Genomic DNA, 144179 nt, shown 5'->3' with positions numbered 1-144179 from the left:
TATTTTAAAATCCTTGTATCCAAGAAGGACATCCTTGTATCAAGAGGAAAACCTATAATTTTTTAAACTTTTCTTGTTTTTCCATATATGGAGATAAATGTCAAAATAAATTGAAATCTTATTATTTATGTTTTATTGAAATTAATAATTTTTCTTGGCTACCTTACTTTCTCTCAACCATGTATAACAATAAAATAGGTGGAGCTCGCCTCCTCTTATGAATGTCAAAAGTATATCTACATGTAGCAAAATCCTCGCTGACAATTAACTCTAAACTGGCAGAAGGACTCCTTCATATCTAAGGCTGTTGGAAAGACAGCTACATAATTGGGTAGGAAGGGAGGAAAATCCTTTGGGTTGGGAACTGTGTCCCTGGAAGAGGACACAGAAAAGAGTAGATTGCTTCAGTTGATACCTACCCTGGCGAGTGAGTGGGTCAAGCCACAGATGGGGCATCCCAGGCCAACCGTCAAAAATGGAGGAAGACCACTGGATCAAACAGAAGAGCTAGAGAAACTTGGACTCCACTCATGGGGAGCACGCACATGTTGACTAGCCCCCGAAGCAGGACAGAGAGAGCTGAGCAGAAGCTCCAGCCCTGCTCAGTCCATGCCATCGTGTGGCACTGGATTTGGCGTGGCTATGATGGGGAAAAAGACTCAAAGGTGGGACCCAGTGGCAGCCCAGTCCCAGGGCAGATCCCCAGTGGGAGGGAGGTGGCCACTGGGGACACTTTCTCAAGGAGTGCCTCAGAAGCCACCCAGGTCTCTGATGGCAGCTGCTCCACCACAGCTCACCTCCTGACAAATGCCAAGAGTCCATGCAGGCCCTGTCAGCTCTGGGGAGCAGTTCTACAACAGGGCAGGGATGGCAAAGACAGAGAGCAATGACTGACTCTGAAAGACAATGTTGGCTTACAACTGAGACAGTCTGAGCAGAGCCACAGATGTCTACACAGGTGGCCTGTGGCACCGCTATCTGTGCATAGGCCTCCCTTGCTTCAGCATTCCCTCCTCTGGGGCAAAGGTCTTGGTGTGGAGAAAAAGAAAAACACACTTTTAAAGGGAACAGAGCCAGCTTGAGCCCAACCCTCAGGGCTTCTGGTGCAGTAAGCTGAGATCAAACCTGGCCCCTGGCAGGGAAGTGACAGCCACAGAGCAGAGAGGAAGTCATGCCTCACGCCTGGCACCTGCCCTAGCCCCTCCATCACCAGCGTCACCCCCTACCAAGGTGACAGCTGCCAGCACACACTGAAGACAGATGTGACTGACATTCAACCCAATCCAGCCCTCCCACCAAAGGCACAGGGCACACCCAGTATCTACAAGGATGCTCCTACATAAGCACACCGTCCAAGACTGCAATTTACCAGATAAAGATTTCAAAACATAAATTTCTATTGGTTTTTAGCCATTAAGTTTGGTGCCCTGTTATGGCAACCCTAGGAAATTAATCCACTGTATGCTTGATAGATCAATTTATTATGCGTGGGACTTTTTTTTTTTAATTTTCAAAATATTTTAACAGAGAAAGGAAAGTAGAAACCAATCAAATAGTTCAGAGAATATCATTACTATTGTTTTAAAAATACTGATATTTGATTTCAGCTGGTGGTGTTCATGTAACTACTTCATTGAATTTTTCTTTTCTGTTGTGAAAGCTGGGAAGTGGACATAGCGGGAAGAATAGGAAGAATCGTCGTGAGTACAAAGCAAATGGGATTTTTCACCAAACCTGTGAATAAAGAGTAAACAGTCTTTTTTATTAAATCTGAAGCACACATGAAGTCATTGCTAATCCTATTATGTGCATTTGTTTTTGAGTTATATCAGCTCTATTTCTTTGCTCACAATCATGTATGTGTTACCCCTGCTTGTCTTCTCCTTTGCTAACTTCTAAGAATATGCCCTGTTAACAGCTTCTTCTGAGGATTAGCTGACCAGAGTGGGCACTTTTTCTGTCTGACTCAACTGGTCATTTCCTTCTGCTTGCCCAACTTCCCCTAAAAGTTTCCGCTAATCTTTGCTTACCTCTTTCTACTCTAGAAAGGAAAGACTTTACTATTTGCTTTGAGACCCTTGCAGATTTCTGAGATTTGAGCTTTCTCCCTGTTGCAGTGGTCGCTGTTCTCAATGAATCTCTCTTGATCTATTTTGGACTTGTTTTTATTTGACATGTCAAAGGATCCTTGACCAAAAACTGTGTCTACTTTAGTGCTTCATGTAAAAAAACTGCTTTGCTAAATTATTCTAAAATATTTATACATTAGATTTCTGCTCTCACTGCTCCTTTTTCTTGGTTTAAACTCCTATTTTTCATATTAAAATATTTTGATGGTTTCCATATTGACTTCTTTATTGTCTGTCTGTATTCCCTCTGATTCTACCTGCCATGTACTTTCTCTATAATAAGCCTAAGCAACCCATCCAATCATATCATTCCTTTATCAAGTGATTTTCTCACTTATAATTACTTGGTTTTACATCCATCTTTAAAACTAGATAATAAACTGTCAAGTCCAGAGATTTGGGCTTAAAAGTATTTATACCCCCAGCAGATGTCTCACTGCATGGTCACGATGTGGTCAGGAAATAGTTGATGACTGAATGAATACAAACTTCTGTTGGACCCTTATTTTCTAAAATAATAACACAAGGAACAGCATTTATTTTAAATTGTTTCTAATTTTTTGGCCACGCCCACAGCATGTGGAAATTGCCGGGCCAGGCATTGAACATGTACCACACAGTGACAAGGCTGGACTCTTAACCTGCTGCTCAACAAAGGAACTCATCTTTCTCTACGTTTAAGTAACTACTTTATTTCCAACCCTTCAAACATGTAACCAAGCTAATCATGTATGAAGCCAATAGTACTATTTCTGGCACTTCAAGAACTTGAAATGAATACTGAAAATTCAAAGAATGCTTTCTATTATCCTTTTTCCTCCACTTGTCTCCTCTCACATGAGATGCAGTGGGTAAGGCCTGCATTTAACCCACTTGGTCTTTTAATTTGAATGCTATTCTCCTTCAGATTGAACATAGCCAAACTGTCTTCTTTAGCATCTTCTACATAAAGAAGCCAAACATATTCATAAAACAAAATTCTACAAAAGAAACAACAGCAATAATAATAAAGACATAGACAAAATAATAGCAGAGCCATGTCTCTTTTTTGAAAGTCATATTTGCTTAGCCCTTATATTTACTAATCAAATACTGACAATCTTGCATTTACTTCTTTTTTTTTTCAAACTTTTTCCCTTATTTAGTTGTTTATTCAATCTATCTCCAAATCTGATTGCCTTTTCTTAGGGCCTCTTTCTCATATTTCTTTGTCTTTCTATCACCAATCTATTTCCGCCTCCCTACCCCTCCACCTAAATATAGCCTATTCATTTCATCCTTATATATCTCTCCCAAATAATATTTTAAATCTATCCTTCCTTTTTCTTTCTTTCTTTGTTTTTAAAAAAGGTTTTTAGGGCAGCTCTTGTGGCATATAGAAGTTCCCAGGCTAGGGGTCGAATCAGAGGTGGAGCTATGGGCCTTCACCACAGCCACAGCAATGCAGGATCCAAGCCATGTCTGTGACCTGCCCTACAGCTTGTGGCAATGCCAGATCCTTAACCCACTGACCAAGGCCATGGATTGAACACGCATCCTCATGGATACTAGTTGCATTCTTAACCCACTAAGCCACAATGGGAACTCCTAACCCTTCCATTTTGAATTATCTTCAGCTATTGCCTATGCCTAGGTAATAGGTATTCCTGTCATTAATGGCAACAGGGAATTCAATTTGAATAATTTACTATGTGTATTTAAAATGTATTGAAAACCTTGGAAACTATTTCAGCTTTAAATTGTGGGACGGCCTCCAAAAATATTGCTTTATTTTTTAGCGACATATTTAATCTTTCATAATGTTTGGAAAATTTTTTCTTTTTCTTTTTTTGTCTTTTTGCCTTTTCTAGGGCTGCTCCCGCAGCATATGGAGGTACCCAGACTAGGGTCGAATTGGAGCTGTAGCCGCTGGCCTTCGCCAGAGCCACAGCAATGCGGGATCTGAGCCACATCTGCGACCTACACCACAGCTCACGGCAACGCTGGATCCTTAACCCACTGAGAAAGGCCAGGGATCGAACCCACAACCTCATGATTCCTAGTCGGATTCGTTAACCACTGAGCCACGATGGGAACTCCTGGAAAATTTGTTGTTTTACATAAAAGTGATTTTCTAAAGTCCATTTAGTAATATTTTCCTATTTTTCTTGTTGGTTTATATTAGGTCCCTGTCCTCATCAGAGGACTCATCAGAGTCCTCAAGGCAAAGTTTCTCAAAATTTCTTATGTTATGAATCATACAGGGATCTTGTTAACCTACAGATTCTGGTACAATAGGTCTGAGTATGGCTTCAGAGTGTATGTTTCTGACAAGTTCCCAGATGTTGCTTGTGCAGCTGCTCCAAAGATTACATTTAGAGGAAAAGTTTTAAACACTATCCAGGCACAGATTAAGTGGTAGGGCAGCTTACAGTCACAATTAAATAAAATTCTGTTTAAAGTTTTTATGTAATATGTTTCTCAAGTGTCTCACCAGTTCTGTGATGTGGCTAAGAATTATTATAATATCTATTTTGTCCATGGGAAAAATTGAAGTTTAGAAAATATTAGGAATAGTTCAAGGTCATGAAACTATAGTTATCTGAATAAAATACAAAATAGGTGGTCCCACCCCCAAAGCATCAGCCTCTTAACCACACTAGGACAGAAGTTTTCTTTTGGATACATTTAAATAAGTAAGCATACTTTATGAAAGCTATACCAGCCTACATTTCTTAAATAGGGGCTGCTTTTAGTTTGATGGGTTGATTTTTTTTTCTTTTCTTTTTTTCTTGTTTTAACTGTCACCACTGATACTTCTAGAGAATATTAAATGTCAATTTACCTCTGTAATCATGTCCTGTGGTTGCTGAGCAGCGTTTTAAGCATATGGGTAATTTAATGGATATGCAGGATAATTTGGTGCATACAGGTAATATGGCCGATTTCGACCATAATGCTCTCTCTGTATACAAACAAAAGGAAAGAGAAAATTGCAGAGAATTGAGATCATTACAGTGCATGTAATTCACTAAATTTCATGAAAAACTTAGGTTATTAATGTTGGTAGGACCTTATATATCATCTACTTTATTGCTTTTTTCAAACTCTAAGTTGGATTTCTACTTTTTAAAATAAGAATGTTTTTAAAGTAGCAAAAATAATGAAGCATTTGTATTTTTGTTGAAAATTTTGTTGTTTTAGAGTATAGACGGAGTCAATGATTAGAGTCGACCACTTAAAAAAGATTTAAATATTATTTATAACATTACCTTCAAACTGTTACTTTGACCATCTGGGAATATTCCAGGGAGGAGGAACTGCAGTTTAGGTGGATTTGCTCCTTCTAATTTTTTACTTATAAATGAGATAATGTTTTTTAAAAGTCCTACATTCTTTGATATTCACTTTTGTTATTTCAAATACCCTCCATCGTTCTGCATCTTTTTATTTCATGCTGTTTGAATTCACCTACTTACTATGTTACTTGTTATTTTTTGGACCTGATCACATTGATATGACATGCCAAATAATATGAGATATCAGGGATACATTTCATTAAGAGAATGTCAGATAAATGAAAAATTTTACCTTATTTAACATGGTCAATTTAACATACATCAAGGACTTCATTACCTTCCAAAAGGATCAGGTCTTAGAAACTGACCTCATTATACGTGTTTTTAATAGCTTCTATGGTCCTTTAGGCATATATTATACTCAAAATAATTAGGATTTCAATAGTGTTTGGACCAAAGCAATTAATTTACTGGACAAAGATAGCTATTTTCTGAAAAATAATTGGATTTATCAGGGTGGCATTTTGAATTTTCACTAGTATACAAGATTTTGGGGTCTTTATCCATTGTATCATAAATAAATAAGTCAAACTTCATTTTAACCAATCATTATATAAATATGTTTCAGAGATAAGTATGGATTCTAAGTACTCAGAGAAACAAATATTCTTGTACTATACCACATTATCAGAGGAATACTTACCTCCCGTTTTTGCCATTTCCGGTGATGTTTCTGTTAAAGTAAAGAACAAATTTATATATATATTGCCACACACTAGGCATATGGAAGTTCCTGGACTAAGTGTCAAATCATAAATGTTGCAACTGTGACCTACATCACAGCTGCACCAACCCAGATCAAACCCACATTGCCACAGAGACAATGCCAGATTCTTAACCCATTGCAGCACAGCAGGAACTCCAAGATTAACTTTTTTTTTTTTTTTTTTTTAGGGCCACACCTGCAGCATATGGAAGCTCCCAGGCTAAGGGTCCAATAAGAGCTGCAACTGCCAGCCCATGCCACAGTCACAGCAAGGCCAGATCCCAGCCACATCTTTGACCTACACCACAGGCTTGCAGCAGTGCAGGATCCTTAACCCACTGAGCAAGGCCAGGAATTGAACCTGAATCCTCATGGATACTAGTAGGCTTCTCAACCCACTGGGCCACAAAGGGAAATCCAGATTAACATTTTAAAACATATTTAATTGCTAAGTTTTCAGGTGAAAGAAAGAGTCTTACCTCGTCAGATGAATCTGCTTTCTGGTAAAAAAGAAAAGAAGAAAATAGTTGACATTTTAATTTTATAATTCCATACTGAGCATACAAATGCATTTAGCTTCCACAGTTATGGCTAAACAAAATGGCAATAAAGTTTGGGGCAATTGATACACTAAACTAATTTTTTGTCTGTTGAATGGTATCTTTAATGTGAATAAAGTCTTTTACCATAATTAATTTGCTACGCTGAAATATCCATTCGCTCTGGATTATCTTTTGTGAAAGGAAAACAAATCTATCATTGTGACTAGGAGAATGAAATCGAAAAGTTAATGTTTAGGTTTCCTCAAGTCAAATATTTTTTATATAAATATGTTCAAGTAGCTCAAAAGCTGCTACATTCATATATAAGTTGTGCTAATAGGGTCTGGTATGATCTATTTTTCTCTTAGATTTTTATATTTTACACTTCTATTATTTTATAAAATATAAGCTATTAGACTGTGATGTCACAATCAGTTTGCTTTTGAAATATCCAGTAGAACTTGTTGGATTAGATTAGTAGAAGAATGATTATTTCTTGAAAAACATCTCAGTAACTAGACACAAAAAACACCAAAGTGAAAGGCAGCATTGTTTTTACAGAAGAAGAAACAAATTTAGAAGGAGGAGGAAAGAAATTCAGAGAGGTCAGTTTTACCTAGTGACACAGAACAGTGAACAACAATACAGAGAAAACCTGACATTTGGTAGTTCCATAGTTTTAATATTTAAATGTCTTTATTAGCATCTCAGACTCACATCTGTATGATGCTCTCTAAAAAATCAATTTTTACATCAAGCTAATTATGTGTGTTTAGTGTGTGTGTTTGTGTATTTAAGATTTATTCTAAGTCCTTAATGAAGATACATAGCTTACTTCAAGGAAAATGTTCATATAAAAACATTAACATTTCTAAAAACATGTTCAGGTAAATGCACACATATATCAGAACACAAGAAATAAGAGAGATGCTAGCTAATTCCTGAGAACATATTCTTCAAAATATACTTACAATCATGGCAAACATGAGAGCCATAATAAAGGCAAAGATAAAGAGCCTCATATTTGGCAGAGTCCTGTGAAAACATATGTGAAAAATCAATAGCACACTCACTCCTACACTTACAAATCAAACATTTACATATCAAATTATGCCCCAATGCCTTGTGAAACAGACTAGAAGCAGAAGGACATGTGAAACACATTACTGATCCCATGGAATTTAGTGACTGGTAGGTATCTTGATAAGCGAAGTAAGTGCTGTGATATGAGAATATTAAAGTGCTATAAAAATATGCACAAAGGGCATCTTAAACAGATCAAAGGCATGGAGGTATTAAAGAAAAGAAAAAGGTGAAAATTGTGTTACATTCCACAGGATAAGTAAAGAGAGTGTGAGGAGCCTGCGAAGAAATGAAAATGAGAGAGAAAGCCTGAAAATGAAAAAGTTCAGCATGTAAACAGGATGAAAATGGAGACAGGATGGCCAGTTAGATGGTCGTGAATTTATACGGATCTTACATAATGACATTAGGAATCATGATTAAGGCAGGGTCTGAGGTGTTTAGAAGATAGAATGGCAAGTAACAGGGTCTTGTTTTAGAACAGAGTTAGCGAGTATGAGCCAGTTTTCTGGCTTGAGCATTGTGGGCATGGTGCAGCACTGGTATTAGAAAATTAATAATACTCGTTAGAAAAAAATTAAATTGAAAAGAAGTTTCAGGAAAAATATTTGTAGTTGTTTTGAAAATTAAATTGAAATGATATTTAAATGATTTTATGATCAAAATTAATTAATTTGGGACTCTGATGTGTTTTTATAATTCTGTATATACAAGCGACTCCAGCTCATTATCATTGTTGAAAAGTAGATTATTTCTGAATAATAAATATCTAAATAAAAATACTTCCCCAAATATTAGGCAAATAATGGGTAAAGACTCTCTTTTATCCTTTTTACTCATCAAGTTTTATAGAATGTTATGGCAATATTTTCGCTGTAATGATAGAAGAAACTATTCTACTGCTAAATAACGCTAAATCTTGAACATAGGAATCAGAACTGGAGACTGATGATATTTCTCCTTTTCCATATCTGCTGATTTTGCTTCATTGGTTTAATTCAGGATTGTGGCATTAGATATTAGATTCAGGTAAATACACAGAAATGGGTATTCAATAGATAGATGATAGATAGACAGACAGACAATCTAAGGGTTCTGAGAAAACACTTCCCAAAGAACACAATAATAGAAGTTTGAAATAATAAGAACTTTTGAAATAACAGGCTAAATGAAGATGTATTAAATAAAATGAATTATTACAATGGTTTTATATGGTATTCCTTATGCAGAAAAAAAGGAACTTATTCTGAGAGATGAAAAAGATAATCAAAAAGTAATGAAAGAATTAGTGATGAAATAATATAACTTTGAAAAAGTTTGCTCAAACCTTTAAAATAATACACAATTTGCAAAAAGAGAGTTTAAGGTACTCAAGAGATCTTTTTTTTATAAAATGTAAAGTTTAACTTTAGGTCTAAGGTAAAAGTAATTATTAACAAAGTGGAGAGCATATATTTAGTCAAGGAAATTCAAAAGGTTTCGAGAATACCCCAGCAACAGAGAAGATGGAGCACTCCATTTTCCACAACATTCATTTTGTGAAATAATTGCTGTCAATTCAGAGGCATTGACATCCTGAACTTATCTTCAGATCATGATATAGAGTTACAATTTCTTTAAAGTGTTTCTATATGCATATACATAGTTCCTATATAGTTTGCACATATTCTATATGCAAAAATATCAATAAATAACACATTTTATAAATGGTTTCCAATTCATCCCAGCAAGCAAAAGTTTATGTATATTATAAGTAAATGTATAATATCATTTTCCAAGATGAGACTTACCAGTCAGAGAAGCTGAAATTCTGAAGCCCTGAGAGAGGTTGTGCTTTTCTAGAGGACTGGTGTATTTAAATACACTGAAGTCTTCCATTTATTTTTACAAATCCCATCAGTTATGAGATCATATTATTAGAACTGAAAACACTGCCCCAAATCTGTCCTCACTAAAAATAAACTTGGCAGGGTGATTTTACAAAAGAAATGGTGAAGCACTGTGACCAGAAAATCAATGGACCCAACAAATGTTAGTCCCAGTGTTAGTCTAGGCATGTGTGAATTGAATAAAACAAGAGGAAACATGTGTAGAATAAGCCAGGTGTAGAAATGATTGGCAATGGTAAAAGTGTTTCTAGAGAATGCCATCTATCCTATGTAGGTTGAAACATGTCCTTACTAAAATTAGTATCATCTCAAAATTTTACCTGCTTTCTAATTATGGTGATGACCACCATGATAAACTGGAGTCATCCTTTATTTCAAATGTGTCAAATCGTGCTTTTACTCTATTGACTTAGAATATCTTGTCTTAAAGTTGTAAAAATTTGGCAAACCTATGGGTATTGTTTGATAAAATGTTTCTTATTTTTAAAGCGAAATGGAAAAAAAAAGACACTGTGCAAAAAAAAAAAAAAAAAAAAAAAAAAAAGGTCAAATAACCATGAAGCTCAGTACTTTTTATCACCCATAATAAGCAGGTGCGCATATGTTTTGAATTGAATTTACTTCCTCTGAGTCTTAGGGGCTCATGTTTCCTCAATGGAAACTAAATGTTAACGTGGTTATTCTGTTACTCAAAATGTAAACAAAGTTATTCTCTTACTCAAAATGTGGGCACTTTGAATGGAATCTTAGAGGGGTACTAGGAATGCCATTTTAACAATATCTGCAGGTGTTTGTGTACAATAAAGCTTGAGAAATCACATAATAGACTCATAAATGTACATTTGTCTCTAGTGAACTTCTTAAACAGAAATTAAGGATTAGTTTTACATTAGATGTTTTAAGGAAATATTTATTGGGTCAATTTTCTATGCTACCTTTGACCATCCCTCCTAGAAATTACTGTTATTTTTTAGATAGCATATAAAACATTAGAGATGGTTTGTTAAAATGAATAAAGGATTAAAATCCAATTCAATTTAAACAATTCTTGCTCCTCTTCATTATTTTCTATGCCTCATGGCTATATGAAGTCTCTTCTCAAATGCAAAACAAATCCAATCTCAAGTATATTCTCAGTGGAAAAAAGAGATACAAGGTTTAGGAATCATTGATATAAGTCCAATTTTTAAAATAAGCCCTTCTGTATTCATTTTGGAAATATCAAACATTTTATTTTTATTTTTTTCCTCTATTCTTTCTCTCTCTCTCCTTATTGATTACTTTGTCCTTGCCCCACCCCCCCCCCTTTCTTCTTGGCTTGTTTAAGAAATACTCTGAGGCAGTAGACCTATGATATCCATAGTTTAGAGAACAAAAAATGAAATAGTATTCTAAAGACCCCACCAAACAACAACAGCAACAAATTAGAAATTCCATTTTATAAAAATTGATAGATGCTAAAACATTAAATTTGAGTCACCTGTATTTTGGTTTGGGACACTAAAATGTAGGCGTTATTCCACCCATTATTTTTCACTTCATCATGGTAGGAAGTGTGAGGATTATGTTTGACAGTAGAAAGGAAGAGTAGTGGACTCTGAGCACAGGAGTAGCCTTCTTGTGTCACTTGCGGTTTCAACATCCAGGAACAATAGGTCATTTTAGAAGACTCATGAACCAGAACATGACCTGATACTTTATAATTAAGAAAACAGATATATATCCTATATAATCAACCACCATACTGTTTGAAAATGCCAAGGTCTTTTATTTGAATGAAAAAAAAATCAATAAGAGCACCTGCTTTATCACGAGTGTGACATTTAATTGGTGGCCTAGGACCCAACACATAAAAGGGCACTTACTTATGCTGGATTTCCATCCTCTTCTTTTACTTCTCCTTTTGTTCTTATTCTTCCTCTTCCTTCTTCTCCTTCTCCTTTATTTTTCCTTCAGTGAAAACAAGGTATGGTCTGTTACAAATCTATGATGTTTATTTAATTAAAGAAGCATTTTGTATATATTCCTGTGTGAATTACTAAGTTGAAAAATAGTGCTGGAGTTCCCATTGTGGCTCAGCAAAAACGGATTTGACTAGCATCCATGAGGACACAGGTTCAATCCCTGGCTTTGCTCAGTGGGTTAAGAAGGTTCTGGCATTGCTGCGAGCTGTAGTGTAGGCTGCAGATGTGGCTGGCATCCAGCATTGCTGTGGCTGTGGTATAGGCTGGCAGCTGCAGCTCTAATTAAACCCCTAGCCTAAGAACTTCCATATGCCAAAGGTATGGCCCCCAAAAACAACAACAAAATACTGCAAATGACAAATATGGACCATAGGGTGACCTACTAGGTAACAAAAACTTCTGGGAAATGGGAATATTCAAAGTGATAATCTCTCATTCTTGCCTTTAAGGACATTACCTTATATTATGGACTGAATGTATTGCTCTAAATTTATATGTCTAAGCCCTACCTTCCTTCTAATCCACTCTATCAGGAGGTGAGCATTGTGGGAGGTTATTGGATTTAGATGAGGTCGCAGGGTGGAGAGCCCATGATGGTACTAGTGCCCATATTAAAAGGTGAGACTCTAAGGCTTCTCTCTACCATGTGCTGATACAGGAAGAAGGAAGCTGTCTGCAAGCCAGGAAGAGAGCCTGTATAATAGAACCCAAGTGTACCCTGGTTTTGGAATTCCCAGCCTCTGGAGCATAATGAATAAATGTCCATTGTTTAAGCAATCTGGTCTATAGTACAGTCATCTCTCTGAAACTTTAGGGGATTGGTCCTGGTCCCCACAAAGGATGCATAAATACATTGATACTTAACTCTCATAGTCAGGCTTCTGTATCCACAGTTGAGTATCTGTAGATTCAACCAACGCAGGTCATACAGTGCTGTATTTACTATTGGAAAAAAAAAAAAAAATCAGAGTGTAAGTGGACCAGAACAATTCAAACCCATGTTATTCAAGGATCAATTGTGTTTTATAATAGCAGCCAAGATGACTAAGACATCTTGTAATTTGTGAAATAGACAAGGTTAAAGGCAACTGAAGATAGAAAAGTCTGGGAGAAGGTTGGATATATGATGCCAAATTAGAGAGAAAAAGATACAGGCTGGAGCTGAGGATATAGGAGTAATCAGCATATTAACGTGATTAAAACTATGAAAATTTAAGAGATCATATAGGAAAAAGTTGTAGAGTCAGAAGCAAAGTAAAATTAGGAAAGAACCCCTAGATTACAAAATTTGATGTGTAAGAGAAAATATAGAAGTTTATGAAGTCTTTACCTTGAAGGTAAAGCAAAGCAAGAGAAGAGAATCCTCAGGCAAGTAGTGAATCATGGAATCCAAGGGGATAAAACATCAGGAAGGAAGATTAATTATCATGAACAAATGTTATAATGACCTTGAAGATTGCTTAATCTCTTTAAACTACAATTTTATCCTCTGGAATAGGTGACTAGTAGCTGAGAGTGGATTGAACAAGAATGTGTATAAAATACATTGCAAATAGAAATGTTAAGGATTATCACTTTTGTTTTTATCATGGTAATCTTCATTAGCAATAATAAATTAAAAATTATATAAGGATGAAGGAGAAAATGAAAACCTAAGAACATTGGTCAAATATTTTAGGAAAATGTGAGAGTTACCAGAGCCTTTAAGACTGAAGGGACAAAGTTATAAATCTCAGGAGACATAGACACATTCAGGAAGGAGATGTATACAGGAAGGAGACATATACGAGGAGACATCTACAGAAGAGGGAAAGTGGGCAATGGATGAAATTAATGTTCAATAGATTCAATTTTCTCTATGAAATAGGTGATTATTTTCTAGAAATAGAGAGGAGTTAGATGCTTCAGAAAACTAGTGCTACTTTTAGACAGTTTGAGAGGAAGGGTGAGAGATATGTGAAAAAAATGGGGAAAAAATAAAGATCTAGTAAGTAGTCCTGAATTCTACATTTAGGGAAAAAACAAAAAACAAAATTTTTGTTCCCTGTAGAATTGATGTCCTCAATAGGATGGCAATGTAGGTATATTTAAGGACTTTCTAGGAATGAGATTTTAACAAGCAAATTTACTTAAAGTGTTAGATTTAAAGGACTTATTTGAGTTCAAGACGTGCTAAATATTAAATATGAAATCCTAGATTTCACACTTCAGAAAATGAAATAAAATTAAAAACAAATATAAAATAAAAGGAAATGGAAAAAATCAAGAGTTTAACTAAGATCAAAGTATATGTAGCTTTGTTTTCACCCTTGCCTCCTTTCAAAATATAAAGATCTAATCCTTTTCAGTGACTTCCATCTCAAAACAAAGTTTTTTTTTTTTTTTTTTTTGTCTTTTTTTTTTGTTGTTGTTGTTGTTGTTGCTATTTCTTGGGCTGCTCCCGCGGCATATGGAGGTTCCCAGGCTAGGGGTTGAATCGGAGCTGCAGCCACCGGCCTACGCCAGAGCCACAGCAGCGCGGGATCCGAGCCGCGTCTGCAGCCTACACCACAGCTCACGGCAACGCCGGATCGTTAACCCACTGAGCAAGGGCAGGGACCGAACCCGCAACCTCATGGTTCCCAGTCGGATTCGTTAACCACTGCGCCACGACGGGAACTCCTCAAAACAAAGTTTTAACTTGAATTACAGAGCTTTAATAATCTGCACACACTTTCTGTGTGGCCTACTTTTTTTTTCTTTCTGCTTCTTTTCTATCCAGACTGGTCTCTTTGACATTTACCCCCAAAACAGACACATTTCCTTTGCAATAAATTTGCACTTGTTATTCCTTCAACTTGGAAATTTCTTCCTCCATACTCACTCCCATACTCAATTTATATCATTTCTTAAATGTCACTCTACCAGAGAAGATGCCCTTGACTGTCTTATTTAAAATAGCCTCTGTGCCTCTGCCCCTCCTTTATCTCTTTAGGGCACTTGTTACCACCTGAGATATTATGCATCATTTATTTACTTCTTTTTTCCCAATTCCAAGCCTAATGAAAGTTTCATAAAGTAGGGCTTTGTCTCTTTTGCTCTCTGCTGTGTCTTCAGCAACCAGAAATTTGGCTGACAATTAAGCACTCAATAAACATTCAATAAATACTGTTTGAAAAGTGCCTGAACCACTAAAATATTTCTTGTTGAAGGTCATTGGTGACACCACTTATGAAGGGCATTAGAAACTTAATGTTCCAGTGCCTGGCTGCTTCTGTAAAGTGACATTAGGGTAAAGTGACATTAGGGGTTTTCTTCTGACCTCGCTCGACTCAGATAGGAAATGTAAGGACTCAATGAAAGGTTTAGAATGGGTACTGTGGCAAAAGGAACTAGCAACAAATCAGGGAATTGTTAGAATAAATAGTTCAAAAGAATCCAGCTGAAGTTGTGGACCATGTATTTGTAGAATATGGAATATGATGAAATAAATTGTAATTAGTTTGTAAAATCACACAGTGAGATACCACAAAAGAAATTTGTATATATTAGCATGGATGAATATCCAGTCTCAAGCATAATATTAAGCAAATAATAAAAGCTGCAGAAAGAGATATATGCACAGTATTTACATAAAGCTTAAAAACATGCAAAATTATTGGTTTAAGATAATAAAATTGCAAACATTTAATATGGAGCTTCCTATGCACCAGGTACTATTCTAAGATTTTACCTATATCAAATGAGTTATTCTTAAAAGATTGGTACTATATATGTATAACTGATTCACTTTGCTGTACACCTGAAACTAACAAAACATTGTAAGTCAACTATATTCCAATAAACTTTTTTAAAAAATTGTAATTAGTTGACCTCAAAGAAGCCCTCACATAATGTTACTCCAGTAAAACTCAAAGTGGGAAAAGGAATTGGTTAAAGGGATGATTATGTAGCTTAGTCAGTCAATAAGGAAAATACAGATAGGATTGTGCTTCACATTCATTTCTTTTAGAGCAAAAAAAGGGTTTTTATTACTTGGAGAGAGCTGAAAAGAGCTTAACAGTTTTCAATTGCAACCATTTTATCAAACATTGATAAGGAAGGTGAGTATCATGAAAGGCAAAGACCACAATGCATTAGAATCTTTCTTTTTTCTTGCATTCTCTTTTAATAATTCTGCCAAAATATGGCTGTAGGGTGGTATGATATGTGAAGTAAGAAAATACAGGGACTGAATTTTCTAGTCACATTCTTTCAGAAAGAGAAAATAACAAATTATTTCTGTACAATCCTATAAATGCATGCACATTCTAACTTGGTACAGGGTTAAGTGTTTATTGATAATTTAATTACCTACAACTAAGATTATATATAATATGTACAGATATATATATAAATTTTATATGATAAATTTAATTACCTATAACTATATATTGATAAATTTAATTACCTATAACTAAGTTTATATAGATATACATACAGATATATGACTAAATATATTATTAGAACCTGAGTATTCACTATGTGTAATAGTCCCCACTTGGTACAGTACAGAATAAATACTCATAGTAAATACATGGAATTAAATTATGAATAAATCCTTCAAGGCGAATGCTCCTCTTATGTAAAGCATAAGTTTAATCACAGTATTCACATAATAGCAATTTTAGTTAGCATTTTTATCAGATTAGATTATTTTGAAAAACATCTTCATAAAAACAATGATTGAGTTTTGAGAGAAAATTCTAGTTAATTTTTTTTTATACAGTTCTTATAGAGTATGAATGTACTTCACAAAAACAACATACTTCACAAAAACAATGATTGAGTTATGAGAGAAAATTCTACCAGTTAAATTGTTTTTTTAATACAGTTCTTATAGAGTATGAATATCCCCTGTGCCTTCAGAGGAAATGAACTATCATTGTTTTTAATGACTGCTTAAAGCAGATGGTTGCTATTGCAGTTTTCATTCGATTTAAAAAGTTATCAGAGTTCCTATTGTAGCTCAGAAGTAACAAATCCAACTAGTATCCCTGAGGACATAAGTTCTATCCCTAGCCTCATTCAGTGGGTTAAGAATCTTGTATTGCTGTGGTGGTCTTATAGGCTTGCGGATTTAACCTCTCCTTCCATGTGGTGCATGTGTGGCCCTAAGAAAAAAAAAAAAAAGACAAAAATAAAAAATTATCAAAATTTAAAACATAACTTTCTGATTTTTATTTGTTTTTTAAGTTCTAGGTTTAAAGAACTTACTTGCTGATCAAGTGAAAACTGTCTTACAGATTTCTCTTGAAAAGAAAGATACATTTAAATGAAAAATGAATGGTAAGATATTATCATTTAAACACATAGTCTGAAATGCTGAGTTTTCTCTGTTGATTCTACATGCTTATCTCAGAAGCTCATTTACATCAAAGTCATGCGAAGCCTAAACAGTCAAGGGCAGGGTGTTAATGGTGGAACTAGGACTTCTGACTCCAGTCTTAAATTGTTTAGAATAAATTGTTACTTTCTTTCTTTCATGTTCCTGCTTTGCTCTTTACTTCTCCTATTAGAAAAATAAGACTTCTTTAAGCCAAAGTAGAGTTTTACCAAATGATATTGACATGTTAGAGTTTGGGCAGGACACTGAATAATTTTGAATAAAATTGTTCTGTAAAACAAAACTAATGAATTCTGCCTACCAATGAATAAATATAGGATTAAAGTGAAATAATACACGATAAACACATAAAAGAAAACTATAAGTCCAATAAAGAATCACTTCAATTTCTATTACTGTATTTATGCTTTGTATAATTAATGCTTAAATATTTGTGAAATAATTTGTGACCTAAAAATTTCTTTGAATTCACTTATTAAACCTATTTTTTTTTTTTTTTGCTACACCTGTAGCATGCAGAAATTCTTGGGCCAGGGATAGAACTTGCAACACAACTGTGACCTGAGCCATTTTGGTGATAATGCTGGATACTTAATCTGCTGCACCAGCAGGGAACTTCAATATGCTGTGGGTGTTGCTCAACACTCCCCCGCCGCCAACCAAACCAAACCAAAAACTATTTCTTTCATTCCTTTTCTTTATATGGCTATTATTTTATTCTGGGGTTAGAAGAAGTAGACTTGCCAGAGTAGGCATAAATTAGTAAGGGGTTGTCTTAATGAGATTTAATGGGCTCACAGCTAGCTGATATTGGTGATAAACCCAGGGATTTGGGAGGATTGCCCACTGCTGGTAATATTGAGATTACTTTCATATTAAAAAAAAAAAGCAATAATTACCCCCAATTAAACAATCTCCATGAAACAGATCAGGTCAACTAATATCAAATAGAGTGAACTAAATACTTGATCATTATGTAAAATTCCCTAAAATTGCGACTACATTCATAGAGTGAACTATAACATTTGAAATCATATATTAAATTCAGAATTTAGACAAAAAGGTTTTAAAATGTAAGAATATATTTGCAACTAAAAAAGAAAGAATAGGATTGTTTAATTACCAAGATGTGTATATGAATTTTCCATGTTGTTTTCCATAAGTGGTCTTTAGAGTCAGAGAAACTAAATTGAACCTAGCATGAGCCTATATTCTGAAATCTTTGATCTTTAGCAGGATGCCGAATCTTTTTGAGTACCTCTTACTGATAGAACTATGTAAAGCACTTTGGGTATTGCCTGTCATGAATGAGAACTTAATAAATGCCCCTCTTACCTCCTGATTATGACTTCAATCCTAAGTACAAATACTTGCACCTACTACTGTAGAGGTTTCTTGAGACCTTAGGGGCATAGCCTTTCCTTAAGAGCTTTAGATTATACAGAGGGAACACCAGTAAGACTTTATTTATTATATATTTATTTTTTCCATTTTTTTATTACTCAAATGAATTTATCACATCTGTAGTTGTATAATGATCATAACAATCTGATTTCACAGGATTTCCATCCCACAGCCCAAGCACATACCCCCACTCCCCAAACTGTCTCCTCTGGAGATCATAAGTTTTTCAATGTCTATGAGTCAGCATCTGTTCTGCAAAGAAGTTCAGTCTGTCCTTTGTTCAGATTCCACATGTCAGTGAAAGCATTGGATGTTGGTGTCTCATTGTATGGCTGACTTCACTTAGCACAATCGTTTCTAGGTCCATCCATGCTGCAAAAAATTCTGGTATTTCGTTCTTTTTAATGGCTGAGTAATATTCCATTGTGTATATGTACCACATCTTCTGGATCCACTCCTCTGTTGATGGACATTTAGCCATGACTTGGCTATTGTAAATAGTGCTGCAATGAACATTGGAGTACATGTGTCTTTGCGAGTCATGGCTTTCTCTGGATAGATGCCCAGGAGTGGGATTGCTGGATCAAAGGGTAGTTCTATGTTTAGTTTTCTGAGGAATCTCCATACTGCTTTCCACAGTGGTTGCACCAATTTACAATCCCACCAACAGTGTACTAGTGTTCCTTTTTTTCCACACCCTCTCCAACATTTATTGTTTGTAGACTTTCAGATGATGGCCATTCTGGCTGGTGTAAGGTGGTACCTCAGAGTGGTTTTGATTTGCATTTCTCAAATAATGAGTGATGTTGAACATCTTTTCATGTGTTTCTTGGCCATCTGTACGTCTTCTTTGGAGAATTGTGTTTATATCTTCTGCCCATTTTTTGATAGGCTTGTTTGTTTTTTTGGTATGGAGCTGTGGAAGTTGTTTATAAATTTTGGAGATGAATCCCTTGTCAGTCGATTTACTTGCGAAGATTTTCTCCCATTCTGTGGGTTGTCTTTTTGTGTTGTTTAGGGTATCCTTTGCTGTGCAGAAATTTTGAAGTTTTATTAGATCCCATTTGTTTATTTTTCTTTTTCTGAGAAGATGTTGCTGTCCTTTATGTCAGAGAGTGTTTGGCCTATGTTTTCCTCTAAGAGTTTTAGAGCATATGGTCTTACATCTAAGTCTTTAGTCCATTTGGAGTTTATTTTTGTGTATGGTGTTAGGGAGTGTTCTCATTGCATTCTTTTCCATGTGGCTGTCCAGTTTTCCCAGCACCACTTATTGAACAAGCTATCCTTTCTCCATTGTATATACTTGCCTCCTTTGTCATAGATTAGTTGGCTGTAGGTGCGTCGGTTGAATTCTGGGCTTTCTATCCTGTTCCACTGATCTACATTTCTGTCTTTGTACCAGTACCATATGGCTTTGATGACTGTTGCATTGTAGTATAGTCTGAAGTCCGGAAGCCTGATTCCTCCAGCTCCATTTTTCTTTTTCAGGATGTCTTTGGCTATTCTGGGTCTTTTGTGCTTCCAAGTAAACTTTAAAATATTTTGTTCCAGTTCTGTGAAAAATGTCCTTGATAATTTGATAGGGATTGCATTGAATCTGTAGATTGTCTTGGGTAGTATAGTCATTTTGATAATATTGCCTCTTCCAATCCACGAGCATGGTATATCTTTCCATCTATTTGTGTCATCTTTGATTTCTTTCATCACTGTCTTATAGTTTTCAGAGTACTGGTCTTTTGTCTCTTTAGGCAGGTTTACTCCGAGGTATTTTCTTCTTTTGGATGTGATGGTAAATAGGATTGCTTCCCTAATTTCCTTTTCTGCTTTTTCATTGTTAGTATATAGAAATGCTGTTGATTTCTGTGTATTGATTTTGTATCCTGCGACTTTGCCAAATTCATGGATGAGCTCTAACAGTTTTCTGGTAGAGTCTTTAGGATTCTCTAGGTATAGTATCATGTCATCTGAAAATAGTGATAGTTTTACTTCTTCCTTTCCAATTTGGATTCCTTTTATCTCTTTTACTTCTCTGATTGCTGTGGCTAGGACTTCCAGAACTATGTTGAAGAGTAGTGGTGAGAGCGGACATCCTTGTCTTGTTCCTGATCTCAGTGGGAATTCTTTCAGCTTTTCACCATTGAGAATGATGTTCGCTGTGGGTTTGTTGTATATGGCCTTTATCATGTTGAGGTAGGTTCCCACCATGCCCACTTTCTGAAGGGTTTTTATCAGAAATGGGTGTTGGATTTTGTCAAAGGCTTTTTCCATGTCTATTGAGAGGATCATATGGTTTTTAGTCTTCAGTTTGTTAATGTGGTGTATCACACTGATAGATTTGCGGATATTGAAGAACCCTTGGATCCCTGGGATAAATCCCACTTGATCATGATGTACAATCCTTTTAATGTATTGTTGGATGTGGTTTGCTAGTATTTTGTTGAGGATTTTTGCATCAATGTTCATCAGTGGAATTGGCCTATCGTTTTCTTTTTTTGTGGAGTCTTTGTCTGGTTTTGGTACCAGGGTGATGGTGGCCTCATAGAATGACTTTGGGAGTATCCCTTCCTCTGCAATTCTTTGAAATAGTTTCAGAAGGAGAGGTGTTGCTCTTCTCTAGATGTTTGATAGAATTTGCCTGTGAAGCCATCTGGTCCTGGACTTTTGTTTGTTGGAAGATTTTTATCACAATTTCAATTTCAGTTCTTGTGATGGGTCCATTCATCTTTCCTATTTCATCTTGGTTTAATCTTGGAAGATTGTACTTTTCTAAAAATGTGTCCATTTCTTCTAGGTTTTCCATTTTATTGGCATATAGTTGCATGTAGTATTCTCTTATGATCCTTTGTATTTCTGTGATGTCCGTTGTTATTTTCCTTTTTCATTTCTAATTTTATTGATTTGAGTCCTCTCTCTTTTTAGCTTGATAAGTCTGGCTAAGGGTTTATCAATTTGGTTGATCTTTTCAAAGAACCAGCTTTTCGTTTCATTGATCTTTTCTATGGTTTTCTTTGTTTCTATTTCATTGATTTCTGCTCTGATCTTTATGATTTCTTTCCTTCTACTAACTTTAGGTCTTGTCTGTTCTTCTCTCTCGAGCTGCTTTAGATGTAAAGTTAGCTTGTTTATTTGAGCTTTTTTCTTGTTTCCTGAGGTGGGCTTGTATTGCTATAAACTTTCCTCTTAGAACAGCTTTTGCTGCATCCCATAGGTTTTGGAGGGTTGTATCTTTGTTGTCATTTGCTTGTAGGTATTTTTAAATTTCCTCTTTGATTTCTTCAGTGATCCATTAGTTGTTTCATAGCATGTTGTTGAGTCTCCACGTGTTTGTGGGTTTTGCAGTTTTTTTCTTGTTGTTAATTTCCAGTCATATAGCATTGTGGTCAGAAAAGATGCTTGGGATGATTTCAATTTTCTTAAAGTTACTGAGGTTGGATTTGTAGCCCAGGATATGATCAGTCTTAGAGAATGTTCCATGTGCCCTTGAGAAGAATGTGTATTCTGTTGCTTTTGGTGAAATGTCCTATAAATATCTATTAAGTCCATCTGGTTTAATGCGTCATTCAGTGCCTGTGTTTCCTTATTGACTTTCTGTCTGGTTGATCTGTCCATTGCTGTAAGTGGGGTGTTAAAGTCCCCCACTATGACTGTGTTATTGTCGATTTCTCCTTTTAAGGTTGTTAGCAGTTGCCTTATATATGGTGGTGAACCTGTGTTGGGTGCGTAGATATTTAAAATTGTTACATCATCTCCTTGGATTGATCCTTTGATCACTATGTAATGTCCTTCTTTGTCCCTTAAAATATTCTTCATTTTAAAGTCTATTTTGTCTGATACGAGTATTGCTACTCCAGCTTTCTTTTGATCCCCATTTTCATGAAATATTTTCTTCCATCCTCTCACTTTCAATTTGTATGTGTCCCTAGAAGTGAAGTGGGTCTCTTGAAGACAGCATATATGTGGTTCTTCTTTTTGTATCCATTCAGCCAGTCTATGTCTTTTGGCTGGGGCGTTTAGTCCATTAACATTTAAGGTAATTATTGTTATGTATGTTCTTATTTCCATTTTATTAATTACTTTGGATTTGTTTTTGCTGCTCTTTTTCCTTTCCTTCTTCTCTTGTTCTTTTCTGCCTATAGAAGTTCCTTTAGTATTTGTTGCAAGGCTGGTTTAGTGTTGTTGAATTCTCTCAGATTTTGCTTATCTGTGAAGGTTTTGATTTCTCCTTCAAATCTGAATGAGAGCCTTGCTGGGTAGAGTATTCTTGGTTGGAGGTTTTTTCCTTTCATCACATTAAGTATATCATGCCACTCCCTTCTGGCCTGCAGAGTTTCTGTTGAAAAATCTGCTGATAGCCTTATCAGGGTTCCCTTGTATGTTATTTGTTTCTTTTCCCTAGCTGATTTCAAGATTTTCTCTTTGTCTTTAATTTTGGTCAGTTTGATTAGTATGTGTCTCGGGGTGTTCTTCCTTGGGTTTATATTATATGGTACTCATTGTGCTTCCTGGATTTGAGTGACTGATTCCTTCCCCATGTTAGGGAAGTTTTCAGCTATTATCTCTTGGAATATTTTTTCTGTCTCCTCTCTCTCTTCTCCTTCTGGCACACCTATAATACGGATGTTGGTGTGTTTCATGTTATCCCAGAGTTCTCTGAGACTCTCTTCATTTGTTTTCAATCTTTTTTCTCTTTTCTGTTCTGCATCCGTAATTTCCACTAATCTGTCCTCCACCTCGCTTATTCGGTCTTCTGCCTCCTGTATTCTACTGTTAGCTCCTTCTAGTGCATTTTTTATTTCAGTTATTGTATTTTGAATCTCTTCTTATTTAAGTTTTCTATCTTGTATCTCTTTGGTCAGTGTTTCCTGTAAGTTATCCATCTTTGCCTCCAGTTTATTTCCAGTGTCTTGCATCATCTTCAGCATCAAGAGTCTAAAGTCTTTTTCCTGGAGGCTGAGAATCTACTCATGGCTTAGCTGTTTTTCTGGAGTTTTTCCTTTCTCCCTCATCTGAGTTATAGTCCTCTGTCTTTTCATTTTTATAGGTTTTTGGTGTGGTGACCTTCTTACAGATAATAGAGTTGTAGCCTCTCTTACTTCTGGTGTCTGCCCCCCTGTGGCTGAAGTCAGTATGGGGGCTTGCTGTAGGCTTCCTGATGGGAGGGATTGATGCCTGCCCCCTGGTAGGTGGAGCTGATTCTAATCCCTCTGGTGGGTGGGGCTTAGTCTCTGGATGGGATTAGAGGCAGTTGTGTGCCTGAGGGGTCTTTAGGTAGCCTGTTTACTGTGAGGTGGGGCTGTGATCCCACCTGGGTTGTTGTTTGCCCTGGGGCTTCTCAGCACTGGCTGATGGGTGGGGCCAGATTTTCCAAAAATGGCCACCTCCAGAGATAGGCACACTGCTGACTATTCTCAAAAGCTTTGCTTCCAATGTCCTTCCCTCACAACAAGCCATGTTCACCCCTGTTTTCCCAGGATGTCCTCCAAGAACTGTGGTCAGGTTTGACCCAGATTCCCCTGGAGACTTCGCTTTGTCCCAGGACTCAGTGCACGTGAAAGTCTGTGTGCACCTTTTAAGAATGGGGTCTCCATTTTCCCCAGTCCTATGGAGCTCTTGCACACAAGCCCCACTGGCCTTCAATGCAAGATGCTATGGGGCTCTTTCTCCCTGTGCCAGATCCCCACACGTGAGAGTTTGATGTGGGGCTCAGAACTCTCACTCCTGTAGGTGAGTCTCTGTGAGCCAGTTAGTTTTCAGTCTGTGCAGCTTCCCACCCTGGATGTATGGGGTTGTTTATATGGTGAAATCACCCCTCCTACTGCTTGATTTGGCCTCCTCTTTTTCTTCTGGAGTTAGGGTATCTTTTTTAATTTTTCTGGTCCATTTTGATGAAGAATGCTCAGTCTTTAGTTGTTAATTTTGTTATTTTTAGGAGAGAATTTGAGCTCCAGTCCTTCTATTCCTCCATCTTAATCCCGTCCCCCACCAGTAAGACTTTAAAATGCAGCTTTAGTTCATACAGAGGGAGAGCCAGTAGATTTTTAAAAAGCCAGAGAATAATTATTAGATTGATAAATGGTTATGGAAAAAATCAACACAACAAATGTGTGCCATTGTTAATCACTTTGACCAAATTTTAGGAACACTGAGAACTTTGTAAAACTGGAATTTTAAGTTATATTATTAAAACTATAATTAAACAGAAACAAAGTTCTAAAATCAGGTAGTTTTTTAGTGGAGAGGGTTGCACTTTGGGAGGATCTTAGGCAGGGGCTATTTCTTTGACAATCATTTTAGAGGAAATTTGTTGTTTATGGAAGAATAACAGCATGTTCTGTGCACCCAGCATTCCCTAATTTACATATGTTATCAAATTTAATCAAAAAAACTCTCACAGGGCCAACAAGCTGTTATTATTTTATAGAGGAGAAAAATTCAGCTTAAAAAAGTTTGGTATTGGACAAATTTCCAAGAGACGCTAAGAGAGTTCCCATTATGGCGGAAACGAATCTGACAAGTGTCCATGAGGATGCAGGTTTGATCCCTGGCCTCACTCAGTTGGTTAATGATCTGGGGATGCCAAGAGGAGTGGTGTATGTCACAGACATGGCTCAAATCCTGAGTTGCTGTGGCTGTGGATACAGCTCCAATTCAACCCCTAGCTGGGGAACTTGCATATGCCGCAGGTGCGGCCCTAAAAAGGAAAAAAAAAAACAATTAAAAAAGAGATACTAAGTGATAGGGCTGCACTGTAAAACAAGTTGCTGGAATCTAAAACAGCTTCTGGCAAGGCACACCGTGTTTTATCACATTTCAAAGATACTGCGTTACTGCATTTTTTAAAAATAATTTGAAAGTTGTGACAAATTTAAATGGTACAATTTTTCTATGAGAATTTTCTGGATCTTTCCAACTTTTTCATTATGATTATATTTGTCATGGTGATTTGTGATCAGTGATGTTTGATGTTGCTATTGAAAGATGATACAACTTGCTAAAGTCTCAGACGGTGGTTAGCATTTTTTATCAATAAAGTTTTTAGTTTTTTTGTTTTTTTTGTTTTTTTTGTTTGTTTGTTTGTTTGTTTTGGCTGCTCCAGGGCATATGGAGTCCCCAGTCCAGGGATCAAATCCAGATCCAAGCTCTAGGTACGGTGATGCTGGATCCTTTAACCCATTGTGCTGGGCCTGGGATCATACTAAGTCCTGGTGCTACAGAGATACCACTGATTCCCTTGTATAACAGTGGGAAGGAACTCTATCATTACATATTTTTAATTAAGGTATGTACATTGTTTTCAGTCATAATGCTATTGTACACTTTATCAAGTGTGCTATTTTAATAAAATAAATTTTAATTAAAATTCAATAAGATAAAAATTTTATTAAAATTTATAGAATAAAAATTTTAAATTAATACAAATAATAAAATAAATTTTAAAGAAAATAAATTTAATTGAAGTTTAAAATTTAATGAAATAAATATTTAATAAATAGCTATACTATCTTAATAGTTACTTGCTTTGTCAAGTGTGCTATTGACTATAGTAGCATGTAAACATAACTTAGATGTGCATTGGAAAACGGGTAATTTGTATGCTTCACTTTGCTGCAATATTTGCTATATTGTGGGGGCCTGGGACCAAACTTGCACTGTCTTGGAGGTATTAGATAACCCGATACTTGAAAATAGAGCAGTTACTCATTTTTAATCATAAGGCATTAGGCCATGTTGCTCAAGTAAAAGTAAGTGAGAATAAATTAGTAAGACACATTTGAGCTATATTTGCACTTAAGTCACTTCGATTTTAAATAATATTTTTAGCATTTGGAACTCATTCATATTTGAATAGATAGAAGGAGAATACCTCATTGTTATTTCAAGACAGACACACTTCTTTGTTAGGGTAATAGCACTGTACCATGAAACAAACATTTTTTTTTTGGCCTTTTCTAGGGCCGCACCCGCAGCATATGGAGGTTCCCAGACTAGGGGTCTAATGGGAGCTGTGGCCACCAGCCTATGCCAGAGCCACAGCAACGTGGGATCCGAGCCATGTCTGCAACCTACACCACAGCTCACGGCAATGCCGGATCCTCAACCCACTGAGCAAGGCCAGGGATGGAACCCTCCACCTCGTGGTTCCCAGTCGGATTCGTTAACCACTGCGCCACGACGGGAACTCCTGAAACTTTTTTTTTTAACTTGAACAATTTTTTTTTTATTAAAGTATAGTTGATTTGCAATGTGGTGCCAATTTCTGCCATACAGCAAAATGACTCAGTGATACATATATATACATTATATATACATTATCTTTTGAATTCTTTTCCATCAGCCTATCAAAGGAGACTGGGTAGAGTTCCCTGTGCTATACAGTAGGATTTTGTTGTTTATCCTTCCTAAATGTAAGAGTTTACACCTACTAACCCCAGTCTCCCAGTCTATCCCTCCTTGTTCCTCCTCCCCTTTGGCATCCACAGTCTCTGAGTCCATTGCTGTTCTGTAGATAGGTTCACTTGTGCTGTATTTTAGATTCCACATATACACACGGTATTTGTCTTTCTCTTTCTAAAGTTTAATTTATCCTGAAAAATTAAGAGGTCACTGATCACTTGGAAAAAGTAGTAAAATCTTTTAACTGAAGTTACAAAGGGTAAATGAAATTTACCTGCTGGGTTTAGGGAGTGCTTTTCTTCTTTAGCCAGCTCAATTTTTCTGTTAAGAAGGAAAAGCCCACGTTTAAAAACACACAAAAAACGTATTAGATAATATTAAGATAATTTTATTTGAATGAAAAATAATAACCTCAGTGACTGTTTCTTCAGATTCCTTAGGGAAACAAAATAAGCAAGGATTTTCCTTCAGAACAGAATGCCTGAGGTAGCCAAGGCTCTGAGCACCAACACACCTTGTGTGACGAATGAGCCAGCCATTGAAGGGAGTTGGAAGGCATGTTCCCTGTACATTAAGGAACAAACCCCTATTCTCTTCTTTAGAATAATAATGAACATGATGGTCTATTACATTTATGAGTATTTTTATGTGTAAAACACCTTCCTGTTTCTTACCTAATTAAATACTCAGAACTACCTATGAAGACTATAATTAGTTCCTCACATCTAAGGGGAACGAAGCTCAAACCAACTGAAGTATTTCCACTAGGCTACATGACTGGTAAATTGCAAAGTTCCACGTCACATTCAGACATGCTGAATGCAAGTTCAGATTTTGTCACGTAACGCTGTCCTGTGTCTATTGCCATTAAGTACGGTGAGACCCTGACACTGTTTTGTCAAACCATGCGGTAACTGTGGCTCTGACCTACCTGCCAGAGGAATGCACGTTCTCAAGAAAATCAAAACACAGAGTACAGTGTTTGCTTTTCCATCTGCAGCTAGAATCCCGATTCAACGCAACAGGGAAGGTATTTCAAAACCGCCCTGATATTAGAGCACATTCCTATTCTGGAAAGGAGATGCTTAGTGCCAGTTAGGTCTTTATTTGCTGGTTCATCAGGCTCAGAATATAGTCAGTTTACTTACCCCCATCCTCCTGTGCACGTTGCAAAATGTGCTCAGGTTTTCTTCTTTTTTTCCTTTAAATAAAGATGGAGATGCCATTATACTCACATGTTTTGCCAGAGCAAGAGCCAGAAGGCAGGCAAGGATGAGAAACTTCCTGTTTAGACTGTGAAAGTAAATGAAGACAATCAGTAACTCATTTCAGATTATATATATATATATTTGTATTTATATATCTTCATATCTTTATCACAGAAAATGGGCAAAGGGTAATGAAATATATGAAGGCCTGATGAATTCATGCTGGTGAATATAAAGAAGTCTATTTAAGCAGTAATTTTAAAAGTTCGAAACTCTTGGTTTCTAACGTGAAGATTCCTTTACTCGATGCCTTTTGATCACATAATTGGTTGTAATAATTATAATTATTTCACTTATTTATTTGGTATTTCAACAGCTATATTCTGAGTACCTACAAACATCTGGCTATATCTTATGCCTGAAGTGGTGAGCAGAATAAACATGTGTTAAGCCAGATCTCCTTAAACAATTCTTTAAATTTTTCTTTAATATCGACGATGAACTTTTCCTTGCTATTAATTATATAAAGTGCAAAATACAGCAGGAATTCGCTTTTAAATCAGTTTAAAGAAGCCAAAACCTGCACCCTGGCTTTCCAGAAGAAGATGGAGCAGATGGAGAAAATGCTGGGATGGGCCTCTGGGCTTCTGCTAGTGCCATCTCAGCAGTGGGTGAACCACCAGCCATCACTCACATTCCTCCCTGAACAAATGAAATAGTCAATTTTATTGAATCATTTTCCAAAACAGATGCGACAAGACATTTCACTTCAAAACATTTTTTTTTTTTTTTTTTTTGCTTTTTAGGGCTACACCTGCAGCCTCAGAAGGGGTCAAATTGGAGCCTCAGCTGCCAGCCTATGACACAACCACAGCAAAGCCAGATCCTAGCCGCATCTATAACCTTTACCACAGCTCATGGCAATGCTGGATCCTTAACCCACTGAGCAAGGCCAGGGATGGAACCCGCATCCTCATGGATACTACTCAGGTTCTTAACCTGCTGAGCCACAATGGGAGCTCCCACTATTTCCTGATTCTTGATTAACTTTATAAATTAATCTCAATAGCCATATTTATCATAAATCAGATGTTATTTTATGTGGCTAATCTTATGGAAAGAATTAAAATATTCCATCTATATAAATAATGCTATGCAATCTCATGGAAAGAATTAAAATATTACATCTATATAAATAATGCTATGCTACCTATTCTTAACTAATAATTTGGTGGAATTAACAAATTTTGTTTTACATTGTTGCCATATCTGAATCATTATATAAACTTCACTCTTTTTTTATCCTATTTCCACCCCCGCCCATGTTTTGGACGTTATTAAACAGAGTCTCAAATATTATTTAGAAAAATGAAGTTTTTAGTAACAGCTCTATTTCTAAAGAGCTGCAGTCTCCTGAAAAAAAACAATGCAAATTCACAGGCCCTCTGTTTCTTTGCCTCTAAAATATATTTAAAACATGATATGGATGATATCTAGGGTCTCTTCTAGTCCTTATTTTCTGAACAATTTTTGGTCCTTTTATTGTACTTTTTAATCCAGCTTTTCTTTCTTTCTTTCTTTTTTTTTTCTTTTTAGGCCCACACTTGTGGCATATGGAGGTTCAGGCTAGGGATCAAATCAGAGTTGTAGCTGCTGACCTACACCACAGCCACAGCCACGCAGGATCCTATCTGCATGGGTGCTGGTCAGATTTGCTAACCACTGAGCCACGACAGGAACTCCCTTATCAGCTTTTCTATTACTCTATTTCTTGAGGGTGTTATTCACATGGTTTCAGCTATTACCTTTTTGCTTTACCTATATCTCATGCCTGCATATTTCAGATTCATCATCCAATATTGGAAAAAGCTTTGACTGAACAAATTCTGCTTATAACAAATAGTACTAGAACACTTTGCATAGATCATATATTACTCCTCACCCAGGGTTGTCTTATAAAATTTCTGTGGATGAAATTCTCACTTTGATATATAAAAATGGCAACGCTTGGGTTATTCATTGCAAAAGCTTGGTTTGCCCATATGGCACTTTGCTCCTTACTGGTCATTGTGCTCTGAGGCTTACCTGGCCAGTGGCACCTGATGTTATCTTAAATCTCTGGCTTTTCAACTCTCCCTTGGGCAAGTCTTTTTCTCTGGTGTATTGTTAGTGATTTCCTTGATCAAGGTTTTACCTACTTTTCTGGCCCAATCAAGTCCATAACTGTATCTATTCATATAATTCAAAATTGGTGAGCGATAGTCATAAGGGAATGTTGTATTTATTGCACAATAGGTAAAGCATCTTGCTGAGAAAACACAAAGGAAGTATCAAATGGTTAGGGCACACTTGCTTTTGTATTCCTTTTCTTAGAAATTATACTCTTTTGCCTATGGCCTTGGCAACCAAGAGCTAACACATAAAGGCACAGTGAACAGCCAAGACCTTTTCTAGTTATACCTATGACACTGGGGTCATTTCATCATTTCTTTTCATGGCTTCCTCCTGGCTCCATATGAACACTCTTAGAATGAATATTAGCTGAATAATTTGAATACACAGTAGACACTGAGTTGGGTTGCTGAGGAATACAAAACCTATATGACAGTCAGGAATATTCCCCTCCCACATACATCTAGCATGATATGAATGCAAGGTATCTTATGAAGAAAAATCATTAATTATGCCGATACTCTACTTGCTTACTTCATAACAGCATCTATCTATACTTAAGTACTGAATATATCTTTACAGGCAATGAATAGAAGAAATAAAGATAAAAATAAGTAGTCTAATACAATCAGCCAATTACATTTATGAACATCTATCACTAAAGAGGCAAAGAAACTTGAAGACAACTTTTATACGTGGGCAACTAAGAAATACTTTTGAGGCCTGGCTCAGACTCTATTATAGCATGTTAGGTGAGACCCTCCTCCTGTCTGGGCTTTCATCTTCTTTCTTCCTTCCATCATTTGGCCTTCATGAATATTAGCTGACATACATTGATTCACTATAGAAGATACGAGACCAAACTTGAGAGGACCGATTTGTTTTTCTTTTCTTTCTTTCTTCTTCTTCTTCTTCTTCTTTTTTTTTTTTTTTTTTTTTTTTTTAAGGCTGCACCCAAAGCACATGGAAGTTTCCAGGCCAGGGGTCAAATCAGAGTTGCAGCTGTGGCCTATACCACAGCCATAGCAACACCAGATCTGAGCTGCACCTGTGACCAAGGTATCTTGTGGCAATGCGGATTCTTAACCCACTGAGCAAGGCCAGGGATTGAACCTGCATCCTCATGGACACCATGTTTTGTTCTTGACCCACTGAGCCACAAAGGGAACTCCTAGAAGCACCACTTTAATAAATTTGTACCAGTATCATTTTTTTCTCTAGAAATATTCTCTAAATGTTACTTTCTGTCTTAAAACCCTTCAAAAAGTCCTCACTATCTAGAGAATAAAATTTGCACTCCTTAGAATTCTTTGCCCACTGTTATGTCACCCCTTTGTCTTTCTTCTCATCTCCATCTACTCACTACTCCTTGCACTTCATAACCTAGATTCACTATTTGATTTAGTTGTAGTGACTTTGTTCTCATGTTCAAGACCATATTCTTCCTTTCCTTTTAGCATACATCTCTCTTTCTTCCTTAGGTCTGAGCTGTCATCACAGGCTTGTCATGTCATTTTCTCCATTATGGCATAAAATGGTAACATCTATTTAGTTAGCATGAAATAGTGACCTTCGTGTGGCCTGTGTATCTCCAGTACCTATTAGAATTTCCCCACAAGAAAGCTCTTGAAAACCTACCAAGTGCTAAAGAGACCTTATTGTGGCTACCATAACTTGGGGACTGGGCCAGAATGTCACTGTCCCCCAGCCAACGTCTGTAGTTATTGAACAGTTTCATTTCCTGGGTGGATTTTCTTTATCAGATGGTAAATTATCCACTTGTTAAAATGCTCCTCAGAATTTCTGGGGATAGATAATAGGAAGAAATCATTTTATAATCATGCAGATTTCTTGGAATTCAAACTCACTATTGATTTTATTTTCCAACCACACAATTAGCATGTCATTAAATACTGTATAAAAATAGCCACAGAAGTGGATGATTATCCATTCACCTCCTCCTTCACTTCTTGTCCTCCACTTTGGAGAAAAGGTAAGAATTTCAGATTCAATTCAATGTATCCTCTCATCCTGATCTTAAACTACGTTGAGATATAGAAAGAACATAGTTGCTTAAAAAATATGTATTTAATATATAGGGTATTTGTGGGTATTTAAGATAGTGCTGATACTATTTTCAGTACTTAGTTTAAAAAAATAGAAGTGCCTGTAAAGATTTGATAAAAATTTAAATGACCGTGTTGTACGAATCTAACAAAATGTAATGGTGACTGCTATTTCCTTTAGTAAAAGGCTGTATTAAAAGATACATTTCTTGAATTATATGTCTCTCAAATTGATTAAACATACCACAGCCATAAAGGCAAATACATTTAATTTATAGCATGGGTATATGAATAATCATTATTAAGAAAGTTTTAGCCCACAAATAGTTTATAGAAGTTGCATGTCAGTCAAGAAATGGAGAGATTTGTTTGGGAACATGTGCTCCTTAAAATATTTATAAATAATATTTTTAGAAGAAGAGCATATTTGTCAGAATTGTTTAAAATATCCAAATTCTCAATTTACCATTTATATTATGATATTTCAAAACTATTAAAATAGATTCATAAAATACAGAATTAAATTAAAGACAAACAAAATGTTTACTTTGTAAAAAAAAAAAAAAATCCTAGGGGGAACAGAGTTTATCTGGGAACAAAAAAGAAGGAAAACATGATCTGAAATAAAGAATAGTTTAAAATTCATGGAGTTCCTGTTGTGGCTCAGTGGTAATGAACCCTACTAGTATCCATGAGGACATGGGTTTGATCCCTGGACCTGCTCAGTGGGTTAAGGATCCAGCATTGCTGTGGCTGTGGCATGGGCCAGCAGCTACAGCTTCAATTCAATCCCTAGCCTAGGAATTTCAATATACCAAAAAAAAAAAAAGGCAATAATATAAATCCTGCCTTAAAAACTTATAAATAAAATTATAATTATAAAATAAAGAACATGTAATAATATCTTCCCTACTTGTAAAGAATTCTAATAAAGTACTATATTCTTTTTTTCAGTCTTTACAGTAAAAAATATTTGGAAATGTTTGAGAATTTCTGCATAAAGTAAAATCAATAAGGAATAAGACAGCACCCATGAGAAAAATCTAGGGCGAAAAGTCTTAATTTGGTAAAAATCTTGGATTGAAGATTGTGTGTCAAGGGATATTGGTGGCACAAACATTATTTTTTTACAAAACTTTTAGAAATGCAGTAAAATCTACCATTTAGTACATTTTGGTCAAAAGTATTAACATATTTTATGCTATGCAGCCAGGAGAAGTAGCCTAGAGTGGGGAAGTAGCCTGGAGTGGGGAAGTAGCCTGGAGTGGGGAAGTAGCCTGGAGTGGGGAGGTAGCCTGGAGTGGGGAGATAGCCTGGAGTGGTAAGCAGCCTAGAGTGGGGATTGGGCAAGTGAACCTGACCTTTTGGTAAATCAAGAGACAAGTGCACACATGTTCACAGAGATAAAAGAAGGAGAGTGTATAATCTCCACAATTATGTGGCACAAAGGAGAAGAGATGCTGTTAGGTATGGGGGATTAAGACTGTGAGGTGGATATATATGGAGAAGAAACAAACCAATCTGCCCAAGAAAACATCTGGATAAGTGGAGCAAGTAAACGAAATACTAAAATGAAAAGCTCAGTCTTATGGAAATAAAAAGCTATGTATAAGCCAATTATCCATATAAATCATTTAGTTCAATAAAGCTAAAATAAAATATGACCTTCTTTGTATGCATTTTATCTGATAACTTTCCTCTCTGTAGAACTGAGGCTCCAATAGGGCTGAGACCTTACTATTTTGTTCACTGCTAACATTCCAGCACATAAGCAAAATCTGGCAATAAAAAGTGCTAAATAATAAGCACTGAGAAACTGCTGTACAGCACAGAGAACTCTATCCAATCACTTGTGATAAAACATGATAGAAGATAATATGAGAAAAAGAATGTTTACATATGTATGACTGGGTCACTTTGCTGTAGAGCAGAAATCGACAGAACATTGTAAATCAACTGTACTTCAATTTTAAAAAATTTTAAAAGGTGCCAAATAAATATTTTTGAATCTATTAATTAAGCTTTCTGTCAATATTTGTAGCTTCTGTATTTCAAAAGAAAAAACTAATATGTACTGTGAAATGAGATGAAAAAGATTGAAGTAGGATAAGGCTGTTAGTGGAAAAAATCTGAATGGCTGGCAATGAAATAGGAACTTGACATGTAAGATTAAGGAGTCATAGTAGATGTTGACCCTGGTCATATGACAAAATTTCTATCAGACATTTTTATTACACCTTTGGTTTCTTTTAGAGGAAATAAAATAAGAAATATATTAGATTGACCAGTCATATACATTTTTTTCCCTCATTTCCCCATTCACAGGACTTGATCGCCATGAAGCTCCTCATCCTTGCCTGCCTCGTGGCTCTTGCCCTTGCAAGAGCGGTAAGTACAGAAAAAAAATCTCTAAATAAATAAGGAATAGTACTACCTGCCTATGGGTAGAAAATGGTATTACAAACACTGTAAAGGTATAAATAATGCAGAAGAGCAGGTTTGTTTTTGTTTGTTTATTTTTTCACTTCTAAGAAAATTCCTTGCATTCACCCACTATCTCAACAATATCCACTGGGGCCACACATCTGGATCAAATGCTTTCTGTAGTATTGTGCCACCAGTGCCTAAGGTAAACAAGCAAACCAATAAGCAACAGATAAACAAGAAGAAACACATATGAGAACAATAAAAAGAGTAATATTACACAAATACACTTCCATCTTCTTCCAGTGATGAAATATATGATCTCTAGGGCACCCAGTTAAATCCTACCTGTGTCTATTGAACAGAGAATGATACTCCAGAAGATGGGGTATCAGACAATAATCACAAACATATTCATAATCATAATGAAAGTATTCAATACAAATGAAAATAACTTTTTTTTCTGTTATCCATAAAAAACTCATTAAGGAAAAATAAAAATATACCAGTAAAAAGTTAATACATTTAAATAATGTAAAAGCAATTACAAGTCTCTCAAAAGACATAGAACATATTTTTTCAGTTTGTGAAATAGATAGCTCTGCATAAGGAAGGTAAAATTCAGATAGGAAAAATGTTTAATAATGAGTCAACTATGGGGACTAAAATGCTGGTTTTTCTTTTTTTTCTCTATAGAAGGAAGAACTCAATGCATCTGGTGAGGTAAGATATTTTTATTCAGAGAAAAATTCCCAAGCATAAAATAGTAAAACTTTCTGATGATCTAGCAGATTTAGCTGGAGGTTGAATTTCAACTTTTCCTTTCTTTTTTCCTTTTCAGACTGTGGAAAGCCTTTCAAGCAGTGAGGTAAGCCAATGTTTATTCATAGGTAATTTCCCAAATTTAGAACTATTAAAAAAACTGCACTTTCTTTTCTTTTAGTGTGAACACGAACATGCATTGATGAAGCTATCATATCTATATTCTGACACTTAAGTTCTAATGTAAATTTCCATTGTATATATTTAAAGAGAGAATACATGTCCGGAGGATTTAACGTTCTAGCCATTTCTGAGTTGACTGGCTACTTGAAATTGTGGCACTGTGCTCCGCTTCTTCTTCTTTTTTTTTAATGAACTGTACAGTCTTTTTTTCTATCTTGATCTCTCTCTATATTAACCTCATTCACTGTTTTGACATTTATTGATACATTTATGTATCAGACTTTAACTAGAGCTGCGGTACAAACTGGAAAGAGGGAAGCCCATAAGAAAGATCTCGCAGTGTAGTCAGGGGGCGGATGTGCAAATGGACACATTTTGTCATTATAATAGCATAATAGCAGTCTAGTAAATAAGAGGTAGTTAGACTTAGTCTAGTCCTAAATCTGCCCAGGGTGTCAGTCAGGTAGATATTAACCCTCACATCACTCTTTGAGTCTGTTATCACCTGTTAGGGGAATGGTACATCACTAAACTTTGACTCTTCACAAAGGTTATGAGATCCTAGAGGGAGGATATGTATTTCTTATAATTCATAACAAGCGGACTAAGAATGAGTAACAAAGGTATCAGTGATTATATATATACACACACATATTTTTGTCTTTTTGCCTTTTCTAGGGCTGTTCCTGCAGCATATGGAGGTTCCCAGGTTAGGGGTCTAATCAGAGCTGTAGCCGCTGGCCTACACCAGAGCCACAGCAATGTGGGAGTGGGATCTGAGCCGCATCTGCGACCTACACCACAACTCATGGCAATGCCAAATCCTTAACCCACTGAGCAAGGCCAGGAATCGAACCCACAAACTCATGGTTCCTAGTCGGATTTGTTAACCACTGGGCCACGACAGGAACTCTGATTACTGTATTTTCAATGACTGTTATTCTTTTCAAATCAGATGGGTTATTAGAGATCCTTTGTTATTGTAAGAAGGGTAATAGAGAGAAATTAGTATCTGTTACAGGCCTCTGTTGTTACTATGCTCACTCATTTTCTTTCCTTTTATGACTGCATCATCTGTTCTTCTTTTATACAATAGATTTATTCAGAATAGTGTAACATAAATTTCCAGCAATTAAAATAATATTATCAAACAAGGTGTCCACATTAACCTATAAAATGTCATTTGCTGACTTATATTGACAAATAAGAATTGTTCATTAAAACTCAATCTTATTTTTATTTTTCTAAAGGAATCTATTACTCACATCAGCAAGGTAAAGACTTCATCCTTAAATACGCCTATTTTCAAAACTTCCTGTTTACTTGTTACAAATAGCAACATTTATTTTGGTGTGATCTGTTTTCTAGGAGAAAATTGAGAAGCTTAAGCGGGAGGAACAACAACAAACAGAGGTAATTTGTTCATGATGAGCATATTTTGAAAATTATTATTAAACATGATATATGCAAAATGTTTATATGTTCACTCAAAAACATGGTATTAATATAAATCAGTGTAAGAAATTAAACTATGACAAAGTGAAAAGATTTTAAAGACATAGACACATTTAAATACATAATCAACTTCCAGAGTAAAGAATAAGTACCTGTGAATAACTATTGATTTATTCATTTTACCAACAGTATACCTGTTTTCAGTAAGTGCACTTAATGGGAACATTTCCGGTTCGGGGCTGTGATCCCCTTGATGAAAGAGTAGGGAGGTGGTGCACCACGAATCCTGATTGGATCCTATATCAGCTGTATAACCCTGGTCCCAAGTTTCTCTGTACCTCAATTTCTTCTTCTGTAAAATTGAGAAAATTCATAAGCCAATAGGGTGGATGAGCTGGCACACAGTGACTATCCAATGATTTTACGTTAACATTCTGTAGCTTTTATACTCATTTATGAATGTGTGAAGGTCTTAAAAAAATTTCCATTACACAGTTGAGAAAAGTAAGATACAGAACAATTGAGTACACAATTGTGTGACAACTTGCATAGTTATTAATAAGCAGGGCTTGCTTAAAAACAAGGATTTGAGGATGAAATAAAATTCTTTAATTAAATTACTCTTGTGGTAATATTTATCCAATCATGATATTTAAGCTTTCCTGTTTTACCAATGAAGTTGGATTATTTGGTACTTACCCCAAATATTTTCTAAATCAAGATGAATTTACAAATTTATGCCTCTTTAAAAACTCAAGATTACCACTTTATACCAAGGGAAGTAGTGCTGGAAGTTTGCCATTAAGTACCTCCTTGAATTAAAAACACAAATTAAGACTTAAACAATATAAATCTTGGAGTTATCCAAGCCTTTTTTGGGAAGAACTCTTCCTTCATTATATGAAAACAATTTGGTCTATTATCAACACATTGTTGTAAAGTCTGTACCCTCTGAAGACCAAAGTAAGTAGCTACAGCTCTGCAGGCAGCTCAGGAAAAGGTGAAACAAATCTTGACATCTCCAAACACTGATTTCCCTTGGCTCTGCGCATTGCCTAGGAAGGAAGGGGTTAGGGAGCAGTCCCTCCATGAGCATTAATCCTCACATGGTATGACTCCTAAACCAAAAGAAGTGAACAATTTGTTCTCTTTTCACTTAATTATGACTGTTCAAAAAAAGAGGCCGCTAATTCATCATGAATGACAGTTGTAGCTGCATTACGGACTCAACGATTCTTTTTCCTTCTTTCCAGAATGAACGCCAGAATAAAATCCACCAGTTTCCCCAGCCTCAGCCTCTAGCCCATCCTTACACCGAGCCCATCCCTTACCCCATCCTTCCACAAAACATCCTGCCTCTTGCCCAGGTCCCTGTGGTGGTGCCTCTTCTTCATCCTGAAGTAATGAAAGATTCCAAAGCTAAGGAGACCATTGTTCCCAAGCGTAAAGGAATGCCCTTCCCTAAATCTCCAGCAGAGCCTTTTGTGGAAGGCCAGAGCCTAACTCTCACCGATTTTGAAGGCCTTTCTCTGCCTCTGCTCCAGTCCCTGATGCACCAGATTCCCCAGCCTGTTCCTCAGACCCCCATGTTTGCTCCTCAGCCCCTGCTGTCCCTGCCTCAGGCCAAAGTCCTGCCTGTTCCCCAGCAAGTGGTGCCCTTCCCCCAGAGAGATATGCCCTTCCAGGCCCTTCTGCTCTACCAGGATCCTCTACTTGGCCCTCTCCGAGGGTTCTACCCTGTGCCTCAACCAGTTGCCCCAGTTTACAACCCTGTAAGTCCAAGTTTATTCACTGTGCTGTTTCACTTATGATGTTTAGTTGCTGTTAGAGTAATTAAGCAAGAACTCTAGAATAAAAGAGACAATGAATAATAAGTGGTTCCAAAATGCACATAGTTTAGATAGTGATTCTCAACATTTGCTACAAATAGAATAACCAATAACTGGGAGATTTCCTCCCAAATCTCAAAGTCCAGGATTACCCACAAAGATTCGACATAATTGTACTTACCTCTATATGTAGGGGAAATTGAATATTGGGAAGAGATAATTTCAGGGATTATGATTTAATTGGTCTGTTGAGAATTGAGATAAAGAGAGAGGATTTAAGGTATACTAAAGCCAGAATTAAATGTAACAATCTCATGTGGCTTGGAATAACAAACCTAAGAAGGTTTGTTATTATCTGCAATTTTGAAGTTTTCCTTATGTGCAATTATTTCCCCACATGCCTCATTTCACATCTTGTTTTGATATATGAACATTTGAGGGCAAGATACTGAGATGCCTATTTCAATACTCATGGAATACTCAGGGAAATTGTTCTTGCCAAAAGATGAACTGTATATTTATTCGCTTTTTTATTTTTTAATTTTTAAGGTCTAAGAGGATTTCAAAGTTAATGCCCTCTCCTCACTTTTGGTAAGCTTTAAGAGTTTGAAAATCAGATTAATCATTTTTATAGTTAGTATCTTTCTGCACTTCATTCTCCTGGATAAGCCTAAAATAAAGGCAAATTCCATCAATATGGCAACCTAATTATTAATTATCAATTTATTCTCATTGATTGATTATTTACTGAATCTTTTAATTAGCTATGAATCTTTTCTATTTCAAATCATTCAAAATTGTATTTATGTACTGTTGGCAGATTTGATTGGTTTTCTTTCAGTTGCCTATACACTTACACTTGATTTTCATCATTGTTATGGAAAACTAAAAATAATTTATTTTACTTTTATGTAAATATAGTAGAGCTATTTTAAAGACCAACTGCATTCACATTTCTAACTTAGGCTTTATGAACTTCAAGTATTTTTAATCTCATTTAAAATGTATAAATTTTCTCTTAATTCATGAGTCAAAATGCAGTTCACTAGTCCAGATATAAAGCTTAAAAAAGGAAGTCAATACAGTTTTGAGATTCTTAAAACACACACCCTTTTGTGATCATGATATAGTAAACATTTTAATAAAACAATTCTAGGTGAGATGATATTTTTTCCTAGAGGAACTTTTATATGCCTCCAAGATAGGGCACAGCATGGAACATTTGTAATAAAATTTCTCTTATGAATTAGTCATATCAGAATTACAGAGGGGAAGAGATTAGTTTTATAACATAATTAATTCTATATTTGTTCTCTATTCCGCAGAATTGACTGCGACTGGAAATGTGACAACTTTTCAATCTTTGCATCATGCTACCAAATAATTTTTAAATGAGTCTACATGAAAAAAATGAAACTTTATTCTCTTATTTATTTTATGCTTTATATGGCCTTCATCTTAATTTGAATTTGACTCAGAAATTCTCTATTTTCAAAATTTTAATTCAACTAATAGCACAGAATTTCAATTTTGAGTTGGAAATACCATGAATATTTCAAAAATATGTATAAAAATAATTTATGGAATTATAATTTCCTAACCAGTCATTTCAATAAATTAATCCTTAGGCATATTTAAGTTTTCCTGTTTTTATTATAATTTTCCAAACCTAACTGGCCTCTTTATTAGTTAACTTAAAGTTATTATTAATGTTAAAAATAGCCACGGAAAAATTGAAATTGAGTAGAATGCTTTGACTTGAGTACTAAATTATATCAAAAATGGAGGAAAAGGCAGGGTGATCTAATGCTGAATATACTCTAGAAAGTCTTGGTTTATACCTCTTATCTCAGCTGAACTATTATACTTGTGCCTTTCACTCTCAAAAGTATCTGCATTGGATGTTAAATTTTATGATCCTCCTAGATAAGAAGGCTTCCAATGTAAAATCTGAATCACGGCTCTGTAACATGGTGGCTAAATGGTGCTGTATAAGTTAGGCTTTCAAAGATTCAGTTTTTGCATCTATAACACAGTCAGTTGAAAGGGTTTTATTGAAGTTTTAATGTGAATAGCACCCCACACAGTGCAGGATGGGTGTCCGTGTGGCTCCACATTCCTCACTTACACTAGAGCAGCCAGTGCCAGTGTCACAATGAGAATGAGCTGAAGGATGTTGTTTTAGCCACTAATGCCCAAGAGAGTAGACTTATGTGAAGCTCTGATATCCCTTGTCTCTGTCTGTGGAGTAATTTTTTCATTGCAATGAATTATCTGTCTACCAACTATCACCGAAGTATCGGCTGCCTCTATACACTGACGCCAAATAGAAATGTGGAAACCGGCAAAAGTAGCTTTAATTGCCAGGCAGAGGGTACACAGCAGGCTAGTGCTTCGAGGACTGTGTGCCTCTTGGAGGAGTGGTGAGGACTCTTACTCTTACTCTTCAAGGAGCCGGGCATGATCAGCCCTTGGATATTTTCCTAACTGTTTGGTGATGAGGTAATTGGGAGTCAGCATCATCAACCTTCTGTTTCCAACTGGTCTGGGGTCTACATGTTTGTGGGCAGCATGCAGTTGACTTCTTCCGCCTGGTAGGGGTTTGAGCACCTGCAAAACCGTTCCAAGGACATGGCTCAGCATATTATCTATAGTCCATGAGGAAGAACCATAAGTCCTTGACATTGCTGAGTGGCTAAACTATTATTACTCTGTCTTGCTTGACTGTATTCCTTTTTCTCTGTATTTTCTCACTTCTCTGATCAAACTGATTCTTTGACTAAAGTTTTTCTATAGACAAAAATGCAGGCAGAGGACAAGAGTGTGGATCCACTGTGGGAAGGCTTCACAGGGTCCTGCTTGGTTACACAACTCCTACATTTGTAAACTTGATTCCCTCCCCTTGTGTTTACACAAGGACTTGTTTCTAGCAGTAATTTCATCTTTCCTGCATCCTCAGTGTTTTCCTTACCTCAGGATCAAGTGCAAGCCATACTTAGGCTATAATATCTCCCATCTTTAAAGAAAAAATTCCATCCTTGGCAGTACTTTAGACTGCTCTATGGTAACCATCAGAAAGGAAGTGTCCAAACTACTGTGTCTATTGTTTCACATGGTATTCTCTCATCAACCTGTTCCCATTGAGCTTTACCCCTATGGTAACCACTTTTTTCAAGATTACCAACAACATTCATTTTACCAATCTATGTTTATTTTACCCAAACTATCAGTGCTATTTGGTCCAGTTGATCATTCCTTTTTTTTTTTTTTTTTTTTTGAAATATCGCAAATTTTATTTGAAATCCTAAGCCTGATAAGCCCTTGATTTCCCTCTTAACTCACCAGTTATTTCTTTGCATCGTCTCTTCTGGCATTTTCTCCTTTTCCAAACATGCAATGTGTGGAATACCCTAGGGATTAGCCTTACTATGATTGATGTTGTTTGATTCCATGACTTTAAGTCCATTCATGGGCTTGAAGCTTCCACATGTATGTCCTCAAACTTATTTTTTCCTGAACTCCAAATTCAAGTGCTCAACTGCATTCTTCTCCACATCGGAGTATCTAATTAATATCTCAAACCTGACATGGCCAGCAGAACTTTTTGTCTGAATCCAGTCCCCAAATTGTCCAAAATTTAATTGGGCATATTTCAATAACAAAGGCAACTAATATAATAGTGCACAAGCAATATCTTTGAATGGGCACTTCACCAAAGAGGTTATTTTAATTGTCAATAAATATATGAAAAGATGTTCAATACCATTATTTCTCTGGAAAATGCAAGTTAAAAATACCAGATATCATGACACAACCTCCAGAATAGCTGAAATGAGAAGAATTGGTAAAACCAAGTATTTACAAAAATAAGCAAACTGAATAAATGCTAGGTAATGTTAAAATAAATATAAAATGGTTCAAGCAACTCGGAAAGTATTATGAGTCTTTGTCAAAAATAAACATCTGCTTATATTATAACTAACATTTCTTCTCTTAGGTATACAACCAAAAGGAAACCATAATATGCTTTCATATGTATTCTAAAAACATTTACCCAATACTCCTAACAATGCTAATACCCTAAACTAAAATCAACATAAATGTGAATTAACATTTACGTTATTTTGTATAAATTTGTATTTTGTATAAATGTATTTTGTATAAATAAGTCATGGTCTAAAGTGGAATGGGATATCATACTGCAGTTGAAATGAATGAGTTACTGCCACAAAAAAACAAGGGTGAATTTTATATAAATAACATTGAATGACAGTAATCAGGCCAAAATATAATGGAATATGTAATCCAATAAGTGGAATTTATTAGAATCTAATGATCGATTAAATTCTTGTGTGATAAGCTAGACTATTGGTTATCTGAGGGAAGGTACAACTTGACAGAAAATGTGAGAAAGTGCTGGGGAACTAGCGATAGTCTTTCCCTTAGCCTGGAAGTAAGTATCTGTGGTGATTCATTGTGATGTGTGCATTCAGTATATTGCCTGTCTTCTTCCTTTTCCCTGTGGTTGGGACCTCATCAATGCAGACTCACCTCTTTGCTGTTGGACTTGAATGGGATTGTGTACTATAGCACAGGACCGGGTTTCCTCAGAAACTGTAATAGTTGGTTAATGCTACTGTTATATGCATAGTTTTAGCCCCCACTGAGGTGAAAATTTCAGAATGAGAAGCAGGAGATGAGAGAGAACTTGCAGATGAATTCTCCTTTTTTTTTTTTTTTTTTTTTTTTGCTGTATATTACAGCGAGGTGGTAATCACACAAGACCTAACATTTTTGATAGTTAAAGGAGACCCATACAGTTTACACTAACAGAACAGCTTTATTACAGGCAGAGGACAGAGTACAACAACAGGAGAAGGGTATGCATTGAAAGATGAAAGAGGTACTGAGATCTCAAGAGCAAACTTCATTTATCCTCCTACTGCTTGGTAGCACAAGACATGTGTTATCTTCAGTTCTTAGGCCACTAACAGAGGGTGTGCAAAGCACCTCAATACTAGGAAGCTCAAAATGACTTGTGAGATCTCTTACAATAAGCTCATCAAGCAGGCATATTTTAGCTATATAATGAGTCAACAATTGAATGCCAAACCCCATTTTACTTCACCACTCCTAGATTCTCCTAAATCTGGTGTAAACCACATCCACTTATTACTAAACAATGTTTACCAGCCAGTACATCCTGCCCATAGCAACTCACAGACATACAGTTACAAATAACATTTACCAAGATCCAGGTGCCAGCAGATCCTGTGTCCGGTGAAGGCTCCCTCTTGGCCTGCAGGTGCCTGCCTTTCTGCTGTATCCTCACAAGGCAGAAAGATAGACAAGCTCTCTCCTAGCTTTTCTTAGAGGGGCACTAATCCCACTCATAGATATCCCACTCACATGACCTATTTGCCTCCAAAGATGCCACCTCCAAGTGCATCACATGGGGGAGTTAGGGCTTCAACATATGAATTCGGGAGGGCATGCAAAATCTAATCTATAGTGATTAATATGACATGAATCCATAAAATGGATAGTTCTTGTGAAAGTTAGGACAATAGGAACCCAACTATTGAAAGTGGAATATATGGGAAGGTATGGAAAATTTACAGAACCGCCTGCTCCCAAGTGCTCCTGAAGGTCTTACTGTAAGGCGAGCATGGAGAAAAAGAGAAGGAATTGGGTGTTCAGGCAAAGAGAAGAAAATTTATTAGAAGGAAAAAGGAGAGGCTGACTGACCTTTGAGAAGAGTCAGCCCCCCCGCCCTTCTAGCAGGGCCTTCTTATACTCTGCAGAGGGGAAATTGATTCCTGAAGCAGGGGAAGGTTAGTTTATAGTTTATCTTTCACCTGCAGGTGGACTCTGGTGGTCACATCGTCATGAGAAAGTCAGAGGTATCTCACGGTAGGGTGCACTCATAATCTTGAGAAAGCTGGAGGTGTGTGGTCCCCCCTGGTCTTGTAGTCTTGGGAAAATAGGCACCAGTGGCAAAAACAGGATGTCGCTTGAACAAGATGGTCAGTCTCATGGGTCAGCATGATGAGCCATTTTAACAATGAGCCCCATGTAGCCCCTAACACTTACTGTGTATTTGTCATGATGGAATCATGATTTCTTTGTTTACTGTAGCTAATTATTACCCTAATGTCCTACTTCTCACTTTCACTTCACTGTAACTGGGATTCAACCTTGATTGGACTGGAAGTAGAAAGTCCTTTACTTAATGACTTAAAGTACACTATAGTACATAGACTAGTGTTAGAGGGGTTGGGTCTGGCCAATAAAGAGAAGGAGACTGTGTATTTTATATTTAAAAAACACTAGACCAATATTTAAAAATAGGAGATCTTACACACCAATCCACATTTCTAGTTTCACCTAGAAGTCCCCAAATTTGGTTACATTTGACCTGTGTATTCCTGCACAGCAACAATGCATTGGAAGGGGCAGCCAATGAGGAATGCACATATTCTTCAGTTCACTGTCAGCACTGTTTTTTCACAACTGTATTTTTTTCTGCTTCTGTTATTTGTGAGACTCTAGAAGGCAGTTTGACAATCATAATTGAAAGAGAAATATTTAAACATCCATAAATAGATATGCTTAGTTCTAATGGCCCTGCACTTCCCTGTGTCTACAAAGGATAAATTATTCTCCTTTAAACTTTTCCTTGAAGGGTAAACTTTTATGAAATTCTTTTGTGCTAAACAATTGACTGAGAACTCTGGTGAGAGGTGCAAAGTAATTGAAATTGCATTTCCAACCTCAGGGAAAATGGAAGGAGACTAGTGTCACCAAACCAAGTGACAACTGGTAAAAAAGCGTTATAGGCAAAAAATACATGTTTAGGTGTTATGCATATATGTGCATATCAATTATATATATAATCGATAAGAGACAGAACTGCTAACTAAATAGGTCGTTTAGGTTGTGGTACAAGAGACCTTGCCACCTGTATTTTATGACCTGGTGGAAAGAAGTTTCTTAAAGAGTCACAGCAGATAGGGTTTGTTGGGGACCCTGGAATAAACTCTGGAAAGTAAATTCCAGCAGGGTTTTGAGGGTATTAATGCAAGCGACTATTGTCATTTTGAGAAATAACTCTTCACTGGAGTTCGGGAGGACACTGAGTATTGTGTTACTGTATGCCATGGTCTAACCTATTAAATGTTTATTATCTAATCTACCTAATTATAAAAGTAAGTGTATAATAATCAAATAATCAAATGAGTTTGGCTCAAACAGGTTCTGGTGACATAAATAAACAGCTTAGCCATGTTTTTCAAATTCCCAGTGCACCCGCAACTGTCATACCACTGTTCTTCTCTGCAGCCACACCTATGTTCTCATGGAGAATATCCTATAGACAGGTGACTTCAAATGAAAGATCCTAGACCCAGCTTATAACCTGTCAGCATCAGCTAGGCATGAAGATTTACCATTTTGTTCATTGAATTGTGGTTGAAAGTGTAATAAAAATTTAGTGAAAATAAAATGTTACAGGCATAAAGACTGTTAACAGGATTGTGCAAATTCTGCTGAATGGAATAATGACAAAAAATAGGAGTTGTGCCTTAAAATGTAATTTATTGAAAAGAAGGAAGAAAAATCTCAGTCACTGCACACAATTATTTGAAATGATGGCACTTACAGGAGAAGCAATTCAAAGGCTTTTTAAACAAAATTTCCATATTGAAATTTAGTAAAGACTTTTAATTCCCTCTGATTCAGTGGTCTTCCTACTGGCATGATACAACTGAAATTTAGACACTAAACTGTTAGGACAACTTTGCCAAAGGAAAAGGATTATATGCTATCTAATATAGAGTAAAGAATTCAAGAAGGAAGATTGACTTCGATTTGCGATTTCCCTGTTCTAAAAGAACAGTCAAAGTCTTCAGATAAAATGGTTCTACATGGTAGATGGAGAGGAGAAATTTCAAGCATGGTATTTTCAGTCACATCTGTAAATAGAAAAAGAAATATGTGGTTGGTTATATTACATGTTTTGAATGGAAGAGACACTGTTATGATGCATTTGAATAATCATTTTCTCTTCATTTTAAGATGAAACTCACAAAGTTATTTGTTCTTTCCTGTGACTGACATATGTACCCATTTATCCTGATAATTTTAAGTTATATAGACAATTTATTGCTAGGTAGTATTTTCTTTTGCAGTAACAGAGAAAATATGGCCAAGGAATTCAAAGAAAAACCTTTCCCATATGTTTTGTCATTTTCCTTAATTCAATCAGTTGGAAGGGAAATTTCCACCACTAGAAAGGGAAAACATACACACACACACACACACACACACACACACCCCTCTACTGACATACAATCGGAAACACCAGTACAATGGATGAAGTTAATTAAAACAAGTCTGTAGACGTTAAAGTCTGTTTTCTTGTTGAGAAACAAATACTTGGTTTTATCACATGACTTGCTAAGGATTTTTATTGTAGTGATCATAAAAAATAGAATCCCACTGTTGAGTTTACCAGCATCTCAAGGTCACATCTTGATGGAAAATTAGTAGCATTCATGCTCCTATACTTGTATAGGGGTTCAATATAATAAATTATATTCATTAAAATTATCTAATTTGATTGCTATTTACATATAGTATAATTATGAAACAAACATTTGCAAATGTCCAAGCCAATTTAATTATTATCTAAGTGCTAATGTGTCCACAAGGAGCTCAACTACAGGAAAAAAAATCTTTATAGTCTACAGTCCTATCTTTGTAATGAGTCTTTAAACGAAAAGAGGATCGATGGTTCCACAAATGATTTCCAACTTACCAAAGGCCATAATTGTGGAGTTCCTGAGAATTCACTTAATTCTTCTGAAAAAACAAAAATTCTTAAAATCATGTGATGAAGATAGTCAGCAGTACAATTTTACTAAATCAATAAAAACTGACTGCTATGTATCTTCCCAGCACTATGCTTAACAGATTATTGTCTTTAATCACCTTCAGAATTATAAAAATAAGCATTAATACATTATTTTAAGTAAGCAAAAAAGGTCAGGATTTGGATTTGGGACTTTTGGATGTCAAAATCTGTGCTTTATTCCCCACACTGAATTGTAATGTATATCATGGGTATATATAACCAAAAGAAAAGCCTTTAGAGATTAGTAAAATTGTAAGGAGGATAAAATGAAATTACTGTGTTTTTGCTTTGGATAGAAAACTTTTTCCTGACTTCATCAGAATGAATCTCAAAGAACAGAGAGCGCTGCTCCACAAGTTCCTGAGTAGTGGATTAACATTAGCTGCAGATATCAGAACGTCCTGCCAATTTCCCATTTTGGAAAATTCTACTATGACGCTCTAGATATTGATTTTGTCATGTTTATTCTAAATCTGTTTTTATGGTATGTTCTTTAAGAAGTTTTCTTTTATTTCCTTTGGTAGAACATCAATATACAGTCATTAAAATGAACTTACCACCACTGAGGCATAATCTCAGTTTTTCCACCCTTCTCAGGGGCAGTGGGTTGAGGGATGTTGGTGAATAATGGGTGAGCAATATATTGTGGAGGATAATACCAGGTAGCATAGGGATAGGCATCAAGCTGGTAGAACTGGTGGAGAGGCTAGAGAGAATGAAATAGCAACAGGATATGGGAAATTGCTCTTTAGAATCTCTGAAAAAAAGAAGCATTTTATTCACTTCTGACATGGCTATTAGCATCACAAGAGATATCTACTCTGCAAGGAAAACGGAGAAATCACATTCTTCCATGCAGTGGATCATGGCAAAGGAACTTTTGGAAAGGGCTTTTTGGGAGACTTGTGAGTAATGAAGAAATAACTTCTTCAAGGTCAATATTCAGCATTGAACTCCACGAATCTGCATTACTAATCGGAGTCCAGTTACCAGAGCCCAGAGGAATGTAGGGGTGTGAATTTAATTATTATAAAATTTATAACCTCATGGACTTGTGGACTGGAAAGGACTTTTTTGGCCATTTTGTTCTTTAGCTTAATTTTCCATGAAGACACTGAGCTCAAACAAAAGGAAGGGCCTCCCACTCGGGGTCCATACCTCTGCTCTCAGAAATGCCAGGAATAAAGGGAAAAGAATTCTCCAATTCCTAACACATTATCCTTTCCTAATTATAAAGTTTTGGTGCCAAACCATTTTCCTTTCTGAAATTTCAGGATAGGTGACTCTGTTCATCTATCATGATGTTTTACTTGTTTTTATGCATAACATAATTCTCTATATATTTAGGTGAAAATATGTGCTTTTTGATGGAATAAAAAATAAAAACATTTCCAGTTTTGCTGTGGTTACCTACATAAAGATTACTATATTATAAATGTTTACCAATACTTTTCCTTTATAAATCATTTGGATAAAAGAATAAAATAAAATAAATTTACCTCAAAATAGAAGTAGGCCTGTTCCTTAACAGAGAGGGGAAAAATAGTTTTGTAATTTAAATCCAATTAAATACCATGATTAAATTATTGCTATCAAATATTCTTATTGAGATTATAATCATCACCCTCTTTTTTTTTGGAATTACATGAAAAGTTGAGGTTAGTGTACCCTTTAAATCTCAAATGAAGTGAGTAATTGCCTTTTCTCTTACTTTAGCTCAGAAGTGATTAGAGAATTTCAGAAGAAATTGAGAGTAAATCTGATGCACAGTAAAGATGCACATAAAACTGATTGATGACTACTATGTTTTGAATCTTGAGGAAATTTTTTTCTTCCTAATAACATTCATATTGAGAAAACTCCGTGGTTTACTTTGCATTCTTTTTAATTAGCATGCCGTGTGTGTGTGTCTGTGTGTGTGTGTATATATATATATATATAGAGAGAGAGAGAGAGAGAGAGAGAGAGAGACTGAAGAAACTGAATTGAATGCAGAGCTACTACTTCTAAAAGTGAAGATATAGAAAGACACTCCAAAAATCAGGATATGGAAGTTTGGGGAGGAAATAAATGGATAGGTCCATATATTAATTTCACAAATGAAAAAGCAGTGCTCAAAGAGAATAGCACAATTTGCTCAAGGTCCTGTAATTAGAAGGTGTCAGATCTAAGATTGAAAACTCAAATTATTTTCATGACATGATACTATAGATTAATAACAGGTCAAATTTTAACAATGTAAATAGCTGGTTGAGATTGTCCTGACTTAAAGTTGACCTGAAGCTATCATCACTCACAGATGGCCATAGAATCATTCATTCATTTCCTTTGGCAATCAGATCTATCAGATCTTCCACAGCAATGTTAGAACCAGCTCTAGAGAGTCCAACACCAGTCAATAGCCAAGAAATACTAGCATAGCACTAGCTTATGGGGCAGTATTAATACACACACACACACACACACTCACACACTCACTCTTACCTGATTCACTCCTTTCATAGGCTCTCCCTGGAAAGAAAAAGAGAATTAAAGTTACCTTTTTAAGGCTAAATAAAACCAAAGCTGTAAGAAGCAACCTACTTGAAATGCTTTTTATGTTAGAGATCTGAGAACTCATACTAAAATTTTCCCAATTGCCTTCTCTAAAGGAAGTTTCTTCTTAGACATATGAAACATACTCTACCATCCTTATAAGATTCCCTAAACAGCAAATAGTGATTGGAAGCCTCCATGATTGGAATTGGTGTAGCTATTCACAGGAATCAGAGCTGGTAGAGTAACATATGTTTCATGGTAACTCATCATTGCCTTAAAAAGGAAAGCAGAAGCCACAGGAGCACTAGGGCATCAGTGGAAGGGAGGGCAGGAGAAGAGTCAGTTTCTGTTAGGTATTATATATAATCTCACTTCACAGAGGAGAAAACAGAGGATCAGGAAGATTTTTTTTGGACAGACATTTACTATGGCTCCAGATGGTTGCTTGAGAAAGTGTCAGTTAGTAAATCTCCACTCTCTTTGCTTAAAAGAGCATAATGGTGAGTTTGAGTTTCCTAAATGTAAATTGAATTTAAGAATCAAATTATGGACAAAAATGCAAAATTAAAGAATATCTTAAAGGGGAAATTAATGTAACCATGGAGATGAATTCTTGATAGTGCTCAGAATTATAAATAGGCTGACCATGTCAGGTGAGACAGACCGGATAGAACAAATCTTATTCCAAAGAAGAGTGACACATGGTTCTCATCTCTGATTGATCAATATAAATTATTTCAGAAAGCTGGGAATAAGAAATAACTGCCTGCAGAGTCCCCCTTGTGGCTCAGCAGTAACGAACCCAACTAGCAACCATGAGGATGTAGGTTCCATCCGTGGCCTCACTCAGTGGGTTAAGGATCCGGCGTTGTCATTGTAGGTCAGCAGCTACAGTTTCAATTCGGCCCCTAGTATGGGAACTTCCATATGCCTTGGGTGTGGCCCCAAAATGCAAAAAAATAAAAAGAGCTGCCTAAGAAAGAAACCCCCTCAAAAGTATGAGGGTATTTAAAAACAAACATATTTAAACTTTACAATATAACTGTGTAATTTATTAAACAAAATATTACCTGTTGGGTATGCTTGTCCTCATTTGTTCTGTGAAGTTCCTATTTAAAGGAAAGACATTTTAAATTACTTAGATATCTTCTGATACAACACATTCATTTTACAATGTACCAAGAGTATATCATCATCCATGAAATTTAGGATAGACAGTATTCTAGGTCAAAATTATGAAAAAAAATAGCAATACACTTTTTATTTTCTAACTTTAGAAAAAAATATTCAACTAAAGGCTAGACTTAGTATAGTTTGGAAAATAAAGAATTTATAAAACTCATACCCTGGGAAAAAGAAAAACCTATCATTTCTCTAAGAATACATATTTTCCATATAAGACTATTAATCAATTATTTAAATATTATCTTTGGTGAATTTTAAATAACATATTACCAGATATGGGTAGGAGATAAATTTCTCTATTGGGATATATTTCTGTTATAAAAAAAAAAGGAATGCACATTATAAAAATATAACACATGAAGGAAATACTAAAATATTTTACACTTAATAAATAAATAACTTTACCTGGTCATGAATAGCTTCCTAAGAAAGAAAGAACATCTTCTTTTAGTATATTGATTTTATTCATATGTGAATAACAGAGATTTACTAAGTACTTTCATGCACTTGAGGACTATGCTAAAAACTGATGACCATCTATGAAATACAATGAACATAATGAGCAATGCCTTACTGGTCCTAACACTTCTGGGGGTTATGACCTTGTCATATCAGAGCTAAGTCCTAAAACTGATTATTCAGGTAATTTCTTAGATCAGTAATGATGAATTCCAGTGAAGTACTGATAAATTTAAATTTATTTGGACTTTATAAACACAGGTAACTCAGGTATTGAAATAAGAGTAAAAACTGAGGTGCAAATTAAATTCATTATTAACTCTCTTCATCTTACATATATAACAGAAGAAAATGTGAAAAGGTAATTTACCTAAACTGACAAGCTTTTTTCCCTAAAGTCCTAATTAGGTTGTTTATTTGCTATAGCTAAGAAATTTTTTTTGACCTTCCAAATGAAAGATTGTGATACTCAAAAGGATCAAAATTAAATAGTGGAAGAAGGGCTTGCTAATTGATATGTTTTTTATCTATCCATACCTCTGCTGATAAAGAGTTTATGACATTATAGTTCAAACACATATCCTGATGAAAGACTTTCATAATGTTATCAGAAGTCTCATGAGCGCAGCAAATTTTCTAGAGGCTGTGGAGTGGGGGCAGGAGAAGGAGGAATGAAGCTTTTACTGGACTTGCTACAAGCTGGACTTAGGGAGACCTGAGTAGGCGATTGCTCATTTAATATTCAAAATAACACCAGGGAGTGAGAATAACTGTATTTCCATTTCACACCTAAGGAAATGGATTCATAGACCATTAGATCAATCAATCTGCCAATTCTTTCCTCTTAGAGCTTTTTGTTTATGTTTATTTGGTTTTTTTTTTTTTTTTTTTGGCCACACATATGGCATGTGAAAATTCCCAGTTCAGGGATCAAACCTGTGCCACAGCAGCAACCAGAGCCACAGCTGTGACAATGATGGCCCCTTAACCCAAGGTGCAGCAAAAAAGCTCCTCTTTCTTAGAGAATTTTGACAAAAGCAAGTTGAATATTTAGGACTCCTGGTTCCTTCTCCTGAGTCTACACTCTTTCCTTAAATGGAAGGTTTATTTGGCATATCTGTGCTTTAAGAAGCAGGCATATTTATGGAACACCTTTCAAGACTGAATTTGCAACAACAATAAAAAGAATAAACTTCTGAATATAATTCATCATGTGGGAGGGTCTAAGAGGGTTTGATAAAGAATTTAGTAAAAAAAGGAAATTTCTCCCTGCTTAGCAATTATGGATATGATTATTTTGTCTTTTGTCCTTTCAGGCCTGCACCTGTGGCCTGTGGAGGTTCCCAGGCTAGTGGTCTAATCAGAGCTATAGCTGCCGGCCTACACCACTGCTCATAGCAATGCCAGATCCTTAACCCTCTGAGCGAGGCCAGGGATTGAACCTGCAACCTCATGGTTCCTAGTCAGATTCGTTTCCACTGTGCCACGACAGGAACACCTCCTGATTTACAATACTACTCTCGGCATAAATAGAAACAAATAGCTGTGACAGTAAATACATAGGCAATCATTTGGATTATTTGTCAGTTATTATTAATGGTCAAGTCTAGAATAAATAATTTCTTAAAAAAATATTCAGAGGTGGACCCAATTTACAACTTAATTATTTTGATTTTGCACAGTTTAGTTTTGTGTTATTATAATAAAGATATTACCAGCTGGCGCAGTTTGTATTTGTTCAGTCCTTGAAGATGTCCCTATTCAAGAAAAAAAAAATATTGTCCATTGCTTGGAGACAATCCAGTCTCATCCTATCATTTTCAAGTAATATAACTAGAATCATAACATGACCTTTCCTAGGTGCAAAGAAGGAAGAACTAGTAATCCTCTTTTAATGTTACTTCAACCACAGATAATTTGGACTAATCCAATTATATTTTAATACTAGAAAAACTACTTTCATAACTTACTTTTAATGTGAAATAAATTACCATGCTGTCAAATATGAATGAATATTCATTTTTATTTGCAGTGTGTCTTATGTCAGAATTGCTAAGAAAATTGAAAATTGTTTTTGCTTTCTGACAAAGGATTTAACTTTGGCCAAATTAAATCAGAATAGTAGATGAAGTGGGCAAAAACATGTTAAGTTTCGTGAGACTTGCCACGTTTACCGAGTGCTTGCTTTGTGCTGTGTATTGCTATCATTATATTATCATTTTAGAGTTTAGGTTGCAGACTTATAGCAGATAAATAACTAACATCACATGCTAGTAAAAGGTAGAGCTTAGAGTTCAACTCAAATCTGGCCAAATCTGTAGGGTGCCATTTAAATACTATGTTATTCAGATGGCCAACAAACACATGAAAAAATGCTCAACATCCCTAATTAGTAGAGAAATGCAAATCAAAACTACCATGAGATACCACCTCACACCAGTCAGAATGGCCATCATTAATAAATCCACAAATAACAAGTGCTGGAGGGGCTGTGGAGAAAAGGGAACCCTCCTGCACTGCTGGTGGGAATGTAAACTGGTACAGCCACTATGGAGAACAGTTTGGACATACCTTAGAAATCTATACATAGAACTTCCATATGACCCCGCAATCCCACTCTTGGGCATCTATCCGGACAAAGCTCTACTTAAAAGAGACACATGCACCCGCATGTTCATTGCAGCCGTATTCACAATAGCCAGGATATGGAAACAATCCAAATGTCCATCAACAGATGATTGGATTCGGAAGATGTAGTATATATACACAATGGAATACTACTCAGCCATAAAAAAGGATGACATAATGCCATTTGCAGCAACATGGATGGAACTAGAGAATCTCATCCTGAGTGAAATGAGCCAGAAAGACAAAGGCAAATACCATATGATATCACTTATAACTGGAATCTAATATCCAGCACAAATGAACATCTCCTCAGAAAAGAAAATCATGGACTTGGAGAAGAGACTTGTGGTTGCCTGATGGGAGGGGGAGGGAGTGGGAGGGATCGGGAGCTTGGGCTTATCAGACACACCTAGAATAGATTTACAAGGAGATCCTGCTGAATAGCATTGAGAACTATGTCTAGATACTCATGTTGCAACAGAAGAAAGGGTGGGGGAAAAAACTGTAACTGCAATGTATACATGTAAGGATAACCTGACCCCCTTGCTGTACAGTGGGAAAATTAAAAAAATAAAAAAAATACTATGTTATTCAGATCCAAAAATAGACTATAAAACACAAATCTCATGAAAGCATGAATTAATAACCTGGGATAGGAGTTCCCATCATGGCGCAGTGGAAACGAATCTGACTAGGAACCATGAGGTTCCGGTTTGATCCCTGGCCTTGCTCAGTGGGTTAGGGACCCAGCGTTGCTGGGAGCTGTGGTGTAGGTTGCAGATGCGGTTTGGATGTGGCATTGCTGTGGCTGTGATGCAGGCCAGCAGCTACAGCTCTGATTAGACCCCTAGCCTGGGAACCTCCATGTGCTGCAGGTGCGGCCCTAAAAAGACAAAAGACAAAACAAACAAACAAACAAACAAAAACCCTGGGATAAAAAAGTTGTTAGCTTTATTTTTGCAGGGGATCAGTAAACATCTAGAGTCTGTTAGACGGCTTACTATGTATTAAGGTGTAGCAGAGGTTGAGAAGGAGAAATAATGTATCAGTACAACATTCATACTCATTCCTTGGTACATTTGCCTTTGATAAACTTTTAGTAAAATTTTACCAGATAGCTTTGGGAGGGCACATCTTCTTCTTTTTGAACGTGCTTCTGCTAAAAAAGAAAAAAAAAAGTACAAGTAAATTTTAACACATCCTGGATAACGTGAATGTATTTTAAATTTAGTAAGTATATCTCACCTCAGCACTATTGCCAACAACTTCCTTAAAAAATAAAAACATGCAGTGTTAGTTTTATGACTTATTAATTTATACTCAAGGTATGAATACTAATTAGCCAGTTACCATGTTGCTTAACTGTGATAAATTGATCTTAGGCACCCATTCCTTGGTAACTGAGATAAGATGAATAATTCAAGGTACAGGTTGTACTCAAGATTCCCTTTCCTCTTCTCACTGATTTCAACAGGGAAGTTATTCAGAATGTTGGAGGTAGATGTGAAATATTCGATGCACTTTTACTGATCTCCCAGAAACTCCGCATAACTGGGTTGGGTTTATTTTGAAATTTTCTTCTCCCAAAGTTTACGAAAGGACCTTCTATGCCTGCTCTTTTTCTCTTTTAGGTTAACAAGGAGTAAAGGATTCCAGTACCCAGTTAACCTAGAATCAGTAGATGTCTGCACAGGAAATACCAAGTTTCTATTAATGATTTAGAAGCATAGCTCTTATAGTAATTTTAAATAAAATATTTAGTACTACCAAAATCTAGGAAAGGCAAAAAAATTAGAGAAAAAAAAATGGGGCACCATGGATAGCCAGATAGAATTGTTAGCGCAGAAACAATTCTGTAATTTCATCTGACAAGTATTTGCGTTATTATATCTTTTGGGCTCATAGCCTGTATGTTAAAATTAGGGTAGAGCTGTAGACATAGAGCCTGTACCATGAGACCTTATGGGATGTGTAACATTCATAGCACAACAAGTTTTCATAAACATTTTCTAACTGAGATACTGAATTAACATCAAAATGATTTACCTCACTTGATGAACTGCTAGATCCCCTTTGCTAAAAGAGAGAAAATCAGTGTTCCCAACACTGTGACTTTTAGAATTAGAAGGAAATTTGTTCCACACTTTCATACTGGGTTGCTAACTCCTTGTTTAGAATGAAAGCAATTGGTAATGAAACATTCAGGGCCAATATAACGTACCTTTTTGGGGTTGTCAATTTTATTTAAAATATGTTGGATGTGGGAATGTAATAACCAATCACTAAAAAACAACATTTTATTAAATCAAACATAGATATGTGGTTGAGTAGAATGCAAAATATATATGAAATTTGGAAGGAAGTGCCCTACTGAGCTTGGGCACCCAGAACCCCGGGTGGGATATTTATTCTCATGTATCCTTGGGGCTTCTTTGAAGGGAATAAATTGAAACATGAAAATACAACAACAAATTTTGGTATGGAACTAAAATTACATTAGCTTTTAAAACATCTACACTTTGAACTATTTAGATTTTTTTCTAACTCACGGACGTTTATATTTAAATATGGATATAATTTTTGTTCTCAAGTACATACCTAAAAGATTGATTTTAATAGTCAACAGATGATTCATCTCTTGGGAAAGTTGATTAACCAAATATTGTGGGCTAGTGGATTTTTTCCATGCTTTTGGATTAAGTAGCATAGGCCATTGATCCTAGGTAATTACTGCAACCAGATTCTTTCTCCCCAAAGACTACCCTCAACAAACAGGAGTGAGTTTATACCCTGAGGTGGTAGAGACAGGTTTTTTTTTCTTTTTTTTTGGAGGCTCATATTTCATTTGAAACACTCATGCACATTTTGCCTTACACCCTTTATTTTAATAAATAACATTTTCCCTGATTATCAATTAAAAGACACATTTCCTCTTCTAATTTTAACATTATCTGGCACAACATTGTACATTCTTGGGTATAATAACCTTGTTTGGGAAGTTCAATCTTGCTCAATTTGAGAAGAGAGTTTTCTTAAAATAGAGCATAGAGTATATACTATGGATGTTATGTAAGTGTAGAGTTTATTACAATAAGGGTCTTACCTCATGGCCTTCCATGCCATGATTCTTAGAAAAGAAAAGAGAATTTATTTTTTATGACAAATATTCAAATGTAAAATAATAATTATCAAATAAAATAGATGCCAAAAGAAATAGAAATATGTGGTAAGAGCCAGTGATAAGGAAAGAAAAAAGCCTACCTACCAGGCTAACCAAAGAATTTACCTCCCTAATCTGCATTTCTGAGTTTAACATAAAATTTTTGTTTGTTTGTTTGTTTGTTTTTTTTGTCTTTTTGCCATTTCTTGGGCCGCTCCCACGGCATATGAAAGTTCCCAGGCTAGGGGTCGAATCAGAGCTGTAGCTGCCAGCCTACACCAGAGTCACAGTAATGCAGGATCCGAGCCGCGTCTGCGACCTACACCACAGCTCAGGGCAACACTGGATCCTTAACCCACTGAGCAAGAGCAGGGATCGAACCCTCAACCTCATGGTTCCTAGTCAGATTCGTTAACCACTGCGCCATGACGGGAACTCCCTTGACATAAATTATTATGGATTCTTATTTGTTGTGGTAAATCAGTGTAAATAATCCTACATTTTCCTTTAACTACCCTTACTTTTTTTCCTTTACTTGGCTTTTGGCTATTAAGCAGAAGTATTGGATTAAAGATTATGTAATAAATAAAAGTCTATGAAGCATTGGTTCAATGGTGTATAAATATTTAAGCAAAATGGATTTTCTCCATCTAGAATGTTGTGTTCAGTTTTCATGACCATAGCAGTACAGGGAGTAGTGACATGATCCATAGAATTTAAGCTCAATATAATACCATTGATTTAGTTATCCAGCTAATTATGGCTCACAGATGATAACATTGTATGTTTTTTTTTTTCTCTCTTTGAATTAGAGATATCTGTCTTAGTTTTGACCTAAAAGAATTAGTCATTCATTTTCATTAGGATATTTAAAGGAAATGATTTTATTTCTTTCTTTTCCTTACATTATATTTAATAGTTTTACAATAAAGAATCTTACTTCAGTTGATTCACTCCTAGCATCCTGCCAAGAAAGGATGATCATTCAAGTATGAAGGATAGTTAGGAAGATATATTTTTTTATCTTCAGTGGCACCTGTGTTGTCTCAATACCAAAACTACTAAAAATCTGACAGACCAGATTTTAAAAAAAATATGCGTTAGAGGTTCCCCCTGTGGTGCAATGGGATCTGTGGCCACTAGGAAGCGCTGGGTTCATACCCAGCCCAGCAAAGTGGGTTAAGGGTCCTCCATTGAAGTAGCTGTGACTTAGGTCTCAAGTGCAGCTTGGATCTGATCCCCGGCCCAGAAACTCATGTGTAAAGAAAGAGAATAACCAACTGTGATTATGTAAAACATTCTAGGTGCAGATAATATTGTTTTTTTATAAAACCTTTAATAAAGAATTCTTTCAGTTTTGGTGATAAGTGCAAAAAATTGGTTAGTCCAAAATTGCACCCATTCATTCATTCATATTAATGCCTTGTCTATTCATAGATACAAAATTAAATCAATAAAATAAATATTTAGAATTATGAGTAGAATTCATTAGTCATTTTGAAAGTTCAGTGAAGGTATAAATATCACAGGAAAAATACTGTTTTTCTAAATCAAAACACTTTTGAACTGCAAGAATATACTTTTTGACACACTATCATAAGAAAGATTTTGATACCTTGAGTTTATTACTGTTTTTTTCTCAGGAGTTCTCTTTGTTAAAACTAAAAAGTGTAGCTAATATATTTTTGAAAGAATGAATTTTAAAATAATTTAAATATCATTAATGTTCCTTACCCTGTTCAGTTCATTGATGATTTCCTTAAGGATAAAAAAGAAGAGATAAACATTAGTAAAGAGGGACATAAATGAATGGATAGCTATGAGAAAACACTTTACATTGTGCTGCTGCAAATTAAAAAAATAAACAGGCCTGGAGTTCCCATTATGGCACAGCAGAACCAAATCCGACTAGTATCCATGAGGTTGCCGGTTCAATCCCTGGCCTTGCTCAGTGGGTTGGGGATCCAGCATTGCCGTGAGCTGTGGTGTAGGTCGCAGATGTGGCTTGGATCCTGAGTTGCTGTGGCTGTGGTGTAGGTCGGGGTCTACAGCTCTGATCGACCCCTAGCCTGGGAACTTCCATATGCCATGGGTACAGCCCTAAAAAGCAATAAATAAACAAATATGCTTTTTATGAATGCACTAATATTTATTGCTGTATCATTTCTTGCACTGAGACGCCTCACTGAGCTTTCTTTGTTTAAGCTATCAGTATGTAAATGTGCACTTAAAATCATTTAAAATTTTGTTCCACTAAATGTTGTTGCTATTATCTTTCACCTTATTTATGACGTAGTTCTGAGTTCTCTTGATTTCATCTGCCTGATTCAGTTAAGTCTAGTGTTTATTTCCATAAAAAGGCAATAAAGAATTGGCACAACACCCACACCACAGCACTTACTAGACAGAAACCAAGATTGCTTCCCTTGTTAACTCTACTGTATATCTGGTGGAGAATTTCTTACCTGTCTGAACTGACTTAATAAAGGCTACAAAAAAAAAGAAAGGTTATGTTAAAAATCATTTAGACAAAGATGGGTTCATATCAAATCTTCTAAACAGTGGTCTTGAAGTAAAATTTCTATTTTTTTTCCTATGTGACAATTCAGTCACAAAATTATAGAAAACACAACACATATGAGGTATTATTTAGAGATAGAGAACATTCCATCATCATAATCATGGACATTTTAAAACTCTACATAGGATATTAAAAAAAAGCGTTTGTGTTTTGCAAAGAGTCAGATATAGAGGCACAAGTTAATATTTAAAGCAGTTCTTTAATATTTAAAGCAACTCCTAATATTTGCATATCTGATTTCAATATTATTTGTGGGAGCTTTGGAAAATGAAGAAAAAGTTTGATCAAATCAAGTGAAAAACACATTTATAAACAAAAAATTAAATTGATTTTTTCCGGAAAAATATATTTGTCATTTAAGAAGTGGATAATGCTTACCACCTCAGGAAACCTGAGAAACTTTCTTTCTTTGAAGAGTTCCTGTAGAAATTCAATTGTGAATTATAAACATGATTCAGAAAAGGAGAATATTTTTCCATTTGAACACAACTTCCCCATTTACTTAGGCAAACCAAAATATTTCTTAGGTAAGTTAGGAGATAATTAGTTTTAGTTTTATAATCTAATTTTAAAATCTAAAGGAGTCATTATTTTTGGTTCCTTCTTTACCAAGCCTAGAGGTTTAGTAAGTTCATACTCTTAATACTCGTCAGGTGTCAAAGGAGGAACTGAAAAGGAGTGTAATGAAAGCAAAGAATTGAGAAAGTACTCCAAGTACCTGAGTACCAAAGACAAATAAAAATTGAAACAAAGAAGATATTTAACATTCATCATGGAGAACTGAAGGAGAGATTTGTCGAGGGAAAGAAAGAACTTTACCTCTCTGCTGTCTGGCTCATTCTGTAAAGAATGAAAAATAAATAAAATGGTATTAATTCAATTAGTGGACAGAGTGGAGGATTAATCACTCTTGTAAAGGCTCTTGGTGGAGGTATCTAATTTAAGATTCAGTGTGTAAAATGAGAGCAAATTGTCAATCATATATTTGGGTACATGCAAAAGAGATGGAAAGAAGCAACATTATATTAAATAAACCATGTTAAATATTAATTAAATATTTATGTAAGTCCCTATACCCTTCTCTCTAAGGTTTGTGAGACTAGATCAATAACCAGTTTAATACTTGAACTGAAGCCCTTATTCCTCGGTGAATGTGAAACTGAATGTCTTATAGAGAAGGGTGGAGTAGGACCAGAGTCTATGTATGACCAATATATCATTGCTCAGTCCCACAATTAGTGAGTTCTTAGAACACAGAAAATAGCACTCACCTGAAGGTGTTCCTGATGCCTGAGAGGAGGTTTCTGTGAAAAACAATGCAAGAATTTAAAAACAAACAAAAAGAAAACAAAATGCAATCAAAATATGATAATAATATCACAAAACAAATAGAATACTGTAAATGTAACATTTGCTATTTAAGAATGATGTGTATTTTAATAGCTAAATTCATCTGACCCCAAGTTTCCCTGGGAAGAAAAAAAATGGTTATTTTCTTGATAAAAATCACAGAAAAGTAAATGATTTCCTGTCATTGGGGTATGATGGAGAACTGAGAAAAATGTGTAAAAAGACTGAAAAAAAAAATTAATTTGTCTTGATCCAGAATGATAAATTTAATTTTTCTGAACTATTTATATTACATGGTAGTTCTAAAAATAACTATTATGAATTTTTGAAACAAAATATATACTTTTCTTCATTAAACATTTTCTGGATTTTATTTTTATAATCAGTTAATTATATAAAAATTTAACTCAATCTACATTTGAACTGTGGGAACAAGATTTATGTTTGTTAAATGGTAGCATTAAAAATGATGTTTTCTTGGAATAGAATTATAGAATCTGTTTGCTGGGGAAACTATACCCATTTCTTTTGTAAAAAGACTAACAGTGACACTTTTCTGAAAAAGTTGGATCCTTTTTCTTGTAACTTGCTATCATAGATTTTCTTCCTATTGGTGCTTAAGGTGTAGCATAGAAAAAGCTCTAGTGTCTAACAGGTTGGTTTGGAGTTCCCATAGTGGCTCTGGAGTAACAAAGCTAACTAGTGTCTATGGGGATGTGGGTTTGATCCCTGGCCTCACTCAGTGGGTTAAGGATCCAGCATTGCTGTGAGCTGTGGTGTACATCACAGACACAGCTCAGATCTGATTCCAATGTTGCTGTGGCTGTGGTTAGGCCAGCTGCAGCTCTGATTTGACTCCTAGCCTGAGAACCTCCATATGCTGTGGGTATGGCCCTAAAAAGCAAAAAAAAAAAAAAAAAAAAAAAAGGAAAGTTAGGTTATTAGTGATCCTGCATTATCCAAACAAAAATTTAGAAAATAGGAGTCTCATCATAGAATATCTCAGAATTCCAAAAAATTTTACACCTATATTTAATAATTACAATGCCCAAATATCCAAGATTATTATTTTATCTGGATGGTTTCTTTGTCAAGCAATTCCAGTTTATCCCTTCCATCTTTGCTAGCTATATATCACAAGGGAACAGAATAATTTTTGCTCTACATAAGTAACTGAATCTTTTTTTTTTTTGAGAAGAAAAGTGATTTTAATTTATATTACCTAGTTTCCTTGTCTACAAGGACCATAATAATTAAATCTCTGAATCAGCAGAATAACTCAGTTTTCTACACCTTGGGAAATATTGGTTGATATGAGTCATCTCATGTGAGGGTTTGACTTAGGTTCCAAAAGTAGGATACACTGCAATAGGCGGCATTCTGTTATATTTGGTAAGAAAATATTGGACATGTATGTTTGTTTATTTATTTATTTATTTCATAATTCTCATTTTTGTAATAGTTATTTTCTCAACACATTTTTTTTCTACTGTACAGCATGGGGACCCAGTTACACATACATGTACACATTCTATTTTCGCACATTATCATGCTCCATCATAAGTGACTGGACATAGTTCCCAGTGCTACACAGCAGGGTCTCATTGCTAATCCATTCCAAAGGCAATAGTTTATATCTATTAACCCCAAGCTCCTCAACCACACCACTCCCTCTCCCTCCCCTTTGGCAACCACAAGTTTATTCTCCAAATTCATGATTTTCTTTTCTATGGAAAGGTTCAATTAATCTTTGACAAAGGAGGCAAGAACATAAAGTGGGAAAAAGAAAGTCTATTCAGCAAGCATTGCTGGGAAACCTGGACAGCTGCATGAAAATTAACGAAACTGGTACACACTCTCACACCATGCACAAAAATAAACTCAAAATGGCTGAAAGACTTAAATATAAGACAAGACACCATCAAACTCCTGGAAGAGAACATTGGCAAAATACTCTCTGACATCAACATCATGAATATTTTCTCAGGTCAATCTCCCAAAGCAACAGAAATAAGAGCAAAAATAAACCAATGGGACCTCATCAAACTGACAAGCTTTTGCACAGCAAAGGAAACCCAAAAGAAAACAAAAAGACAACTTACAGAATGGGAGAAAATAGTTTCAAACGATGCAACTGACAAGGGCTTAATCTCTAAAATATACAAACAACTTATACAACTCAACAGCAAAAAAGCCAACACCCCAATGGAAAAATGGGCAAAAGACCTGAATAGACTTTCTCAAAGGAAGATGTACAGATGGCCAACAAGCACATGAAAAAATGCTCAACATCCCTGATTATTAGAGAAATGCAAATCAAAACTACCACAAGATACCACCTCACACCAGTCAGAATGGCCATCATTGATAAGTCCACAAATAACAAATGCTGGGGGGGGGGTGGAGAAAAGGGAACCCTCCTGCACTGTTGGTGTGAATGTAAGCTGGTACAGCCACTATAGAGAACAGTTTGGAGATACCTTAGAAATCTACACATAGAACTACCATGTGACCCTGCAATCCCACTCTTGGGCATATATCCAGACAAAACTTACCTTGAAAGAGACACATGCACCCACATGTTCATTGCAGCTCTATTCACAATAGCCAGGACATGGAAACAACCCAAATGTCCATCAACAGATGATTGGATTCGGAAGATGTAGTATATACACACAATGGAATACTACTCAGCCATAAAAAGAATGGCATAATGCCATTTGCAGCAACATGGATGGAACTAGAGACTCTCATACTGAGTGAAGTAAGTCAGAAAGAGAAAGACAAATACCAAATGATATATCACTGATACCTGGAATCTTATATAAGGCACAAATGAGCCCTTCCACAGAAAAAATCATGGACTTGTATGTTTAAATATATGCTAATTCTTTATTGGACCCAGGCAAAGAGCGTAATAACACTCATTGATTCTATTTACTATGTTGTTAAATACATTATTCCTTTTTCTTTTCTTTTCATTTTTTGTTTTTATTTTTTTACTGTGAGGCATTTATATTTCAACTCAGATTTTATTTGGAGTGATGACTTTGAATGAACTATGTAATAATGATCAAGATGTGAAGGATTTCTACAGTTTTAATATCAAGGCTTCAAAAGGTAATTAGAGATCATTCAATACTTTTAAGATTATTATCCTCAGTTTCTTGTGTTTGATATCAGGTAATTTCAATCAAGAATCTAGAAGCTTCTAAATTCTCTACCATACTCACAGGCCTGGCAAGGGCAACAGCTGCAAGACAGATAAAGATGAGAAGTTTCATGGTTGTCAACACCTATATAAGAAAACAAAATAAAAATTTAGGTCTGACAGAAAATTTACTCACAAGAAAAATTTATCATTCAAATTATCTTGCTTAGTGCTTATATGAGATAAGAAACACCAGTATCACCCTCTAAAACAAAACATTTGATCCTTGAAGTGGTAATAGGGTTTTGTCAGAGGAATACATAAACATTAATATTTAAATACTACTAAATTTAAGAATACTACAATTAATTATTTTAAATATTTCCTCTTAGACCATCAGATTTGCTAAAAATTGATAATAAACTAAAAGGCACAGGGAACTGGCATTTAATTTTATCTGAAAAAAAAATTTTTTTTTGGTCTTTTTGCCTTTTTTTGGGCCGCTCCCACGGCATGTGGAGGTTCCCAGGCTAGGGGTTGAATCAGAGCTGTAGCCACCAGCCTACACCAGAGCCACAGCAACGTGGGATCCAAGCCACGTCTTCGACCTACACCACAGCTCACATCAATGCCAGATCCTTTAACCCACTGAGCAAGGCCAGGGATTGAACCTGCAACCTCATGGTTCCTAGTCGGATTTGTTAACCACTGAGCCACAACGGGAACTCCCTATCTGCAATTTTTTGAAGGTGTTTTTCTAGGTCTATGTTAGAGAATCCTGCTTTTTCAGCGTCTTTGGGAAAAACACTGTTGGTGCATATTATGTAGAAACATTTAACCTCCATCAATTTTTTTTTAAAGTCTAGCTATTATGTTATGTTTTTCTACGTTGCTATATCCATGACATGACTGCATAAAGACGACTTCATTGAGCAGAATCATAAGATTCTGATGTCTTATCATGTGTGACTTCTAGAGTTCCATCAAATTACAAGAACCCAGAGATACTTAGAACTTATGTCCTGGGAAACTGGTTTCCAGAGAAATTAGGAAAAGAAAGTCATAATATACATGCAATTTGTTTATACATTAGCCAACAAACTAATCAGCTTATTTTATACATACTGTTTCAGTCTACATATTGTAGAATCTAACTGCATTTGTAAGGAAGACATATTTATAAATCCAAAATGAGTTTACTGGTTTTATTCATTTGCATTTTTCCAAATATCCAAATCTAACCATCTTTTAAAAAGTAGTCATTTATATCTGTGTATATCATTGACATATCCTTTATAGAATTAATTTTATTAACCTAATGACATGGAATAAAAATGGTCTTGAAATATTCTACCAGAAATGATCCTCACTATGATCTTTAAAAAGATTATAAATTATTTCACATAATAAGTTTTCATAAAATTTGGCAAAAAAAATTTGGTCTTTATAAAACTATTATTTTTCAACTAAAGCTCTGAGATAGATGGCATCGACATTTGCAAATGCATTTTTAAGCCACCAGTATATCATTAAAAGGTATCAATATTTGGAATCACACAGAAAAGTTACCAGTGCATATTTTTTAGTGAGGAGTGAAAAATTAGACAGATTGAAATCATAATATATCACATTTTGCTATATGTAAATGAAATACCTTGAACCCAAGACCGGAAAGAAGAAGCAAGCTGAGCTGATGATCAAGATGGTGGCAGATCTCTTTGTTTCACAAATATTTAAACCTAGTGATTAGTAAAATGCTAATTTTGTGGTTTCAGTTCAACCAATAGTGTCATTTAAATTCTAAGAATTCTCTCAAAGAGGAAATTAATTTTCTGTCCAATTTTTCTCCCAAGAAATTCTGAGGAGAGTTTTCAACAAAGGAGTGATTCATGCTATGATACCAAATTATACAGGAAATGGAATGACATTATTCAAAATTAAGATACATAAAAATTCCATATTTATGGTTATTATAAGAACATGCTTTTTAAGTTAAATGGATAATTGGAAAGATTAATATAGCAATAAAATTTCCTTTACAGCTTTTGAAAAAGTCAATACCTGTAAGGGAAATTCTTGAGACAAAATAAAATCATCAAAAATTTTTAATTTTTATAATTGTACTAGACCATGAGAAGATTTCATCATCTATTTCACCTTTTAAAACTCTATTTATTCCCTATTATTTATTCTAAGTCTTCTAAGTATTTATTCTAAGTATTCTAAGTAAGTTACCTTGTGGAGTAAGTTACCTTATATGTGATCTGATCTTTTTTTTAACCAAAAAGAAAATACAATTGCCTTATAAACTTTGGTAGTATTTTAACTACACCAAATAATTTTCTGCTTGCTTTATTTTGGGTATATGTGTTGTGATAGTATTCATTAATTTAATTGTTAGATTTCTTAATTAAAAATAATTATTCAAGAATAATTTTTATTTAAGAATACAATTTTTAAATACTCCCCCCCCCCAAAAAAATCAACCATAACTCCAATTTTCCACCTTTTAAAGTAAGTAAATAAAAGGAAAAAAAAACTTTCTTTCCAGTCCTGAAATATAATCCTAGAATTAACTGGCATTGTTAATTTTAGGAAAAAAATTGCATGCTGAATAAAATATCTATACATAGAGCTGGATTTAAAAAATTGTTGATTGTGACTGCTTGTTTACAGAAAGGTATCACACTATATATTTAAAAAAATTCTGGAATTCTCATTGTGGCGCAGGGGAAATGAATCTGACTAGGAACCATGAGGTTGCAGGTTCGATCCCTGGCCTCACTCAAGGGGTCAATGATCTGGTGTTGCCATGAGCTGTGGTGTAAGTTGCAGACACAGCTCAGATCTGGCATTGCTGTGGCTGTGGTGTAGGCTGGCAGCTACAACTCCAATTCGACCCCTAGCCTGGGAACCTCCATATGCCATGGGTGCAGCCCTAAAAAGAAAAAAAGACCAAAAAAATTTAAAAATAAAATAATAAATCCATAGTGATATTCACAGCCAATTTACAGTCATATGGTAGGAACATTATTTGGGGTTAAAAGAAATTTCGCAGTGGCTCAGGCTTTCCATACTGGGGATAGACAAGGCTATAGTTTTCCATGTTAAACTTCTCTTTGGATAGTATCGTCCTTGCTGACTGCATTACATCAATGTCAAAAAAGTACTAGTATTTTCTATTTACTCTGATTTATCCAAGGGGCTGAGAACAAGTATTCTCCACTGCCTTACAATACCCGGCTCTTGTCTTTTCCTGAGAATGCATCCAGGATAACTGACTTATTTTATTTCCAATTCAGGATCATACTGTAAGTTGTGTAAAGCTACTGTATCCTCATTTGTTTACTCATTCTTACATTATTTATTTACAGAGGTGAAGAAATGAGACAAGACACAGGGGAAATAAAAGTTGAGTAAGACAAAATCTGTAGTCTCATACTATAGTGGGTAATTCACATACAAAAAGCTGATAATTTTAATATTCCTGATAGTCCAAAAATAGAGACTCAAAAAACTGAGACTGGAGTCTTAGATTTGATAATAATAAGGCTTGCCATCAAAGAAGAACAATCAGAACTTTTAAAGACAAGCCAACTCTTAGTGAACACATGTATCCACCATAGGAATTCTCATAAACTCAAAACACAGATTTTTCTAGTACCTATGGATAAGGATCAATCTTCACTTTGCTTATTAGATATAGAATATAGTTAATTAAGTTTGTATTTTGAAATAAATCATTCTTATACTTGTAAAATATGACTGTTCACTGTAATTCGAGCAAACATATTCATTGTAGATTTATACAACGTCAAATCCTGCAAAATTTTAGCTTATGTCAATTTGCTTTATATTAGTATTTTTCCTTTTGCTTTTATCACTTAAAGTTGTTCAGTTCATATAAAACTATAATCAAAGAAATCAAAGAAGATGTAAAGAAATGGAAAGATATTCCGTGTTCATGGATTGGAAAAATCAATAATGTAAAAATGGCCATACTACCCAAAGTAATATACAGATTCAATGCAATCCCTATCAAATTACCGATGACGTTTTTCACAGAACTAGAACAAACAATCCAAAATTTTATATGGAACCACAAAAGACTCAGAATTGCCAAAGCAATCCTGAGAAACAAAAATCAAGCAGGAGGCATAACTTTCCCAGACTTCAAAAAATATTACAAAGCCACAGTCATCAAAACAACATGCCACTGCTATCAAAACAGACAGACCAATGGAACAGAATAGAGAACCCAGAAATAAACTTTGACAACTATGGTCAATTAATCTTTGACAAAGGAGGCAAGAACATAAAATGGGAAAAAGAAAGTCTATTCAGCAAGCATTGCTGGGAAACCTGGACAGCTGCATGAAAATTAACGAAACTGGTACACACTCTCACACCATGCACAAAAATAAACTCAAAATGGCTGAAAGACTTAAATATAAGACAAGACACCATCAAACTCCTGGAAGAGAACATTGGCAAAATACTCTCTGACATCAACATCATGAATATTTTCTCAGGTCAATCTCCCAAAGCAACAGAAATAAGAGCAAAAATAAACCAATGGGACCTCATCAAACTGACAAGCTTTTGCACAGCAAAGGAAACCCAAAAGAAAACAAAAAGACAACTTACAGAATGGGAGAAAATAGCTTCAAATGATGCAATGGACAAGGGCTTAATCTCTAGAATATACAAGCAACTTATACAACTCAACAGCAAAAAAGCCAATCAACCCAATGGAAAAATGGGCAAAAGACCTGAATAGACATTTCTCAAAGGAAGATGTACAGATGGCCAACAAGCACATGAAAAAATGCTCAACATCCCTGATTATTAGAGAAATGCAAACAAAACTACCATGAGATACCACCTCACACCAGTCAGAATGGCCATCATTGATAAGTCCACAAATAACAAATGCTGGGGGGGGGGTGGAGAAAAGGGAACCCTCCTGCACTGTTGGTGTGAATGTAAGCTGGTACAGCCACTATAGAGAACAGTTTGGAGATACCTTAGAAATCTACACATAGAACTACCATGTGACCCTGCAATCCCACTCTTGGGCATATATCCAGACAAAACTTACCTTGAAAGAGACACATGCACCCACATGTTCATTGCAGCTCTATTCACAATAGCCAGGACATGGAAACAACCCAAATGTCCATCAACAGATGATTGGATTCGGAAGATGTAGTATATACACACAATGGAATACTACTCAGCCATAAAAAGAATGGCATAATGCCATTTGCAGCAACATGGATGGAACTAGAGACTCTCATACTGAGTGAAGTAAGTCAGAAAGAGAAAGACAAATACCAAATGATATATCACTGATACCTGGAATCTTATATAAGGCACAAATGAGCCCTTCCACAGAAAAGAAAATCATGGACTTGGAAAATAGACTTGTGGCTGCCTGATGGGAGAGGGAGGGAGTGGGAGGGATTGGGAGCTTGGGCTGATCAGACACAACTTAGAGTAGATTTACAAGGAGATCCTACTGAGTAGCATTGAGAACTATGTCTAGATACTCATATTGCAACAGAACAAAGGGTGGGGAATAAAAATGTATACATGTAAGGATAACTTGATCCCCTTGCTTTACAGTGGGAAAAAAATAAATTAAAAAAAAATTGTTCAGTTCAAACCACTAAAAAAGAAAAATCACAGTTCACATTTGAGACACATATTTAGATGATTTGTAGTTAAACAGGCCTTTGTCCTGTGAGTAAAGAAAGAATGAAATTATTACCTGAATAGCGATTTTCTGATGTAATAGTCATATGTAGGATGAACATATAACTGATCATTCAACATGGAACACTTATGAGAATGGGAGAGTCTTTGTAATAATCATAACAAAACGACAGCCATAAACCAAAACTATCTTTGGCACACAAAGGCAAAGCTACTCTAGTACTATCACGACGGTTTTGAAAATCCAACAGAATCCCTAAGTCAGTGAAAGTGGAAATAGGTCAGATAAGGGACAACCAAGCTGAAAGCTTTCTTGTGTTTCAAGTTTCAATATTGGAAACATTCTTTCCTAGATTCATACTTCTTAGAAAAACTAGCACAAAAAGGAGAGGAAACATTAGCAATAGACTTCGAGTTTGGAGGGAAGGGAACTGTGAGTCAGGAGGTAAACTTTACTCTGCAAAGTTTTGTGTACTGTTGCTACATATTCTGGTCCACATTAAACCTCATTGGAGAACTCATTCTGTATGAGACAGTCAATAATTCAGAACATGAATTTCAAAGCTAGTTTGTCAGCATTCTCCCAGGAATATTTGGGTTTATGACTGGTGAGTCTTCTAGGAAAATGTCTTTTAACAGTGAAACTTCCAGAAGGAAATTTACTGAGAATATGAAAGACATCTTTGTTTTTCTCTAGAAACCCACATACTGTTTGGAATCTAAGAGAGGATCCACAGTGAATTCTTTTTTTGGGAGGGGGGATTTTATTTTATTTTTTTCTATATTTCTCAATGAATTTATTACATTTATAGTTGTACAATTATCATCACAACCCAGTTTTATAGCATTTCCATCCCAAACCCCCAGTGCATCCCCCCCCCCCGAATCATTACTCTTAAGTATTGCACAAGTGGAATCTTGGCATCTAGAACTAAAATAGAGTTCTTTCGGTAAGGTGTGGTATGTGATATCCCTGGAAATATGGAACTTATGCTTGATTTTATGTTTGTGTTTAGAACAATATCCTTTTTAGTGCTGTATCAATAGGTCTCAGAAGATCTTAAATGAAACACATGATGTAGTTGTTGCAAGACAAGATTTTGAGGTCAAATTGTAAATTTAATTTCTGGCTCTCAATGACCAGCAGGGTAATCTTGCAAAATCACTGTGCCTCAGTGTCCACATCTGTTTAAGAACATCCACTTCCTGTGTGATCGAGAGGAAAAAATTAGATCACACACTTAGAAGAGAGCCTGAGACAAAGTAAGTGCTCATTTAAAACGATCATTATTAGAATTTTTTTTTTAAAAAAAACCTCAACTAATTATTTTGTGCCCAAATCATTTTCCTATCTTGTGGATTTGTTAACTTTCGAGAAGTCTTGAATCATACTTGTATATTGTATGTGCATTAAAAATGTATAAAAGGGTAAAGGCAGGGTTCCTGTCATGGCTCAGCAGAAACAAATCTGACTAGTAAACATGAAGATGCAGGATTGATCCCTGGCCTTGCTCAGTGGGTTAAGGATCGGTATTGCCATGAGCTGTGGTGTAAGTTACAGATGCAATTCAGATCTGGTGTTGTTGTGGCAGTGACATAGGCCAGCGGCCACAGCTCTGATTTGACCCTTAGCCTGGGAAACTCCATATGCCATGGGTGCAGCCCTAAAAAGACCTTATGTGTGTGTGTGTGTGTGTGTGTGTGTGTGTGTGAAGGCAAAATTTTTATTAGTGACCACAACTGAAGAAAGCTTGGGATGGAATATGAGAGGGGAATAGAAAGAACTTCTGAATTTTATTGATGAAATCCTATACTATTTGATGTTCTCACAGAACAATGAACTACAACAATGCTTTAATGTGCTTATGAATCACCAGGATATTATGTTAAAATTCAGATTCAGATTTAGTAAATCTGAGGTGTGTCCTGAACTAACGTATTTTTTTTTTTCTCTTTTGTCCTTTTAGGGCACCAGCGGCATATGAAGGTTTCCAGGCTAGAGGTCTAATCAGAGCTGTTTCTGCTGGACTATGCTAGAGTCACAGCAACACCAGATCCCAGCCGGGTCTGTGACCTATACCACAGCTCACAGTAATGTCGGATTTTTAACCCACTGAGGGAGGCAGGGATTGAACCTGCAACCTCATGGTTCCTAGTCAAATTTGTTTCTGCTGCATCACGATGGGAACTCCAGGAGCTAATGAATTTTTAATAAGCTCTAAGGTGATGTCACTGCTGGTGACCCATGCAGCACACTTTGAGTAGCTAGAAACTGAAAGATTTGAAAATGTAATACACAGTCTTCTCTTTTAAAATACCCAATAATGAAAGTTTGTATGTAAAATACCTTTTAAAAAATTAAAAGCATATGAAAATTGTAAAAATATGTAACACATATGGCAAAAACAAAGATGCTAAAACTGCTGAATTGTATTTCCATGAAAGTGTTTACCTTTATAGCAATGTCTACAATAAAGCATCTCCTTATCCAACCCTATATTCTTTTTGTAGGTATGATATCTCACAAGTAACAGTTTATCTGTCTATGTCGTGCCAAGACCACTACCTGCCTCTTACCTCCAACCAAAAATTCATTCATCTTGCCATGAAGGAAGCTTTCACCTACTCAAGACATCTGGGAAAACTGGGCTAAAATTTAACTTGGTTAACTAAATCTCACCTAGTGATTTCTTTCTGAAAGACTGTAATTTGGTGGGTAAAGAGATTTTTTTCTTATCAGTAATAGTTCTTCTGACTTGACAAAATGTGGTTTTCATGACTGATAAACTTTCCTGGGGTCCAATCATTGGCAGTCCCTGTTTAACAATATTATTATGAGGATACAATGTATTTAACAGGCATTATTGGCCATCAGAACCACAGTTTACCAGATAGATTAATAAGTCATCCATCAGCAGAATGAAATAGATTCATTTCTTTGTCAATTTATAATCTTCTTTATAATTTCTAAAGTCTTCTTATAATTATTTTCACAACTACTCCTTATAAGAATCATGTAATGTAGAGAAACAAGTCATTATTTTCCCTTTTGTAGATAAGGAAACTAAACTTTTATAAATTAAGTAAATTAAGGAGTTCCCATTGTGGCACAGTGCTTAACGAATCCAACTAGGAACCATGAGGTTGCAGGTTCAATCCCTGACCTTCCTCAATGGGTTAAGGATCTGGTGTTGCCGTGAGCTGTGGTGTAGTTTGCAGACGCGACTTGGATCCTGCGTTGCTAAGGATCTGGCATAGGCTGGCAGCTACAGCTCCAATTAGACCCGTAGCCTGGGAACTTCCATATGCTGCGGGAGCGGCCCTAGAAATGGCAAAAAATAAAAGTAAAAATAAAAGTAATAAAATTAATAAGTAAATTAATTTCCATACAAAATGCTTGCACCAGCTAATGAGTAAATGATGACTCAGATCTCCCAACATCAGAGCCTGTGCTCTTTCTAATATATCATACTGCTTATTCTTTTACTCAACAAAAGCAATGTATTCAAGGTGTCGAATCTTCGGATAGGTGATGGAGGAAATAACATCCTAGCTGGTGGAGAATGCCTAACATGCATATAAGATGAAAGATTTAAGCCCCGAGAAATAGAGTAAAAAGAACTAGTAAAGAACATCTCAGCATTGCTAAAGACAAACTTCACAATACTTCTGCTGAGGTCTACAGAATAAAGATATGCAATTTCTTATATCCAGCATTATCCAACAGCAATCTTGTAATCCTTTTTCCTTAAAGTAACTACTATAATATCAATAATAATAATAATAATGTCTTCATTGACTAACTAACTTTTAATAGCTCAAAAGAATGTTTGCTACTCTTAGAAAGTCTGAAGTGCCTTAAAAGCAATATGAGAGCAGAGAGGGAAATTTTACAATTGGTAAAGTTTAAAAATAAGAATTTCTTTCTATGACAATAAGAGGCTAAACTAAAGAAGTAAGGTGAAGCTCTTTCAAGTAAAAGACCTCAGGAATTTGATTGGGCCATTTGTTTGGACACTGATATAGGCCAGGATTATGGCAAGTTTGTTTTTTTTTTTTTTTTTTTTTTTGGTCTTTTTGCCTTTTCTAGGGCTGCACATGTGGCATACAGAGATTCCCAGGCTAGGGGTCTAATTGGAGCTGTAGCCACCAGCCTACACCAGAGCCACAGCAACTCGGGATCCGAGCCAGGTCTGCGACCTACACCACAGCTTATGGCAACACTGGATCCTCAACCCACTGAGGAGGATCCTCAACCCAAGGCCAGGAGCAGGGACCAAACCCGCAACCTCATGGTTCCTAGTCGGATTTGTTAACCACTGAACCACGAAGGGAACTCCAACAGGCTGGAGATTTTTTTGAACATGGTTGATGATTAAAAGAAATTGCAATGAAGAGTGTAGTATGCTTGAAAAGATTTCGCAGAGGCACATGAAAAGTCATGTAAAATTTAACAAGTGGAAGTAATTTCAGAATTTTAATTCCAAATGGTTGATACAATAAGTAAAATATAGAGTTCCCTTCGTGGCTCATGGGTTAATGAACCCACCTAGGATTCAGGAGGATGCAGGTTGGATCCCTGGCCTTGCTCAGTGGGTTAAGGATCTGGCATTGCTGTGAGCTGTGGTGTAGGTTGCAGACGTGGCTTGGATCCTGTGTTGCTGTGGCTGTGGTGTAGGCTGGCAGCTATAGCTCTGATTTGACCCCTAGCCTGAGAACCTTCATGTGCTGTGGGTTCGGCCTTAAAAGACAAAAAAAAAAAAAAAAAAAAAAAAAAAAAGTGAAAATACAATAGAGGTCCAGAAGACAGACAGTATATGATGGAATGAAGTAGCCATTAATATCTAGGTAAGGTTTGGGTAAGACTTGGAAAATTGACAAATGAAGGAGAGGCTTACAGATGAGGGAAATGCTAATAGCAAGTGAGTGGAGGCATAAAATTAAAACTTTAAAATAATTGTTGGGGAGATAAACCTATACATTAATAAACTATATACTGAAAAGTAGTGTAATTGTTAAGGAACACAAAAACATTGAAGGCACAAAAAAGGAAGTATTATTCTCAACGTGAAAAGATTAGGAAAGTAGTCTTGAAAGATGAATAAAGTGTATGAACTGAAGTGTGGAAACGGGGAAGGGAATTACATGTGGAGGTAGGAAGTGTGTTAATGGCCTTGGTTTGAAATGGTCCACCATGCTAACAAGAGGAGCGGGGAGTGACGCAGTTGAAAAGGAAGGCAGTAAGCAGAACCAGAGAAGACCAGGCAGGGAGTTCCCATTGTGGTCCTGTGGGAACGAATCCAACTAGTATCTATGAGGATATGCGTTCCATCTGGCCTCGCTCCGTGAGTTAAGGATCCCGCACTGATGTGAGCTGTGGTGTAGGTTGCGATGCAGCTCGGATTCGGCATTGCTCTGGCTGTGGTGTAGGCCAGCAGTTACAGCTCTGATTAGACCCCTAGCCTGGGAGTTTCCATATGCTGCACCTGTGTTCCCAAAAGGCAAAAAAGAAAAAAAAAAAAAAAGAAAAAGAAAAAGAAAAGAGAAAAGAAAGGAAAAGAAAAAGAAAAGGTAGAAAGAAAAAGAAAGAAAGAAATAAAAAAAAAAAGAAGAAGAAGACCAGGCAGTACAAAGAGGAATTTTGAACTTGATTTTGAGAGCTGGACATTCTCCTTCTGAGGACGGCAGAAGACTGAAAGGCTGGCATTGTCTCCTTGGGTTTTGAGGTGAAGCTCTTTGCCTCTGCCCTGGCTCTCTCCACCCCAGCTCTACCTGAACATCATAACTTCCTCTTGTTATTTCAAATCAGGATGGTCACGGATTGTTTCAGCCCGAGTACCTCTAGGACCTTCTTCTTCCTCTGCCTGGAAGCACTCTGAGAAGGACATAGGAACCGGATCCTTTTCTGCCCCAACAATTCACCGGCTATGTTCCTGGCCTCTAGCCTCCCTTATTTCTAAGCACTCACCTGAAGAGATGAGTAAGGATATTCCCCTCAATGTACTGATTATTGTAGTGCCAACACTCACATGTAATCATAGTCTTCCAGCAGCAGTCCGTAATAGCTGGTGTTTATTAAGCACTTTAACAAGCCAGTTGCTGAACCACTGTGTTAGCACTTTTTAAGGATTTTCTTATTTTAAAGATTTTTCTCATGACAATCCCAGGAAATAAATATTACTGCTATTTCAATTGTAGAGATGAAGAAACCCAGGCTTACAATAATTAAACAACTTTTCCAGGTTAATACGCAAATGGCTATCCTGGAATTTGAGCCAGGCCATTTTATTCCAGAGCCACACTCTTAAAGCACTGTGCTATATTTTTTAAAAAGCACCCCAAAAGAATTTTGGTGCCCTAGATAAGAGTCCAACAAATGGCTCTATCATATTTCTCTGTTTTATTGTTTAAATTCATAATCAAGGAGATTACTATTAAACACTGAAGTCAGTTTAATAGTTTCTGACATTTAATTTGTAAAGTGAGATATAGGGTTTGAATTGCAAGCTTTTAATTATTGTAGAACAGCTGTAGACTTGAGGTTAGTGATTATTCAAATATTTAAAAAATTTTTAAAAGTCAGTAAGAGAAAAAAAAGAGGAGTTCCCATTGTGGCTCAGTGGTAACGAATCTGACTAGTATCCTTGAGGACGCAGATTCCATCCCTGGTTTTGCTCATTGGGTTAAGGATCTGGCATTGCCATGAGCTGTGGTGTAGGTCACAGAGGCAGCTCAGATCCCATGTTGCTGTGGCTGTGGTGTAGACTGGCAGCTGTAGTGCCAATTCAACCCCTACTCTGGCGACTTCCATATAACATTTGTTGCCGCCCTAAAAAAGCAAATAATAATAATAATAATAATAATAATAAAAAGAGGGAGAGAGAGAGAGAAAAGAAACATCATCAACCCTCAACCCAAAGCTAAGTAGTCTTGGTAAAAATGTGGAGTGTTTTTTAGCTATTATCTGAATGTTGGTATAGGGTACCTCATGTTGATTTCATAAATTACCTCCCCTTTTGCTATATCATTATCACTTTTTGCCAGTGTCATTTTTGTGAGTTAGTAATAGTTAACAAATTTTAAGCAATTGATTCTGTTCTTTAAAGCTCAAAATGTAAAATAGATAAATGCGTATTTCTTTGGTTGGACTATTTCCCCTCGTAATGGAATATAGTCTTTTTCATTCCCTGGGGCTCTTTTCAGTTTCCATGGGACACATAATCTTACATAGTGGTTCAACAATATTCTATCTTATAGATACGTCACAATTTATGTACAATTTCTTTACCGTTTGAAGGGCATTTTTTAAATTTCAGAATCTGTTTCATTTTCTGCCTTTATAGCTATGACTAACATGTACATATGTACACGGATGTTACTGCATACCTTCTAGCAATGCCTTTTGCATACGTTTCTGGAAAAGGAATTAGACATTCACGAATCAAAGAGTATAAACATTTCTGATCTTTGATTCATATTTCCAAATACCATTCAGAAAGGGAGTTTTCAATTTATAATGGCAGAATTAATGTTCAAAAGTACCTGTATGGCCATGAGTTTTATATCAAATGCTATTTATCATATTTGGAGTTTTACATCTTTATTAATTTCATAATTTGATGGAACAATTGCATTAATTTATTATTTTTTAATTTTTTTCTTCTTGTTATGGCCACAGCTGTGGCATATGGAAATTCCCAGGCTAGGGGTTGAGTCAGAGCTGCTGCTGCTGGCCTACACCACAACTGCAGCAACACTGGATCCGAGCTGCATGTGCGACCTACTCTGCCGCTTGCAGCAACACCAGATCCTTAACCCACTGAGTAAGGCCAGGGATCTAACCCACATCCTCAGGGACAATAAGCAGCCACAATGGGAACTCCAAATTGTATTATTTTAATATTGACTTGCATTTTACTTACTATAAACAAGGTTGTCCATTTTCTACCTGCATATTGGCTATGTTTATTCTTTAGAATTATTTCATAACTTTTGTAGTTCTCTTGGGGAATGCTTTTATATTTTTGCAGATTTTTATTCAATCATAAATATATTTACCTTTGTCAGTTATTAATTTTGTGGACATGTTTTCTCTTTTAATATCATGATGTGTTTATATTTAGAAGGTTTCAACAATAGGATAATCAAACAAATCAAATTTTTATTGTATGATGTTATTTTTTTCTATATTTATTGCCTCTGAAATTTAAAAAATATATTCATTATAATTTTATGTTTCTTTACTCACTGTGTTGTTATAATAAATGTAGTTGCTGTAGTGGGTTAAAAAAACTCATATTCCTGCAGTAAAATTATTTTCTCCAAAACCCCAGGGTGAACTCTGAAGCATCCAAACTTTCAAAGGGAGTGTTTCTAGCCTCACTTCCAGTTCTGATCCTGGGTTCTCATTTTTCAATTTCAGACTCATATCTATTTCTTTTCTCTATTTTCCTTCTTTACATTTAATTCTGAGTTACTAATTCTTAAGACAAAACAGGAAGTAAAAATACTCAGCTCTATCTTTGTTTAAGGTGACATTAAAGACAGAGGTCAAAGACATTTCATGGGCCCTAAAGCTATTGCATTGTCTTGGAAAATATTAAGATAGGTCATTCAATATAAGGAATTATCCATCATCTAGAAAACAATGGATCTTCTGTGGTTCTTAACATGGGTCTTAAAAATGACCTTGTCTCAATCAGATAGGTTGTTGAGCTTTCCAGAGTTCTTCAAAACAATGAAATATTTAAAGATTGAACACTATCTCCTTTATGATACCTAATTAGAAAACTCCTTTTTTTTTTAACTCAGAAAAGGAACAACCAATACACTTCTGTATTGCAGTGTTTAAATTCAATAAAACATCAAAAGCCTTAGGCATTTTTTTTTCTTTTGCTTTTTTTTTTTAGGGCCACACCCATGGCATATGGAGGTTCCCAGAATAGGGGTCAAATTGGAGCTACAGCTGCCGGCCTACAGCACAGCCACAGTAACACAGGATCTGAGCAGCATCTGTGACCAACACCACAGTTCATGGCAATGCCAGATTGTTAACCCACTAAGGGAGGCCAGGGATCGAACCTGCAATCTCATGGTTCCTAGTTGGATTTGTTTCCGCTGCACCATGATGGGAACTCCAATCTTAGGCAATTTTTAATCTAAATTATTTATTTGTAATTTGTATATATAAATCTTTATCTTAAATTATGCTATATATATGATTTAAACTCACTAAACATCATTGTATTTGAAACATTATATTTGTTTTATAAAGTCTTTATTTTAATGTCATGTTCACATTTTGGAGAGAAGGTAATGTAGGATTTTATCTTTATCTGTAATATAGATATAAAGACAGTAGTTTTCCCATGCTTCCATTTCTCTTACAACAAAAGGCACTGCTATTCCTTTAAGTTATCTTTCTTTTACCCATAAAGAAGAAGGGTTGGGATCCTTCTAATAAACTATCTCTATAAAGATCTTACCAACACTAGTAAGATCCAGAATTCATTGTGACAGAGAAAACAAAAGGATCAAAATAAGGACTAATTAGGGAGTTTCCTGGTGGCCTAGTAGTTAAGGATTCCATGTTGTCACAGTCGTGGCTCAGGTTCCATCTCTGATCTGAGAAATTCTCCATGCTGTGGGTACAGCCAAAACAGGCTAATTTTAAAATGAGGGAAAATTCGAAATATTTGGTGAAGAATCTATCTCCGCAAAAGCATTGAGATACCCTCTTTGGGCCTTCACTAAATAGTGAGAAACAATTCCCCAGAGAGCTCCTGCTTTCCCTCACATCCTGTAAGTAGGGGCACTGGCTGCCTTTGTTGTGGACCATTTTTTCAAGGATTTCTTGTTTTTTTTGAAGCAAACACCCTAGAAAGACAGAGATAGTATCTCCCTTCAGAACAAAGGGCAGGCTTGTTTTCTGACAAGTTGTAATAAAGATCATGTCTCATTGTAGGGTGAAAATTAGGTAAGCTAACTTGTAAAAATTTGAGTTCCCTAAATTTAGAGTTCTTCCTCCTAATAGAACCCATGTGTATGCATACTATCATCTTGCCCCCTTATGTAGCCTTGTAAAGCGTGGGGAAACCACTGCAAAAGCTGATACTCCACAGTGGCTGCTCTGGGCAATAGAGTCTTCTGTGTGTTCAGGAGTCACGGTTTTCCGCTGATTCCCTTGAAACTGTGGCAGGATATCTTGTTACCTTGTAAATAGGATAAAGTCACAGACCCATCAAAGCTTCTGAAATAGATGTCCTCGGACATTTTACAGTATGTCAGAGTCCATTTATTGGAAATACATTAATCAAGCCAAGTTTGCAGATTTTGTTTGGGGCTATTGACTTAGGGAAAGAAGGAAATAAGGAAGGAGATGAATACCAAGGTCACCATCAGAAATGAGGTCAAGCTTTTTTCTGATGAATGATTCTGGAAAAAAAAAATAGAAAAGAAAGCAATGAGCAAGAAAGCAAAACATAGGAATGAAGGTACTGCCTGAATAGAATGTCAAAGCTCTTTTTCATTGACTAAAGTAAATTTACATTGGAGAATGATTATGGTCATAGAAATAATTTCCCCAAGTGTGTTGGAATATGATTGATATGATAGCATGCAATCAACAACTTGAGTAAAGGGGCTTCAAAAGAAATATGATTCAAGAAATTGCCAGTCTCTTGGCATCTTGAAACCAATATGGTGAGTATGACAATTTAACAAGATTTTGAAGTAGGAAAGCACTTTATTCCAGTCAAAGAAGTTATCAAAAAGTAGTTAATAGAGACTTTCAGGAGTTCTCTTTGTGGCTCAATAGTTAACGAATCCGACTAGGAACCATGAGGTTGAGGGTTCGATCCCTGGCCTCGCTCAGCAGGTTAAGGATCCAGCATTTCCGTGAGCTGTGGTGTAGGTCACAGACATGGCCTGGATCTGGCGTTGCTGTGGCTGTGGTGTAGGCTGGCCGCTACAGCTCCAATTAGACCCCTAGCCAGGTGCGGCCCTGGAAAAGGCAAAAAGACAAAAAAAAAAAAAAAAAAAAGATTTAAAAAAAAGACTTTCAGTTTCATTCTTAATCATATTTTAGTCAGAACTTAAGGTTTTGGGGACCACATGCCCATTAGGTTTGATCATTTTATACATGGATATTAACAGAAAGAAGAAAGGAAAATCTCTAAAGTGAAGGATAGAAATCAATGAAAGAAGGAGAGGAATACACACAGGGGAATAAAATGGGCTATGAACTTACATTTGTGAAAAGGCATTCCTCTGTTATTTTATCTTCCTTTGTTGTAGCTTTTTCTCTTATTCCACCATCAAATTTCATGAATTGATTGTTCTTGCTTTTTTCATCACTTTTAGTTACTTTGCTTAATTTTGTGACATTATTCTCTTTCATCCAATATCCTAAATGAAAGGGCCTATAAATATAGAACTTTGGAAACTATTACTGAAGATACATAAGACTCCCAAATTTATTAAACCAAGAAAAGACATGTAATAAAGAAGCCCTATGTAGCTGTGTTTAGGTGGTATAATAATGGGCTTTACTAAAAATCACACCCCACCTGTTTTAAATCCTGAATTTTGGTAAAGGTAGGGTGTTTCACCTAATTGCCCCATCAAGATATAAATTGACTTTCTGTACTCAATAAACTTTGTTTTTATCTTTCAGACCCAGCAACTTAGAAGATTTTAGAACTAGGCCAGTGAGAGACATAGAACACCTAGAATTTGGTGGACAAGAGGAAATTCTGAAAGGCAGTCGCAGAGGAAAGTGATTGGATTGTGTGGATCTGTAGAGGTTGTGATGCTACAGGAGGTCATGAGTAAGAAGTTACTCTGTTCTTGGTGGAGGTGCTGAGGAAATGCCACCTTGTGGTCAGAGAAAGACTAGAAAAGTGCCTAATTTGAAATTTCGCCATCATTTGCCATTTCTCCCTTTGCATCTAAATTTCTCAACTTTTTTTTGTTTGTTTGTTCTAAGTAGTCAAGGACTTTTCAAACAACAGATGTTTTTGGTTCTTTGTTGCAAATCTCTGAACCCAGCACTGGCTATCTTAAATAAAAGTTTACCAGAGGGGAGAACTCAGAATTAAAGAATTTAAAAGGTAGCTCTGAATGATAGGCGATAGAAGAGCAAGTGCAGTCAGCTGGAATAGCCTGAACCACACAGAGTAGTTGGGCGAAAATATTGAAACTCGTCTTCACTGTGGGGTTCCTCAGTAAAGACAGACGATTCCAGGAGAGGAGGTCTGATTGTCAAACTTGGGTCATGTGGCTGTAACAAAGCATGGAAAACAGCAGCTGGTTCTTTGAGTTTCCAGAGCAGGAAATCAGGTTTTTGTACATCACTTTGCACCCTGACTACACATCATCGAAGAAAGAAATATCTCCAAAAGGAATTCAGAGAGCTACCTAGGTAGAACTTAGAAGATTCACATAATGTAATCATTCTTCAAATGCGGATGAAATTTTCTGAACTAACTGTCCTAATAAACTAAATAATCAGTAGCTTGATAATCTGTAAGTCATTACCATTTAATGCATTGTGGCAAATCAGAGTGCATAGGCTATAAATAGAATTCGTTTATTGGTTAAAGGGGTAACTAGCACATAAGAGGGTTTTAATGTAGATAATACAGATATCATTTATAATCTAGTAATCATAGCACATTTTTATATATTTGTTTGTTTTCTGGCTTTTCCATTAGAATGTGATTAAGAATCTTTTTTTTTTTTAATTTTAATCTCAATGCCTAGCACCACACTTGGAGGTGTGTGTCAGATACAGAAGTCAGTGCATCTCCCCAGATAGATGGGAAATGAATAAAAAGTTCTCTAAATTTTATTTTATGAGTTCTTTTCATATTAAACAATAATAATAATCATGTACTTAATTAACTTGAAACTTGATGTGCCCTGGAATCATACATCTATTTTTATGACTTTCTGGTTTTTGATCACATAAGAAATATAGCTCAGGAAGAGTTTGATTTGAACAAAATGTGGCTTCTCAAATCTATGAAGTCACTAAAACAGTATTTATATATTGCATTCACCATAGATTCTCTCTCTCTCTCTTTTTTTTTTTTTTTTTTGGCCACACTTGCAGCATGCAGAAGTTCCTGGGTGAGGGACTGAACCTGCACTGCAGGTGTAACTGGAGCCACAGCTGTGACAATGCTGGATCCTTAACCCACTGAGCCATGAGGGAACTCCAGTATTCTTATCCTTTTAACTCTGAAAGTAATTATGTTTGATGTCCCTCCGCTCCCAAATTCCAACAAGGTTGAATCAGATACTAAAACCCTTGGAGACTTACAAGTTTTGACACAAGAAGGGCCTTCTTTCTTGGCAGTGAGGGTTATTCCACTTCAAGAACCCTGTATAAAATAAATTTTTTAAATTGTGTAAAAATCAGTGGTTTTCCAACAATCTTGAGATAGTCACTTATATTTTTTCCCCAAAGTACTTGATTGATAAATCTGAATCTGCATTTTGAAAACCAAATACCACTTTGCAAAACGTTACCAGGAAAGGAGAAAAAAAGAAATCTATGATCAAATATATTTGGTAAGTGTGGGTTAAAGACTATCGAAGCCTTTTTTTTTTTAAAACTATGGGAGTTTTTCAGAGCCTTAAAGTCACTACCATGTATTATAAATTTCCTAGAGAAAGGTTATAGGATGTAGCATTTAAAAAACATATTTATAAAGGAATGCTTTCTTTTTTGACCTATCAATTACTTCTACTTGAAAATTTTGGGAAATATTTGTAGAAATAATTAGGAAGAGGCCTTGGGTATAACTCAGATATTTTTTTTAATATTTATTTTGATTATCACATACTCTCACCTTCTCTTGCTACAAGTTCCACACACTCTTCATGTTTTATAGTGTCTTCCTGGCCCTTTAGTGGTGTTTGTTGTCCATATTTAAGTTGACCAGTGATTTTCCACTGGTTATTCTGAAATAAAATGATAAATCGCTAGTGGGGGAGTAGTTTTTAGTAACAAGTTGAGAATTACCAAGATAGATAGAGTATTCTTTGCTCATGTTCTAATACAAATGTCATAAACCACAGAGCAAGAGTTTTAACAATTTGTAAGTATGATATAGAACTGTACCTTTCCAGGATCTAGTATAGTCTATAGGCTATACTGAGGAAATTATAGCTGAGAAAATTATGATTCTTATGGTAATTAACAATTGATCAATAGATGTCAATTACTAAGTGGATAGATTCAACCGTATTATTTTTTCTGTCTTTTTTTTGCTTTTTTCTAGGGCCGCTCCCACGCATATGGAGGTTCCCAGGCTAGGGGTCGAATCGGAGCTGTAGCCACTGGCCTACGCCAGAGCCACAGCGACGCGGGATCTGAGCCACATCTGTGACCTACACCACAGCTCACAGCAACGCTGGATCCTTAACCCCCTGAGCAAGGCCAGGGATTGAACCCGCAACCTCATGGTTCCTAGTCGGATGTGTTAACCACTGCACCACAACGGGAACTCCTCCCCAAGTTGTTATTTTTGAATGAATAAGCAAACACATGAATAGAAGACTGGTTAAAAAACTGAGATCAGAATTCCTGAGAATAGAGGTCAAAAAATTTTGATATAACTGACTGCTTATAGAGATTTAATGTTTCAGTACTTATATTGAGTCCCTTAAATTGAGAATTCAGAAGAATATTCTGGCTGTAATAGTATAATAGCAAGATCATTTTATTTAATATTATTGTTATAATAGAATTATTCATGTAACACAGCAATAAAATCATGTTGCATGGGCTGATGGAGTAGTTATTAATGTACTTAATAGAATATTCTTGAATTCATAAAACAAATCTGACAAATACCTGGCAAATTTTGCAGAGGTGACACTAATCCTTTTTACAGAAGCAATATCTGTAAACTCACACAATAAAAAATATTGTGCATTGATCACACTTTTCTTAGAACAAACTCTGTGACTTACCAGGTGTACATAGGTTGCCAAGATAAGTTTAGGAAATTCAAACTCTTCAAAAATTGTAAGTTTTGCTAATTGTAAAAACACGTGGAATTTTCCAAAGTCCTGAAATTGGGGAAGCTTATGAATACCAGGAGACCAAGAGCATATTGACTAGCAGGCCTCATTATACTCTTCACATAAGAAAAAAAAAATTAATATATTTAAAATAAAATACATATATTAAAAATATATAAATATATACACATATATATATGTATATATAAACATCTTTTAGGAAGATGATTTAGCAATACCTTACTAGGTTTTTCTAATCTAATCCAGATGTTTTCATTCACTTGGTAGTTTTTTATTAAAGCAGCAATGGCAGAGGCTTCATGAAAGTTTTGAATGGTGAGAAGATGAGAGCCATATTGTTGACACATGCCCTGGGAAGGAAAAAGAAGAAAAGTAGAAAAGTAGAAAAGTTAGTCCTGACTTTTTGTACAATTGTGCCCATCATCCATTAAAATAAAACAACTCCATCTTCAGTTTTTAATGTTCTAAGTAAGTGGTCTGAAAGACCCAAAGCATGATGGGAGAAGACAAAATTATAAGCAAAATCACAGGTACTTACTTCTGCCTGATCCCAACCCATTCTATCGTTAAAATAGGTAAAGCAACTGGATAAATAAAGGAATGAATCAGCAGGACACTTCGAACCACTCTGAGGAAAACTAGAAGCCCTCCTGAGGATCCATAATAGAAAAAACAAAAACAGTTTCATCTTTGATGCCTTCCTGAAAACCTATGGGGAAAAGGAGAGCATGTGGTCAGAGATAAAAAAAAAAATTAACTAAATGTTTAAGCATACTAACTTAACATAACTTTTCCAAGGATAAGGCATACTGCTTTATTTGCTGTTCAATTTTCTCTCCAAGGCAGTTGGAAAAGCTAGTCAGGCGCAACGTAAGGAAACAAAGGACAGCCTGAGTCCTCCAAGGTACTACACCATCCAAAAGGAGAATATTGGACTGATGTCTAGACAATATATAGAATGTTAAGTTCAAAAGGTGGAACTAAGGCAATGGAATGAAGTGGATCAACAAGGAATTGTTCTAGGCAAGTTGTGTGGACACAATTAATACAACTTCATCTTCTTCATTAGGCAGAGGAACATTTACTTCTACTTCTTTTATCTTCCCAAGCATCCACTCTACTGGCTACGTGGTACCTGGTGAATTGTGTCTGAATATCTTACCATTAATTATTTATATATGGTGTGAAACTGAAAGTATCTTTCCAACTAAAACTTACAATACTCTCCTTAACCTAACCTGTGCTTCATTCAACCAGCTGATTGCTTTTTCTCAGACTTAACTTCAGTTTACCCACTTTTTTGCCTTTGTGATGCTCTTAAACTACTGAAATATGCTTATGTTTATGTAAAAGAAATATAATGATAAAAAACTAGACATGGAATAAATAGACCTCAATTCAGCATCAAGCTCCGTATACTGACATAATCAGGCAAGATAAAAAAAAACTTTAATATAAAAAAAATGCAGACATTTCTTCATTCCTTTATCACCCCTAAAAACGTGTTTAGTTTTGTTTATTTTTACAAAACCTTAGCGAAATCTTGACTGGCAAAGTTTAGGTTAAAGAGGTTTGAACTGTTCTGTAAAACATAGCCTTGAAAGTTGAAGAAAGAGTTTACCTGCTGGTTGATTTCTAGCTTCCTTTGGGTACCTTGAGTCAGAGATAAAGGGACCTTGAATCTAGCTAGATAAGACAGAATATAAATAACTCTGATTTTCAAAAATGACAAACTACAACATAGGACAGTAGATTGGAGTCAAGGAAAATAATGTCTTGTGAAGACTCTTTGTTGGAATTTAACTAATGGACTTTAGAGGCACTTAAAATAATATTTAGTTTCTGGGTTTTTATTCTTTTCTTTCCCTTCACCAAAGTCCTGTTCTTCAAACTACACAGTAGCTTGAGGCAATGCCAGATCCTTAACCCACTGAGTAAGGCCAGGGATCGAACCCACGTCCTTACAGACACTGTGTTGGGTTCTTAACCCACAGAACCACAACGGCACCTTCCAAACCTGTTCTTTTAGAAAACATTGTTTACACTGGTATTACATGGACCTAATTTTATAAAAATACTTTGTTTCCTGGAATCATAAATAAATTAGTAGCAAAGAGAATTACATTTACCATTTAGCAAATGCCTTGTATGTGACCTGTACCTTCTCACAATGAGATCTTCTCAGCTTCATTCTTCCTTGGCCATCTTACCATACTGATTCTCTCTAGCCTTCCTTTCTATTTCTTTTCTTTTCTTTTCATCTTTTCTTTCCTTTCCTTTCCTTTCCTTTCGATAGCCTATACCATCTTCTAACTTTATGTGTAATTTAAAATAGGTCTAGTAAAAGTTTGTAGTCTGCCAACATTCCTCTAGAATGTAAGTAATGCAAAACAAGCATCTTTGTCAGTGTTGTTCACTTTATGCACCTTAAGTGTCTCAAAAAGTGCCTGACCTTTTTGGTTAATAAATAAAATGTTGATAGTTATAAGAAATAAAATATGATTACCAAATAGTAATTTAGAGGTTTTTAAATAATATATGGGTTATTATGCATTACAGTGATAAGCCATATTTTTAGGGCTATTCTTAAGAAGTCAAATTTCTATTTCTATTTTTGGTTTCTGCAACTTCCATTGATTTAATGTAAGTGTTTGGATGGGTACAAGTACATTAATTGTGTTATGCTCTCTGAACACGTCAAGATCATAGATATTTCTTTATAAAATGATGTGAATTTTATTTAAAAGGGTTAACTTAAGAGATAAATGGTGTGAAAATACTTTATGTTTTTGGCATAAAATCATGAATTTGAAACAATAAGAAAGGTTAAAATAACACATTAGGAAGTAAGATGTCACAGATAAAGTGTTTGGAAAAATAAATACAATGTACTTCTGAGAAATGTGCTGAACTGATTGTCAATTATTTAAAGGTAGACTTAGAACAAGGAAATTCTTTGCTACACATATTTCAGTGATCCAAGGTCACCAGTATCAGTATCTTTATTCAGCCAAAATTAAATGGATGATGTAAAAAAGAACAAACTACTCTTTGTATTTTTGACATAGATTAACTATATTTTAATCTAAAAGGGGAACTTTAATTACTTCACATGTGCTATTTATGAAATCTCACAATAGTGAAGAGGAAAGGACTAGAAAATTATGTCATCAAATTACATAGCCTAAAAATAAATGACATAGCCCAACAGAATTCAATTTTCCTATTGATCTGCTAATATTGACACATCAGTTCTCACAGTTAAAAATATAATTTGGCAAACTTTAGTAATAGTTATCCTCAGGATTTGAGGGCAAACTAAACTCATAAAAAAATGTCTCTACTTAATTCTTTAATATTTGGAGAAGAAACAGAGACAGAAAAAAATGCTTATCATAATAGATTATAAGTAATAGTATTATGTCTTTTTTATATGAAGAGGGACATGGAGAAATTACCTGAGATAGGGGGAAAAAATATGCCTGCATTTCAAAAATTTAATTCTAAAAGTGATAGTTATACGCATATTTACAGAAAAAATACAGTCGTTAAAAATGGTTGGAATTTCTAATTAGCAACCCCAGGTCATACCTCAGGAGTAAATGGCTTACAAGACACCTAGCCATCTTAATCAGAAATCAGTTTCACCAAGGTTTTGCCTTTCAACTTAGTTTTTCCATTTTAAAATGTATTTTTTTTTCTTTTTCTCTTTTTTTTTGATCTTTTTGCCTTCTCTAGGGCTGCTCCTGTGGCAAATGGAGGTTCCCAGGCTAGGGGTCTAATCGGAGCTGTAGCCACCGGCCTATGCCAGAGCCACAGCAACGCCAGATCTGAACCGTGTCTGCAACCGACACCACAGCTCATGACAACACCGGATCCTTAACCCACTGAGCAAGGCCAGGGACCAGACCCGCAACCTCATGGTTCCTTCCTAGTTAGATTCATTAACCACTGAGCCATGATGGGAGCTCCCAAAAAATGTATTTTTGTCTTGATCTCATTGTGTGGCCCATGAAGTTCAAATCCATCCTTTCGTCTTACTAACCAGAGGACACTGGTACTATGCCTTGTCCTCCAAATTCAGCCAATAATCCCAAATCTTCCTTGATGGCTTGAGCCTTCATCCTCAAATTTCCCTTCTGTAACTGCCTGTTTACAGATCAGATAATTGAGGGGTTAGGGTTAGGGTTCAGTGAGTAGCTATATGGTGATAAGTGTCCTACATAGGCTTACCCCTGCTTTTAGGCTTAAACTTGAACATATGTGAGATAGGAGTAGAAGGAAAGGAAGTTCTATATGGGGGGGGATATAGGACTTTAGAAGAAAAGAACATCAGGAGGAGGAGTCCTAGGAAAGAAAGAGAGAAGCAGAAGGAACAGAGAAGATAAACTTTGGAGCGGCTGGCTTACTAGATACACATTGCAACATCTGAAAGGCATAATACTGCGTCTTAAAGAGCAATAATAAGATGCTGTATAAATAAGCTAGGCCTATAAGTGATTGGTCTAGAAGTCCTTTTTAATTCCTCCTGAGTCTGACATTTCTATATAACCTTTTGGTAATCTAAATGGCAGTTTATCTCTAAATCATCTGTGTTGTAGCGAATTCCTACGTTTAGTACAGTGGATCCGAGTAATTCTTTTTTAAGTGAGCATTCTAATCTAAATGCATAACATTTCCTCCACACACAATTTCTTTATACCTAGTTTCTGTTGTACATATAAAGAGAACTTTGGGCAGTTTTGAGATATATTCCACAATCCTGTCAATTGCATGAGTCCTCCCACTTTAAAATTAACTACAATTAAAGTTACTTACCTCAGTGTGGGCTGTGGTCTTATTATGGCACCTGATCTCAATCTGTCTTATACCAGACTATTTTGTTATGAAGTAGAATAAAAAAAGATGTTTAAATAATATGTAAAGTGTTATAATCAAACGATTTCCTATTTGTAAAGGAAGGTACTCTTATTCAAAACCTGTACTATTGAATACATGGCATGTCCTGTAAAATATGAGAGAACAAATAAAGGCTCTAGGAAAATAATCTGTTGACAAGGATGTCTATGGATAGGAGAGAAATGGACCTTGGGAAACCACAGATCTGGGGTGGAAAACCTACAGTTCAGAGCAGGATTCATTATGTTAAAAATCTCAGAGCATGTACACCTGAAGAAACTTATAAATCAGCTATACTTCAATTAAAAAAACTCAGAAGACTCAAATTCTAAGGCAACACAAAATAAGTAACTTAAGTATACATTTATGATAGATTGATTTAAACAGAACACCAAATTAGTTATGAAGGAGATTGACAAAGACAGAAAAAAATGCTACATTTAAGAATCAATCAGGAAAGGTTGAATTATCTCTAAGAAAGAATTTACTCCAAATCAAGAATATTAAAATTTTATTTCATTTATTTTTCATTTTTCATTTTTTTTGGTTTTGTCTTTTTAGGGTTGCACCCGCAGCATATGGAGGAGACCAGGCTAGGAGACGAATTGGAACTGTAGCTGCTGGCCTGTACCACAGCCACAGCAACACGGGATCTGAGCCGTGTCTGCGACCTACACCACAGGTCACGCCAATGCTGGATCCTTAACCCACTGAGTGAGGCGAGGGATCAAACCTGCATCCTCATGGATGCTAGTCAGATTCGTTTCCTCTGAGCCATGATGGGAACTCCAAGAATATTAAAAATTTAAAAGTAAATACTAAAATCATAAAATTAGACTTCAATTGTCTATGTAATCTTATTTTGAGAATTTTTCTAAAATATTTGATTCATCTCATTGCATAAACATTAAAATTTATCTGAAGGAAAGATATTATCTTTTGTTAGTATTTTTAAGTCTCCCTCCCCTCTATAGTTATACAAAATTCTCCAAGGAAAAGATTATGAATTCAGAAAAATTACCTTACATTTTACTTTGGTTTTTTCAAATCTACATTTATCTTTTTGGAAACCTGTCTGTATAGGATAAAAACCATTTGTTTTACATCTTGCCTAGAGTATGATAGGAATGTATTAATATAATGAAATTGTGGGGGGTTTTGGCCATGACTACAGTGTGTGGAACTTCCCAGGCAAGGGACTTAACCTGCGTCACAGCAGTAAACCAACTATACTCAAAAACAAAACAAACCGAAAAACCAAAAACAGAATCTCATGTTCGGGGCCCACTGAAGGAGGATTAAGATGTAATTGAAGGACTAAAAGGGGTGTTGGTAGGGAAAGGTGATATATGGACTGGAAAGGTAGCAGCCAGGTCAGTCAGGGATTTGTGGGCCATTTGAAGGATTTGGTCTTAATTTGAGAACAATGGGAAGCTATGGAAAGGTTTTAAGTAGTGGGAATATGGTGAGAGGCGACAAGATCAGATCCATGTATGAAAAATCTGTCTTCGGAGTGAAGAAGAGATTGCAGCTGGGGGAGAGTGAAAGCAAGAGGACAAGTTAAGAGCCTTTAGAGTTATCCAAAGAGAGATGATCATGTTTAAATAAGAGGGTGGTGAGGATAAAAAGAACTGGACAGATTAAAGAGATTTTAGAAGGGAATTTATGTATTGAACTTTCTAATAATTTAATTTGAGTATGGAAGGTAAGGGAAGTGACACAGGTGTGGATGTTAGTGCCTTCCACTGAGAAGGAGAACTCGGGGGACAAGGTCAGGACAGCCTTATAGGAAACTAGAATTCAGAATATCTCAAGGGAACAGATTACCTTTCCCTGAGCCTAGCTCTTGTTTCTCCTGAACATTCCCTCGATGGCTGAGTTCAGATATCTGCACAGCATCCTCGACCACTCTACCTCTTTCTTCAACAGCCAATCTAGCACTCCATGTTTTTGAGTCACCTCCCAAATGTCCCATTTCTAGGTTAGCTTCCATCATCTTCCTGGAGCAGTCTAGTTGCTTCACTCATCTCATGGTCTCTCACTTTGTCCCTATACAGTCTGTGTTGCATACTTTAGCCCAAGCAAGCTCTCAAAAATTCAAAACTAGAGTTCCTGTTTTGGCTCAGTGGGTTAAGATCCCAATAGGGTGTCCATGAGAATCCAGGATCGATCCCTGGCCTCTCTCAGTGGGTTAAGGATCTGGCGTTGCTGTGAGCTGTGGTGTAGATCACAGATGCTGCTTAGATCTGATGTTGCTGTGGCTGTGGTGTAGGCCAGTAGCTGCAGGTCTGATTCAGCCCCCAGCCTGGGAACTTCTACATGCCACAGGTGCGGTCCTAAAAAGACCAAAAAAAAAAAAAAATCAAAACCTATCAGTCTTAATAAAATAGAATACAATAGAATAGGATAGGATAGAACGGAATAGAATATTATAAAAATATAATTATAATATAACCATAATATAGTATAATATCAGGATATACAATATAATATAATACATCATATAGTTGTTAATTATTATAATATCTGTCTTATCAAAACCCCTTTTTCTACTGACTCCTCGATGTTTGTATAGTAATAGTCACCTAAACTCATCTATAAATCCCTGCATGATACGAACATTGCTGACTCATTTATCCTCTCACCTCTCACCACTCCCTGTCTCCTACACCCATCCGTCTCTGGAGGCTACAGCCACAACAACCTTCTTTTGGTTTCAAGAATGCATGAGGCTCTTATTCCTCCACCCTATGTATCTTACTTCCTTCACCTGGAATATTCTCACTTTATATCACTCCCCTCCATCCCTTCTCTTCCTGGCCTAACCCTATTTTGTCACCACTTCCTTTCCACGGTTTTTAGGTGATCCTTCTCTGAAGTCCGCTGGACAGTGTTTTATTTTCACGTGACCAGTGTCGTATTATCTCAATGCCATATTTTAATTGCCTGTTTACACTTTTGTCTTCCCTCTGGATTGTGAATTCTTTGAGATTGTGAATTCTGTATAATCGGCATCTTGCAGTACTTGAAATATACTTGGCCATAAATTGATAGTTTTTAAGTGAATTGAAATTAAAAAATGGGCTATTCATCTCTTTGGCAACCTAAAGAAACAAGTTAGGACATGTGTGAAGACCTCAAATTTATTTGCGCACTTTTATATTAGGTTTAGTACCTAATGATCTAAAATATCGAGCACCTAATCCATTGATGATAGAAATGTCTAGACAAGTGAAATTAGTAACACTATTTTCAGCAAATATAACGTAATTCATATGAGGAAGTCGCATATTTTGCATGACCTTTATTTTTTTACTTCTCAGTCATCTGAGAATATTATGTAGCTCTTTGATGCCACCTGATGGTCAAAGGCGATATTTTTTCCTCAGAAGAAAATGCTTTAATTAAAATATATCTATTGAGCTTTCTAAAATCTATAGGTTAGAGAAGGGATTAAGTCTCCCCGGTTTTGTGCGTGTGGAGCGGGGGGAGGGAAAAAAGTAGGAGAAGAGGATGGAGAAGGGGTATTTGTAGTAGCCCTTAGTTCATTTAATAACATTACTTGGCTACCACAACTTTTTTTCCCCAACGCAAAATTCAAATATTTTCATTTGTAATGGTGGGAAAATACCTACCCCAGAAAGCGAAACTCTGCATACCCTTAAGACGTCGAGGAAGTCTTACAAAAATATTTACGTTAAAACAAATCTGGAATCGAGTTTTTCTTTTCGCTTTCAATGTTGTCCCTACTGGTTTCCTTTAAAAATCCTTAGGTTTTTACCTCCACCTACTGGATCCAGAGAGAATAACACTTTTAACACCATCAGAAATTTAAAATAAGGTCAACAAATAGTTTGTCTTCAAATATTTGATAGACCACTCCTGTGAAGCTACTGAATCTGATACATGTTTTCTGTAAAGTCTTAAATTGTTTATTAAATTTCTTTAAAGGCTATAGAATTATTTCATTGCTGATTAAATTATTAAATTTCTTAATGTTGTGGTAAGAGAATATTCAATAATCATTTTAAAATGTAATCAAAACAATGTTTTTATTTTTGTATGTATTATTTATTAAAAATAATATTTTGTCAAGACTATATCCATTTTGTCAAGACTAATCATCTACTTTTAAATTGTTTGGCAAAAAGGTGTTCAGAGATGCCTCATTTGCTTGCATTTTATAAATCACTTGTTCTCATTTCCAATATTGTTCGTATGCATAATATTTTTATCTTAGTATATTTTGCTTGGATTTTTATCAATTTTAATCTTTATTTCAATGAAAAATTGTATGATTGTTTCTCTTCTCTGAGCATTCTTTCCTTTTCTACTTTTGTTTGTAATATTGTTCTGCACATTTTAAGTTTATTCTACAATATTATTCTTTTCTCTAACTTTTAAGTCGAATTATTATATCATTGTTTATTTTAATCATCTTTTAATTTTAGAACACTTTAATACTTAGAGTAAAATTGTGAAGATAGTAGAGTTCCCACATACCCCACACCCCATTTTCTCTGTGATTCCATCTTACCTTACAATAGTGCATTTTTTACGTGAATGAACCAGTATTGATATCTTAATATCAAGTAGAGTCCATACTTGATTCAGATTTCCTTAGGTTTTACTTACTGTTTTTTTCTGTTCCACGATTCTGTCTAGGAACATTAATTTCTATGTCTCCCAAGCTCCTCTTGACTGTGACAGTTTTTCTTATTTTTAATGACTTTGATAATTTTGAGGGCATTTTATAGAATGTCTCTCAATCCAGATTTGTCTGATATTAGTCTCATGCTTAGACTGATGTCATGGGGCTTTAGGGAGGAAGGACACAGAAGTAAATTGCCATTTTCATTTCAACGTGATGTGTCACTATTGATATTACATCAGCCAATATTACTTGTGCTTTGGTTCTCAGCCCCTCTGAGTTTCTGACACAGTAAGAGCTGGGGCGGAGAGGGACAAACACATTTTCAGATGATGCTGTTGCTACTGCTTGTTTGCGGACAACTTTGAGGACGACGGTTGTAAAAGAAGAGAATAGGAACTGTGGGCACTGGCTGGCCCATGAAAGATGGATTTTACTTTATATACAGGATGCTTTGATAAGCCTGACTTCAGCAAATAAAAGAGTGTTTTAACATTTTATTTAGAGAAAGAATTAGCATGGATTCTGGGACACTCATTCTGGCTCTCTCAGCTCCTCAGTGAAGGTTATTGGGTGCATCCCTTATTACTTCTGTGCATCTAGGTCCTTATCTGTAAAATGTAGATGATAATTCTGTTGATTTCATAGAATTTCCTGAAATTACAATAGTATTTGGCACATGGTAACATTTAATCCATGGTAAACATTACTATAATACAGGGGTCTTTAGAGACTCTGAAACCCATATTGAAAATATAGGATACGTGAAAGGAATCAAAGCTGTTCTTTCTGAATTGCTTAGACAAATTTGGCAGAAATTGAGACCAAAGTCTAGAAGAAAACATAGGAAATGGTGTGACTTATCTATGAATTAAAAGCCATTAATATTTTAAATCAAAGACAATGTAATTCTATCATCTTATACTTTTTATGATCAAGCTATGACTTTTAAGATAATGTGATCTTGAATTAAGTACTAACTGGACTAAAGAAAAAGAGTATATGGGAGGTAATGGAATAGGTCTGAACAAGTAGAATCTTGATATTTTTTGAACTAGCCTGGGATAAAATTAAGGAATCTTCCCATTTCCTTTTTTGGTAACTTGTTCTTCTTTATGGAGCATTGTCTTGCCGTATTTCCACAAGTCCACATATCTATTTACATATATTTTATGTCCTTATGCTGTCCCAAATTGTCTTACTTCCTATGTTTCTTTTCCTTCTTTGAAGTGTCCTAAGTCAGAATGTGTGTTTCACCACTTTCTCCATCTCAGTCTTATCCAGTAACTACTTACAGATATCTACTAAATTAGGTAAAATCTCTTAAGTCGAGCAAAAAATTGAAAAAAAAAATCCATTCACAATAAGCTTCCATTTATCTCTCACACCTTAATCTCCTACTTGATATAGTAGCTTGTATTCTGAGATGTGCTACTGACTATTTTTCTTGGAAAATACCCTTGATTTTTTATTTCCCTGCAGAATGTTTGGTCCTGTCCAAAATGTCTGTAACGCATTTAATCCATGTGACATTTGTCCATGCCTAAAGGTCCTTGATGTTTGGTCCCATCCAAAACGTCCATGAGCATATTTGTTTCCTGTCCGGTGGTTTTGGATAGGAGCAAATGTCTGCTAACCTCCCATTTCTGCATTTGTTCACACTATTGTCTTTGGCTGTAATTACCTTTCCACTCTTCTTGACCTGCCAAGGCCATTTCAAGTTTTATTTTTTCACAATAGCTTTCGCATGTTTTATTCCTATTAAATTCCAGAGCTCTATTTTATATTTCCTTTCTTGGTTTATGTTCTTTCATATAGCAAAATATGTATGCAATTCACAGACATCATTCATTCATTCATTTTTCAATTACAGAATAAGTTATAGTGATGGGGAAGTAAAGTTGAACATATGGATTCTTTGTTGAACATGGATTTGGAAAATATGCCTTAAGTATTCTTTTCAAAATCCTAAATAAAACAGACACCATAGGCAGTCAGGTTAGGAATGATTATCTAAGTTTGTTTTTCTTTGTAGTGTGTGAGGGTGCCTGACATAATCATGTAAAAGATTGCAGGGAGAATGACCTGCTATGAGGATATCCAAGAGATGACAACAATCCTAAAATGAGGGGGAAAAAGACAGGAAATTGTTGAGGATTTTCCAAAATTAATGATAGGACCTGAATTTAATTTATGCTTCTTTATTACTACTGGAGCTAATAGGAAATTATAGGGGAAGTGGTAACTCTTTGACTTATAGAGTCAGAATTTTGAAGGTAATTAGACACACATCAAGAGAGAAAGTCTTAGGAATTAAACATACATGTGAAAGTTTAATTAGATGCTTAAGAGATTCAAAGATTGGAGATATATATATATATATATATATATATATATATATATATATGATCCAATTTGCTGTACACCTGAAACTAGCACAACTTTGTAAGTCAACTATACCCCAATAAAATAAAAAATGGAAGTTGCATAGACACAGGCCAAGAGACCAAGTCTATAAATGGAGAGAGAGAGAGAGATGCATTCAAGAAATTTGAGTACTGAAAATCAAAATGTCTTACACTAGGAAAACATTAACCAAGAGGAAGTTATTTCATGGAGTATGCCTGTATGCACAGTGTATTCTAAAGCAATTTGTATCAACAATAGGTATTATCATATGTATCTTTTTTTAATCTAATAAATACTTATGAATTTGATTTGAAAGTGTTCCTTATGTTCACTTAAAAATGTTGCCTCGTTGTGAAAAGCTTTTACTCTTGTTACATAATTTTAGTATTTTTACAACTCTGTTAATGACCAAATATAGACAAAGTCTGTAATATGACGTGAGGGTGTCTTTTATTTCTTTTGGTGACATTTATATTGCTAATGCTATTGGGATTTGTTGCCACCTTCATAATGAAATAAGGTGTTAAATTTAAGTTAGAGGTCAATAAAAATCAGGAGATTTTTTTCCCCACATTTAAGTACACAGCCTTCCTAAATTCCATCCACAGATCCCAGATTAAGAACCTCTGAAGACATATTTCCTCTTATCCTAGCAAAGGAAAAGAACAACGGGAGTCAGGTCCCATCATTTCATTTTGGGCTATAGCTCATTGGTCTGAAAGTCACATGATCCCATTTAACTCCACAGGGGCTAAGAAATTCAGTCTTCTAAATGTTCGGGAAGGAGAGGAACACCAGATGTTAGGAAGTACGAGTGAAATCTACATTATCGCTCATGCAGAGTACTGAGAAAATTCCTTCTGTTTAGAGGCTAGGCTTTTAGCATCCTTACCTACAAATATGCAAAAAAAAAAAAAAAATTGTTAAAATTACATTAAATAAGAAATCAATGAAAATCATTCAGTTCTTTATTTACTAATTAAATAGTTTAATGCCTAATAATGTTAGACACCTGGGTTGGTGTTATGGGAAAACATATGAATAATAACAGTTATTTTACTCAGAAATATTTTGTGGGAGTTCCCGTCGTGGCACAGTGGTTAACGAATCCGACTAGGAACCATGAGGTTGCGGGTTCGATCCCTGCCCTTGCTCAGTGGGTTAACGATCCAGCGTTGCCGTGAGCTGTGGTGTAGGTTGCAGACGCGGCTCAGATCCCGCGTTGCTGTGGCTCTGGCGTAGGCTGGTGGCTGCAGCTCCGATTCAACCCCTAGCCTGGGAACCTCCATATGCCGCAGGAGCGGCCCAAAGAAATAGCAAAAAGACCAAAAAAAAAAAAAAAAAGAAATATTTTGTGAAACATGTAAGTATCAAAATAAATATGAGTTATACTTTGATTCAAAAGTATTGATCAGTGGTTATGTGTTAGACAATTACCAGGGAAACAGCTATGACTAATAAATGTCCTGCTTTCATGAAGCCTATGTTTTATTTTGGTGGAGGGAGAGAAAAAACATGAGAAGACCTATATTCTTACAAATGTGTAACATGCTATGTGGAGATAAATTCTGCGGATTACGATAATGAAGAGTAAAGGACTGAAGTTTGGGGGAAGTCACTATTTTGTATAATTTGATCTTGAAAGGCCTATGAAAGTGATATTTGAGCAAAGCAAACAAACAAACAAAAAACCTGAATGAAATTTATACTTTATGAAGAACAGAATGAAATCATTTATAGGGTATAAAGTGTTATCTCTGTGCTGGATTTTCCACCCATCTCCATGTAGATGTCTATTGACTTCTCACAATTAGAATTCAAAATTGAAGGCTTATTTTATTCTCCCATTCCTGAAGCTCATATCCCAGGTGAATGAATTCCAAATAAAACATGCTTTGACCTAGCCTCCAAACTTTGAAATCATTCTTTACTTTACTCTCTCACTTATCATTCCCAAGCCCTGTTGGCTCTAGGATCAATTCTTACCAAATCCATCACTTTCATTTTTATCCAAGCCAGCATGGTCCATTGCCTGGACAGCTGCAAAAGCTCCTGCCAGCTAATGAATGTTGCCACCGTCTGGTTCAACAAGGCTTAGGTCATTAGCCACTGTGCTGGGCTGATCTTTTACCCACCCTGAGAGGAGTTCAGGGTGGAGAGTAGGAATGAGACACACTCTGTGCTTTGGAAAAACTGGCAGAACAAACCTTCAGATAGATATTTTCAGGAGAAATTTTTATAAACTCAAATTCTTGCTTAGAGAAGCACTAAAATCGTTAATGGATACATGGGCTCCTCACGACTAGCCTCAAACTTCTACAGAGATGTTTGCTTGGTTGCACATGTCCTCTTCACCAAAATCACATATATTCTGACCTCCCTCCACCTCTTTGGAGCAGTTCCTCTCCGACTTCTCTGAGAAGGTGTCTCCCCCACCATAGTCCTCAGTAAGCCCCACACAAAACTGAACTCACAACCCTCATGTTGTTGTGCGTGGTTTTCTCCAGTTGGCAGCCCCAACTATTCCTTCTTCTTCTCCCCTTGCCTGCACCTCCAGCCTCACCTTTATTTTCAGCACACTCCCTGTTGCTGAAACTTGACCTCTGTCCACAGTTGCCGAATAGAAATGCAGAGATGGAGTTCGTGGTGAAGGAGAAAAAGATAGCTTTTACTACTCTGCCAGGCAAAGGAGGGCACAGAATGCTAAAGCCTTAAAGACTCTCCCTTATTGGGAAGAATTGCAGAGAGTTTTATAGCAAAAAGGAGAAAAGTAGGATTCCAGATAAGAATCAGGGTTGAGGCCAAATATGCATTCTTCTTTCTTTCGATGAATCTTTAGTCATTGAGGTTGGTGTCATGAGATCTCAGTGTGATCCTAGTGATCTGGGTTATCATGTCTCGATTTTTCCAAAAATAAAAATACTTGCAAAAAAGGCATGTTGATCAGAGATTAGGGCAATCTGGGAAAGTACTCAAAAAAAAACATCTTGTCCATGCTGCAGTTGTGAATTACGCCACAGCTGTGGCAACACAGGATCTTTAAACCCACTGTGCCAGGCCAAAGATTGAACCCGACTCCCAGGGCTCCAAAGACACCACCAATCCCATTGTACCACAGGGGGAACTCCTATTTTTTTTCTATTTTCTTGATACTATCTTTTGAAGTACAGATGTTTTTAGTTTTTATAAAGTCAAGTCTGTCCATTTTTTTTTCTTTTGTTGCTTGTGTTTTAATGTCATCTAAGAATAAATTATCAAATCTAAAGTCAAAAAAAAAAATCCTTTGCTTATATCTTTGACTGTCAGGCAATGGTGCAAAGGGTGCTTAATCTGTAGTTTAGAGATGGTTGTGTTCAGGGTGCAGTTAAGCCAAGGAGAAGCACAAGGCAGGACTCTAAGCTATTTAATTTTAAAAGAGTCATTCCTAAAAGAGCATAAGGAATATAATTTTCTCTTAGGTGTATGAGGTGACTGAATTGATACCAGTAAATATTTTTAAGTAGAAATCAGGAGTTCCTGTTGTGGTTCTGATAACGAACCTGACTAGGATCCATGAAGACACGGCTTCGATCCCTGGCCTCGTTCAGTGGGTTGAGGATCTAGCGTTGCCGTGAGCTGTGGTATACATCTCAGACCCAGCTCTGATCCTGCATTGCTGTGGCACAGGCTCGGCAGTTATAGCTCCAATTTGACCCCTAGCCTGGAAACTTCCATTTACTGCCAGCACAGCCCTAAAATAAATAAACAAATAAATAAATTAGTTAAATAAAATAGAAATCAGATGGCTCAGTCCTCTGCTCAGATCTCTGTGATGAATGCTCCAGAACAACAATGGATGTTAGAGTACATATGGCTCCCCATCTCTGTTACCTCATCTCCTCCTACTTCCACTTTTTTTCCTCCATCGACACTAACCTCCTTTGTTCCCCAAACATACAGGGCATGTCTTAACTTGGCACAATTGCACATGCACTACACTTAGGCTGTAATGCTCTTCCCCCAAATAATTTTATGGCTCACTCACTTTTCGTATTCAGATCTCTGTTCAAATACTGTCTGCTCAGAAAGGGCTTTTTTGACACCATATCTAAAAGAAAATAGCTCTACCCTACCACTCTGCTTTACTTTTTAGAAATCCATGCTAACCATTATCTGGCACTCTAAAAGTCTCTCTTTTGCGTCTATTGTCTGCTTCATCTGAACAGATTGTGGGGGTTTAGGTCTGCTTTTACCCACTGCTGTACCTTGGTGCCTACCACATTCTCAACAGATGATGTGTGAAATGAATAAAGGAAAAATAATACATCTCCATCTATGTCCTGAAATGATGGAATTTAAGAAAGCCACCTTCAACCCTGCCACAAAAGTATGATATAATGAAATCAAATATCAATGCTGTGCTAGGTTTAATCCTTATATTTATTCATGTTATCTGAAAGTAAACATACAACAGAGATCGGGTATTATTACTCACAGAGATAACTTTACAAATTCCTTTTAACCCTAATTCCTTCTCCTTCTGAAGTAATGAGTCAGATGGGCACACCTGCAAGTACAAAGGCTGTTTTTGCAGTCCAGGAGTGGAACTCTCAAAACGTGAGTACCGATATATTTACCTGTTGCCTTCCTCTAGTCCAGCAAGAGAAAGGAAAGCTCAGTTTCCTTAATTTCAACAAATTAAAATTGGGAAATGGAGGAGAGGGTTTCAGGTCTCTTATCCTTTGGAATGTAAATAAATGTCTCCAGAGTGGGGATGTATTAAGTGCCACCAGTTTGTCAAGACCAGGAACGTTTCCTGGATTCCATATTTTATTCCTCTTTGAAATGTAAATGCATACCCCCCAGAGAGTGAATCTCAGTCATTTTTTAACTTCCAAGGGTTTGCTAAGCAAATTCCAAATTTCTTTGTTCAGAAATCCTTAACACACAAAAATGTAAAAACGTTTACCTACAGTCCTGCTATCCAGTCATCTTTTCATCTATGCTCTTTTCTTCCACTGAGAATTCTTTTTTCTGCCTTCCTACCTTTCTTGCTCGTTTTCTTTCTTTCTTTCTCTCTTTCTCCCCCATGTTTCTTTTTAGGGCCGCACCTGCAGCATATAGAAGTTCCCAGGCTAGGGGTCAAATCCAAGCGGCAGCTGCCTTGCCCATACCCTAGCCCAGGCAAACGTCAGCGAAATAGTCAGTCTAGCTGCAGATACTGATGTGTGCCAGCAGAGAGCAGCAGGACCCTGTACAGCTTGCTGTGCTAGGCTTCTTTCCTTGAGCAAACTGTGGTCAGGCTGCTCTGAGCCCTTGGCACAAGTAGGACTGATCTTGGGCTTTACCGCAGTGCTTTTGGAGTTTAGTTTTGGCGATAATCTTTCTTAGTCAGTTTAGCCAGATCCCCCGTGATTAATATGTGATCATCCTCAATATCTGACCAAATTCCTTTATCTTCTCCTATGCCCCAGGTAATATCTGATCACCCTGGCCTATCAGCAAGAACCTTGTTAGGTCAGTTTAGCAAAGAATAATACATTTCCATCTTGCTATTTTTCCATATATTGACACCATGCCCCCTCCAATTTGCTCCTTGACTGTAAACCCTGCTTTCCTTGCTGTCTTCAGAGCTGAGCCCAATCTCTCTTTCTTTCCTGTTGCACAACTCCATCGCAGTCATCCCTCTGCAAGTTGCAGTTTCCTGAACAAAGTCTGTCTTCACATCTTTAAGAAGTGTCATGAATGATATTTTCTTTAACAATAGCATAGTCAAAAGCCTTAGAAAATTCTATAGTTGATCAGGTGGTGTAAAGCCTTCTATAGTGAATTATCCTATTTTTTACATAGAAATGCACTGTGAAATAAATAATTCAAATAATTAAAAATAATTTTTACCCTCGAAGAGTTGATTTTTGGTAGAATTAATAAGTGAACTTTTCTTTTTATATTGACATTGCCTCAGTTTTGTTCAAACCTTTTCCAGATAGTGAGCCTTAAATGAGAATCTTAAATGTCTAAAGTTTGAGAAGAATTATATTTATTATTCATATACATTATGGTCCTTATAGTCTTACGGAAATCCTGTATGTATATAATTCAATTTGTTTTTCCTTCTGTTAATGTCTCATGTCACTTTAAGTCTTAACCCAGTCAGAAGAACCTAGTAGGACAGAAGAAAATATTTTCCTTTTCCAACAATTATAAATTGGCTTTTACAATTAGATTTTTCAAATGAGAGTTAAACTGTTGATGAGTTTGTGCTGGATTAGATCAAACCAAACTATAGAAGAGAATATTTAAATTTAGTAGTAATTGAGTATAACTTCATTTCCATTTTATTTATTTAATGGCTAAAGCAGTACAGCATGTAACTTATGCTGGTTTTGTCAATAAAATACACTCCCTTACATGGATACACAGATCATATATATAATATCTCCTTTTCGTTTAATCTTATTCTCATCCAATTTTCAATTTTCCATCCTAAAAATAAAATAAATAAATAACTGAAGAAAATTTTTTTCTTTTCCATTTTTCTTTCTTTCTTTTTTCTTTTCCTTTTTCTTTCTTTTTTAAATAACCTCACCTGCAACATATGGAAGTCCCAGTCCAGGGGTAGAATCAGAGTTGCAGCTGCCCACCTACACCATAGTCACAGCAATACCAGATCCAAGCTTCATCTGTGACCTATGCTACAACTTGTGGCAATGCTGTATCTTTTTAATCCACTGAATGAGGCCAGGGTTCAAACCTGCATTCTCACAGAGAAAATACTGAGTTCTTAATCTGCTGAGCCACAACGGGAACTCCTGAAGAATTGATGTTGTAGAAATATACAGATTCCAGCAGTTCCTGTTGTGGCTCAGTGGTTTATGAACCCAATTAGTATCCTTGAGGATAGGAGTTTGATCCCTGGCCTTGCTCAGTGGGTTAAGGATCTGGTGTTGCTCTGAGCTATGATGTAGGTTGCAGAAGAAGTTTGGATCCCCGAGTTGCTGGGGCTCCGTCGTAGACCCCTAGCATGGGACCTTCCATGTGCCACATGTGTGGCCCTAAAAAGAAAGAAAGAAAGAGACAGTTTCTGAAACTAGACACAGTTTTCCCTTGAAAATAATCTTGGATCTTAAGGACAGGGTGCAGCATCTGGAAAGGCCCTTGAGACTAAAGAGAAAAGCTTCCAGGGATTTTTTTTTTTTTTTTCCCTTACATCTGCTCTTTTCTTCTCTTCCTATGTGGCTTCCTCTATTCCTCCATTTGCAATGCAAATGCAATTTTGCTGCCCTGTTGCCCGAATTGCATTGTTTGTTTAAAAGACAAACCCCAAATCCTCTATAGAACTTCTAGGTTTAGATGTCCCAGTGATAATCTTATTAGCCCTACTTGGGAGAAGATTTAATTCCTTCTCCATCATCTGTGACCAGAAGGGCACGTTGATAAAACTGACTTTTGAGGTTCTAAGCCTGTGGAGTTCAGAACATTATTTTTAGCTGTAAACATACCGTAAAAGAGGTTTACTATTTCCAGAAATTTTAATAATCTTTTTTGAATATATCATTTCATGTAATCTTCCAGAAACCCTAATAAGGAATTTACTACATGAACCTCATTTATAGATAGAGCTCAAAAATCTTGAATAAATTGTTCAAGGTCACAATGATTTTTTTTTTTTTTGTCTTTTTGCTATTTATTTCTTGGGCCGCTCCCTCGGCATATGGAGGTTCCCAGGCTAGGGGTCGAATCGGAGCTGTAGCCATCGGCCTACGCCAGAGCCACAGCAACGCGGGATCCCAGCCGCGTCTGCAACCTTCACCACAGCTCACGGCAACGCCAGATCCTTAACCCACTGAGCTAGGACAGGGACCGAACCGGAAACCTCATGGTTCCTAGTCGGATTCATTAGCCACTGCGCTGAGACGGGAACTCCTCAAGGTCACAATGATTAAGTGACAGGACTAGTATTTAAATTCAGATCTGCCCCAAGTCCATTACATTCCTAGATGGAAGCTTGGCTCAGTGAAATTATTTTATAAGAAGACAAAATAAGTTAGTCTAAGAATGAAGCTCTTTGATGGCCTGCTTTAATCAAAAACTAACATTTTAAATATCCAGGGAAACAGATAGAATCCACTCCCTTCAAAGAACTCTCTGTAAATATCGCTTTTCATAACCCAGCTTTCAATAAGTACCAGACTCAAGAGAATTCAGTTTCTATCTCTGGCAAGCTAAGCCCGATTTATTCTTTCCTACTTAAGCAAGATGTGGAAGCAAGCCTGGGGCAAAAATGGCAGTAAGTTCCAACCAACTAGCAGAGAGAACATGGGGCTCTTCCTGTCCCCTTTCACCTCTGTACTCTCACATATGCTCAGCCAGTTTTCATTTTACACATAGTAAAATAATGCGTGAAGTTTTGCAGTTTGCAAAGATTTGACTAGTTGCCCCATTCCGTACAGTGAGAGATGTGTTATTATCTTTTGTAATAAGAAATAATAGCTGAAATAATCCCCCTGCATTGCTCAGCTCCTCACAAGCTGACTGGATAGCCTCACTGTCAAGTCTATATTCACGTACTTCCTTGTTTGGTTGGGTGTTCTGTGGAGAGCACAATCCATTTCAGGGGAAACATCGTCACATTTGATTTCTCTTCTCATGTATTTATAATCACATGAATTGCTGACAATGTTGACCTGCACCTGTTGTCCTCTGGAAAGGGGTTTATTGCAAAGAAACAGCCTTCTCCATAAGACTTTGGTAAGAATCAAGGATGTCTCCATGCTCACCAGCGACATAGACACCCTCCATATTGCTATGCTTTGCCATGTAAATGATTAACTGAACAAAATGCTTGTTACCTAAATTCTGGTTATGATTCTCTCCTTCCCTCCGTACCTTGAACTTTGTCTTACCGTTAGGCTGAGTTAATATAGAATGCCTGTTTATTGTTTTTATTGAGGTAAGGTTGTTTTATAACATTGTATGCTTCATGCGGGCAACATTCTATTTCTGCTTCTGTATGTGCTACACCAGGCTCATCACCAAAACCTAGCTTCCATCCATCACTAGACACTGCCCTCCTTTACCCATTTTGCCCTCTCCCTGCCCATTCCCTGTTGGTAACCATTTCTTTGTTCTCTGTACATTTGCATTTGGTTTGGTTTGTTTACTTGTTTTGTGTTTTTGTTTGCTTGTTTTGGATTCCACCTAAGAATTAAATCATGTGGTATTTTTCTTTCTCCATCTGACTTATTTCATTTGGCATGATATCCTTAAGGCCCATCTATGTTGTTGCAAATGGTGATATTTCTTCTTCTTTTATTGCTGAGTAGTAACAACTCTTTTCAACAGCCCATCCTGAGAACAGGCTGGCTTCAGAGAAAAACAGTCTCTCATCTTCTATTCCATCACACTACCATTCATCTCACTTCTCCACTCAGAGTATTTTTTCTTTTTGTTTTGTTTTTGCTTTTTAGGGCTGCACCCACGGCATATGGAGGTTCCCAGGCTAGGAGTCCAATCGGACCTGTAGACGCTGGCCTATGCCACAGCCATAGCAAAGCAGGATCCAAGCTGTATCTGCAATGTACACCACAGCTCACGGCAACGCCAGATCTTTAACTCAGTGGGCGAGGCCAGGGTTTGAATCTGCAACCTCATGGTTCCTGGTCAGATTTGTTTCCGCTCCGCTATGATGGGAATTCCAACTCAGTATTTTCTAGCCTTGTTGACATTGTATGAAAGAAAAACCCTTCTGATTAACTCTCCCACCCCCAGCTTTACTGAGGTGTAACTGACAAATAGAAATTGTATACCTTTAATTTGTGCAAAGTGATGATTGATATAAGTATACATTGTAAACTGATTACCATCATCAAGTTAACTCACACATTTGTCATCTCCTATAGTGAACTCTGTGGGCATGGTGAGAACACAGAAGATCTACTCTCTCAGCAAATTTCAAGTACACAGTGCAATATTATTAACTATAGTCACCATGAGATGCATTGGATTCCCTGGAGTTTTTCATGTTATAACTGGAAGTTTGAATCCTTTGACCATCATCTCCCCACTTCCTTCACTCCTTAGCTCCCTGATAACCATCATTCTCTTCTTCTCTGCTTCTATGAGTGTGGCTTTGAAGTTCCACATATAAGTGAGATCATGTAATATATATCTGGCCTCACCCTTAAGATGCTTGCTGATCTCTAAGTCAGAATGTTCTCCTTATTACAATGTTCTTCCTCCACCTCCTCCCAGCCCCCTACCATCTTGCAGTCATTCTTTCAAACAAAGTTTCTTCCAAGTCCAGATTTGTTTGTTTGTTTTTTGACACCACAATATTACAATCTAGAAGGGATATTTTCCATAATACTGCCAGACAAAATGTTCTTTTGAAACTGTAATCTGACTTTAGCCAAGACCAGATATTCCCACATTCTTAGCTCCAGGTATGGTCCAATTCTCTTCATAATATCAACCCTAACTTTTAAAACTGTTTATAGCTCTTTACTTCTAAATATATATGCCTATGTCCTAGATGAAACAAGACACTTTTGTGTTATCATAAAACCATATTTTTTCTTAAATCAGTGCAAAGGTCCATAACTCCTAATTACTATAGTATTTTTTGTAATATTTCCTAAAAGCCTGTATACCTTCCCTTATATGAATCTGTATCACATATATCATGGCATATGTTAATTTGCTCATTATTTCTTTAATCAGATGGGTTCCTTTGGAAAGATACAGCTTTATTTTCCAGGATTTCTTCATTTTTCATTGGTATTTACTGAAAGAGCAAACAACTGCGAAACATCAGTGACTTCACAATAAGAGAAATTAATCTCTTGTTCATGCCACTTGAGGGGTTTAGCTCAGTGATGGTGTAGTTGGGCTCTTCTCATTTTCATTCATCTTCTCACTCAAAGGCTGAAGAGGAAGGAGGAGGTATTATCTGGTACATTATGTTCTCACAGTGGAGGATAACAACAAGAGTGGCAGCCAAAACACACATAGACATTCCAAGCTTTTGTCAGACATGGCTCTATATCATGTTTTTTCATATTCAACTGGACAGAGCCTGGTGGGTGGTAAGATTACAGACGTAGATAACTACAATTCACCCTGAGGTTGCATGGGCAGCACTTTTATTTCCTTGGGATGCTGTAACAAAGTACCACAAAGTGAAAAGCTTGAAACAACAGTGATGTATTCTCTCACAGTTCTGGAGGCTAGATGTCCAAAATCAAGATGTTAGCAGGACAATGCTTCCTTGGAGATGGTGAATGGAGTCCTTCCTTGCTTCTTCCTAGCTTTCATGGTGTCTGCTAGTCCCTGGTGCTCCTTGGACCATAGATGCATAACTTTAGTTTCTATCTCCAGCTTCACAGGGAGTTTTTCTTGTATAACTTTACATTGTCATCTCATAAGGATATCATCATATTGGATTAATAGTCTGTCCTAGAAGAGTAAAATCTTAATGAATTATGTCTGTAACACCCCTATTTCCAAATTAAGTCACATTCTAAGGTACCAGGAGATTAAGTCTCTAACATACATTTGGGAGGACACACATTTCAACCCATTACAAACAGAGAAAGAACATATTCTTATAAACAAATTATAAATCAACCACCACTTTTCTTCCTGTCCATAATCTTTTAAGAATATGGACAATAAAATTTACCTCAGAAGTTGAGGGGAGTTCCTGTCATGGCTCAGTGGTTAACAAATCTGACTAGGAACTGTGAGGTTGCAGGTTTGATCCCTGGCCTTGCTCAGTGGGTTAAGGATCTGGCGTTGCCATGAGCTGTAGTGTAGGCTGCAGACAAAGCTCAGATCCTGTGTTGCTGTGGCCCTGGTGTAGGCTGGTGGCTACAGTTCCGATTAGATCTCTGGCCTGGGAAGTCCATGTGCCGAGGGAGCAGCCCTAGAAAAGGCAAAAAAAGACAAAAAAAAAAAAAAAAAAAAAAAAAAAGATTCCAAATGGAATTCTTTCTTAGGAGATGGCTGAAATCGTAGAAAGTGAGCTGACCGCAGAGTGGAGGTCAGAACAGAAACCCACAGTTGCAGTGGACCTGTTGAGGGGCGAGTTATTTCTGTGGCTTCATCTCTTTAGGAATGGCCCCCAATTCACCAGTCTTCTGATACAGTTGAGTATGAGATTTCTGGGAGCAATTAGAAGATGGAAATTACATCCAAATCTTGAATCCCTATGCCCAGAAGCAGAAGCCCTTAGAATGATTCTGATAATATCTTGACACTTTCAGAATTGGTTCAAGTCTTGCTAGATGATCTCATCAGAGACAGGACTATTGCACGATAGTGAAGAGAAAGATAGTGAACATAAAGTAGGCATTCGATGTATGGATTAGAGATTAGAGAACTACTCCGGAACTAGAGCAAGCAATTGGAAGACATCTGAAAAACAGTCTCTTCTCATGCCCTAAAAGTCTGTCTGGTTTCCACTTGCTGTGGCATTTCTTTATACCCTGAGGCCGGTCGGACTAGTGATGAGGTAGAAGGAGAAGAGGAAGCAGCCCAGGATGTGGCAGGGAAATAAGGGGTATTTACTGGTTACAGTCCTTTGCCACCGGGTTCTTTGAATGGGTTCTTGGGTCAATTGGCTTGGCTTCATATCCCAAGTCAGCCTCTGAAGTGGCCATACATCTTTGCCACTTACCTAACCTGAGCTTCTATTCTCTTGTCTTCAAATGGAGGATGACGGTACTAATTCATAGGATTAATGTGGATGAAAAGGACTTAGCACAGTTCCTGGAATGTGATAAGCTCTCATGAAACATGAGATAATTTTAGCAGTTTTACAAACAAGGTGAGAAACTGTTTCTTCAGACAATACCTGCCTTATATCCCAAGTTTCTCACATTTTCCCCCCACATCTTAATCTTTATCTGGGTGTCTTAAATCCTCTCATATAGGAATCAGATTTGGTTTTGGTTTTTTTATCTATCTGGGAATTAGTTCTGCTACTGAGCTCCAGGCATGTGACAACACCTCTGTCATCTGCTTGGACTTTCTGACCTTGTGTGTCTGCCAAATGTCAATGCCGCTTTCTACCTGCCAGATGTCTGGTTGTTCTGATAACACAAACTCCCTTATGCTCCCAATTCCTAACACCCACCTGTCTTTTTTACCTACCATGCCATGTTCCCTCAATTCTGTTGTCCTAGCACTTTCTGCCCATTTGTTGTATGATTTTTATCACAAATCAAATTCAAATCTGAATCTTTTTTAAAGATTAATATCACAGGTATGTCTTCCCACCTGCATGTCCCAGGACACAGTTGTAGGACACACTTCCACAGGGGGTAAACATGAAGATCACAGATGACTGTACACAAGCTGATGGGCACATGGAAGCTATTCTGTACATTTCACTGTGTCCTATTCTTATTGTCATTGCTGATAAGATGCAAGTGCAAAGAGTTCAGTTACTAGATAACAGGTTAACACTGATAAGTCAGTAACACGGCTGACTTTCTAAAAATGAAATATACTATGAATATTTTTTCAAAATAATTTTTAATTGGCCAAGAATTGGGAGGAGAATGTTCATAAAGTGGTAAAATGAGGAAACCTGAACCTGCATACTGGTATCCTCTTTGAGAATTAGACCTGTCAAGGAGGAACGGAATCAAAACAATAAGGGGAACATATGATTTCATAGTCTTCCTGGGAACTGATGCTTGGTTGAATTCAAGGTAAAAAAAATCCCCACAAGATAAACAAATTTCTGACAAATAGGATCACAAGCTGAGGATTTCAAAAGTATTTACAAAATTATCAGTGCTTTAAAAAAAAATAGCAATACTGAATTAATTACGTGATGACCCATGAAGCAAAAGACTATGAATTACAGTCTATTTTCTTCCAAATGTACAAAATTGTTAAAATAACTGGATAAAGCTAATTTGGAATTAACAGTACAATTTATAGGTCAACAACTACTGATTCGAGCTTTAAAACTAATTGTATTAATTGTATAGCAGATATATATCCCATAGGAATGACAATAAAAAGATAAACTACTAAATTTGATATTGAAAAAACCAGAATTCAAAAAGATTTTCTTTTACTCAGATTAAACAAAGAAGCCGAATTTTGTAAATCATTAAAAAATTCCTGACATTCAAAGTATCAGGCATTTCAAAGATCCCATATGCTCAAATAAATCCTAATAAAAAGTGAGTGGTTATGGAGTTCCTGTCATGGCTCAGTGGTTAATGAATCTGACCAGGAACCATGAGGATGCAGGTTTGATCCCTGGCCTGGCTCAGATCCCTCGTTGTCTTCGAGCTATGGTGTAGGTTGCAGACGTGGCTTGGATCCCACCTTGCTGTGGCTGTGGTGTAGGCCGGCAGCTGTATCTCCGATTTGACCACTAGCCTGGAAAACTCCATGTGCTATGGGTGCAGCTCTAAAAAGACAAAAAATTAAAAAAAAATTTTAAAGTGGGTGATTATGTCTCTCTTTTCTGTTCAGACTCTCAGGGACTTTTCACACCTGAGAGAAGACTGCAGTCACTTTACTTTTTTAGGCTCATAGTATATTAAAGAGTGAAGCTACACAGATGAATTAAGATGCCATCAGACTCCTATAAAGACCATAGAAATAATCACTTACATCCTCACAGCCGGAAAAAAAAAAAAAAAAAAAAAAAAATGGAACTGAAAAGCCACAGAACTTCTTAGATCCATTAGAGAAATGAGGTCTCAGAGCAAACTGTGGCCCCCCAAACTGGAGAGACAGGAGATTACAAAGAATGTGAGCCAATGAGTTTGGAAGCTAGTGGAGCCAACGGTTGGGTTGGTAGGAATAATTAAATGGTAACAGATGAAATGCTAGCAGCCAAGTATGGATTACTTTAAGAGGTAAAAACTCCTGGGGTCCCAGTCAGAGAAAAGCCCCAGGCTTTTGTAAGTTTTACTTCCAAGAGTCTCACTATTTTATCATAGTGAACTAAAAAAGGAGAAAAATCCGGGAGTTCCCGTCGTGGCGCAGTGGTTAACAAATCCGACTAAGAACCATGAGGTTGTGGGTTCGATCCCTGTCCTTGCTCAGTGGGTTAACGATCCGGCGTTGCCGTGAGCTGTGGTGTAGGTTGCAGATGCGGCTCAGATCCCGTGTTGCTGTGGCTCTGGCGTAGGCCGGTGGCTACAGCTCCGACTGGACCCCTAGCCTGGGAACCTCCATATGCCACGGGAGCGGCCCAAGAAATAGCAAAAAGGCAAAAAAAAAAAAAAAAAAAAAAAAAAAAATCCCTTGGGTTCAAGGAGGGAATGAGGAAAAATAACCAATTTACGAATAAACCTAGAATGTTCTCCATAACAAGGGCCTCCTCACTAAGGAAAAATATCTTATCAGGGACTTATCTGACTTGAGGAAGGGAAATACTGACTACAGCCCCCTCTGGCCTTCCTGTCTCATTAAAGAGGAAGAAAAAACAATAGAGAAGACCAAAGCAAGGATACTAGGAGAAATTGAAGTCTGTGACACTACAGCAAACATTAAACATGGCCTTACACTTCGTAAGGTAATACCCCAAACTCTGCAAATGCTGGTGAGGATGTGGAGCAGAAGTAACTCCCGTTCATTACTCCCATTCTTTCTTGGTGGGAATGTGAAATGGTACAGTGACGGTTATAGTTTCTTAAAAAGCTAAACATATAAAAAAAAAAAAGAAAAAAAAAAAAAAAAAGCTAAACATAGTCTTAACCATATGGTCTAGCAATGATATTCCTAAGCATTTACCCAAAAGAGGCACAAACTTATATCCACACAAAAACCTATACATGAATGTTAATAACAGCTTTATTAATAATTACAAAAATTGGAAGCAGCCAAGATACCCTTCAGTAGGTAAATGGGTAAACAAATTCTGGTACATTCAGATAACACCATCCGTATCATTTAGCAATAAAAATAAAAGATCTATCAAACCACCAAAAGACATGGAGGAACTTTGAATGTGTAACATTGTTAAGTCAAAAAAGCCAATCTGAAGAGACTACACACACAGTTTGACTCCAGCTATATGGCATTCTGAAAAATCGAAAACTACAAGGACAGCAAAAGCTCAATGGTTGTCAGGTGTTCACAGAGAAGGAGGCAGCATAAGTAGGTGGAGTGCAAAATATTTTTTTGGGGAGTTGAAACTGTTCTGTATGATATGATAACAGTAGAGGCATGATATTAAGCATTTCTCAACACCTGCAGAAATGTAGGATACAAAAAATGAACCTTAATGTAAATATGGACTTTTTTGATACTAATGTATCAACATTGGTTCTTCAATTATAACAAAGTTACCACAATAATGCAAGGTGTTAATAAATAGGGGAAAATATATGGGGAGAAGAGATATATCGGACCTCTCTATACTATGTGCTCATTTTTTTGTAAACTCAAAACTGCTCTGAAAAATAAAATCTACTACTAATAATAACAATAAAAAGACTCAATCACACTACCACTGATTTTTCACTATTAACTTTGAAATAAGCTCATTTATACAATAGACACCAGGATGCTAAAATTGGATTTAAAAAAAGTAAGTGCGTGAAACAGAAGGAAAAGAAAAAGCTCAATGGTCACAAATAAGGAAAAGCCATTGTCCCAGGAGCATCTGTCACACAGACTTGGCGGTGCCAAGTTTGTCTCCAGTGTTATGGAGTATGGCAGCGGTATGCTACCAGGTCTGCCCAAACTCTAAGAATCAAAATAAACATTGTAAAAATAGTTGCTTATCTGAGGTGCTTTTTGTTTGTTTGTTTGTTTGTTTGTTTTTTCCCTAGATCAAGGTATAAAAGAGGAAAGGGCAGAATATGGAACTTTTTCTAATCTCCTCTGTACTCAGGGCTCAGAGAGCAGGATGTAGGTTAAAGTGGCCATTTTGCGTCTTGCTTTATTTTTATCAGCAAGTGAATCATTACCATTTGAAAGATTTTTTTATGGTTAAATAAGGGTTTCAAATTTAGTGGCTGCCAGCATCACATAATGTAGAAATATTTGTGACATCCTTGTAGCTGCTTGCTTACTAGTGATAGACAATGGAGGTTAAACCTGTTTGGATAAGTTTATGCTCATATCCTGACTTTTTGGATGAAAGAATATTTTTGGTAAACAATAAAAGATCCTTATTATTACATAATAATTTAAAATTAATGTCTACAACACTGTTAAAAATGACAGTCTACATTGAATTTGTATGTTTAGAGATTACGCATTCTTAACACACATTTTATTTAACTCAAATAAATATAAAAATAAAATGACCAAATAATATAAAATCTCAAAATAAGCCCCTGGTTAGACCTACTCTACCTTGATTTTCCATCATGAAAATCACCATTTCTCATAAACCACCTGTTTTGTTTTGTTTTTACTGTGGGTAAGGTTGGATATTAATGCTTTTTGTAATTCATGATTAAGAGGCCATGCAGGGAGTTAATTACAGAATAGTACCCAGTTTCAAATCCATACACAGTCTAATAAGGAATTGGACAAGTACATTTTAATTGAAGCACAGTGGAATAAATGCTCAATAGGATTCAGTTCAGGGTTTCAAAGATCTCTTAGAGGGACATACAGTCTTGCAAGAGTTAGGAGAGGCCTTTTCAAGAAAGTGCAATCTAATTGGACTAGAGGAATATATGAGGACTAATCATATTTGCAACTAAGTTGGAGGTACTGATGGAAGTGGCATGGTCTGGGCAACGGAGAATTTCCTCCACCCAAGACAGGGTAGGTACAGAGACAAGAAAAGAAAAAGTGGAAGATTCATGGGTTTCACAAACCCTTAACCTTTTTGAAAAATTGAAGTCTAGTTGATATATAATAGCATATAAGTCACAGGGTTCAAGGATTATACTCCCTTTATAGCTATTTTAAAATATATCCCCTGTGCAGTAAATATATATTCTTGTAGCTTATTTTACACATAATACTTTGTACCTCTTAATCCTCTACCCCAATCTTGCTCCTCCCTCCTTCTCTCTTTTTCCTCTGATAACCACTAGTTTGTTCTCTACATGTTTCTTTTTTATTACACTCTGTGTTTGTTGCATTTTTTATATTTCACATATAAGTGATATCATACAGTATTTGTCTTTCTCTATCTGACATTTCTCTTAGCACAATACCATTTGAGTTTATTTTTCTCATTCACTTATCTACATTCCAATGGTACCAATAGCAAACTTTACCCGAAATTCCACACTCTGCCATTAAGCATGTGATTGGGAGCAGAAAGAGGTTATGATTTTAAAAATAATAATCCGGAGTTCTTGTTGTGGTGCAGTGGAAACAAATCCAACTAGGAACCATGAGGTTTCGGGTTCGAACCCTGGCCTTGCTCAGTGGGTTAACGATCCAGCATTGCCGCCGTGAGCTGTGGTGTAGGCCAGCATCTGTAATTCCGATTTTACCCCTAGGCTGGGAACTTCCATATGCTGCAGAAGCAGCCATAAAATAAATAAATAAATAAATAAAAATCCAAAGGCGAAGGATGCTTACTTTCTTCTCTTAGCTGTTTTTGGTTCTGATTTTCAGGGATGTTAAAGACAAAGCTTTTAAATAAAAGTTAAAGAGTTAAAGGTGAAGCTTTTAAATAAAAAGTGTTTTCCAAATGACCTGTTAGGACAGGAGCAAGTACTTAAAAGCCTTATTTGTTGGATCTCGCTAAACTAAGCTAGGTCTCCTGACCCAGCATCCTTAATGCCCTCTTGTTCCTTCCCTGAAATTTTTTTCTGTTTTTTTATTTCCCTAGTAAGTTTTTTCCTTCAAAGGCTAACCCCACCCATTTGATTATTCATCAGTGAATAAGTAAGGAACTCTCTCTTTCGAGCTCTTATACTTTTCTCCTTTATGCTTACATTTTTCTCCCTCATCTTTGCCATCAATTTCTCTCCCTCCTTCTCCTCAACCCACTGATTGGCAAATTTAGAAATTTGACTATGAGGCAAGAATGGAAAATTACAGGAGGATTTCTACATCTCTGAATGAATAAACATCACTCTGTGTGGCTAAATGCATCTGCAGGTACGAATCAATACTTTTGTGTTACTCCATTGCATCACAAACCCCAGAAAGCCAAGCCTCCCAAAATAGTCTCCGCCCTCTTTTCTGGCATTCAGAATAAAAACTCAGCAGAAACATTCCAAATGCTCAGAGTACCCGTCTTTTTTGCAGGTTGAAACCTGAGTGGGGATTTGAAGAAAAGTGAATTAGCTCGGCCAGTTTCTTTTAGAGGATCATCCAAACAGGTTGTATTTCTATCATTGTTGCTAAAATTAATATTTGGAGGTTAGCCGTAGGAAATATAGAATGCAAATATATATTGAGAAGCAGTTAAAGAGAGAATAAATCTTTTTATCAATAGCTAATACTGTAAGGCATCTGAAAGCTTTTTAAATCACTGGTTTATCAGTAAAAATATCTTGCATTTATACAATGCTTTACTGTTTGAAGAGTTTTGACATAAAACTACAGTATCATAGTTGCCTTGTAAATCCTGCATGGTTGGACACATTCTCCATTTGACACATTCTCCACTTCTCCATGAGAAAAGAAAGCAAGCAAAGCAGAAAAGTCAGAGTGGAGAGTAAATTCTGGTTAGATGTTTACTTCTGTGAACTATGTCAGAAGCAGTCTTTTACTACCAGGGGCCTTGCAGATATTACTGTTACTTTTAAGTGAGATACATCAGATAAACAAGAGAAGAAATCCAAGTCCTTGCTAAGTCATTAACAGGTGGACTATTGGCAGGATAGTAACTATTTTATCTGGGAATACTTAGTGGCACTAGAGATCCCCGAGAAATTTCATTAAATAATTCAATAATTGCATTTAATGAGGATTTTCAAGCATTTTCTGACGTAGCACTCTGGTTCTGGGTAGAATGAAATACAAAAGGGTTTTCTCTCCTTTCAAGCACTGTGCTGAAATCCAAGTAAGTGGAGGAGGGTGAGGCCTAAGTGAACACTTTGTATCTACCTCACCCTGTTTTCCAACACTTGTCCCTGGGCCTGGCAGCAAGATAGAAACTCAAACATTGATGAAAAGCAGATAGGGTGTGGGTGGAGATATGCTCAGCAGACCAGCTCAGCAGGATGGGGCTGAAGAACAGGTGCTGTGAAACTTCAGGAAAAAAGTTAACATAAAACGAGAAACAGAGACATTTATCTTAAGTTAAGGTGGGAACCAGGGGACTCAAGGTCTCAGGGACCAAGAGCCCTGCCTCAAGAAACCACACTGCTCTTATTGTGCTCTTTAGGATGAGGTCAAGTGAGGAGGGGCTTTGGGTGGAGGATATAGGGTTTGTTTACTATTTTATAAGTTCTTTTATTATTTTAAAAGCCACTTAGCTGGTAGAAGGTTAAACTTTTACTCTGACCTTTAGACACATAACAATCATTTGCTTTTGGGTTAGCTATCTATGTATAGCATTCCAGAGAATCCTCACTGTGCTTCCACAAATGGCATGCCTATTTGTGGCAACCCAGCATGCCTAGGTTTGCACCTTGGTTCTCTTGGCTAATGCGTATTCTGCTAATGACCACTCATAAACCACTTGGCCAGGAGGTTCCTCTTTCTCTTATTCTTTAGAGGACACATCATGCTTGTGCAAGCAGCATGCCAATCTAGACCAACGCGTTATGTCCTCATTCAGCTGACCCTATGAGCAGCTTATGCCTTTAGGTCTTTGTTCTTAAGCTTAAGTCATTTACTAGCACTGTGACTGTTTTTCTAGCAGGAAGATGGGATAAAGTAGTAAAGTAGGACAAGATGGAGTTTTCAGTAAAGAGGCTAAGAAAATACTGTAGAAACAAGTCTTGTGACATCTTCCCCTTTTTGTTTTTGCAGGAGGACAAAAGTAGATCTTGCAACTTCTTTTTTCATTACTTCTTGGATCGCTCTCTTCGTGCATCCTTAGATGCGATAGAAACCAAAGTAAAGACAGCTAGGACCAAATTATTTAGAGTGAGAGGCTTTCCTTCTCTTCTTAGATTTTTGGCTTCTTGGGTTAGATGTTTGATCTGACCCCAAGTGGGAAGATGAGCCCTTCGGGTCTGTGGCAGTGACACACGAGTTGGTGTCACAGACATTGCTGCTATATCCATGGTGGGCAGCTCTGGATCCCAAATCATGAATCTGGGTCTCTTCAGTATGTTCTTGTCTATCATCCTTCTTCTGGGGTCCGGAGTGGAGGGATACTTCATGGGCTCGTTCATGATATGGTTTGATTCTTCTTGATGGAATCCAAACAGGTTGTAATTCATGACCTGGTGAAATACAAGCATATCCCCTACCCCATGTAATAAGTTTTCCCAGGGACCAGAAGTTTGTTAATGGAACCTGCCACCAAATCAAGGGCTGTTCATCCTGAGAAATGTTAATCTTATTTTGTTCTGTATTAAAGTGTCTTTCTGCAGCCGTTTTTTTGGTCAGAGGCCAAATTTTAAAAATTTAAAGTGAATAAGGTTTTGTTTAAAAGTGTTTGTTGTGACTTAACTATTTCTGTGTCTCCCCCCCTTTTTTTTTTGAAGAGCCTGTTTTATATATAAATCGGCTCATTCCACAATAGCCTGTCTTTGGTGGTTGTAAGGGAGACCAGTGGAGTGAGCAATATGCCATGTATCCAGGAATATTTTAAGTTGAGAACTGATATAAGCTGGACCATTATCAGTTTTAATTGCTTGTGGCAGGCCCATGACTGCAAAACAGGCATATAAATGATGAATAACATGTTTAGCAGATTCACCAGATTGAGCAGTAGCCCAAATAAATTTAGGGTAAGTGTCAATATACACATGAATAGATGACAATTTTCCAAAAGATGAATAATGAGTACCATCCATTTGCCAGAGAGCATTTGGGGCAAGTCCCCTAGGGTTAACTCCAGGCTCAGATTGAGAAGGATTGTTAGTTATTTGACATGCAGGACATTGACGGACAATTGTCTTAGCTTTAGCCCATGTTATTCCAAATCTCTTTTTAAGGCCTCGAACATTTACATGTGTTAAATCATGAAAATGTTGAGCTTCTTGTAACACGGTTGTCACCAGTCAATTTCTTTATTTCCTGCAACTAGAGGCCCAGGTAAGTTAGTATGTGCTCCGATGTGAGTAATATAAAATAGATATCTTCTTTCCCTTAGGACAGTTTGTAATTCTGTAAACAAGTCAAATAACAAGATAGGTAAATTTTGTTTAATGGTAGCGGTTTCAATCATTTTGGCAGTATGAACTACATATGCTGAATCAGAAAGAATATTGATTGGCTTAGGATAGTCCCTCAAGGCATGGATTACAGCAGTTAGTTCAGCTTTTCCAGACATTTGTACACAATGAGTTGGATCTTTTAGGGTAAGTTGTGCCATCAGGTCCAGGTACAGAGACAAAGATTTTTGTGACGTTATTGGGAAGATAAAGCCACTCAAGAGTATTTTCTAATTGCATCAATATTCCCATGGGAGAATGAGGAGAAGGTATAATTACCAACTGAATGGGATGTTTTAGATTGACCCGACATAGTTGGGAGTTTTGTATTTTACTTTCAGTCTTTTTTAGTTCCTCTTCCACTTCCACAGTTAGAGAGCCGGGGCTGTTTAATTTAGAATCTCCCCTAAGTAAGGAGCAAATATTTGTCGATTCATTTGTAGGAATCCTCAAACAAAGTCGGAGCAAATTAATATCTCCTAACAGTTTTTGTAAATCTTTTAATGTAGAAGTTTGATCTCTTTTTAATTCTACCTTTTGAGGGTGAACAGTGGTACATTCAACCACAGTTCCCAGATATTGATATGGACTTTCCATCTGAATCTTTTCAGGAGCAATAATCAATCCTGCTCCCTTTAGACAGGATTGCAAGCATGGAAAAACCTCAGTCAGCTTCTCCTGAGAGGGTGCAGCACAAAGTATATCATCCATATAATGAACAATATAGCATTTAGGAAATGGTTGTTGGCCTGGCTCAACAACTGAAGCCACATAATACTGACACAAGGTAGGGCTGTTTAACATACTTTGAGGCAGGACCTTCCTTTGATAATGCTTTCTAGGGGCTATATTGTTTATCACTGGCACTGAAAAAGCAAATTTTTCCCTTTCTTCTGGGTGTAAAGGAATTGTGAAAAAGCAGTCTTTTAAGTCCAGAATAATTAACAGCCAGTTAGCTGGTATCATACTAGGGGATGGGAGGCCTGGTTGAAGGGCACCCATAGGCTGAATTACAGCATTTACTCCTCTTAAATCTGTTAACAATCTCCATTTTCCTGATTTTTTTCTGTATAACAAACACTGGCAAATTCCAAGGAGTAAAGGATTCTCCTGTATGGCCCCTCTCTAATTATTCTTGGACAAGGTCATTTAAAATCTTTAATTTTTCTGAAGAAAGAGGCCACTGCTCAACCCAAACCAGTTTTTCTGTAGTCCATTTTAATCGAATAGGTTCAGGAGCATCATAATTATTTTTACAAGCAGTGGCCAGTAATGAAAAGGCCGAAGCTCTGTGAAAGGAAGGTCGGGCTCATGGAGGAGGGCAACATTGTTTTATAGTATGTCCTGTCTTGCCAAAATTAAAACATTTTTCTGAAAATTTGTCTTTAACCTTTAAATTAGCCATTGCTTGGGCCAGCATTGAGGACTTAAAGGACTCTGTCCTCACTTCCTGACAGGCTTTAATATATTCAGCAATGTTAGCTTTTCCTTTTAAAAGTCCTATGGCCTTTTTGCAATCAGTATGTGCATTCTCATATGATAACAATTGAAAAATAGTATCAGACACCTCAGAGTTAGTAATTTTTCATTTTAATGCCTCTTGTAAAAGAGCTAGAAATTCAGTATAAGGTTCCTTAGGGCCCTGTAGGATCTTTTGAAAAGAAGTATTTATTTGACCCTTAGATTCAATTTTATCCCATGCTGTTAAACAACATTGTCTAATCTATTCAATGGCCAAGTCATTCATTCTCATTTGATTTTGAAGATTACTCCAAGGACCAATCCCTAACAATTGTTCCATTGTAATTGGAAGATTTTGAGCCTGATTACAATTAGCAGTAATTTGGGCATGATCTTGCTACCAAGACTTAAACTGTAAATATTCACTAGGTGATAGATAGCACAGCATGGGTTAAATTATGCCAATCAGCAGGAATCATATGATTTCCTTCAACTACTCCCTTCATGATTCCTTTTGTAAAGGGAGAATTAACACCATAGTTTTGAATGGCCTGTTTTAATTCTTTAAGAATTTTAAAAGGAAAGGGCTTATGAATGAACTCATAAACTCCATCAGGCTTGGCGGGATCGATACCTAGAGCCACTGTCTCCCTGACAATTACTGGAAAGCCTAGATGTATGGTGTCCAAATTGCCTTCCCTTCAAGCCTGTAAAATTCCCTGTTGGCACCTTCTAGTAACAATAATAAACAGCCCAGACTATGTCCTCAAAAGAATAAGAGAAAGAGGAACCTCCTGGCCAAGTGGTTTATGAATATGCATTAGCCAAGAGAACCAAGGTGCAAACCTAGGCATGCTGGGTTGCCACAAATAGGCATGCCATTTGTGGAAGCACAGTGAGGATTCTCTGGAATGCTATACATAGATAGCTAACCCAAAAGCAAATGATTGTTATGTGTCTAAAGGTCAGAGTAAAAGTTTAACCTTCTACCAGCTAAGTGGCTTTTAAAATAATAAAAGAACTTATAAAATAGTAAACAAACCCTATATCCTCCACCCAAAGCCCCTCCTCACTTGACCTCATCCTAAAGAGCACAATAAGAGCAGTGTGGTTTCTTGAGGCAGGGCTCTTGGTCCCTGAGACCTTGAGTCCCCTGGTTCCCACCTTAACTTAAGATAAATGTCTCTGTTTCTCGTTTTATGTTAACTTTTTTCCTGAAGTTTCACAGCACCTGTTCTTCAGCCCCATCCTACTGAGCTGGTCTTGGCAAGTGACACCCAACGTGGGGCAGGCAGGCATGAAGAACGAAGGACCGTGACGACAACAGAATTTTTATTCACTAGAAGTGCTGTGGAGCCCTGAGAAGAAGGGAGGAATTTTGGGTGACTACGCTAAAGAAATCCTGCAGGTACGTTCCCTCTCTCAGGTATTTACAGGGTAACATGGGAAATAAGGTAATTGCAGGAAAATATAGTCCTTACATTTTTTTGTTAGGACAACTTAAAAAAGGGGGTGCAAAAACAAGTGGAAATAAGCTTTTGGAACTTTTTCAGACTATTGAGAAACATGGTGACTGGTTTCTTACATTAGAACGTTATATTTTAAAATACGGGAGACAGTAGGAACAGAACTTAGGATATTACATGATGAGGGTGTTCCAATTCCTGTGTCCATTTGGAGTGGCTGGAGCTTAATTAAATCAGTTTTAGAACCTCTACAGACCACGGAGGACCTAGAGGAGGAAGAAGGGAGTTTACACCTTTGTTGGAGGAACCTAAAAATGCAGTCCCTGAACAAAATTATCATAGAGAATATTTGGCTTCTGAGCCTTTGGCTCCAGTTTTTGATTTTGATATTCCTCAATTGTCTCCTATTAGGAGTGAGGTGACGAGGATTCGTCAAGCCTCTACTTCTAGGGTTGTAAAGAAAATGAGCGTTATCCCTGAACACCATCTAGCATCTTCCACAGAGAATCCTCACAAAAACGGCATGCCTATTTGTGGCAACCCAGCATGCCTAGGTTTGCACCTTGGTTCTGTTTGCTAATGCATATTCTGCTAACGACCGCTCATAAACCACTTGGCTATGAGGTTCCTCTTTCTCTTATTCCTTAGAGGGCATATCATGCTTATGCAAATGGCGTGCCAGTCTGCACAGGTCCGGCGTGCCTAGACCAATGCATCATGTCCTCATTCAGGTGACCCTATGAACAGCTTATGCCTTTAGGTCTTTGTTCTTAAGCTTAAGTCATTTACTATAGCACTGTGACTGTTTTTTAAGCAGGAAGATGGGATAAAGTAAAGCAGGAAGATGGGATAAAGTAAAGCAGGACAAGATGGAGTTTTCAGCAAAGAGGCTAAGAAAATATTGTAGAAACATGTCTCGTGACAGAGATGGGGGAAAGAAGAGGGGGAAATGAAGACTAAAGAGAAGGAAAATATTTCTTCCTTCAATTGAATCACAGTTGTAATCATTTTTTGTTAAGCTTTTCTAAACAGCAGTAGCCTAAATACTCAGGACATAAAATTGACAATTTCTAATTGAAATATGTCTTTTGAGAAAGAAGAAAGCCACTAGAGGTGACTCTACATTGCAATGTGAGATAATTTATTAAAAGAAGTTAAACAAAGCAAAAGATCACCTTGTTTAACTCTTAGATTAAAATTGAAGGGTCAGTCAGAAGCCAGCCAAACATTTAATGATACATGTTTAATAATAAATACTCTCCATCGACTATAAGCCAATTCTTACAACTTTGGCAGGATACCAAAAAAGTCATTCCTATGAATAAACACATTGATAAGCAGAGCAACAGATTTTCTTTTTCTTTTTTTTTTTTTTTTTTGTCTTTTTGCTATTTCTTTGGGCCGTTCCTGCGGCATATGGAGGTTCCCAGGCTAGGGGTCGAATCGGAGCTGTAGCTGCCAGCCTATGCCGGAGCCACAGCAACGCGGGATCCGAGCCGCGTCTGCAACCTACACCACAGCTCATGGCAACGCCGGATCGTTAACCCACTGAGCAAGGGCAGGGATCGAACCCGCAACCTCATGGTTCCTAGTCGGATTCGTTAACCACTGCGCCACGACGGGAAATCCAGAGCAAAAGATTTTCATACACATTTTTCTTATCTGAACATTAAAACATTTCTACAAACCATTAAAAAGTTAAAGAGCTGCAATGAAAAACCACACATAACCTTCAATTTATAAATCTATAATAAATTACACACTATATATCAGTTAGGAAAAAACAATACTCCTGATGGACAAAGTTGATGGACAAAATGGTTAAAATAACCAATAAACATAAATATAAAAACATGAACAATTATAGCTATGAAATACTGATTTCAAAAATATAATTCAGTTATGAAAACTACAACAAGTAATTTCTGATACTGATGGTGAAGTGAGAAAATAAGTTTCATAGACTATGCAAATTTGTACACAGTTTTAGTGATTTCTTAAAAATAATTGCCATTATCTCACATGTGTATACGTTATATTGGCAATTCCATTGTCACTGCAAAGGTAAGTGTGAAAATACATATGCTTGAAGGCATTCATTGCACTACTACTTATACTGAAAAAAATCAGGAAATACAGGGATTCCCAACAATAAAGAATAATATCACCTATGTTACAGCCATGCTATAGATTGCTATGTATCACTTATGAAAATAAAAACAGAATTTATGTATCAACACCAAAATATATTCACATCATATAGGTAAGTGTAAAAATAGATTACAACAAATGAATATAAATCATAATACACATTAAACTAAATACATAAGTATAGATTTTACATATACTTAAATTTTGGAAGCATAAATATAACGCTAATAGGAATGAGCATTTCTTTTGAGAGTAGACTAAAGAGAGCACTTTCATTTTCTCTATATTGTTTAATTTTTTCAAAAATCGTGCCAAAAATAAGTGCGTACATGTTTACCTAAATGCAAAATGTGTGCACATTTATCCTTCCATTTGTCTTTCCGGTAAGACAAGCATGGTTCCACCGTCAAGGAGTTTCCTGCAGGACAAACTTAACCTAACTGATAATGATGTCTGCTTTTTCATAGAGCCCTGTGACATGAATAAGATTTTAAAATAAAACTTTTCAAATCTGGCACAAAATAAGTATCTGATAAATAACATCCATTTTCTTTACTCTGGTGGTTGTAGAAAGAGGAGAAAGGCACTTTTTTTCTACAGAAAGGCCAGATAGCAGGCTATTTTCATATTCAATCAATAGTAATTTAACTCAAAAGATAATGGGGAAACCATTACCGGAAGAAGCTTAGAAGCTTTCAGTATAAGTCTATGGTCTAATTACTTGGTTGGTTTGATTTGTAGGACACATCTTTCTAAATTTTACCATCAGTTATTTATTCCTTTAGGTTAATGCATTTGTTACAGTATTGACCAATTTCATTTCTTCATTATAATACATTTCTCATGCATTATAGGAAAAACATTAGGTGGCTAAAAGAACTATTGTCTTCAAGAAACTCCTGTTATTGTACACATTTTCTGAAAAAGACAATAAAAGCCACAGTGGTAACAAATGTGTTAGTGTATAACAACTTACCGGACAGCTTTTTGGGTAAAGGTGGATAAAAGGGAGACCCTAGAAGGCTAATATCAAAGGACAGCTTTTGTTGAGATGCCATATCACGAATTCAGAATGGAGTAAGTTGAGGGGGGTGGGAGGATAAGGTAGTGAAAGAAGTTGAAAGCCAATAAAGGAACGTTTACTTAATTAAAAATTCTAAGACTAACCCTGAACATGAAATACATTGTCATAGGATCAGGAGATGAATTATCAATGATAACCATCATGTGTAACTTTGATTTTCACACAAGTCATTCAATTGGAGTGTTTAAGTAAAAGAGAGAAAAGTACAGGCAATATAGGGATCAAAGAGGAACCCTCAAGAATCCAAGAATCCATGTCTTAGACATATTCATTACAGCATCATTAATTTCATCTTCTTTTTAATATACTCAGCAAGCACTGGATTTTTTTCATTAAATGAAACATGTTCAGGAACAAAGGAAACTCAAATTTTGATATCTAGTAATAACTATCAAATATGACTATCCATCTTTGTTATTTAATGTACACATTAAAGAATGGAAGTGCTTCTTTGTCAAAATATTGTTGCATTTTCTCATTGCAGATATTGTTGCATTGTCTTTATCTGCATCAACAATTTTTTTATTAAAGTATAGTGCTCCCACTAATTTTTGACAGAGAAATCAAATGCTCTGTTTTCATTCATCATAGAATTCTTATGTACAAATATTATCTATATAAATATAATAAAATAAATGTATCACAGATTTTGTACATAATTTTAAAGCATTTTACTTCATTGTGCTTTGTACTTTTACTTGTTAGACATATCTCATTATAACGGTTAGACACTCTTAAAGCACTAAGGCTATGTTAATATTCTTTTTTAATATGACTTTATCCCATGTACTAAACAGCTAAGAAATGTTAGACAGCCAAGAGAAACTCAATGTACAGAGCTATCATTAATGTTAAAACATTTTAAAATACATACAAAGTAGAAAAAACACTTTTTTTCTTTCAGTATATCACTCCATGATGAATTCTTCCAAATCAGCCTATTTAGATTACTTTGGCAGAATCCATGGAATTCTACTGTATAAAAAATTTATCGAATATTGGAATGATGTGGAGACATTTGAGGCAAGACCAGATGACCTTGTCATTGTCACCTATCCCAAATCTGGTACGTTTCTTTGTTATATCAAACTTGTCTTCTTTTTACCTAGAAATGACAAACCCACTTAAGTGGTAAATATTAAGCAGTTCACTTCTTCCATACTCATTCTCTAAATTAACTAAGGACAGATATAACTGTTTTGGTATAGACATAGAAAGAGTAGCTTATTATAGCTTTATTCTAAGACCACAATCAGTACCTATAACTCAAGCAGCACAATGACAAATGGATATTGTTGGCCACTTTAGAAAATTAGCTAGTATAGGTGGATGAACATAGAACCATAACTAAAATTTAAAACTATCCAATGTATTTACCTTAATGTCATTATTTTCTTTGTGGTATAGACAAAGTATAAACAATTTTCACAGATTGAAAAAAAGAAAACCAAAATATTTTCAGCTAACTAGCTCCTTGTTTTTAAAGCCTAGCTCTAAAACCCTATTTATTTATTTTAATTTAATTTTATATTACTTTAGTTTATTTTATTTATTATTTTTTTTGGCCTTGCCACCTGCATGTGGAATTTCCCGGGCCAGAGATCAAACCCAAGCCACAACCATGACACAGCTGCTGCAATGACAATGCTGGATCCTTAACCTGTTGTGCCACAAGAGAACTCTTCTAAAACTCTATTTTTAAGTAATATCCCCCCCCCCCAAAATTAGCTCTGCTCTTAGTCCTACTTCTGGAGTCTTATAGATGTTTAGAAATTTGAAAAGTGCAATCTAGACTTCTCTATCTGGATATTTCAGTTAACACTTAAATATATCACACACTAAATGAGTCTTTGGCTACTCTACTCCAAAGTGTTCCTCTGCTTCTCTTCCCTGCCTGGGACAATATCAGGCACTGAAGAGGACACCTGAGAACTATTCCAGGGTCCCACGCTCCATCAATCACAGTGTTTTGCCCACTTAGTCTTAAAGGTAAGATCACAGTCAGTGATCAGAGTCACTTAAAGATCACAGTCAGTCTCCTCCAAGTCTCCTGTCACCTTGTAAGTGCCTTATTGGCCCCTAACTTCCTTGTTTTATTTACTCTGCCACAAGAGTAATACTTGCAAAACATAACCCTGATATCTTGCTTTCTTGTTTAATGTACATCAATTTAAACTTTCAGGAAACAACTCCATCAACTAGTATGAACTTCAGGGCTTTTTAGGTGTGGTGTCTGCTTGCCTCCCTCCACCCATAATACCCTCAGGCAGAGGTCTGATTTAGGCTTGATAATCTCTATCCAATTCTTTTCCTCACCTTTACTGTTTGTAAACAACTGGCCTTTGATTTAAAACAAAGACAGTACTTCTGTCTGGTAGAAGCCTTCCCTACCTTACAAAACTGGTGAATTGAATGCCAGATGCTATAATTTGTTAAGGCTGAGATCAATTACCATGTTCTCTTGAAGGCATTTCTTGTGGAAACCTCACAGCAGCAGTAGTATGCAAAGTCCCTCCTTTGGAGTCCTTTAAAGTCTCTGTGCCCACCCATATTACAACATTAAAAGAAGTGTTGGGAGTTCCCCAAGTGGCTCAGTGGTAACAGACCTGACTAGCATCCATGAGGATGTGGGTTCGATCCCTGGCCTCGCTCAGTAGGTTAAGGATCTAGAATTGCCATGGGCTGTGGTGTAGGTTGCAGATGAGGCTCAGATCCCATGTTGCTGCGGCTGTGGTGTAGGCTGCTAGCTGCATCTCTGATTTATTCCCTAGCCTGAGGACTTCTTTATGTTGCAGGTGTGGCCCTAAAAAGCAAAAAACAAACAAAAAACAAGAAGAAAAAAAAGTATTGTAATTATTGAGCATTGTTTCTTATTCTTCAGAGGGCCTTTGACTGTCATAGACTAAGAAACCAGATTTACTCTTTTCTATGTGTTCTGAACCAGGATTCAAACTGAGGCATAAGAAGCTATCCAAAGAGATCTGTGGTTGAAAGCATGCTTGAGGGTGTCACACATTACTCAAGCTTCTTTACTTTTTTATACAAAAAAATTTAGATCCAAAACTGTTGGCAGCTTGCACAATGTCATAACTCATCGTGAGCAAATTCAGCTTTATACTATAAGTGTACCTTATTACAATGGTCATCCTTACTGATTGAGACCATGTTTGGATCTTCTAAGATAAAATATTTGAGGAAATATTTATGGTGTCTGGTGGCTATTCCTACACTGTTCAAATAATATTGCATTGGTAATTTTCTACTTTATCCAAATATAAATCCATTACTTCAACCATCAGCCATGCATGGCCAGTGGGAGACTCAAGTTTGTTTAATTTTCCAGGCACAACGTGGGTTAGTGAAATTGTGTACATGATTTATACAGAGGGCGATGTGGAAAAGTGCAAAGAAGATACCATTTTTAATCGAATTCCTTACCTGGAATGCAGAACTGAAAATGTAATGAATGGTAATGCTTAAATTATTTTTAAAGGCGACATACATAATTTTAATATGTGGATTTAAGAAATGCAAGGAAAGAGACTGTGAGCCAAAGTGGCAAATTAGAGCTGTGTCTTCTACGGAGGAAAGAATGCAAACTTAAATCTTGGTAACATGGCATAGCATATGCTTGGAAGAGAGTGAATAAGGATAGTTCTGATCTGCTTTCTGCAGAGTCTAGTAATATGTGCACATTTATCTCTCTATGGGATGTAGGCAACAATGCTTTAAATACTAGGAAAATATCTCTAAATTTTTCAAGGATATATGCAAAAAGATATTTGTCACAGATTCTTTTAATATTGTGAAAAATTAAAAAATGTAAATGTTAACAGCAAGAATTAAAAATGGTATAATAACATTGAAATCATTAAACATGTTATGATATATGTTTCTTGATATTGCAGTATTGGTATAATAGATTGAGAAAAAATGCAATTAGAAGATATTAAACATTTCGTGTGTGTGTGTGCGTGCATGTGTGTGTGTGTGTGTGTGTCGTATGTGGATGGTTGTGAGTCTGGGCATATACATATATTTTGTATGGAAGGGTGCTTACCAAAATGTTAATAGGGATTTTTTTCAAAGTGATCTGTTTTTTCTCTATAATTTTCTTGATTTAAATCACGAAATTTAATTCATTTAAATATAGAATACACAGTTACTTCTATTTTTAAAAATCTATAAAAATTCATATCAATCTTTATAATTTTGAAGTTGTCTGACTTTTGGTTTTTTAAAAATTAGGAGTAAAACAATTAAAACAGATGGCATCTCCTAGAATAGTGAAGTCTCATCTGCCACCTGAGCTTCTTCCAGTCTCGTTTTGGGAAAAGAACTGTAAGGTAAAAGGGTCAAGTGTTCCTAGAACTTCATCCAACTCAAAGACATTTTAAAATCCCCAATTTAGGTAACATCCTGAATGTACTTTATACACACACGTTTATTTATCCCTTCATTTACTCTGTAGACATTTAAAAAATGTGGGTCATTCTCAGCATAGTCAGAGAATCTAGACTTCAGTTTCAACTCCAGTGGTGATTCTGAGAAAAACAGGTAAATTTGCTAAGCTCTAGTTTCCTCCTCTGTGAAGGAAAGATAATAATAGCATTCCTGATAAAGTTGAAACATTATTTAAGTGATCAACTAAAATTATGCCTGAAACATGCTTAACATAGTACCTAGCACTTTCTAAACAATGTAAGTAGCTACTTTTGTATTTGTTGTCATTGGTTGTATTGAATACATTCTTTTTACAAACCATGTGCTTGGCATGTGAGGCATAACAACCTGGAAAAGGATAAACCAGAGAATAATGATGTAATAATTATTTACTGAGTGCCTATCATGAGCCAGCAGTATAACAATTAGCCTTGTCTTCATGGACTCATGGGCCATGGCAGGCCTGGGGGGTAGGGGAGTAAACAGTAAGGAAGGTGTTATAGGTTAAATAAGAGAACAATCCTAGCCCAGACATGGAGGGCAGAGAAGGCGTGCTGTCCAGGAGCAAGTAACAGCTCAGCTGATATATGAAGAAGGCATAGGAGATGGTCTACACAATCCCAGAGGCAACCCCCAGGGGGGACATAAAACCAGTTTAGCTGGAAGGCTGAGTGTCCATACTGGCTGGATGAGTAAAGGGAGGTAAGCTGAATTTAACTAAAACAGGTATTGAAGCCAAGTGAGGAAGTTTGGGCTCCACTTTGATAGTGAGGAGTTATAGCTATATTAAGCTACAGATGGTATAATCAAGTTTGCTTTTTAGAAAGAATAATACATCCAATCCTAAAGTGCAGGCAAAACACTGTATTAGATCACTGAAACTGTTCCTCAAGATCTTACTAGCTTTATTAGGACGCACTATAACCCATACTAAACAAGATATTAAAGTGATATATACAGTCATTAGTGACAAAAAAGTTGATAGCAGAGCCATGAAACACCTCCATTTTGTACTCTGACATAACTTGGCATATGCGACCTTTTTTTTTTTTTTTTAGATCCATGGTGCAAAGTTTGGAAGATCCCAATGTTTTTTGTTTATTTGTTTTCTGTCATCATAAGTAATACTAGAAAGACCACATATATCCTGCTGAAATTATTCCATATATAAAGGCCCTCTCCTGAGTAAATACTATTTATGGAGTTCCCGTTGTGGCGCGGTGGAAATGAATCTGACTAATGTTCATGAGGCTACGTGTTTGATCACTGGCCTCATTCCGAGGGTTGGGGATCCAGTGTTGCTGTGGCTGTGGTGTAGGCCAGCAGCTGTAGCTCCAATTCAGCTCCTAGCCTGGGAACTTCCATATGCTGCAGGTCCGGCTGTAAAAAAAATCCCCAAAAACTATTTATGTATTTCCCCGGGAATGCGTCATACCACTTTTTTCAAGAGATTTGGCCCAAATTGCTTTTTCTTTTTTTCTTTAAAGAATGGGATGTAGCCACAATGTTTTAATTCTTAAATGAAAATAGTTGCTCTACCTTTACAATTGCCCCGTTCTTCACAAAACTGCTTATTATCTGAGAGGTCATCAGAGAAGAGGAAAGAGTTGGACAGATTCACATCCTGACTACTTCCAGGTTCACCAGGGGACAAGAAGGCAGATGAACTATTAGTAAAAGATGTTTGGAGTGTTGGACTAGAAACATGAAAGAAAAGGAACGAGCTAATAGATAAACAAGGTCAATAAACTTGGAAACTTGGAGCCACTGCAAAAGAGGTATATTCTTGATAAGAAAGAAGGTCGAAGCAGGACTTTCTTGGAAGACAACACTGTGCTCAAGGATGAGGAAGGTTTCTGAACCTTTGGGTACTGACAAATTTCAAGATTTGGTAAAAAGTGGTGCTGAAGTAAAATAGAGGTAACGATCAATGACTACAAGAAGATAGAGAATCAGATAAATTTTGCACACAGATAGCTAAAATTGTACAGCCTGATGCAAAGTTTTGGAGTGGAGAGTAATATAATGAGGCAGGTGTTCAAATTTTTAATTAAAGCAAGGGAATGACCACAGGCTTAAAAAATTCCTTCAGCTGGGAGACAAATGAATCAGGGTGTTTTCAAGTGTAGGATTTGAATATAGATTCTGATCTCAAGTGATTTGTGTGTAAACTAGAAACACTGACTTGAGAAGACCTAGATTTTCAATGAAGGCAGGAAGAGAACTGCAGGGCAAAGTAGGGAATAGAATAGGATCTTCCAAAATGGAGATAAGATAAACCAAGGGGAACAGAGGGGCAGAGGGTTTACTTTTGCTTCCCCCTTCCCCTATCTTGAGGGATAAAATCTTCCTAGGGGACCTGGAACTAAACTTTAAATATGAATAGTATTTTGAGATGCAGAGACTATTCAAGACAGAGGGAATAACATGAATAAAGGAAAGGGATGAAAATTATGAGGTACATTTGTGAGTACAGTGGCAGAGTTCCATTCAGATAATAGACAAAAGGGACTAGGGAGAGGTGTAATAAGATTGGGAAATGTCAATATGGCCAACAGTAGCTTTGGTAAGAAAAGAAAGTTTGTTTTTTTGTTTTTCTTTGTTTTGTTTTGTTTTTTGCCGCAGTATTTGGATCTTTTTAGAGGGGGAGCTTAACACTGGAAACCATACTTCTTAGAGTAAACAGAATGATTTTTTAAAACCTGTTTGAAAATGTAGAAACTTGAGCAAGACAAGTTAGTGAGCCTAATCATATCCAGTGAAGAGTGGAACGTCTAATGTAGCCTTTGTTCTTGGTGTTGCTCAGGTGACTGAAGGTGGAAGTGGAAGACCATAGCGATGTTGGTTCACATTTGCAGGTCTTTTCCTATAGCATTGAGTGTCAGACCTAGAAAGGTCATACAAATCTGATCCAATTTGTTAAGTGGATAAAAAATTTAGGTCCAAAATGATTGGTGCTTTACACTAGATGTTAGAACTTAGTGCCAGAATCATCTAAAACCAAGTCTTCCTGACTTGTAATTTATTGATGTTTCCTTTCTATATAAGATAGAAACTCAACAAGGTAGGGGGGAAGAGTATATATATATGTATATATATATACACACACATACATATATAGATTGACATCAATGATCAATGTGCATTTAAAGAGAACCTCATAAACATTTTTTTGTTTCATTTTGTTTTGTTTTGTTTGCTTCAAGATTGTGAGTAGGAAAATGACAGGACTTTTTTTTTTTTTTAATTAGTATGCAGAATAAAGGCCAGGGGACTTTATTTTTGACTGAATGATTTACCAAATCCTTTACTCTCGTTGATTTATTCTCAAAGATGTATTCTGACTTAGCTTCAGTTTACTTTCTTCACTTATAAATTGGGGATAATGATCTGTCTCATCCAATTTATGTCAGTGGAATTTGAGATACTCAAACGAGGTAGTAAATGTGAAAATGACATAAAAATGTAAATAACCAACACTGAACAACAATACAAAAGATGTCACTTCAGATTATTGAAGGAGTTTTCTTCTTTATCATTTTATATGTCATATATTTTCTACAACAAATGCATATTATATTTACAGTTGAAAACAAATATTTTCTTTCTGAATCTTGCTGACACTATGATTGAAAAATATTAGATGATTTAATTCTGATTCCATCTTCTTAGATCATCTATGTTTGCCGGAATGCCAAGGATGTGGTCGTTTCTTATTACTATTTCTTTCTAATGGTGACTGCTAATCCGGATCCTGGTTCTTTCCAAGATTTTGTGGAGAAGTTCATGGATGGAGAAGGTAAGAAGAGTTTCTTTCCTCTGAATTCTTTCAAGGTAAATGAAGCAAGACAAATGACATCTGTGGGCAAAAAGTTTGCTGTCTGTTCTTTGATCTTTAATTAAAACACAGAAGTTTTTGAAGCCCTTGAACTTTAGAGCCCTTGCTCTAAAGTTTCCTGATATGGATGACAAATTGCAGAATCTGGTACTCCAGTTCAAAACCTATAAATAAGAGTTCCCGTCATGGATCAGTGGTTAATGAATCTGACTAGGAACCATGAGGTTGCAGGTTTGATCCCTGGCCTTGCTCAGTGGGTTAAGGATTGGCATTGCTGTGAGCTGTGGTGTAGGTCGAAGACGAGGCTTGGATCCCACGTTGCTGTGGCTGTGGCTTAGGCCGGTAGCTACAGCTCCAATTCAACCCCTAGCCTGGGAACCTCCATATGCTGTGGGTGTGGCCCTAGAAAAGACAAAAAGAAGACAAAAACCTATAAATAAGCATATAGATGTGTATGTGTATGTCCAATTCTCTCATTTCTTTTTACTAGAGAAATATATCACAGTGTGTCATAACAACTCCATTGAACAAGGGAGAATGAGGATCAAGGAGAAATGTGTTTCTAAGGAAAATTTCATTTATTATATGGGGCCAGAATGCAAAACAAACAAGCAAACAAAAAACAACAGAATATCTGCAAAGTTCTGACTCCTTCCTTTCACTGTAGAGTCCGAACAGTTCAACTAGATTTCTCAGAGCAGACCAAGAGCTGCTTGAGCAGAAATTCTGGGAAATGGTGCTTTTTAATTTAACTTCAGACTAAAGCAGCTGAGTATTCAGATTTGAGAGAGGGTTCAAGAAAGTCTAAAGAAGGCCGCTGTGATCCTGTAGTAATAATTGTAAGGAAAGAGAATAAAAATGCCATTTTATATCCACAAAAGAAGTGTCGTATATATGCTTTATGCTTGTTGCTACATTTTGCAAAATTTTGTGCTCAAGCATCATGAAGAAACTCTATAACTCTAGATCATTGAAACCTGCATTGTAAGGCAGATAATGCTATACCTCTGAAAAATGGATGAATCTGATCACTGTGAAATCATTATATGCCCTTTTCCATAAAGAAACAAATTAACAAAACAGAAACAGACTCACCCACAGCTACAGAGATCAAGCCAGCCTTTACCAGAGGGGAGAAGGATGGGGGGAGGGGCAAAATAGATGAAGGGGATTGATAGATACAAACAGCTAGTGGTAAAATAAATAAGTCACAAGCAAATAATGTGCAACGTAAAGAATATAGTCAATATTTTATAGTAACTTTATGGTGTGTAATCCATTAAATATTGCATCACTATGTACACTATTATAACTACTATCATATTGTAAGTCAACTATACCTAAATAAATAAATTAAATAAATAAATAAATAAACTATCACTAGGTCAAAGAACAGAAGCGGTTTGCAATGATTTAAAGCAAAGCAGGGTACTTTGACTCACATCATTATATCATCATGTCAGCTTTTTAACGGGTGAAACACTTGCATGTTTGCAAGAGAAAATGAAGTAAGAGAAAGAAAGAAACAGTATTTGGTCATATTACATCACCTCCAAAAATATTCTAATTTTTTAGAGTATGAATGACAGACACTAAGGTCCCTAAGAGAACATTGTTTACCATTTAAGCTGCATGTAGTGCAAGAAAATATTATATTGCTGCTAGCTTCACTTGCCAAAGCTAGTTTGTAAATAGTAAAATGAGACCTGGACTGAATTCTGGTCATAGGATGTTGATAGTTCCACTATTTCAACTCTTTTCACCAACAATGTGATTTTACACTCACTCTCTCCAACACAGACACACACAGACACACCCCAGTTTCAAAAATGCTCTCATAAGCTCTGAATCAAAAGAGTGGGATATGTCCTTCCCTTTTCCTCTGAGCCATAAATCCTGTCATAATAATGAAAGTTCAGAGTATATTTCTGTACATAGATTATTCAACAGGCTTTGCTCTCATGCAGCAGAAAATTTTGCGTAAGATGCACAGCGGATCTCTAATTCACATTCCGTGATCACTTACTTATATTTCTTTTTTGCTACTATTGTTTGAACACTCATAAAGATGATGCTATGTCCTCACATTGTTTTTATCTCTAATTTTAGTTCCTTATGGTTCCTGGTATAAACATACAAAATCCTGGTGGGAAAAGAGAACGAATCCACAAGTGCTGTTTATTTTCTATGAAGACATGAAGGAGGTGAGAGATTTAAAACATGTGGCAGCTTAGTAATGCTCAAAATGTTAGAATTTGACAATGCTAGATATAAAATTCTGCTTTTAAATAAATGATGCAGCCAATTCCAAAATTCACAATAATCCAGATACTTTAGCATAGATGGGAAGCTAGTAAATAAAAACATTCTGTAAATGAAGACATTTAAATTCATCTCAAAAATTATCAAAAAGTTGAAAGAACTTGAGTTAATAAAACAAAAAAACAATAAACACACACATACATATGGGCAAGAAGAGTCAGCTGATCTCCAAATTCATAGATGCTGGAATTATCAGACAAGGACAAGGACCATAAAATAACTATGCTTTGTATATTTAAAGAAATAAAAGAAGAAATTAAAAATTTTACAAAGAAATCAGGGGTTACTAAAATTGGCAAAGCAGGTTTGAAAAAAAAATCAGCAACATAGAATTTCTAAAATAATTAAAAAAATTAAAACTAGAAAATTATAAGGTGATTTAAATAAAAAGATATGACTGTAGTGAATTAGTAATGTAGAAGATTATGTGGAAGTTCCGTAGACTGTACCACAGTAAGATAAGTAGAAAACTTTACAAGGAGACTAATGAATATGTAGGATAGAGTGATAAGGTCTCATATATATCAACTCAAACTTCCAGAAGGAGAATGTACAGAGAATATAGAAACAGCCATATGCAAAACTATGATGACATCACAATTTCTTCATTATCTAGTTTTTTTTTTTTTCCTAGCCACATTAGTAAAAAGGGTAATTCAAAATAAAAAGTACTATGAGGTGCCATTTCATACCCACCAGACTGACAACTTAATAGGTCTGACACTCTTGTGGCACAGGGGGTTAAGGATCCAGTGTTGTCACTGTAGTGGCTCGGGCCACGGTTATGGTACAGTTTCTACCCCTGACCAGGGAACTTCCACATGCCGTGGTTCCCACCTCCCCAGATTAAAAGTATGACAATAATAAATGGTAGTGAGAATGGGGATTAGTGAGAAGTAACACATTTCTGTCTTTTTTTTTTTTTTTTGGCCTTTTCTAGGGCCGCTCCTGTGGCATATGGAGGTTCCCAGGCTAGGGGTCCAATTGGAGCTGTAGCTGCCGGCCTACACCAAAGCCACAGCAACACCGGATCCGAGCGTCGTCTGTGACGTACATCACAGCTCACGGCAATGCCGGATCCTTAACCCGCTGAGCAAAGCCAGGGATGGAACCTGCAACCTCATGGTTCCTAGTCAGATTCATTAACCACTGAGCCACGACGGGAACTCCAACACATTTCTTTTTTTTTTTTTTTTTTTTTTTTATATGACTGGGTCACTTTGCTTTATTTATTTATTTTATTTATTTATTTATTTTGTCTTTTGTCTTTTTGTTGTTGTTGTTGTTGTTGCTATTTCTTGGGCCGCTCCCACGGCATATGGAGGTTCCCAGGCTAGGCGTTGAATCGGAGCTGTAGCCACCAGCCTACGCCAGAGCCACAGCAACGCGGGATCCGAGCCGCGTCTGCAACCTACACCACAGCTCACGGCAACGCCGGATTGTTAACCCCCTGAGCAAGGGCAGGGACCGAACCCGCAACCTCATGGTTCCTAGTCGGATTCGTTAACCACTGCGCCACGACGGGAACTCCTCCAACACATTTCTGATAAGAGGATAAAAATATACAATTTTGATCATTATCTAGGAAGAGAAAACATGCATATAAAGGTGAAATTCCATTAGTAGGTATAGGCTCTTGAGAAACACTGGCTTGTGTGTCTTGAGTTATATGAACAGCGATCTTCATAGCAGGATTCTCCATGACCATAAAAATTGGGATCAAACCAAACACATATACCTTCAAGAATAAAGACATGATATATATTATTATTGTACAATTAAATATTATATTTCAGTGAAAAGGAATACACTTCAAATGTGAACATCAGTTTGATGAAAACCAAACCATCCATTGTCTAGGACTACATACATGAGATTCAAATCTACAGAGTAAAGCACAGAATTGATTAAATCAGTTTCAGGATAGCAAGTTTGCTTGTTCTTGTTTGCAGAAATGGGAATGGCGAGTGAAAAGAATGCAGTTGAAAATTTGCAAATGGAAAAACTCAACCAGTTATGAATGTTTTGTTGCTTACACTGGGTAGTAGGTAACTGGTGCTGCATTCATTGTTATTCTTTAAGGTACATCTGGGCATTTATCAAATAATTTTTAAAAGAAAGACAAAACACTAGGGCATTTGATTAAGGGGTGAGAAATGTCTCTTCTCTCATCTTTATTAGCATCAAGAAAGCAATTGATCACATCTCTGCACAATTACTAAAATTCTGTGGTAGTAATTCTAAAGTTATTTTGATGAGGACATATTTAAAATAAAATCATGAGGTCTCACTGTATAGCACAGGGAACTATATCAGTCTCTTGGGATAGAACATGATGGAGGATAGTATGAGAAAAAGAATGTATATGTATATATATGAATGACTGGGTCACTACGCTGTACAGCACAAACTGACACACTGCTGTAAATCAACTATACTTTTTTTTTTTGGTCTTTTTGTCTTTTCTAGGGTTGCACCTGAAGCATATGGAGGTTCCCAGGCTAGGGATGTAATAGGAGTTACAACTGCTGGCCAGAGCCATAGTCACAGCAATGTGGGATCCAAGCCGTGTCTGCGACCTATACCACAGCTCAGGGCAACGCTGGATCCTTAACCTACTGAGTGAGGCCAGGGATTGAACCCAGAACCTCATGGTTCCTAGTTGGATTCATTAACCACTGAGCCATGAAGGGAACTCCTAAATCAACTATACTTTAATAAAAAATTTTTTTAAAACTGTAGAAAAAAGACCTGTGCAAGCATCAGGAAGTATTACCATTACAGTAATTAGGAAAAAGGATATATGAACAATGAATAAAGATGTTGTGAAAAGCATCAAAAAATACAATAAAATCATGAACATTATTTTAGAAACGATTATTATTTCTTTATGGAGTTTAACACGGAACAAATTTGAATGAGAAGCAGCCATTATCTGTAGTTTATTACATTATTTAAATTTGTGTTCTGTAACTAGAAAATTGAAGACAGAATTTAAAAGGCACATGAACAAAATTTATTAGTTAATCCAACTATTTTTCCCTCTTAAATTGTCTATGTCCATTTATTTCGTATTTTAGTGAATAATGGCCATGTTTATGTTTCTTCTCTATTTGAATGAATAAGAAGCAGAAGAGTAAGTTTTACTTCTGCAGTGTATCAGGTAGAAAGAGAAAAATACATTAATATTATATGTAGAGACACTACCTTTGTTGTGGAAAACAGATAAACAAATTAGAAAAGCATATGGGAATAAAGATATGGTACAATAGATTTATATGTGAATTTAAAGGGAGCAAAAATAGGGTTATCTAACTCAAAGTGGAATAGTCAAAAAATCATCCCAAAGGTGATACTTAAGGTGAATTTAGACAGGCAAGCTGTAATTTGTAGGACAGAAAATTAGAGAACAGCGTTCTGAAAAAGGGAACTATACCCCAGAGTAAAACAGTACAGTTGGTATTTAGAAGAGCTGCCTTGAATAATTAAGATGAGTAATAGGGTACACTACAGAAATGACTAGAGATGGGAATGTTTGTAGCTATTGTTCATAGACATCTAATGTTCCATGTTGAGCACTTAACTTTTTACCCCCTTTCTTAGTATTTCTGGTTCCTTTGCTTCTCTCTAGAGATACCAATAAATTAAAAGAAAAATAAAAGTTGTCTGTATATATTTTCAACCTAAAACTTGATCTGTTGTAGGGGACTGTAGTCTTTAAAAGCATAGATTTATATTCATAGACAGTATTTATTGAGCATATACAATGGATAGAGGACTAAAGCAAATATTTTATAAACATCATCTCAGTTTTTTAACAATCTGTAAAGCTTCTTTTATATTCTTCTATGAATGAGGAAAATTATGCTTAGAGAAGTTAAAAAATACCACTTGCCCAAGAAGTGTTTTTCTTGACCAGAAACCTACTTCAAAATCAGATGGGGGAATAAAAGTTTTTATTTCCATGTGTCTTTTTTTAATCCACAAAATAATGTACTCAATTTTAGTAATTGTCTTCAAAATATTTTTTTCTTCCTAGAATATCAGAAAAGAGGTGATGAGATTGATAGAATTTCTGGGAAGGAAGGCATCAGATGAGCTTGTGGACAAGATTATAAAACATACTTCATTCCAAGAGATGAAGAACAATCCATCTACCAATTACACAACACTTCCAGATGAAGTCATGAACCAAAAAGTATCTGCCTTTATGAGAAAGGGTGCGATAGTGATGTTATTTGCCTCTGTTGCTATAGGAAGTCGCAAGTTGAAATATTTATGGGCAGACACCTACTAGAGTCTATTCATGTCTCTGGACCCAGCTTGTTTTCTTCAGATCTGCTTCATATTTGAACACTCTCTTTGTTGAGTGACCAGTTCTGCAGAAATGTAAAATTAGTACTACTGTTAATACTATTCATACATTATTATTACTGAGGTTGATTATTTGTTATATGCAGCAAATTAAGAATGACCAGCAGGCACCCCAGCCTCAGCAATAGTATTAATACCACACTCCACTAACTGTTATTTATTAAGTCTTTGTGCCTTGGTGCTGCATCATACATATTATATAAATGGTAAATTCTATCTTTTCCTTTTTTTTTTTTTTTTTTTTTTTTTGTCTTTTGTCTTTTTAGGGCCACACCTGCAGCATGTGGAAGTTCCCAGGCTAGGAGTCTAATCAGAGCTGTAGCCGCTGGCCTGCAGCAGAGCCACAGCAACGTCAGATCTGAGCTGCATCTGCGGTCTACACCAACACCAGATCCTTAACCCACTGAACGCGGCCAGGGATCAAACCCACAACCTCATGGTTCCTAGTCGGATTCTTTTCCACTGCACCACAATGGGAACTCCCCTGAATTAATTCTTTTTTGAACTAGTTGAATGAATTGGAGATACTTGAATGGGATCCAGGTAACTGTGTCAGATAGGCGGCTAGATACGAAGACATAAGTTTGGATTTTAATGTTATCAATGTGAAGGTGATATTTAGCGTCTTTGGAGTAGGTCAAACATGGATCTCATTTTAGGATCCCCAATATTTCAGAAGTTAGAAAAGAAAAATTAAGTGAAATAGTATAACAGGTAAAAGTCAGAAATAAATTTTCTTTTTTTCTTTTTTGTCTTTCTTTCTTTTTCTTTCTTTCTTTCTTTCTTTCTTCCTTCCTTCCTTCCTTCCTTCCTTCCTTCCTTCCTTCCTTCCTTCCTTCCTTCCTTCCTTCCTTTCTTTCTTTCTTTCTTTCTTTCCTTCTTTCTTTCTTTCTTTCTTTCGTCCTATGGCATATGGCAGTTCCCAGGCTAGGGGTAGAATCGGAGCTGCAGCTGCCAGCCTACCCCACAGCCACAGCAACATCGGATCTGAGCCCCATCTGAGACCTTCTCTGAAGCTTGTGGCAACATTGGATTCTTAACCCACTGAGCGAGGCCAGGGATTGAACCAATATCCTCATAGACACTCTGTCAGTTTCTTAACCTGCTGAGCCACAATGGAAACTCCAAATTTGCTATTCTTTTTAACAATCAGGACAAATCCTTATTGGCACTTTTATAGTATTTATGGTATATATTTTATTTTTATAACTAAGGATTACAAGAATAAGACTTGATTAAGTGTTAAAGAAAATGATGAATATCAGGGAATTTCATTATTTTGTTTGTAAGACATAATATTCACTGTTTTCTCTTTCTCTTTTGTTACAGGGATTGCAGGAGACTGGAAGAATTACTTTACAGTAGCCCTGAATGAGAAATTTGACATTCACTATGAGCAGCAAATGAAGGGGTCTACACTGAAGTTACGAACAGAGATCTAGGAAAGTTTTTGTGGTTACATCTGAGATTAAAGTGTTATCACTTCTTACCTCTGTTATTTCAGACTGGTGGAGAATGAATCAGGCTAAAAAGATCATGGTTGAGTTCATGTGATTTTTGAGATCTTCATATCAAAAACAAGAAAGATTTTTTTACCTTGTTATCTGTTTTAATTTTGTTTCCTTTTTTACAAATATTGCAAAAATCTATAACCTGTGAGAATGATGTGGGAACACACAAATTGTTCAAGTTGTTAGAGCCTCATCGAAAATAACCAAGCATTCCAAATTCTTTAATTGTGTGATTACTTTTTTCCATTTATTGGTACATTTAGTATATACAACATACATATATATACATATACACATAAATATATATTAATAACTGAACATGGATTTTGAAAACCTTGTTGGAAAAAATTAAAGAATAATTAAATATGAGGGCATAACTAGATCTATTATTTCCTTCCTGATATTTTCTTTCACCTTCTGCAAAATGGCTTAATTTGGAATTTTATTTAGTCTAATGTAAATGTGAGGCATAACAGAACTGATTTCCAGATGTCTATAAATGATCCCAATGAGTGTTATTTATGCATAAATATCTCCAAATGATTTGAAATATTTATGTTCTAGAGTTCTTTCTGTTCTATAACAATACAATACAATGTTATAAATGTAAGCTCTGTAAACTAAAGTTTTTTTTAATGTATCTTTTTATGTATCTTTTTTTTATTACTCAAATGAATTTTATCACATCTGTAGTTGTATAATGATCATAACAATTTAATTTCACAGGATTTCCATCCCACAGCCCAGGCACATCCCCCACCCCCCAAACTGTCTCCTCTGGAGACCATAAGTTTTTCAATGTCTGTGAGTCAGCATCTGTTCTGCAAAGAGTAAACTAAAGTTTTAAAGAATGTGATATTTACCAGTAAAATAAAATAAAAACAAAAGTACAAGAAGTACAAGAAGCATTATTTATTTTTTTTATTTAAACAATATTTTTTTGTCTTATGTCTCCTATTTTTCTGTACTGTTTCTTTTTTTTTTCCTTTTTAGGGCCACACTTGTGGCATATGAAGTTTCCCAGGCTAGGGGTTGAATTGAAGCTACAGCCACTGGCCACAGCCACAGCCACAGCAAGGCCAGATGTGAGCCACATCTGCAACCTACACCACAGCTCACAGCAATGTTGGATTCTTAACCCACTGACCAAGGCCAGGAATAGAACCCGCAACCTCATTGTTACTAGACTGATTCATTTCCACTGCGCCACAAGGGAAACTCCTCTTTATTATGTTTATTCTAACAGTCAATACTTCCTTTCTCTAAATCAGAAGACATACAAGATTATGAAAAATTCAATATGGGTCTTTAGTAGACTATGGCCTCCTTAATTCCTAAATTCAAAGGTCAAATCTAGGGAGAAATTTATGTATTCTTATTTTTGGAGAAGAGTCTAGGGATTTTTCAGCCACTGCACAATAATTATGATCTTTCAGAATCATTGCTAACATTGCAATGCATTTTACAAAAATCAAAGAGTCCTGAAAATTATTAAGATTTTGTTGGATTTGGATTGGTAACTAGACTCTCATTCTCTGGAGGGAACGATTGTTATTTATCTTTAAATACCCATTTTGTCATGAAATTTTTTTTTTTTTTTTTTTTTTTTTTGGTCATTTTGCCATTTCTTGGGCCATGCCAGTGACATATGGAAGTTCCCAGGCTAGGGTTCTAATCAGAGCTGTAGCCCCAGCCTACACCACAG

The 144179-nt window shown here is 36.2% G+C and overlaps 4 protein-coding genes across 28 annotated transcripts; 2 read left to right on the top strand and 2 right to left on the bottom strand.

Annotated features, from left to right (window-relative positions):
• Positions 1-1462: 1462 nt before the first annotated feature.
• STATH (statherin) lies at positions 1463-9624 on the bottom strand. Its single transcript, NM_001193291.2, is given in 6 exon segments — positions 1463-1734; positions 4954-5073; positions 6111-6140; positions 6653-6673; positions 7687-7750; positions 9589-9624. Coding segments are annotated over 4 exon segments (186 nt in total). The 5' UTR covers positions 7738-7750; positions 9589-9624; the 3' UTR covers positions 1463-1734; positions 4954-4989.
• A 22524-nt stretch (positions 9625-32148) lies between these two features.
• On the top strand, positions 32149-40551 carry CSN2 (casein beta). 2 transcript variants are annotated; one of them, NM_214434.2, is given in 9 exon segments: positions 32149-32187; positions 34586-34648; positions 35381-35407; positions 35526-35552; positions 36880-36903; positions 36998-37042; positions 38338-38856; positions 39463-39504; positions 40239-40551. In NM_214434.2, coding segments are annotated over 7 exon segments (699 nt in total). In that variant the 5' UTR covers positions 32149-32187; positions 34586-34597; the 3' UTR covers positions 39469-39504; positions 40239-40551.
• Positions 40552-46489: 5938 nt separating this feature from the next.
• CSN1S1 (casein alpha s1) lies at positions 46490-92546 on the bottom strand. Of its 2 annotated transcripts, XM_084971067.1 has the most exons (25): positions 92378-92546; positions 87273-87337; positions 85870-86001; positions 85580-85678; positions 84454-84565; positions 66534-66595; positions 64962-65024; positions 61650-61682; positions 61198-61218; positions 60757-60798; positions 60263-60286; positions 59532-59555; positions 57741-57764; positions 56684-56713; positions 55883-55906; positions 55749-55796; positions 53725-53766; positions 51956-51973; positions 51821-51862; positions 51436-51474; positions 50312-50338; positions 49327-49350; positions 48385-48533; positions 47732-47775; positions 46490-46886 (listed from the first exon to the last, which is right to left on the bottom strand). In XM_084971067.1, coding segments are annotated over exons 1-24 (1314 nt in total). In that variant the 3' UTR covers positions 46490-46886; positions 47732-47774.
• A 24227-nt stretch (positions 92547-116773) lies between these two features.
• Positions 116774-143376, top strand: SULT1E1 (sulfotransferase family 1E, estrogen-preferring, member 1). 23 transcript variants are annotated; one of them, XM_084970926.1, is made up of 11 exons: positions 116774-116869; positions 118470-118586; positions 120436-120611; positions 122506-122693; positions 126891-127052; positions 129330-129455; positions 130235-130332; positions 134102-134228; positions 136377-136471; positions 140629-140809; positions 142293-143373. In XM_084970926.1, the coding sequence occupies exons 5-11, from the start codon at positions 126902-126904 to the stop codon at positions 142403-142405; spliced, it is 891 nt and encodes a 296-aa protein (XP_084827052.1). In that variant the 5' UTR covers positions 116774-116869; positions 118470-118586; positions 120436-120611; positions 122506-122693; positions 126891-126901; the 3' UTR covers positions 142406-143373. The 23 variants fall into 23 exon arrangements, with proteins under 23 accessions (XP_084827052.1, XP_084827054.1, XP_084827051.1 ...); XM_084970928.1 differs by lacking the exon at positions 120436-120611 and having other exon boundaries at positions 140629-140787; XM_084970925.1 differs by lacking the exon at positions 120436-120611.
• Positions 143377-144179: the final 803 nt, after the last annotated feature.

This window comes from Sus scrofa, chromosome 8 (genome assembly GCF_054392235.1).
Source record: "Sus scrofa isolate SSC_HxYL_T2T_F1_AM1 chromosome 8, Sscrofa_HxYL_maternal_Yorkshire_Landrace_v2.0, whole genome shotgun sequence".
NCBI classification, from domain to species: domain Eukaryota; kingdom Metazoa; phylum Chordata; class Mammalia; order Artiodactyla; family Suidae; genus Sus; species Sus scrofa.
Note: the sequence above shows the minus strand (reverse complement) of the source record. Positions and strands in the feature narration are given on the sequence as shown.

Bases quoted from the DNA above. Each gene is read 5' to 3' on its own strand.
- CSN2 (XM_084971057.1), top strand. From the start codon at position 34,598: ATGAAGCTCCTCATCCTTGCCTGCCTCGTGGCTCTTGCCCTTGCAAGA. The intron at 35,408-35,525 runs GTAAGATATTTT...TTTCCTTTTCAG, and splicing joins AACTCAATGCATCTGGTGAG to ACTGTGGAAAGCCTTTCAAG. The intron at 35,553-36,879 runs GTAAGCCAATGT...ATTTTTCTAAAG, and splicing joins AAAGCCTTTCAAGCAGTGAG to GAATCTATTACTCACATCAG.
- CSN1S1 (XM_084971067.1), bottom strand. From the start codon at position 92,546: ATGATGGAAGCTAACCTAGAAATGGGACATTTGGGAGGTGACTCAAAA. The intron at 60,287-60,756 runs GTAAGCATTATC...TTTTTTTTGTAG, and splicing joins TTCTCAGGTTTCCTGAGGTG to CCTTTATTAAGTCAGTTCAG. The intron at 51,475-51,820 runs GTAATATGTTAT...TCCTTTAAATAG, and splicing joins TTATCTCCTACCCATATCTG to GAACTTCACAGAACAAATGA.
- SULT1E1 (XM_021100456.2), top strand. From the start codon at position 126,902: ATGATGAATTCTTCCAAATCAGCCTATTTAGATTACTTTGGCAGAATC. The intron at 136,472-140,628 runs GTGAGAGATTTA...TTTTCTTCCTAG, and splicing joins TCTATGAAGACATGAAGGAG to AATATCAGAAAAGAGGTGAT. The intron at 140,810-142,292 runs GTGCGATAGTGA...CTTTTGTTACAG, and splicing joins ATCTGCCTTTATGAGAAAGG to GGATTGCAGGAGACTGGAAG.